Source organism: Carcharhinus amblyrhynchos, chromosome 33 (genome assembly GCF_965287045.1).
Source record: "Carcharhinus amblyrhynchos chromosome 33, sCarAmb.v2.hapA, whole genome shotgun sequence".
Taxonomy (NCBI): domain Eukaryota; kingdom Metazoa; phylum Chordata; class Chondrichthyes; order Carcharhiniformes; family Carcharhinidae; genus Carcharhinus; species Carcharhinus amblyrhynchos.
In genome coordinates, this window is record NC_137356.1 from 7,048,387 (window position 1) to 7,170,282 (window position 121,896).

The following is a 121,896-nucleotide window of genomic DNA, read 5'->3' on the forward strand; positions in this document are numbered from 1 at the left end:
CAGTACCAACATTCCTACAGCATCCCTAGGTCCAGCATTCGATGGCTTTGAGAGAAATCACAGCACCAGGAAGAGTGCCCTTGATGCTGGTGATACTATCTCTCTCAATCCCACTGCACCTTGTCAAATATTTACCCCGTTCCCTTATTTGAGCTGATGTCCTGGCTCCCTAACTGCATGGCCGTGACAAAGTGAAGCATCCCATGGAGTCTCTGTGCCCCCTCAGCCCCCACCCCATTGCTGGGCTGCAGGGAAGGGGTCTGCGGGTTGCAGTGCCCCACCCCCAGGGTATGTGGGAATATTTGGAGGGGGATATTGTAGAGGGTGGGGGGGGGTGATTACGTAGGGCATGTTGGGGAATATGGAGGATGGGGGTATGTGGGGGAGTGGGGTGGTGTTTGGAGGTATTTTTTGGGGGGAATGGTGAGGCTATATTCTGGAGGGGGGTTGGTGGGCGTACACAGGGGGGTAATGTAGAGGGTGGAGGGGGGTGGGGAATGTAGGGAGGTACGTAGAGGGTGGGGGGGTCTCTGGGGGGTGGGGAGGCTGTGTGTGTGGGGGGGGGAAGGTTGGGAATGTGTTACTCACCGTGGGGTAGTGGGAGGGGGTATTTATTGGGGGGTTATTTTGGGGGGGTGGGGAAGCTGTGGTGGTTTGGGGGTGGGGATGGTGGGAAATGTTGGGGTGTTGGGGATTAGTGGGGGTTTGTAGAGAGTGGGCGATATCTGGGGGGTGGGGAGGCTGTGTGTGTGTGGGGGGGGGGGGTTAGGGGTGTGTTACTCACCTGGAGTAGTGAGGAGGGGGTACTTATTGGGGGGTATTTTGGGGACATGTGGGGATTGTGGGGATGGGTGATCTTTGGGGGGGAGTGGGCCTTATGTAGAGGGTGGGAGGTTGTGGGTGGTCTCTGGGGAGGTGTGGGGAGGCTGTATGTGTGGGGGGGGTTTACTCACCTGGGGTATGGGGAGGGGGTATTTATTGGGGGGTATGTGGGGATTGTGGGGGTGGGGATGGGTGATCTTTGGGGGAGTAGGGGGTATATAGAGGGTGGGGGAGTATTTTGGGGCAGTGGTGGGGGGAGGGGGTACCTGTGTGTGTGAGGGTGTGTGTTACTCACCCTGGGGCCGCTGTGTGTCCCTGGTTTTGGGGGTGGGGGTGGGGGTGGTCATGGGGCCGCGCCTTTAAGACGGAGCCAATTTAAAATCGGCCGACAGAAAAGCGGCAGCGCCCCCTGCAGCGCCGCGGGGGCCATTGCACCCAGCGCAGCACTGGCTCCACTGGAGGAGCCGCACTGGATACCCCCAGTGTCACAGCACTGGCTCCACTGGAGCAACAACAATGGCTATCTGCAGGGTCACAGCACTGGCTCCCCCCCAGGTTCACAGCACTGGCTCCCCCCCCAGGTTCACAGCACTGGCTCCCCCAGGGTCACAACACTGGTTCTCCCATTTATGGTCCACTGACTTTCCTTCAGCCAGATGGACCCTATCCCTGGACAGCACCAACACTGGCTACTGCTTTTCCCAGAGCAGCAGCAGCAGCGTATGCCTCTGCTTGCCTTCAACTAAAACAGCACTGGCCACTAGTAGCTCCAATTGCCTTATCTGCTGTCTCTCAGCCACTCCCATTTACTTCACTCCCTGAGTTTTCCAGCTCCACTGCCTTCAATTCCTGCCCTGAGGAGCAAACACACTTCCTGGTTCTTGACAAGCATTGGAGCTCAAATGGAACACAATGCTGGAAGAGGAGGGATAAATGGATGCAAGGGAGGAGCTGTCACATATCACATAAACCCCCTTTCCCAAATCTTGGATGTTCTGACTCAGAATTCTACATAATTAAAACAATGCATTGAATTATTTAGGTACTGTAAACAGTAGAGGTGATGACCTAACGGTATTATCACTGGACTATTAATCCAGAAACTCAGCTAATGTTCTGGGGACCAGGGTTTGAATCCTGCCACGGCAGATGGTGGAATTTGAATTCAATAAAAAATATCTGGAATTAAGAATCTACTGATGACCATGAAACCATAGTCGGGATAAACCCATCTGGTTTACTAATACCCTTTAGGGAAGGAAATCTGCCGTCCTTACCCGGTCTGGCCTACATGTGACTCCAGAGCCACAACGATGTGGTTGACTCTCAACTGCCCTCCAAGGGCAACTAGGGATGGGCAATAAATGTTGGCCAGCCAGTGACGCCCATATCCCAGGAATAAATTAAATCTGGTACAACACTGTATGGCTTAATTCTGGTACAACATTATTCTTCCCTGTACTGATGTTAAAGCTGTATCATGCAGCGTTATCTGGAAATCTGTTCCATCTCTAACTTCTCAAATCGCCCCTTTGTTTGCATATTGGTCCATTTGCAAATGATTTCTATTTTTCATACTTAACTAATTTGCATATAGCCGCTGCTTCCTTCTTTACAAATAACCAATGGCCTCTCGCAACCCCTGGACATCCTGTCTTCCACCTTCTTCTGTCAGGAAAGAGATACAAGAACTCAAGAACAGCTTCTTCCCTGCTGCTGTCAGACTTTTGAATGGACCTACCTCGCACGAAGTTGATCTTTCTCTACACCCTAGCTATGACTACATTCTGCACTCTCGCCTTTCCTTCTCTATGAACGGTGTGCTTTGTCTGTATAGCGTGCAAGAAACAATACTTTTCACTGTAAGCTAATACATGTGACAGTAATAAATCAAATTAAAAGTTAGATCATGTACCAGCTGACTCAAGAACAGCTTCTTCCCTGCTGCTGTCAGACTTTTGAATGGATCTACTATATGTTAAGTTAATCTTTCACTATACCCCTAGCTATGTCTGTAACACTACATTCTGCACTCTCTCCCTTATATGTTCTTTGAGCAGTATGTTTTGTCTGTATAGTGAGCAAGAAACTATTTTTCACTGTATATATACGTCCTATATTTTCCAATACATGTACAATAATAAATCAAAATTTCTCATGCAGAAATTTAATAATGTACTGGATTACATGCCTTTGATGGACAAATAGATCTTTCTCAGATTATTTAAGTTTATTTATCATTGTCACAAGTAGGCTTGCATAAATACTGCAATGAAGTTACTGTGAAAATCCCCTAGTTGCCACACTCCGGCGCCTGTTCAGGTACAGTGAGGGAGAATTTAGCACGGACAATGCACCCTAACCAGCATGTTTTTCAGACTGTGGGAGGAAACCAGAGCACCCAAAGGAAACCCACACAGACATGGGGAGAACGTGCAGACTCTGCACCGACAGTGACCCAAGCTGGGAATTGAACCCGGCTCCCTGGCACTGTGGGGCAGCAGTGCTAACCACCGTACCACCGTGCTGCCCCTGATGTCCACTTGAGAGGTTAGATATTTCTTGATTTAGTTGCTTATCCGAAAAGGCGACATCACCAACAGTGCATCACGTGCTTAGAACCATTCTACAGTGTCAGCCTCGATTATACACTCAAACCTCTGGAACTTGAACCCATCATGATTTTCTAACTCAGAGGCAAGAGTGTCACCAACTTAACCAAAATGAGTGACTGGGCAACAAGGAGGCAGAGTGGTTAGCGTTGTTGCCTCACAGTGGCAGGGTTCAATTCCCAGCATGGACATCTGAACGGAGTCTGTGCATTCTCCCCGTGTCTGTGTGGGTTTCCTCCGGTCTCCTTCCACAGGCTCCTGATTGAGGAGGAAGAACGCCATAAACACGAAACGCCGTAATTGGCCCACTGGCATGGTACATAAAATCTGACTGAAAGGATGCTGCTCTCAGTTTGGTTAATTTCAGACTCTGCAAACTCTGCACATCCTGACATTTCCTACATCTGGAATTTCATTAAACGGAACTGTGCTTCACTTTCCCTTTCAAGTATTTATCCAATTTCCTTTTGCGAATGTATAATTGAATTGAATTGAATTCCACTGCCTTGCTTTCTAAATCTGTTTGCTGTGTTAAAAAAAATCCCAACTCAATTCTGGCTCTTTTACCCTGTATCTCTCCCCTTTCACCTTTAACCTATGCCCTCTAATTTTAGACTTCCCTACGTTTGGGAAGAGATATTGACTATCTAGCTGATCTATGCCCCTCATTATTTTATAGACCTCTATGAGATCACCTCTCAGCCTCTTACACTCTGGGGAAAACAGTCCCAGTCTAACTGACCTCTCCTTATAACTCAAACAATCAAGTCCCGGTAACATCCTAGTAAATCTTTTCTGCACTCTTTCTAGTTTAATAAGATCTTTTCTATAATAAGGTGACCAGAACTGTACACAGTATTCCAAGTGTGGCCGTACCAATGTCTTGTACAACTTCAACAAGATGTCCTAACTGCTATATTCAGGTTGTTGGCTTTCATTGCAAGAGGTTTCGGATACAGGAGCAGGAATGTGTTGTTGCAGTTATACAGGGCCTTGGTGAGGCCACACCTAGAGTATTGTGTACAGATTTAGTCTCCTTTTCTGAGGAACGATGTTCTTGCTCTCGAGGGAGTGCAGCGAAGGTTTACCAGGCTGATTCCAGGGATGGCAGGACTGATGTATGAGGAGAGACTGACTAGGTTAGGATTATTTTCGCTGGAGTTCAGACAAATGAGGGGGGATTTCATAGAGACTTGTACAATTGTGACAGGATTAGACAGGGTAGGTGCAGGGAGGATGTTCCCGATGGTGGGGGAGTCCAGAACCAGGGATCACAGTCTGAGGATTTGGGGTTGACCATTTAGGACGGAGGTGAGGAGACATTTCTTCACCCAAAGAGTGGTGAGCCTGTGGAATTCATTACCACAGGAAGTAGTTGATGCCAAAACATTGAATGTATTCAAGAGGCAGCTGGATAGAGGATTTAGGGTGAATGGGATCAAATGTTATGGGGAGAAAGCAGGATTAGGCTATTGCCACATATTTCAAGAAGAAATTAGGTATAGCTCTTGGGGCTAAAAGGATCAAGGGATATTGGGGGGGGAGGGGAGAATCAGGATATTGAGTTTGATGATTAATCATGATCAAAGTAAATGGTGGAGCAGGGCCGAATGGCCTACTCTTGCTTCTATTTTCTATGTTTCCATGCTGTTTGTGTGCAAATTGCAGTGACTGCACATCAGCATTACTTCATGAGGTGTGAAAAAATTTAGGGGTGGAATTTTCTATCCACTGTCACCCCAAAACCAGAAAATCCCACTCAAGGTCAACAGACTTTTGCGTGGTCCACTCCCCCAGCCTCCCCTGTCCCCCTGCCCGCCCCCTCCCCTCCCCCTCCTCTGCTCCACCCCTACCCCACTTCCTGTCTCTCTCTCTCTCTGCCCCTCCCCTCCCCACAACCCCCCACCATCCCCTGCCCTCCTGCTCCCCTTCCCTGCCCCGCCCCCCCACCTCCCCGGCCCCCTTCCCTCCCTCCCCTCCCTATCCCCCCTCCCCCTCCCATGCCCCAACACCCCCCCCCCCCCCCCCACCTTCCTCCCCACCCCCTGCCCTCCCCCAGCTAATCCCCCTGACACACAGGTCAATCTAGCATGGCCAATCCACCTAACCCACACATCTTTGAACTGTAGGTATGCAGTTAGGCAGTTAGGTTGTACAGGTTAGGTGGATTGACCTTGCTAAGTTGCACCTTAGTGCCTGGAGGCCTAGTAGGGTAAATATGTGTGGTTATGGGGTTAGGGCCTGGGTGGGAGTGTGGTCAGTGCAGACCTGATGGGCTGAATGGCCTTCTACTGCCCAGTGATTCTACGATTCTATGAAACTTGGGTTAGTTCTATGAAACTAAGTTTGGTTAGAGAAGTGAGATTGCTAGCTCTTACTTAATGTGCCATTTGACACATGCTGGTAACACAATAATGCATTGCGACAATACTTAGGTCATTGTTCTGGTGTTTATAAATGGATGAATGGAGATTTCAGCACATACTTCTAATGAAGGCATATGTCCTTAAAGAATGATGTGCCGAGATGCCGGTGTTGGAAGAGGTGGGGCACAGTAAGAAGTCTCACAGCACCAGGTTGAAGTCCAACACGTTTATCTAGAATCACGAGCTTTCGGAATGCTGCTCCTTCATCAGGTGAGTGGAAAGTTGGGTTCACAAACAAGGCATATATAGACAGAGACACAACTGCAAGATAATGGTTGGAATGCGAGTCTTTACAGGTAATCAAGTCTTTACAGGTACAGACAGTGCGAGTGGAGAGAGGGATAATCACAGGTTAAAGAGGTGCAAATTGTCTCAAACCAGGACAGGTAGTGTGATTTTGAAGCCCAGGCAAAATGGTGGGGGTTACATGTAGTGTGACGTGAACCCAAGATCCCGGTTGAGGCCGTCCTCATGCGTGCTGAATTCTGTATACGCCATGTCTGTGAAACCTACCTCTCCACTCACCTGATGAAGGAGCAGTGCTCTGAAAGCTCATGATTCCAATTAAACCTGTTGGACTTTAACCTGGTGCTGTGAGACTTCTTGTTGATCTAAAAGAATGTTGCTTTTAATTAGATGAAGCACCTTGCATGGAGCACCAGTATTGAGCCAACACTGGGAGCTATCTGCAGTTGCCAGTTAGAATTATCTCAATTATTCTGAGTAATTAAATTATTTTCATTCAGGCTATGAAGGGGACAGGGAGAAAATTTCATCTTCCAGCCCTTCTGTAATCTCTCCATTGTGTTTAGATAAGCGCTTTGTGTAAAATCAGATTGTTTTCTGTGATATATCCCTCTACAGAACATTTCAGAGTCTGCATTGTGTGAGTTAATATAGGAAAAATATTACATTAACATAACACAGGTGTTACATTCTTATTAATACAATACTAACATAAAAGGCATTTTGATAGTTTAAACAATAAAGTTATTTATTAGTGCTAAGTTCATTAATATAAGTGTCAAGTTAGATTGGGTTGTAGGTCTGAAAGGACTCTGAAAGCACTATATTAAGTTTTCTTTCAGTATTTTTAAAATGCCCACTTGTCCAATTATTGGCCAACAATTGTTCACTGGCTATGAGAGGTAGGACGGGTGAGAGTGCCAAACATGTGCTGGAGATGTTTCTCTTGTATTTCGACAGGTGACCGGTTACCAAACAACCTAGATGGTGGAATAGAAACACATTACCCTCTGTCCACTTCCAATGAGAGCACAGAGCTGTGGGGGTGCCCTGAGTTTTAGAACGTGCAACGAAAAGAAAGAAATCACAGGAATGCTTCTCCTCCTCATTATGGACGCACGCTATCTTCACTGGCGAGAAGTCATCAAAGTAAGGAATTATTGTCTTGCTTCTACACAATTGCATAATGCATGGTGGCCCAGTGGATAGAACTGCTGCCTCACAGCACCAGGGACCCCCGGTCGATTCCCGGCTCAGTTCACGGTGGCATGGTGGTGAGAACTGCTGCCTCACAGCACCAGGGACCCCCATTTGATTCCCGGCTCGGTTCACGGTGGCACAATGGTGAGAACCTGCTGCCTCACAGTGCCAGGCACCCAGGTTCGATTCCTGGCTTGGGTCACTAGGCATGGTGGCACAGTGGTGAGCACTGCTGTGGCACAGTGCCAGGCACCTGGGTTTGATTCCCAGCTTGGGTCACTAGGCACAGTGGCATAGTGGTTAGCACTGTTGCATCACAGCGCCAGGGACCTGGTCCGATTCCCAGCTTGGGTCACTGTCTGTGCGGAGTCTGCACGTTCTCCCCATGTCTGCTTGGGTTTCCTCTGGGTGCTCCGGTTTCCTCCCACAGCCCAAAAGACATGCAGGTGCACTGGCCGTGCTAAATCCTCCCTCAGTGTACCCGAACAGGGGCTGGAGTGTGGCGACCAGGGGAATTTCACAATAACTGTCATTGCAGTGTTAATGTAAGCCTACTTGTGACACTAATAAATAAACTTTAAAGCAGCCTATCGACTGTTCCAGTCGTAATCATCATAGAATCCCTACAGCGCAGAAGGAGGCCATTCAACCCATTGAGCCTGTGCTGACCACAATCACACTCAGGCCCTAATCCCCTAACCCCACATATTTACTTTGCTAATCCCCTGACACTGAGGTTAATGTAGTCTTCTAGATAGCGTTTTGCCAAAGGGAGGACCCACCCCTCGGGTGATCACCAACTCTTGGTCCCAATTGGTCCCTTCAGCCAGGTGAACCTCGAGTGCTGTGTTGTTCTTAAAGGGACAATCACCACAGTTTATGAGCCAGGCGAGAATAATGATGTTTCTTTTAAGTCCCAGGCTTTAACTTTGCATGCAATCCATGCATTTATGCAATGCAAATTCATAACATTGTTCAAACAAAGGCCTTACTTGATGATTCCTGTGATGACCTCAGTCAGGCTAACAAGATTGGCTTGCTAGAGATGAGCTATCTGATGAGTCCTTCCTGGTGAACCTGCTCCTGGACCTGGCAAGACGCGCCATCAATAGGTCCAGGCAGTGGGCGATCGATGGGGCCATCCATCCTGACTGTCTGCCCCTCTGTATTAACGGTTAGCTGTCCCTGGAGAGGGAGCACGCAGTGTCCACGGGCGCAGTCGACACCTTCTGTGCCCGTTGGGACACCGCAGGGGCTGGGGTATATTATGAACCTCTATGATGTTTGATATGATGTTTTAAGTTTCCTTTGTGATTTGTTTTTTGTTCGGGCTGTTCCTCCTCCTTTTGGAGAGCTGCCCCTTTTACATTGTCCCGAAGTTGAGTTAGTTTATTTGGTTGGTACGAAAAGAGATACCTAATGAGTCCTTGTTGAAAGAGATACCCGGTGAGTGCTAATTGATGGTTAAATCAGGGAACCTCATGCTCCCTATTTAAAGCAGGTGTGCCAGTCCCTCTGCCTGCTGAAGCAGGGAGCAACTGGAGAGCTGGCTGTGTACAGATGTGTGGTGTAAATAAAGTAACTTGGTGACGGGACATCTGCCTCTTGGAGTTATTACAATTCCTGCCACCCTCACAGCCAAGAGATGATGTGTAATATAAGGTGGGGGGAGGGGTGTGGGGGATGGTTAGCTCAGTTGACTGGATGGCTGCTTTATGATGCCATGTGAGACCAACAGCGTGTGTTCAATTCCCATATCGGCTGAAGTTATTTATGAAGGATGTGCCTTCTCACATATCCCCCCTCACCTGAAGTGTAGTGATCCTCATCACCAATCAGTTCTATATTTCCATAGGGATGAAGGGATGGGGGTGGAGGGGGGGGGTGTTGGAGGCAGGGTGTAGGGGAAGGGGGCTCAGGATATTGAATTTGATGATCTACCATGATCAAAATGAATGGTGGAGCAGGCTAGAAGGGCCGAATGGCCTACTCCTGCTTCTAATTTCTATAAAAGAATACAAAAGGAAAGGGCAAAAAATATTTTTTTAAAAACGTGTGCAGCACCAGTTAGCTTACATTCACCCTTGTAGACTGAATCTACTGGTCTACTTTGTTTTTGATTTCAAAGAACAAAGAAAACTACAGCACAGGAGCTGGCTCTTCGGCCGTACAAGCCTGCACCGACCACACTGCCCATCTGAACTAAAACCCCCCACCCTTCCAGGGACCGTATCCCTCTATTCCCATCCTGTTCATGTATTTGTCAAGACAGCCCCCTTAAAAATCACGATCGTATCTGCTTCCACTACCTCCCCTGACAGCGAGTTCCAGGCACCCACCACCTTCTGTGTAAAAAAACTTATCTTGTACACCTCCTTTAAATCTTGCCCCTCACACCTTAAACCTGTGCCCTCTAGTAATTGACTTTTCCACCCTGAGAAAAAGCTTCTGATTATCGACTCTGTCCGTGCCTCTCATAATCTTGTAGACTTCTATCATGTTGCCCCTCAACCTCCGACATTCCAGTGAGAACAAACCAAGTTTCTCCAACCTCTCCTCATAGCTATTGCCCTCCATACCAGGCAACATCTTGGTAAATCCTTTCTGGACGTTCTCCAAAGCCTCTCCAATTATTCTTTTTCCCATAAACGAGAAATTTATTAGCACCATTCCAAATGCCTGCATCAGTATAACTAATTTTCACTTTCAAATGAGAGTGTTTTATTTCAGGGAATAGCTTTTGGTTTGAGTTGAGACATATTTGCATCTGGTTACTTTGCTGAAAGTTAGGGGAAGAAATTTGGAATAACCTGTTGAGGTTGAAAAAAATTATTGAAAACATCTCCAGGAAACTTGGGTCTTCTTGGACTTTTGCCACATCCATTTGCCATTGGGTTCCAGCTGTTGTGGTCTAGCTACAGTTTAGCTCTAACTGTATGTAGTGTTCCTCAGTAATTCTCCTGCATTATCTTCTTTTATTCCTTCATGGGACATGGGTGTCGCTGGCTGGGCCAGCATTTATTGCCCATCCCTAGTTGCCCTTGGAACTGAGTGGCTTTCAGAGGGTAGTTGAGAGAGTCAACAGTAAGGAGTCTCACAACACCAGGTTAAAGTCCAACAGGTTTATTTGGTAGCACGAGCTTTCGGAACGCTTCTCCTTCATCAGATGAGTGGAGAGGTAGGTTTCACAAACAGGGTGTATATAGACACAAACTCAATGACAAGATAATGGTTGGAATACAAGTCTTAACAGACAATTAAATCTTTACAGGTGCAGACAATGTGAGTGGAGGGAGGGATAAGCACGGGTTAAAGAGGTGTGAATTGTCTCCAGCCAGGACTGTGAGATTTTGCAAGCCCAGGCAAGTTGTGGGGGTTGCAGATAAGTGTGACATGAACCCAAGATCCCGGTTGAGGCCGTCCTCATCTGTGCGGAACTTGGCTATCAGTTTCTGCTCAACGATTCTGTGTTGTCGTGAGGATTGCCTTGGAGAACACTTACCCAAAGATCAGAGGCTGAACACCCTTGACTGTGGAGAGATCATGAGAGAGTCAACCACGTTGCTGTGGCTCTGGAGTCACACGTGGCCATGATGTGGATTTTCCAGTGTTGGACTGCGGTAAACACAGTAAGAAGTCTCACAACGCCAGGTTAAAGTCCAACAGGTTTATTTGATACAAGCCACTAGCTTTCAGAGCGCTGCTCCTTCATCAGGTTACTATGAGCTGACTCCTCACCTGATGAAGGAGAAGTGCTTCGAAATCTAGTGGCGTTTGTTAGCTTTAACCTGTTGGACTTTAACCTGGTGTCACATGTAAGCCAGACCTGATAATGATGGCAGATTTTCTTCCCTAAAAAACATTAGTGAACTGGATAGGTTTTTCCAACACTCAGCAATGGTTTATGGTCATCAGTAGATTCTTAATTCCAGATTTTTTTGTATATTGAATTCAAATTCCCTCATCTGCTGTAGTAGGATTCGAACCCGGATCTCTAGAACATTAGTTGAGTTTTTGGATTAGTATTCCAGTAACAATACCACTAGACCATCGCCTCCCTTAGGGGTGGTTAATTAAGCTTTTTTATGATCTTAGGTGCTACCAGAACATAAGAAATAGGAGCAGGAATAGACCATATGACCTTAGAGCCCGCACTGAATAAGATTTGCCATGTGTTCTGTTTTGCTATTAGAAATGGAAGTGGTGATGGGGGTTTAAGTTTTTATTTATTGGTGTCACAAGTAGGTTTATATTAACACTGCAATGAAGTTACAATGAGCTGACTGACATGCTAATTAAGCTTCAATAGACACCTATTGAGGCCCTAATTAGGCTTCAGGTGATTGACAGTTAACTGCCACTCAGTCAGCTGATGCAGCTACCTAGTTTTGGGCCTATTAACCCTTGGAATAATTTCCAATCTGAGGACCTAGCGAACAGTGGTCACACATTGTGGCTCAGTCGGTGATACTCTTGCTTCAGTCAAAAAGTCATGATGGGATCAAGTTCCAGTCCAGAGGTTTGAGTGTATAAGTTTAAGATGTTGAAGTTTATTTGCTTTGCCTGTATAGTGCGCAAGAAACAATACATTTCACTGTATCCGAATACATGTGACATTAATAAATCAAGTAAAAATTGCCCAAATTTAAATCACAGTTTGGCAAGGATGGGGTTTACAACCTCAACAGTTGTGGATTGTGAATCCACCATCATTACAATTTCTTGCCTGTTATAAAGTTTATTTATTAGTGTCACAAATGGGCTTACATTAACACTGCAATGAAGTTACTGTGAAAATCCCCTGGTCGCCACACTCCTGTTCGGGTACACTGAGGGAGAATTTAGCACAGCCAATGCACCCTAACCAGTATGTCTTTCAGACTGTGGGAGGGAACTGGAGCACCTGGAGGAAACCCACGCAGACACAGGGAGAACATGCAGACTCCACACAGACAGTGACTCAAGCCAGGAATTGAACCCAGGTCCCAGGAGCTGTGAGGCAGCAGTGCTAACCACTGTGCTGCCAGTGGTCACTGGAACTGGTTCCCTGATTCCTGCAGGTTGGTGTTACTCATGAGGAAGTTCAGCCTTCACATCCAAGGTACAAAGCAGCTCATTGTCCACTCAGGCAGCCTTTATACACGTGGCACAGTGGTTAGCACTCCCAGTGCCAGGGACACAGTGCACTGGTTTCCTCCCACACTCTGAAAGATGTGTTGGTTAGGGTGCATTGACCCGAACAGGAGCCGGAGTGTGGCAACTTGGGGAATTTTACAGTAACTTCATTGCAATGTTAATGTAAGTCTTACTTGTGACTTATAATTAAACTTTACTTTTACTTTACTTTACTGATGGCCTGTTTCTCTACTTTTGAATAATATTTGAATCGATTTGGTTTATTATTGTCACGTATATTAGTATACAGTAAAAAATATTGTTTCTTGTGCGCTATATAGACAAAGTACATTGTTCATAGAAAAGGAAAGGAGAGGGTGCAGAATGGAGTGTTACATTCATAGCTAGGGTGTAGAGAAAGATCAACTTAATGCGAGGTAGGTCCATTCAAAAGTTTGACAGCAGCAGGGAAGAAGCTGTTCTTGAGTCGGTCGGTATATGACCTCATACTTTTGTATCTTTGTCCCGACTGAAGAGAGAATGTCCGGGGTGCATGGGGACCTTAATTATGCCGGCTGCTTTTCCAAGACTGCGGGAAGTATAGATTGAGTCAATGGATGGGAGGCTGATTTGCGCAATCTCCTAGAAGAAGATCTTTTTATGATAAGCTAATGTGAGACACAAAGGTGCCCCCACTTCCCATGATTCCAGTTCTACACACCACACTGATCGTACTTCCTCATACTTTAGAACGATGGGGCTGATCTTTGATACCAAAAAACTTCAGTGCAGATTCTGTGACAGACGTTTGCCATCTCCTATAGTGTGACTCAACATGTCATCGCCACAAAGGCAAGCACTACTTTCGTGGCAGCAAAGCTCAAAACAGCCTTATCACAGGCTCTCCACGAGTGATAGCAAAGGATCTCGGTCAGTGTGCAGTTCACATGAATAAAGAAAGGCAGATAACCAGTGGCATGTTTGCCTACGCCAATTCAATTGAACTTATTCTCATTGAAATTGAGGCAAGTAGCAAGAGATAGTCAAGGACGTCTATTAGTATCTTGTTCTCAGATGCAGAGACAAAACACTTTGTGTAGCCTTGTATGTATCTTATTATAATGACTTTCACTTAGTTTTCATCAAAGGCTGCAACTAATGAACAAAGTGCTTCAATTGCTTTTGTTTTAAACAAACAGGGCTCAAATTGAGTTGAGCCTGATCTGCAAACTCCATGGTGGCACAGTGGTTAGCTCTGCTGCCTCACAGCGCCAGGGACCCAGGTTCGATTCCCGGCTTGGGTCACTGTCTGTGTGGAGTTTGTGCATTCCCCCAGTGTCTGTGTGGGTTTCCTCCGGGTGCTCCAGTTTCCTCCCACACTCCAAAGATGTGCAGGTTAGGTGAATTGGCTGTGCTAAATTGACCCCTAGTGTCCAATGATGTGTGGGCTAGGTGGTTAGAAGCAAATTACTGCGGATGCTGGAATCTGAAACCAGAAGAGAAAACGCTGGAAAATCTCAGCAGGTCTGGCAACATCTATAAGGAGAGAAAAGGGCTGATGTTTTGAGCCCAGATGATACTTTGTCCCTCAGGCAGCTCTAGTAAAGCTTTGACAAAGGAACATCTGGACTTGAAACATCAGCCCTTTTCTCTCCTTACAGATGCTGCCAGACCTGCTGAGATTTTCCAGCGTTTTCTCTTTTGGTTGCGGATTGGCCATGCTCAATTGTCCCTTCGTGTCAGGGGGACCAGCAAGGGTAAATGCATGGGGTTTAAAGGATAGGGCCTGGGTGGGATTATGGTCAGTGCAGATACGATGGGTTGAATGGCCTCATTCTGCACTGTAGGATTCTATGATCTATTCCATGATCCTAGCAAGGACAATGATACTGTTTTTGACTGTTTTCTGCAGTCTGGATGGAAAGAGCTGAACTAAAATTAAAATTACAACATGGAAATGTTCAGCTCAACTGTTCAAGATTGGGTCCTTCTACTTTGGAATCGAGGCTTGGGTAAACATGATCTGGTATCTGCTTAACCCATGTTTAACACCCTCTCCTTTCTTGCTCCCCTATGAACGGTACTCTCTGAACAGCATGTTCTGTTGGTATAGTGCGCAAGAAACAATACTTTTCATGGTATCCCAATACAAGTGACAACAATAAATCAAATCAAATCATTACTGCCTCTAAAACAGCTAATGTTCTGGGGACCCGAATTCGAATCCCAACCATGGCAGATGGTGGAATTTGAATCCAATTTAAAAAAAATCTGGAATTAAGAATCTACTGATGACCATGAAATCATTATCGGAAAAACCCATCTGGTTCACTAATATTCTTTAGGGAAGGAAATCTGCCTTCCTTACCCGGTCTGGCCTACATGTGAATCCAGAGCCACAGCAATGTGGTTGACCCTCAGCTGCCCTCTGAAGTGGCTGAGCAAGCCACACAGTTCAAGGGCAACGAAGGATGGGCAATAAATGCTGGCCCAGCCAGCAACGCTCATGTCCCACAAAATAATGCAAATTTTAAAAAAAACAGGTTATAAAATCGGTGCTAGGCATAAATCAAATCTCTCTCTCTCTCTCATCTGACACATGACTAACTAGTGTCAGTGGTATATCATCATAGAAGCATAGAATCCCTTCAGTGCAGAAGAAGGCCATTCAGCCCATCGAGCCTGAACCAACAACAATCCCACCCAAACCAGATCCCCATAACCCCATTCATTTTACCCGCTAATCCCTCTAACCTACACATCCCAACATGCTGCGGGAGAATTTAGCTTGGCCAATCAACGTAACCCGCACATCTGTGTCACAAATTGGCATATCCCACCTATTAACCCTTTGTACTGCACCAACCAGTCTACACTGGCATTTGCCAAGCACTTGATTAGCCAAAGTGTTAATCCCACAGTCCAAAGATGTGTGGGTTAGGCGGATTGGCCATGTTAAATTGGTGTCAGGAGTATTAGCAGGGCAAATATATGAGGCCATGGGACTAGGGCCTGGGTGGGACTGTGGACAGTGCAGGTTCAATGGGCTGAATGGCCTCCTTCTGCACTGCAGGGATGCTACATGCCCGCTCTTTTCACCCTATAATTTGCTTCGACCCACCTTAAGAACAAAAATGTCTGAACCAGCACTTCGAAACATAATACAAACTTTGACAAACAGACATGCTACATTAGTGCAGGAGAGAAATGCACTTTTAGTGAGACTGAAATAAATATTTAATAAGCAGAATCATGAATATTTCATTAACTGTTTATTATGTAGCTCGAACAGTGATTACAGGACTTTTAAAACCAGTACATTTCAAACATAAGACCAGGGAGTCAAATCCAGTCCTCTGGTCTTTGTTTATCGATTTCCAGCAGACTGTCTCGTAAATGTGTACTCCTGACAGATCATCTTTCACACTGTATATTTCACGTAGCTCCGAGTGTTAGAGAACCTTTGTATTTCCCGATTAAATATGTGTATTGTGTTGGCTGATTATAAAAAGAAGCTATATATCTCCTTAAAAAGCTTTGAAGGTCTTTGTTTTTATTCATTCATGGGATGTGAATGTTGCTGACAGGGCTAGCATTTATTGTCTAATTATTCTTGAGGAGTAATTGATGAACTGCCTTCTTGAACTACAGTCACCAGGCAGGAGTGTTCCCTTCCAGTCGGGGAACACTTTAGCAGTCATGGGCATTCAGTCTCTGATCTTCGGGTAAGCATTCTCCAAGGCGGCCTTCACTACATACACGACAGCGCAGAGTCGCTGAGCAGAAACCGATAGGCAAGTTCTGCACACATGAGGATGGCCTCAACTGGGATCTTGGGTTCATGTTACACTATCTGTAACCCCCACGACTTGTCTGGGCTTGTAAAATCTCACTAACTGTCCTGTTTGAAGACAATACACGTCTCTTTAACCTGTGCTTAACCCTCTCTCCACTCACATTATCTGTACCTTTAAGACTTGATTACCTGTAAAAACTCGCATTCCAACCATTATCTATAAATTGAATTTGTGTCTTTTTATGCCCTGTTTGTGAACACAAGTCCCACTCACCTGAAAAAGGAGCTTGAGGCTCCAAAAGCTGCCAAATATACCTGTTAGACTTTAACCTGGTATTGTGAGACTTCTTACTGTTCTTGAACTCCTGCAGCCCACGTGCGGCACGGTAGTGTAGCGGTTAGTACCCCTGCCTCACAGCACCAGGGATCCAGGTTCGAATCCCAGCTTGGGTCACTGACTGTGCGGAGTTTGCACATTTTCCCCATGCCTGTGTGGGTTTCCTCTGGGTGTTCCAGTTTCCTCCCACAGTCCAAAGTGTTAGAATGTAATTGGTGACATAAGTTGTATCGGAAGTAATGTGACCAATGGTAAGAGTCAGCTGACCCAGTAAACCATGGAACCGATTACAGAATGATGTGCTGGTCAGCTGACTCACTATAAATAAGAACCTGTTGGGAATTGTGGAGAGATTGGATTGGCCCGGGGCGAGGTCCCAGTTTGGAGTAATGTCATTCCTTTATTAAACCCTTTCTTTGATTTATAAGTTGAAGTAAGTTTTGTTTTTTTTTATTGTCTGTATTTGAAGAGTTCCTTCTGAAGAAACACAAAAGACGTGCTGGTTAGGGAGCATTGGCCGTGCTAAATTCTCCCTGGGTGTACCTTGTCAGGAGTGTGGCAACAAGGGGATTTTCACAGTAACTTCATTGCAGTGTTAATGTAAGCCTACTTGTGAAACTAATAAATAAATAAGTTTTAAACTTTGCTGAAGGTGCTGCCGTAGTAGAGTTAGGGAGGGAGCGCCAGGATCTTGACCTTGTGATGATGAACAAACGGTGATATATTTTTAAGTCAGGATGGCTGATTGGTGAATTCTGCTGGGATGGAGGGGGAAGTTAGCTTGATTGCATTAGTGTTTTTGTGCACATTGATGTGTAAGCTAACTGGATGGTTTGGGAATGACCATGAATGAAGTATAATGGAACATAAGCCAATGAATTTCATGTTGTTATACCCAGGAGGTGAAAATGCCCATTGAAAGTTTATTTATCAGTGCCACAAGTAGGCTTACATTAACATTGCAATGAAGCTACTGTGAAAATCCCCTAGTCACCACATTTCGGCGCCTGTTCTGGTACACTGAGGGAGAATTTAGCATGGCCAATGCACCCTAACCAGCCCGTCTTTTGGATTGTGGGAGGTAACCGGAGGAAACCCTCGAAGACACGGGGAGAATGTGCAGACTCCACACAGACAGCGGCCCAAGACTGGAATTGAACCCGGCTCCCTAGTGCAAGAGGGCATTGGTTTAAGGTGAGAGGGGAGAGATACAAAAGTGTCCAGAGTGGCAATTGTTTCACACAGAGAGTGGTGAGTGTCTGGAACAAGCTGCCAGAGGTAGTAGTAGAGGCGGGTACAATTTTGTCTTTTAGAAAGCATTCAGATAGTTACATGGGTAAGATGGGTATAGAGAAATTGGGACTAACTTACGGGTTTTAAAAAAAAGGAGCAGCATGGACAAGTTGGGCTGAAGGGCCTGTTTCCATTCTGTAAACCTCTATGACACTATGACTTGAATAATTGATCATCCATTTCCAGGAACAAAGGTCTTTAAAATTTGATGAGTTTCTGATGGTGCGTGTAACACTTGATGATGAGGGCTGCATTATACATTAGAAACCCATGTTCTGGCCAGAACATTCATAGGATCCGCTAAGCAAGAAGCATAAATAGTGTGGCACCATGGTACAGCAATGAGAAGACCATCATTTAGAAGGATGAGGGGGGACCTTATTGAAACTTACAGGATACTGTGAGGCCTGGATAGAGTGGACGTGGAGAGGATGTTCCCACCAGCCGGAAAAACTAGAACCAGGGGGTACAACCTCAGGCTAAAGGGATGATCCTTTAAATCAGAGATGAGGAGAAATTGTGTGGTGAATCTGTGGAACTCTGCCACAGATGGCTGTGGAGGCCAGGTCATTGAGTGTCTTTAAGACAAAGATAGTTCTTGATTAATAAGGGGTTAGAAGTTATGAGGAAAAGTTATATCTCAGAATCCCTACATTGCAGAAGTAGGCCATTCGGCCCATTGAGACTGCACCAACTACAACACCACCAAGGCCCTATTCCTGTAAGCCTGCATATTTACCCTGCTAATCCCCCAACACCAGTGTCAATTTATCATGGCTAATCAATCTAACCTGCACATCTTTAGAATGTGGGAGGAAACCGGAGCACCCAGAGGAAACTCACGCAGACATGGGGAGAATGTGCAAACTCCACACAGAAAATGATCCAAGGCCGGATTCAAACCCGGGCCTCTGGTGCTGTGAGGCAATAGGGATAACCACTCACTGTGCCACTGTGCTGCCCCTAAGAGGGGCATAGATCAGCTAGATAACATCTTTTCCTAAAGGTAGAGGAGTCTAAAACTAGAGGACGTAGGTTTAAAGTGAGAGGAGGGAGATACAAAAGGGTCCAGAGGGGGAAATTTTTTCACACAGAGGGTGGTGAGCGTCTGGAACAAGCTGCTGGAGGTAGTAGTAGAGGCGGGTACAATTTTGTCTTTTAAAAAGCAGTTACATGGATAAGATCAGTATAGAGGGATATTGGCCAAATGCGGGCAATTGGGACTGGTTTAGTGGTTAAAAAAAAAGGGTGGTATGGACAAGTTGGGCCAAAGGGCCTGTTTCCTTGCTGTAAATATCTATGGCTCTAATTAGGGATGAGCAACAAATGCTGGCCCAGCCAGTGAAGCTAGGGTCAATTTAGCATGGCCAATCCACCGAACATGCACACCTTCACAAAATTACGAGTTTAGAACCATAGAAACCCTACAGTGCAGAAAGAGGCCATTTGGCCCATCGAGTTTGCACTGATCACAATCCCACCCCGCATATCCCTACATATTTACCTACTAATTCTTCTAACCTATGCATCTCAGGACACTAAGGGGCAATTTTAGCATGGCCAATCAACCTAACCCACACATCTTTGGATTGTAGGAGGAAACCCACACAGACACAAGGAAAATGCACAAACTCCACACAGACAGTGACACAAGCCAGGAATCGAACTCAGGTCCCTGGAGCTGTGAAGCAGTAGTGCTAACCACTGTGCTACCATGTCACTGCCCAGCAAGAATTGAGCTCGCAGCTATTGGTTTACAAGTCCAGTGCTCTAACCACTGAGCCAACCATTTAACTGTAGTTGATTGTATGATCTTTGACTCACTGAAATCACACTGATGTTCAGTGCGACGACCATTTAGTCCTGAAGATTTGGGAAAAGGGTTTTATGTAGTGTTTGTACTTATCTTCGATTGCCAAGGTTGAACTCTGGAACCCGGGCAGAACGCCATCAAATGTTCGGAAATATCTGCTGTTCCCGATTTCACAGTAAAAAGTCTGACAACACCAGGTTTTAGTCCAACCTATTTATTTGATAATATACTCGCAAGCTTTGCGAGTATATTATCAAATAAATAGGTTGGACTAAAACCTGGTGTTGTCAGACTTTTTACTGTGTTTACGCCAGTCCAACGCCGGCGTTCCCGATTTCACCAGACCACTGGGTTTAAATTAACTCTTAATTAAACAGTATGGAGGGGGGTGGCTTTTAAGAGCAAACAGAGGGACAAATTTCCCAATTGTTAAAAATTAATAGATCTGTGCTGGAATCTTATATAAGATGATAAAATTATTTGGAATAGTTTGTCCTGGTGAAGCAGTCTGTCATCATGAGGAGGAGGAGACCCTCTCTGTTACTTGCTGTGTTGGCCATTATCCCCGTACTTTCCCAATGTTCTCCACTGTAAGTATGAGGGAATGTTTTCTATTTAAATACATACACATACTGGGTAGCATGGTGGCACAGTGGCGAGCACTGCTGCCTCACAGTGCCAGGGACCCAGAACCAAAAGAGAAAATGCTGGAAAATCCCAGCGGGTCTGGCAGCATCCGTATGGAGAGACAAGAGCTGATGTTTCGAGTCCAGATGACCCTTTGTCAAAGCCAGGAACCCGGGTTCGATTCCCGGCTTGTCTGCACGTTCTCCTCGTGTCTGCATGGATTTCCGCTGGGTGCTCTGGTTTCCTCTGAAAGGCGTGCTTGTTAGGGTGCATTGGCCATGTTAAATTCTCCCTCAGTGTACCCAAACAGAGCGTGGCGACTGGGGGATTTTCACAGTAACTTCATTGCAGTGTTAATGTAAGCCTTACTTGTGACACTAATAAACTCAAAGCTTACTGTTTTGTCGACTATTAAATGTTTTACATTAGAAAGCTCCTTGATGTGATCTTGAAAATAACATGAGGGCTTTTTCCCTGTTTCTGATGATTCACCTACATTTGAATTAGATTCTAAAGTTAAAGTTTATTTATTTATTAGTATCAAGTAAGCCTTACATTAACGCTGCAATGAAGTTATTGTGAGATCCTTTTGCACTGTAGGGATTCTATGAAGAAGCAGGTCATTCGGTCCAACTAGTTTATCTAATGTTTGAGCTCCGTTTCTTGCTGTCGTGAATCTCAGGTTCTCACCACCCTTTGGATAAAAACATTTCTTCTCAATTCCCGATTGGATTTCTAAGTGACTGTCTTGTACTGATGGTCTCTCGTCACGCTCTTCCTCACAGCATGAAACATTCTTTCTCTATGCAATCTAAAGTAGAGTTTATTTATTAGTGTCACAAATCAGCTCACATTAACACCGCAATGAAGTTACTGTGAAAATCCCCTAGTCGCCACACTCCAGCACCGGGTTCGGGGAACCGAGGGAGAATTTGGCACGGCCAATGCACCCTAACCAGCACATCTTTCGGACCGTGGGAGGAAACCGGAGGAAGCCCACGCAGACATGGGGAGAACGTGCAAATTCTACACAGACAGTGACCCAAGCTGGGAACAGAACTCAGGTCCCTAGTGCTGGGAGGAAGCAGTGCTAAGCACTGTGCCATCGTGCCTCTAAATCCTTTCAATAATTTAGTGATCTCTAATAGTTCGCCCTTCTGCCTTATTTTTCAAAAATGAAGTTACCTGGCCTGTCAATCCTGTCCTGATGTATATACCCATGGGTGTCTTATATCATCTTTATATATATCTTCTCTGCTTCCTCTCCATTGCCTCAATATCCTCCTTTGTAGTTCAGTTCCCAGAACTGTACTCAGTATTCTAAGGGTGGCCTAACCAAAGTTTGATGCAGGTTTAAAGTTACTTATTAGTTACAAATAGGCTTAACACATTAACACTGCAATGACATTGCGGCGGAAACCCTCTAGTCGCCATACTCCGGCGCCTGTTCGGGTACACCAAGGGAGAATTTAGCATGGCCAATGCACCTAACCAGAATGGCTTTCAGACTGTGGGAGGAAATTGGAACAGCCAAAGGTTACCCACTTTGGCAGGAATAATAATAGAAGGGATTACTACTTAAAGGGCAAAAAGCTGCAGCATGCTACAGTGCAGAGGGACCTGGGGGTCCTTGTGCATGAGTCACAAAAACCCAGTCTGCAGGTGCAGCAGGTGATCAAGAAGGCGAATGGGATGCTGGCCTTTATAGCAAGGGGGATAGAATATAAAAGCAGGGAGGTCTTGCTGCAACTGTACAGGGCACTGGTGAGGCCGCAACTGGAGTACTGTGTGCAGATTTGGTCGCCGCACTTGCGCAAGGATATTTTGGCCTTGGAGGGAGCGCAGAGGAGGTTCACTAGGCTGATACCGGAGTTGGACTATGAAGAGAGACCAAATAGACTGGGTCTGTGCTCGTTGGAGTTTAGAAGGATGAGGGGAGATCTTATAGAGACGTATAAGATAATGAAGGGGATGGATAGGGTAGAGGTAGAGAGATTCTTCCCGCTCAGAAAGGACAGCAGGACTAGAGGGCACAGCCTCAAGATAAGGGGGGGAGCAGTTTAGAACGGAGTTGAGGAGGAACTTCTTCACTCAAAGGGTGGTGAATCTCTGGAATTCTCTGCTCGTTGAAGTGGTGGAGGCTACCTCGCTAAATATATTTAAGTCACGGCTAGATAGGTTTTTGGTAGGCAAGGGAATTAAGGGTTATGGGAAGAAAGCGGGAAAGTGGAACTGATCCACTTCAGATCAGCCACGATCTTATTAAATGGCGGGGCAGGCTCGAAGGGCTAGATGGCCTACTCCTGCTCCTACTTCTTATGTTCTTATGACATGGGGAGAACATAAGAACATAAGAAATAGGAGCAGGAGTAGGCCATCTAGCCCTTTGAGAGAACATGTGGACTCTACACAGACAGTCACCCAAGCCAGGAATTGAACTCTGGCCCCTGGCACTGTAAAGCAGCAGTGCCAACCACTGCGCCACTGTGCTGCTCCATAGTATAATTTTCTTACCCCCTGGAAATAAAGGCCAGTGTTTGATTTGCTTTTAACTCTGAGCTGGCTAACCTGTGGCATGACTTTTAGTAACTGAGATATTTGTACCCCAAGATCTCTTTGTTCTTCTTCTCCACTGAGACTTGTTCCTTCCAAGTAATAAGAGGGATCTGTGCAGGTCCACAGTTCCCTAAAAATAGCAACACAAGTGGCCAAGGGAATTAAGAGTGAACATGGGGTACTTGCCTTCATCAGCCGGGGCATTGAGTACAAGAGTTGACAAATCATTTTGCAGCTATATAAAACCTTGGTTAGCCTGCATTTGGAGTATTGCGTGCAGTTCTGGTCGCCACACTACCCAAAGAATGTGGAAGCTTTGGAGAGAGTGCAAAGAAGGTTCACCAGGATGTTGACTGGTCTCAAGGGTATTGGCTATGAGGAGAGATTGAATAAACTAGGATTGTTTTCATAGAATCATAGATCATGGAACCCTACAGTGCAGAAAGATGCCATATGGCCCATCGAGTCTGCACCGATCGCAATCCCACCCAGGCCCTACCCCAATATCCCTACGCATTTTACCTGCTAATCCCTCTAACCTAAGCATCTCAGGACACTAAGGGGCAATTTTAGCAAAGCTAATCAACCTAACCCGCACATCTTTGGACTGCGGGAGGAAACCAGAGCACCCGGCAGAAACCCACGCAGACACGGGGAAAAGGTGCAGACTCCGCACAGACAGTGACCCAAGCCAGGAATTGAATCCGGGAGCCTAGCGCTGTGAGGCAGCACTGCTAAGCACTGTGTTATCTATCAATCAGCACGAAACCACTTTGATTGTCACAGAAACCCATCTGGTTCACTAATGTCCCTTTAGGGAAGGAAATCTACTGTCCTTACCAGGTCTGGCCTACATGTGACTCCAGAGCCACAGCAATGTGGTTGACCCTCAATTAGGGATGGGCAATAAATGCTGGCCAGTTAATGATGCCCATGCCCCATGAATAATAAAAATAAACCATCTGCCAGCACTTTGTCCATAGCCCTGGATGTTACGATGTGCCAAGTGCACCCTGACTCCACCACCCTCCCAGGCATCACGTTCCAGACCCTTACCACACTCTGGGGAGAAAAAGATTTTCCTCACGTCCCCCCTGAACCCCCTGTCCTCACCTTGAACTTATGAGCCCTTGTGACTGACCCTTCAATTAAGGGGAAAACTGCTCCCTGGTCTCAAATCCTCCTACTCACCCATTCCCCATATCCCTTTTTAATCAGAAATATATCCATCTCCTTCTTGAAACCATTCAACGATTCAGACTCCACCGCGCTATGGGGCAGCGAGTTCCACAAGTTCACCACCCTCTGTGAGAAGTAGCTCCTCCTCATTTCAGTTTTAAATCTATAGCCTCTCAATCTGTACCTGTGACCTCTTGTTCCAGATTGCCCCACAAGAGGAAACATTTACTTTATCAATCCTTTTTAAATTCTATATACCTCGATCTGATCCCCTCTCATCCTAAAATCCAGCAAGTATAAGCCCAAACTGTTTAATCTCTCATATGCCAACCCCTTCATCCCCGGAATCAATCTGGTGAACTCCCTCTGAACTGCCTCCAACGCCACTCCATCCTTCTTCAAATAAGGGGACTAAAACTGGACACAATACTCCAGATGTGATCTCACCAACAACCTACACAATTGCAACAACACTTCTCTACTTTTACACTCTAATCCTTTTGCAATAAATGCCAACATCTCATTTGTCTTTTTTATTACGTGCTGCACCTGCATACCAACTTTCTGTGATTCATGAACACAGACACCCAGATCCCTCTGCCCAGATGCATTTTGATTCTGCTTTCCATTTAGGCAATAATTTGCCTTTCCATTTTTCCTGCCAATATGGATAACCTCACACTTAACCACATTAAACTCCATCTGCCAAATTTTGGCCCATTCTCCTAGTCTATCGATGTCTGTCTGTAGAATCTTTATATCCTCTTCACTGCCTGCTTTCCCACCTATTTGAGTATCACCTGTAAAAAGTACCCTCTTAACAGCCAAACTGCCTCTTGTGCTGTTCCAATGGCTGCCCCACAGTGGCAGGCAACTTGTTGCTCGGAAGAATCCTACAGAGTCCTTTTATTTGTACGGAATTAAATTTATGAGTTGCCTGGGTTCCAATGGCGATAGAATGAAAGGTGACATTCATGACCCACTGGGACAGTGCTGACGAGAGGTTGATACTGGTCAGGATGTTCACTGGCATTGCAAATTCTACTGAAAGGAAAACAACTAGACACAGAGCAAATTGTTAATTCTGCACATTAACCCAGATTGACGGTGACACCCCTAGCCCACCCTGGAGTGAAGCACGTGATCAGGATTGCTTCAAGATTCAGTCATGTATTGGCTGAACTAAATGTTCTGAAATTGAGATCCATTGACATTTTTAGGCTCAGGGTATCAAGGATATGGAAAACATTTGGACAAATGGTAGTTTAAATTGATTTATTAGTGTTGCAAGTGGGCTTACATTAACACTGCAATGAAGTTACTGTGAAAATCCCTGGTGGCCACACTCAGTGTACCAGAACAGGCGCCAGAGGGAAAATTCATCCTGGCCAATGCACCCCAACTAGTGTAAGCCTACTTGTATCAAATGTTAATTTAGCAAGCAAAGCATCGATTGCTGTTGCAAGGAATCACATTGTTCCATTTTAACAAATTTGTTTACATCTGGCTAATGGATGGAATGATTTCTTATTCATAATAGTTGGAAGACCAATCAGATTTAGAAATGATAGAAATCATAGAATCCCGACAGTGCAGAAGGAGGCCATTTGGTCCATTGAGTCCACACCATCAACAGACCCACCCTGGCCTTATTCCCGTAACCCCACATATTAAACCCACTAATCCCGCTAACCAATGCATCCCGAGACACTAAGAGGCAATTTAACACAGCCAACCCACCTAACCTGCACATCTTTGGACACTAAGGGGCAATTTAGCATGGTCAATCCACCTAACCTCCACATCTTTGGACACTAAGGGGCAATTTACCATGGCCAATCCACCTAACCTGCACATCTTTGGATTTGAGTTTGGAAAATACAGTTTTAGCTGATCTGTCCATTAAATTTATCCTAAAATCAGTGGTGTATATTGTTACTGAAGCACCTTAATCATTGCTGTTGACCCAACGGTATTTGTTTGCTTTGTTTGACAGATACATGCTGACGGCTCCAAGCGTTTTACAAGTTGAACACATGGAAAATGTGATCGTGGAAGCCCATGATATCCACGCAGACATTAATGTTGATGTTCGCTTACAATTCTTCCCGAAAACTAACATCATAATATTTTCGACTCGTAGCGTTATAACAGCCGCTAATGGATACGTGTCTGTAGCTGTTCAGGTAACTGAATTTGAAAAATGATAAGTATTATTATTTAACAGCTCACCAAAGTAGCAGGCTTCATTTAGAATTACCTGGGGTATCATAGAAACCCTACAGTGCAGAAAGAGGCCATTCGTCCCTTGAGCCTGCACCAACAGCAACCACACCCAGCCCCTATCCACATATCCCTACATATTTACCCACTAATCTATGCATCCCGGGACACTAACAGGCAATTTAGCTTGGCCAATCAACCTAACCCACACAACTTTGGACTGTGGGAGGAAACCCACGCAGACACGGGGAGAACGTGCAATCTCCACACAGACAGGGACCCGAGCCAAGAATGGAACACAGGTCCCAGGAGCTGTGAAGCAGCAGTGCTAACCACCGTCCCGCCTAGAGGTCAGGATGCCATTCTGCAAGCCCCTCCCACCCTGATTCCCGGGCAGGCGAGGCAGTAAAATTCCAGCAGGGGAGAATGTGCAGACTCCGCACAGACGGTGACCCCAATACTGGTCTGGATTTTGTTGCCAATATAAAGTCCTCTGGAAATCCTCAATGGCCTGATGGGTTGAAGTTCCAGCATTCCTTAGCACTCAGGTCAGAGCACTGTGCTTGATTCATGCCCCCAATACCATGGATTGTGGTTGCAGTATAACCTGCCCGCACCACAGCAACTTGGCAAAGAGCGACATTGCCACTCTCACCCATCCCATATCCAACAAAGAACAACAGAAGCTGTAATGGTCAGAGGACCATGACTGAGAAACATATGCCAGAATCGTACTGCCCCGTCCACCACGGGAATCAGAGCCAGGGGGAAGGGGCGGACAGTGGGAAGTTCCATTGACCTCGGGTGGAATTTTACGGTTTTGGGACGAGTGAGGCTGTAAAAATCCTGCCCATTGTCCCATGTGCCGGAGTGAGAGACTGGAAGACTATATGAAATCAGAGGAGGTGATGGCCTGGTGGTATTATCACTAGACTCTTAATCCAGAAACTCAGCTAATGTCCTGGGGATCCGGGTTCGAATCCCGCCACAGCAGATGGTAGAATTTGAATTCAGTAAAAGAAATGGAATTAAGAATCTACTGAAACCATTGTTGGAAAAATGCATCTGGTTCACTAATATCCTTTAGGGAAGGAAATCTCCCATCCTTACCCGGTCTGGCCTACATGTGACTCCAGAGCCACAGCAATGTGGTTGACTCTCAACTGCCCTCCAAGGGCAACTAGAGATGGACAATAAATACTGGTCCAGCCAGTGACGCCCATGTCCCACGAATGAATTAAAAAAGGTTTCATTAGATTCAATACTAACAGCTCACTGCTGAAGACTTGTGTGTCAACTTATAGAACATAGAACGTTACAGCGCAGTACAGGTCCTTCAGCCCTCGATGGTTCGACTGGTCAGCGCAACAATCTAATGACCCTCTAACCTAAACTATATTACGTTCTCTGTTGAACTCGCTCGCCCCAGGCTAGCGGAGAATGCTGATTTGTGAGCCTTCCCTTCCCCGATTCTGGGGGAGCGTGCCGGTAAAATTCCGTCCATGGAATTTTTGAGGCCAGCAGGGGGATGTTAACGAGATTGCTGAGAACACAATGTCCAATTGCATAATAACTATACATATTTTAATACATATTTCTTGATACGTTTCTTTTCAGATACCCAGGGATAGAATTCCAAAAGATACAACAAGATTGCCTGAGTACGTAGTGGTGGAAGCATCATCATCAGCGTTTACCTTGGAGAGAACTATCCTCGTTTCATATCAACTCGGACACATATTTATCCAGACTGATAAACCAATCTACACACCAACTCAAACCGGTAAGTATCGCTGCACGTTTTCTAATGGGGTGACACAGTGGTTAGCATTGCTGCCTCAGAGTGCCAGGGACCCGGGTTCAATCCCAGTCTTGGGTGACTGTCCATGTGGAGTCTGCACGTTCTCCCCATGTCTGCATGGGTTTCCTCCGGGTGCTCCGGTTTCCTCCCACAGCCCAAAGATGTGCGGGTTAGGTGGATTGGCCATGCCGAATTACCTCTTAGTGTCAGCCAAGGTAAATATATGTGGTCATGGGGATAGGGCCTGGGTGGGATTGTGGTTGGTGCAGACTCGATGGGCCGAATGACCTCCGTCTGCACTGTAGGATTCTATGAGAATGTAAGTCTAACACACAAGGAGAGAACATTGCAAAAGAGGAGTTGACGAGGACATAGCTTATCATGGGGATGTTGGGAATGGCCAGTAGAACTCTCCTCAGTTCAGGGCTACAGTGTCTGCATTAAACGCACTGACTCCATGGGCGGGATTTTCCCGTTGGCCCGGCCCCAAAACTGGAAAATCCCACCCGAGGTCAGAGGACCTTTGCATGGTCTGCCTCTCCCCTTCCCGCTATGGTTCCCATGGCAGCGCAGGATGGAAACATTTCGCAACCCCCCCCCCCACATATATTGAAACACTCCTTTGTGCAAAAAAGTGGTGAGAGTTTTTCACAAATAACAATTATTAAAATTACAGTTAAAATCAGTAGAGTTTCACTAACTAAAGCGATAAACACGGGAGCATCAGAAACAGGAGCAGAATTACATGGTACAGTCTGCTCTGCTATCCAATAGAATGATGACGGATCTTGTGCCTAAACTCCAGTTTCCTGCCCTGCCCCTCCCCATTTCCCCTGATTGCCGGGAGGCCGAGGCCAGGATTTTACCATCGCGCCCCGACCATCGATGGGCGGAGTGAGCCGGTAAGTTCGCGCGAGAGCCGAGAAATCAGGTTCGCGCCCGATTTCGTGCCTCTCGCAATCTTACCGTCACTGGATATCCGGCGCGTTCAGCCACCCGCCCGTTTTTGGCAAGAGTCTGAATAATTTATTTTATTTTATTCAAATCATCATGGACATGCGTTTAGCGAGCCCGGTGCTGAATCCGGGCCTCACTTGCCTTTAGGGCCTCACCAGGAGAGGTTCTCTCCGGCACGGAAAACACCTGCTCCCCAAGGATGGTGAACAGTCATGTTGCCCTCACCGGCAGAACGGGGGTCCATTGAGGCCCCCCCCCAGGGAGTTCGAGGGCAAGGGGGAGGGGTGGGGTTGCCCGTTGCGCAGTTCCAGCCTCGCACTGCCAGCCTGGAACCTCGGCACTGCCCACTGTGCATCTTGGCAATGCCCGGGCAGCTCAAGGGGGTGGCACCTGAAGAGGGCAGGGTGTGAAGGGATGGAGCTGGAAGGGGTGAAGCCTGAAGGGACAGGGCCTGAAGGGGCAATGCCATGCTAGGGCAGGGACAAGGAGCCACTGCCACTCTTGAGCTGCGATTGGTTGGGGAGAGGGGGGGGGGCTTGCTACCACTCTGCAGGAGATGTGTAGGGGAGGGGGGAGGGCCGGGAGCGCGATCGATCTGGGTGGTGGGGATGGGGAGGGGCTGATATTTCTGGGTAGTGAGGATTTTGCTATTGTCCGATGGCTCCTGCAAAAGCTTGGGGTGGGGGCGGGAGGGGTGTTTGTTGAGGCTAGCTCTGCCAGAGGAGGTGGTGGAAGCAGGGACATTAACAACATTTAAGAGGCATCTGGATGGATACATGAATAGTGAGGAAATAGAGGAATAGGGGCCAAGCAGGGGCAGAAAGTTTGTTTTAGCTTAGGTAGGGCATTGTGATCAGCACAGGCTTGTTTGTTCTTTGTAAAGTAAATTAATTGTTGCCCTTTCTGTTCCTAGTTCTTTACCGATTGCTGACTGTAAACAATGAAATGAAACCCATCAAAAGAACAATTCTTGTTGATTTTTTGGTAATGTATCCATTTATAATTTCTACATTTTCATTACACTTCAACCAAAATAAGATATTCTTGGATCAGTCATAATCCAGTACATTTGGAGCTCCCAAGTATCTCAATTTAGGGGAGGCGATGGCCTAGTGGTATTATCGCTAGACTTTTAATCCCGAAACTCAGCTAATGTTTTGCGGACCTGGGTTCGAATCCCACCAAGGCAGAATTTGAATTCAATAAAAAAAAATGTCTGGAGTTAAGAGTATTTGATTTATTATTGTGACATGTATTAACGACAGTGAAAAGTATTGTTTCTTGCGCACTATGCAGACAAAAGCATACCATTCATAGAGAAGGAAGGGAGAGAGTGCAGAATGTAGTGTTATAGTCATAGTTAGGGTGTAGAGAAAGATCAGCTTGATGCAAGGTAGGTCCATTCAAAAGTCTGACAGCAGCAGGGAAGAAGATGTTCTTTGGGTCAATTGCTACGTGACTTCAGGCTTTTGTATTTTTTTTCTGACAGAAGAAGGTGGAAGAGAGAATGTCCGGGGTGCATGTGGTCCTTAATTATGCTGGCTGCTTTGCCAAGGCAGCAGGAAGTGTAGATAGGGTCAATGGATGGGAGACTAGTTTGTCCTTTGGATTGGATTACATTCACGACCTTTTGTAGTGCCTTGTGCTCTTGGGCAGAGCAGGAGCCCATACCAAGCTATGATACAACCAGAAAGAATGTTTTCTATGGTGCATCTGCAAAAGTTGGTGGGACATGCTTACTGTCATACACAATCTGCTGGTGACCATGTCAATTGTGGAAAAACCCATCTGGTTCACTAATGTTCTTTAGGGAAGGAAATGTGCTGTCCTTACCTGGTCTGGCCTATGTGTGACTCCAAAGGCACAGCAATGTGGTTGACTCTCAACTGCTGTCCAAGGGGCAACTAGGGATGGGCAATAAATGCTGGCCCAACCAGCGACACCCATATCCCAAAAATGAATAGAAAACAAATTTGTAAATGGAGTTGATCCAGATAGGTGTCTATTTCAATCCCTAATGCCGAGTTACCTAGCACTATGGGGTAGCAGTGCTATCCACTGTGCCACCGTGCCAGTCCTGGTTGATCATAGTTGTAACTTCAATCCCACATTCCTGCCTTTCCCTGATAACCTTTCACCCCCTTGTTAATCAAGATTCTGTGTAGCTCTTCCTGAAAAAGACTCTAAGGGGCTGGCCTTGCCAAAAAAATTCTAAGTGCTGAAAACAGGAGAGAATCGCACTCATTTTTACAGCGAGGAAAAAAAACCCAAATCTTATCACACTTAAGAAGAAAAAGAGGCAAAATGCGATTCTTGCCAATAAGGGGAGTGAACAGAGCCTATTCACAATAGAAAGTTAGCTGCTGATTGCTAGAGAGATATTGAGCGTGCACAACTTTGCCCAATGCACTGTGTGAAGAATGCACATTTATTTGGAACTTGTTCCCACTTGTCCCCAAACAATGTCCCCTCTCCGCCGGACATTGTGTCCCCCAACTCTACCACGATATCCCTTGATTGTGGCATCACAGTGCCAGGGACCCGAGTTCGATTCCCAGCTTGGGTCACTGTCTGCGTGGAGTCTGCACCTTCTCCCCGTGTTTGCGTGGGTATCCTCCGAGTGCTCCAGTTTCCTCCCACAGTCCAAAAGACGCGCTGGTTAGTGTGCATTGGCTGTGCTAAATTCTCCCTCAATGTACCTGAACAGGCGCCAGGGTGTGGCAACTCGGGGATTAACCTAACCAGCATGTCTTGCAGACTGGAGCATCTGGAAGAAACCCACACAGACATGGGGAGAATATGCAGACTCCACACAGGCAGTGACCCAAGTTGGGAATTGTACTCGGGTCCCTGACGATGTGAGGCAGCAGTGCTAACCCCTGCGCTACCGAGTATTAATAGAATATTAATAATACTTGGCTACAGCATCGATTTTAGTAATTAAAGTCTTAAGTTCAGAAGTTCATGAGATATAGGAGCAGAATTCAGCCCATCAAGTCCCCTCCGCCATTCGATCATAGCTGATACACTCCTTATCCCCATTTTCCTGACTTTTACCAAAACTTTTCAACTTATTACTTAAAGATAAGTAATTATAGTCTTAAAGAAACAAGAATGATCCCTGGAAAGAAGAGCTTGTCACATGAGGAACGATTGAAGACTCTGAGTCTGTACTCATTGGAGTTTAGAAGGATGAGGGGGATCTGATTGAAACTCACAGGATACTGTGAGGCCTAATAGAGTGGACGTGGAGAGGATGTTTCCACCAGTAGGAAAAACTAGAACCAGAGGGAACAACCTCAGGCTAAAGGGACGATCCTTTAAAACAGAGATGAGGAGGAATTTCTTCAGCCAGAGAGTGGTGAATCTGTGGAACTCTTTGCCACAGAAAGCCATATCATTGAGTGTCTTTAAGACAGAGATAGATAGGTTCCTGATTAATAAGGGGATCAGGGGTTATGGGGAAAAGCAGGAGAATGGGGAAGAGAAAAACATCAGCCATGATCGAATGGATCTAATTCTGCTCCTATGCCTTATAGTCTTATCTTGATGATTTTGAAACTTAGGGGGTTTTTTTAAAACAAATGTTTTGAAGCAATGTTTTGGAATTCCAGTCGCTGCCGTAATTTTCAATCAATTCATTTTAGTCTGGCGAGAGTTATTTTTACAACAGATCTTTCTTTCAGAATCCACAAGATGTCATCGTGAAGAGAGAAGAAGTCTTCGCACAAGATGACACAGGAATTACTGGCAGCACCTTTAAAATTCCCAAGATTGTGAAGTGAGTGCAAAAAACCTACGCAATGAGATTGGAACATGCTGCCCAAAGTCATCGCAGAGAAACAGTTCTCCCATTCTTCATTGGCTAGGCTGCTATTCAGAGCCTTTGCACAAGAGTGACTCATGCAGAACACATTGAATGATGTAATAGGGGAGGCGGTGGCCTATGGTATAATCATAGAGTCATAGAGGTTTACAGCATGGAAACAGACCCTTCGGCCCAACTTGTCCATGCTGCCCTTTTTTTTAGATCTCTAAGCTCGTCCCAATTGCCTGCATTTGGCCCAGATCCCGCGATACCCATCTTAGCCAATAAACAACACAGTCATAAGAACTAGGAGCAGGAGTAGGCCATCTGGCCCCTCGAGCTTGCTTTGCCATTCAATAAGATCATGGCTGATCTTTTCGTGGACTCAACTCCACTGACCTGCCCGCTCACCATAACCCTTAATTCCTTTACTGTTCAAAAATTTATCCATCCTTGTCCTAAAAACCTTCAACAAGGTAGCCTCAACTGCTTCACTGGGCAGGGAATTCCACAGATTTACAACCCTTTGGGTGAAGAAGTTCCTCCTCTTCTCAGTCCTAAAACTGCTCCATGTCCCCAGTACTAGTTTCACCCATCAGTGGAAACAACTTCCCTGCTTCTGTCTTAACTATTCCCTTCATAATCTTGTATGTTTCTATAAGATCTCCCCTCATTCTTCTGAATTCCAATGGGTGTAGCCCCAATCTACTCAGTCTCTCCTCATAAGCCAACCCTCTTAATTCCAGAATTAACCTAGTGAATCTCCCCTGCATCCCTTCCAGTGCCAGCATATCCTTTCTCAAGTAAGGAGACCAAAACTGTACACAGTACTCCAGGTGTGGCCTCACCAGCACTTTATACAGCTGCAACATAACTTCACTGTTTTTAAACTCCATCCCTCTCAAAAATTCCATTTGCCTTAATATTCTGCTGCACCCCTTTGTGATTCATGCACAAGGACACCCAGGTCCCTCTGCACAGCAGCATGCTGCAGTTCTTTTATCATTTAACATATGTATAAAATGTAGTTAGAAAGGCTTTAAAATGAAATTACCTGCCTGATGTATTTCCCCAGCATTGGAGTCTGGAAGATTGCTGCAAGTTACAAGGATGCCAGTCGCATAAACTACACAACTGAATTTGAAGTGAAGGAATACGGTGAGGAAATTTAATGAATTCTCTGTTGTTTCTCTGTCCTGACTGGTTTTATTAAAATAAACATTGAATACAAAGCATTTCTTACCATGGTTCCAAATAAAGTTTGGAGAACCTTTCTCAACAACCTTTATTCTTATGGTTGCATTTTTGTAAACCTTGGTGGAGAATATTGCAGAGTATGGTTATAATCATCGAATCATAGACTACCTACAATGCAGAAGGAGGCTCATCAAGCCTGCACCGACCACAATCCCACCCAGCCCTATCCCTGTAATCCCATGTATTTAATCTACTAATCCCCCTGTCACCGAGGGTTTATTCAGCATAGTCAATCCATCTAACCCCATTTTGGACACTAAGGGGCAATTTAGCATGGCCAATCCCCCTAACCTGCATGCCTTTTGGCCTGTGGGAGGAAACAGAGCACCCGGAGGAAACCCACGCAGACACGGAGAGAACGTACAAACTCCACACAGACAGTGACCCAAGGCTGGAATTGAACCTGGCGCTGTGAGGCAGCGAGCCACCGTGCCACCCACCGGTTCTTTGGTTGAATGTTAAGATCAATATGTCAGCAGAAAGCATTTGGATCCATTCTTTAATTGATGAGTGGATCCCTTCCTCCCTCCCTCTCCATGGTGCTGCCCACATGTAGCACAGAAATTGATGCCCTTCCCCGTGGTGAGTTTGATGATGGGGAGTGGGGGGTTGGGATGGTGGCCACTAATCAGGCCACAGGGTCGGGGGTCTGCTGCCTCAGCACAATCAGCCCAATTAACTCTGTGGCAGGCCCTTGGCTGATAAATTCCAGCTTCATCACCAGTAGCTGCGGCATGGTGACACAGTGGTTAGCACTGCTGCCTCACAGCGCCAGGGACCCGGGTTCGATTCCCGGCTTGGGTCACTGTCTGTGCGGATTCACGTTCTCCCCGTGTCTGCATGGGTTTCTTCCGGGTGCTCCGGCTTCCTCCCACAATCTGAAAGACGTGCAGCAAATCAAGTCGACTCTTAACAAGGCCCTGACTGCAACTGAAGCCCTCCAGAGCTGGGAATGCTCACCCTCTCCCCCAGTTGGCCTAGGTTGACGCACCAGTTGGGGGGGTTGGGGGAGGGGACAATGGCCTAGTGGTATTACTGTTAGACTATTAATCCAGAGACTCAGCTAATGTTCTGGGGACCCAGGTTCAAATCTCGGCACAGCAGATGGCGGAATTTGAATTCAATTAAAAAAAAAATCTGTTTAGGTGCATTGGCCGTGCTAAATTCTCCCTCTGTGTAACCTGAACAATCGCCGGGAGTGTGGTGACTAGGGGATTTTCGCAGTAACTTCATTGCAGTGTTAATCTACTCGTGACACTAATAAATAAATAAACTTTAAGCTTTATGGTAATAGGGTGGGAGACAAGAAATTATAACAGCGTGAGACTCAGGAACAGAAGTAGGCCATTTGGCCCATCGAGTTTGCTCCAATGTTTAATTGAACCATGATTGACCTGATGTGATGATGTTTTAAATGTAGTGTTAACTTGGTTTGTTTTCATTAGTGCTCCCAAGTTTCGAGGTTACTCTGCAAGCGAGGCAGCAGTTTTTCTATGTTGATGATGTCAAACTGGACGTTGCAATCACAGCAAGGTTGGTTCATCCTTCTAACAGAGAACAGGCTTTCCGGAGAGTTTGCTTCTGTGACGTTTTAACTCTTTTATTTGATTTTTTTTAGATTCACGTACGGAGAACCTGTGGAGGGCCGTGCATTTGTCCTGTTTGGAATAATGAAGGACGGTGAAAAGTTAAGCATCCCGTCATCGCTTCAATCAGTACCTGTAAGTAAAAGCGTACGCCGGAATTCTACTGCCTCACCAGTCATGGGAATCAGAGCGGGCGACGGATGTGGACAATGGAAATGTCTGTTGACCTGAGGCAGGATTTTCCAGTCTTAGGTTGAGCGAGGCCATAAAATCCCGTCCTTGGAAAACAGAAGCAGGAGTAGGCCATTTGGCCCTTCGAGCCTGTTCCGCCATTCCTTTTGATCATGGCCGATTGTCAAATTCAATATCCTGATTCCCCCCAAATCCCTCAATCCCTTTAGCCCCAAGAGCTATATCTCATTTCTTCTTCAAATCACACAACGGTTTGGCTTCAAATATTTTTTGTGGTAGCAAACCCCAAACATTCACCACCCTCTGGGTGAAAGAACTTCTTCTCACCTCTGTTCTAAAATGTTTACCCCATATCTTCGAACTATGACCCCTAGTTCTAGACTTCCCCGCCATTGGGAACATTCTTTCTGAATCTACCCTGTCTAACTCTGTTAGAATTTTATAAGTTTCTATGAGATCCTCTCTCACTCTTCTCAACTCCAGTGAATATAATCCTAACTGACTTAGTCTCTTCTCATTGACGGACCTGCCATCCCAGGAATCAGCCTGGTAAACCTTCACTGCGCTCCCTCTATAGCAAAGACATCCTTCCTCAGATAAGGACACCAAATCTGCACACAGTACTCCAGGTGTGGCCTCACCAACGCCCTATAAAATCGCAGCAAACCATCCCTATCCCTTTACTCAAATCCTCTCACTATGAAGGCCAGCATACCATTTACCTCCTTTACTGCCTGCTGTACCTGCGCGCTTACTTTCAGCGACTGATGCATGAGGGTGCCAAGGTCTCGCTGACCTCTCGCAGACCAACATATTCCTGAAAATTTGGGATACTATCATGGATTGGAAGTTGGAAAAAGTCTTGTTAGTATTGAAGAATTAGCTAAATGAAAAAGTAATTTCTTTCTTTGGTGGTGGGGGGGGAGGAGGAGAACTTCAGTGTCAAAGGATAGTTCTTTCTGTCTTTTAATAGCTGTTCATTTTTGTGTGACAGAATTATTTAATTTTTTGAACCATGTAATATATGGTTTAAAAATCAGAAAGTCAATCTCTTTATCCGTTAAATATTCAGTGTCCTGTATGCATCGGAATTCTCCATGGGTTTCGCAGCAGAACAATGGAAAACATTGAATAATTGATTCAAATTAAGATCCTGTGCTTAACTCCTGCTTTAAACTATTTCATTTCAGATTGCAGATGGGGAAGGAATTGCTTCCCTGACAAGTCAAGCTATGAGAGCCAGTTTTCCAAACGTACAGGAACTTGTGGGATCTTCCATTTATATTACAGCAAGCGTTATAACATATACAGGTGCGTAAATACTGTGCATCTTATTACGGTTAAGGAACAGTCTCATACATGTTCTGAAGGTCCTCTCCTTTCCTTCTCCCCTATGAATGGTTTGCTCTGTCTGTATAGTACGCAGTAAGAAGTCTCACAACACCAGGTTACAGTCCAACAGGTTTATCTGGAATCACGAGCTTCTGGAGCACTGCTCCTTCATCAGGTGAGTGGAGAAGTAGGTTTCACAAAAACGGCATATATAGACAGAGACACAATTGCAGGATAATGGCTGGAATGCGAGTCTTTACAGGTAATCACGTCTTTACAGGTACAGATAGTGCACGTGGAGAGAGGGATAATCACAGGCTAAAGAGGTATGAATTGTCTCAAGCCTGGGCAGTGAGTCAGATTCCAACCGTTACCTTGCAATTGTGTCATTGTCTATATATGCCCTGTTTGTGAACCCAGTTCACCACTCACCTGATGAAGGAGCAGTGCTCCGAAAGCTTGTGATACCAGATAAACCAGTTGGATTTTAACCTGGCGTTGTGAGATTTCTTACTGTGCCCACCCCAGTCCAATGACGGCATCTCCATGTATAGTGCGCAAGAAACAATACTTTTAATTGTATACCAATACACGTGACAATAATAAATCAAATCAAAGAAGGTTTGTAAAAATGTTTATTTGTGTTTCTATGTGGAATCAACCCAGATATGTCTGCCATAGAGGGTTGATTCTGTAGGAACATAATAAATAGGAGCTAGAGTAGGCCATTTGGCCCTTAAAGCAGCTTTTCCATTTAATAGTATCATGAATGGCCATCTACATCAACTCCATCCTGTTCTATTCCTATATCCCTCCATTATCCTAGTATCCACAGAACTACTGACCTCTTTTTGAAGACACTCAGTGACTGGAAACCTACAGGTCTCTGCAGGAGAGAAATCCAAACATTCACCACCTTTTGAGTGAAGACAGTTCTCCTCATTTAAGACCTGTGATTCCTGGTTTTTGATTCCCCAGCCAGGGAAAAATGTCATTGTCTTCTCCACCGAGACCTGAAGGAATTGTATATGGTTCAACGAGAGATCACCTTGGTACGTGACCTCAAACTTTAGTACCTTTCTCCCTGACAGAAGAAGGTGGTGGAGAGAATGTCTGGAGTTTGTGGGGTCCTTAATTATGCTGGCTACCCTTCTGAGGCAGCAGGAAGTGTAGACAGAGTCAATGGATGGAGAGGCTGGTTTGCGTGATGGACTGGGCTTCATTCATGACACTGTAGCTTCTTGCTGTCTTGGACAGAGCAGCAGCCATACCAAGCTGTGATACAACCAGGAAAGATGGTGCATCTGTAAAAGTTGGTGAGAGTTGGAGCAGACATGCCCAATTTCCTTAGCCCCTTTAGAAAGTAGAGGATTTGGTGGTATTTCTTAACTATAGCAGCGGCATGGAGGGACCAAAACAGTTGGTGATCTGGACACCTAGAAACTTGAAGCTCTCGACCATTTCCACTTCATCCCCATTGATGTAGACAAGGGCATTTCCTCCACGATACTTCCTGAAGTCAATGATTATCTCCTCCCTACAGACATGGAGGAAGAGATTATTGTTGTCACACCCGGTCACCAGATTCTGTCTCATTTCTGTACTCCGTCTCATCATTCTATGAAATCTGACCCACTACACTGGTGTCATCAGCAAATGTGAAAATTGAGTTGGCGGGGAATTTGGCCAGAGTTATTTAGTGTATAAGAGGATAGTAAGGTGTTGAGGACACAGCCTTGTGGGGTACTGGTGTTGAGGATAATTACTGTCCCCAGTAAAAATTGAAATGTTTATCAAAACAAAGTAATATTGAATTTACTGATAAAATGATTGGAATCTTTTGAATAATTCAATATAGCATCTTTCAGTAAATTCTGAGAAACAGCTGTGGCTGCAATTAAATTGTATAAGAGCATAAGAACTAGGAGCAGGAGTCGGCCATCTGGCCTCTCGAGCCTGCTCCGCCATTCAGTAAGATCACGGCTGATCTTTTCGTGGACTCAGCTCCACTTATCCGCCCACTCACCATAACCCTTAATTCCTTTACTGTTCAAAAATTTATCTATCCTTGCCTTAAAAACATTCCATGAGGTAGCCTCAAACACTTCACTGAGCAGGGAGTTCGTCAGATTCACAACACTTTGTGTGAAGAAGCTCCTCCTCAACTCTGTTCTAAATCTGCTCCCCCTTATTTTGAGGCCATGCCCCCTAGTTCTATTTTCACCCACCAGTGGTAACAACTTCCCTGCTTCTATGTTATCTATTCCCTTCATAATGTTATATGTTTCCATAAGATCTCCCCTCATTCTCCTGAATTCCAATGAGTCTAGCCCCAGTCTACTCAGTCTCTCCTCATAAGCCAACCCTCTCAACTCTGGAATCAACCTAGTGAATCTCCTCTGCACCCCCTCCAGGGCCAGTATATCCTTTCTCAAGTATTACATTTCAGTTAGCACACAGCAAAAATATCTTATTTCTGGAATTTTGTAAAGTGTCTAATAGAATTTCCTTTCCTTCCAATTTGTTGCTTTATGATACAGGTAGTGACATGGTGGAAGCAGAGAAAGCAGGAATAAAGATAGTCACCTCGCCATACACCATATTATTCACAAAGACCTCCAAGTATTACAAACCTGGAATGCCTTTTGATTTAATGGTACAAATACCTCTTTGCTTTGCCTTTCCATCTTTTCTTTCACTGTGTTAGAGGAAAGGGATAAAGATTGTTTTTTTTCTCTGTTGCCTCTTATTTAAGGTTTTTGTGACGAATCCCGATGGATCACCAGCCAGGGGCATCCCTGTGAGAGCCAATAACGGAATGGTCGATTCGAACACACAGGCCGATGGTCTTGCCAGGCTGTCAATCAATACGGTCGGACAACCACAAAATCTCCCAGTAAAAGTGAGCACGTTTAATATAGATTCATTAATATGACACAGAACGCGGCCTTCTGGCCTGTCGTAGGTGCCCAAAGCTGCTTTGGAAGAACAAAGAAAATTACAGCACAGGAACAGGCCCTTCGGCCCTCCAAGCCTGCACCGACCATGCTGCCCGACTGAACTAAAACCCCCTACCCTTCCATAAGAACATAAGAACATAAGAAATAGGAGCAGGAGTAGGCCACCTAGCCCTTCGAGCCTGCCCCGCCATTCAATAAGATCATGGCTGATCTGAAGTGGATCAGTTCCACTTTCCCGCTTTCTCCCCATAACCCTTAATTCCCTTGCCTACCAAAAACCTATCTACCCGTGTCTTAAATACATTTAGCGAGGTAGCCTCCACCACTTCAATGGGCAGGGAATTCCAGAGATTCACCACCCCTTGAGTGAAGAAGTTCCTCCTCAACTTCCGGGGACTGTATCCCTCTATTCCCATCCTATTCATGTCCAGACAACCCTTAAAACTCATTATTGTATCTGCTTCCACTACCTCCCCCGGCAGCGAGTTCTAGGCACCCACCACACTCTGTGTAAAAAATCTGCCTCGTACATCTCCATTAAACCCTGCCCGTCGCACCTTAAACCTATACCCCTTAATAATTGACTCTTCCATCCTGGGAAAAAAACTTCTGACTACCCAAAGAAAGAATCATTCAATTGGCCCACACATCCTGCTTTTTCCATTGGCTCTTGTCACTGTTTATCTTCACATATATTTTTGGTTTGATTTGATCTGATCTGACTTATTATTGTCACATGTATTATATATAGTGAAAAGTATTGTTTCTTACATGCTATACAGACAAAGCATACCGTTCATTGAGAAGGAAAGGAGAGAGAGTGCAGAATGTAGTGTTACAGTCACAGTTAGGTTGTAGAGAAAGATCAACTTAATGAGAGATAAGTCCATTCAAAAGTCTGACAGCAGCAGGGAAGAAGTTGTTCTTGAGTCTGTTGGTACATGACCTCAGACTTTTGTATCTTTTTCCCGAAGGAAGAAGGTAGAAGAGAGAATGTCCGGGGTGCGTGGGGTCCTTAATTATGCTGGCTGCTTTGCTGAGACAGCAGGAAGTGTAGACAGAGTCAATGGATGGGAGGCTGGTTTGTGTGATGGATTGGGCTACATTCACAATCTTTTGTAGTTCCTTGCAGTCTTGGGCAGAGCAGGAGCCCATACCAAGCTGTGATAGAAAGAATGCTTTCTATGGTGCATCTGTAAAAGTTGGTGAGAGCCGTAGCTGACATGCCAAATTTCCTTAGTCTTTTGAAAACGTAGAGATGTTGATGGGCTTTCTTAACTGCGGTGTCAGCATGGGGGGACCAGGACAGGCTGTTGGTGATCTGGACACCTAAAAACATGAAGCTCTCGACCCTTTCTACTTCATCCCCATTGATGTAGATGGGGCCATGTTCTCCTTTACACTTCCTGAAGCCAATGACAATTTTCTTCATTTAGTTGACATTGAGGGAGAGGTTATTGTCACCGTACCAGTTCACCAGATTCTCTATCTCATTCCTGTACTCTGCATATATCTGAGACTCTTATCACCATTCAATGTCTGATGGGTGGCACAGTGGTTAACCTTTGGCAGGATCAGGTTTTCCACCAGCAGGGAATGCTGAAAAATCCCACCCATAGAATGCTGCTGGAAACACGTTCAATGTAAAGTTAAAGCTTGTTTATTATTGTCGCAAGTAGGCTTACATTAACGCTGCAATGAAGTTGCTATGAAAATCCCCTAGTCACCACACTCCTGCACCTGTTTTACGTACACTGAGGGAGAATTTAGCACAGCCTAACCAGTCTTTTGGACTGTGGGAGGAAATCGGAGCACTCGGAGGAAGCCCACACAGACACGGGGAGCAGACTCGGCACAGACAGTGACCCGAACCAGGATTCGAACCCTGGCACTGTGAGGCAGCAGTGCTAACCACTGTGCCGCCCAAATGCAGGGATAAAGAGGAGGCGAAATTTGGTGGAAGGCGGAAATCTCAGATGGTGTAGCAACCTACTTTCTGCTGATGTTATTCTTGATTAACCTTGCTCTTGTAAATGTTTGCCACATTTTCGGTGTGACTAACTGATATGTGAAGCAGTGTTACTTTAGAAGTCGAGTGTAGAATTTGCATTTACTCAATGGCATCAGTTTTCTTTTCTTTTATTTAATAGGTTGAAACAAATGTTGCCAACCTACCTAAGTCTCGACAAGCCACGGCGAATATGGTGGCAGAACCTTATAAAACCCAGGGTGGCTCGAAAAACTATTTGCACATTGGAATTCAACCAGTAGAACTAATTCCAGGAAATAATTTGGTGGTTACTCTCAATCTCCGAAATGACAATGCAGCAATGCAGAACCAGATAAAGCATTTTACCTACATGGTATGTCCTCTATATGCCAATCATGTCTTATTGTCTATAAAGGGGAAGTTCAAGACTCCTACTGTTGCAATGCAGCGGTTAATCCCCTTTACCTCGCTTCATAATCTGGTAAAAGTGCCTGGGAAGGTGTTATACATTAACGTTTAGAAGTTCATTAATATCAAGACCTGACACTCACTTTCAGTGAATAGTGAACAAGTTATTTTATTTAGCCAACCGGAACTTTAATTAAAACAGTAACATTTTAATTAAAGGACAGTTTGACTGAAATGCTGTTCAAATAAAGACAAGGATCATTCAGTAATAACAGAACCTTCGTCACTCTCAAAAAAATATATACAACCAGGTCTGGTTGTTTGGAAGCTTTGGAGTTTTTTCCTGGTGATTTCTCTGTATGGTCTTTCTGATTCGATATCCTGGAAACATAACATAGAAGATAGGAGTGGGAGGAGGCCATTTGGCCCTTCAAGCCTGCTCCGCCGTTCATTATGATCATGGTTGTTCATCCAATTCAATAGTCTAATCCTGCTTTCTCCCCATAACCTTTGATCCCATTTGCCCCAAGTGCTATATCCAGCTGCCTCTTGAATACATTCCATGTTTTAATAACCTGTTATTAGATAGGTGGAGAATTCTCTTCAGAGATGGTTCTTTTTGTTGGCAGGGTGGAGAACCACTCCAGAGATGGCCTTCTGTGCTGGTTCTCAACTGAACTCACTAACTGAACTGCCGGCAGTTCCTATGTTGAGATTCTATGTTTATATTCCTGATGACCTATGCCTATTCCACATCAGGATTGGCTTGATGCCGGTAAAAACAGTACATTCAAATCTGATAGGTTCCTTTTAGCTGAGTGTCTTCTTTAATCTGATATGCTATCAAAATGCAACTGCCTGCAAAGTCTGTTACCAAGGCAACTCCGATGCTTGGTCCCAGTTATAATTGTTGCAATCTGTGTACCCTGTACTTTAAACATTCAAGCACTGAATACAAAAGCAGCTTTTAAAGGGACCATTCACTGTTGTTCTCCTTACAGTACTTTACATTATTTGCAAAAATTCTTGACATCTTTATAAATTAAACTTCACAACAGTCTGGAAAAAAGAATAATGATTGTGGAGTGAGGTTATTCTGACCACTGAGGCCACTTTGTTCAGCTGGTTATGTGAAACCACCAGTATGTTTTACTAATGCAGTTCCCTGACCAACAATGTTGTCTACACTTGAACCCACCCACCAGTGCAAAATACCCATTAGCGGCCCTGAAAATAGTGAGATTTTTTTATTGCCCATCCTGAGTTTCCTGAGGGCAGTTGAGAGGCATCGCTCAGATTCTAGAGTCATATGTAGGCCAGAGCCAGTGTTAAACATGGAATATTGGATATTATTCAATACTTCTTTACTCCCCCCACCCCCCCAATCTTAACAATTACACATAGATTTTAAGATTACCATTTTTTAAATTAATTTGTGAGACATGGGCGCGAATTTGCTTTATACAGGTCTCAGTATACAAGCTCAGTACCAATCCCCAGGGAGCTCATATTCAATAGCCCAACTGGGAAGTCAATTGGTTCACCCCCGCTCCCCCACCCCCGCCCCCACCATGCAGTTCATGGGAGTTATCACGGGCACACACCCATTAGTGTTGTGAAAAATGAGAGGTGATCTTATTGAAACATATGAGATCCTGAGGGACTTGGCAGTGTGGATCCTAAGAAGATGTTCCCCCTTGTGGGACAGTCTAGAACTGGAAACACAATTTAAAAAATTAGTGGTCTCCCATTTAGGAATGCGGGGAAGGGAATTAGGGTTTGGGTTAAGCCGAGGTTGTTTGTGGAAATCTCTGCCCAGACAGTGACCCAAGCTGGGAATCGAACCGGGTCACTGGAGCCGTGAGGCAGCAGTGCTAACCACCGTGCTGCCCTGCAGTGTTCATCTACTTGTGACACAAATAAAAGAAACTTTAAATTAGAACTTAAAAATGATTTATTCTACTTTGATCCACTTTTGTCTCTGAACTAATTTTCTCTCTATCTTTTTGTCCCCTTCAATCAGTTGATAAGCAAAGGACAAATCGTCTTAGTGGGACGACAGCAGAGGGAGCGGGGTCAAATTATGGTGAACATGGTCATCCCTATCACCCCAGACCTGATACCCTCGTTCAGACTGCTGGTTTATTACTATTTGACAAAGGGATCGATTGAATTGGTTGCTGATTCCATATGGATTGATGTGAAAGACACCTGCATTGGAACAGTGAGTATTTCTGCTGTGTGTTAGTTCCAGTAAGAAGTCTCACAACACCAGGTTAAAGTCCAACAGGTTTATTTGGTAACACGAGCTTTTGGAGCACTGTTCCTTCCTCACCTGATGAGGTACCTGGTGTTGTGAGACTTCTGACTGTGCCCACCCCAGTCCAATACCAGCATCTCCACATCATTGTATTAGTTTGTTTGAGGTGGAATCTCTGGAATATTTTTATTCTTAAACCCCAGTGCTGAAGTTTGGATGAATAAAGAGATACATGTAATAATCCAGGTCAGAAATTCCAAGATGTTTTATGAAGTCAAGCCTGGCCCATAGGTTTTGTACTTTGAATTTGACTGAGGTAAGCATGGAGAGGGGGTGATTCTGCCAAAAAGTGCTGAATTTGTGGGAAAACTGATGTAAATCTTGATTGTTTTTTCAGTGGGAGTTCACACTCGAATCTCCCACACTCTGTGCACTGCAGGGGTCACAATCGTGAATATCAGTAAAAGCTCGGGGGTCTATTCATGTCGGAGGCTGACAGTTCCAGGCCTCTGTGCATGAGTACTGGCCCTGAACTACTGTCAGCCTGCAGTTTGCTGGCCAGCTTGATCACTGCCCCCCCACCTCCCCTGCCGCCTCCCTGCCGACCCCCCCCCCCCCCCCCCATCCAGGAGTGCCCCAATATCCAGCACCACCCCCCCCACCAGCAGTGATGATCCCCCGCCCTGGCAGATCATCACCCTCCCCCCCCCCACCTCCCCTCCCCTGATCGCTCGCTTCCCTCCAGTCCTGATCAACCCCATGCAGAATGGCAATGGGACTCCCCACTCCCACTGATCACCCTTAGATCCCGCCCCCTTGGTACGATCCCTTAAGCCCCGTCCCCTTGGCACAGCCCCATGCCCAATGGGCAGTACCAAGGTGCCCCCTGGACATGGAATCTCTGCCTGTTGGGCAGTGCCCAAGGGAACACACAGGCTGGCATTGCCAGGGTACCCATACCACTGGGCACTGCTCCCACCACCCAACTCCCTGGAGGGGCCCCAATTGCCTCCTTTCACTCCAGTGGGTTTGGGCTGCTCGTTCCCCAAAAGTGGGGAGCCAGTCTGAACTCAGGCAGAGTGAAATTGTACTGGTGGGGTGGGAAATACTAGCGGGCCTGGAGACCTCAGTCCCGGGCCCACTAATCACCTTAAAATAACTGGGGTCATAACACAAGGTACGTCCATTCAGAAGTCACTAGCTAGGGTGTAGCGAAAGACGAACTTAATATGAGGTAGATCCATTGAAAAGCCACTGCGCTCCCATTGCTGCCCACATGATGCTGGTGTACCCACACTATTTGATTACTCTGTTGTAGTTTTGCTACGACGCAGCTGATTATTAATCTGTTTCCAAGGCACTTAAGAGTCAACAACATTGCTGAGGACTCGTAATATATTAGCCAGACTGGCTAAGGATGACAGATTTTCTCCTCTGAAGAAGATTGGTGAATCAGATTTTTTTTTTAAAAGACAATCTGATAATTTCATGATCATTATGAATGAAATTAGCATTTTTATATCAGTTTATTAATTAGTTGAATTGATATCCTTGATGTGTGTGTACATGCGGTTGAGTGTGCAGGTGCAGATGGGCGGCCATAAGTTTGCAGGAGGCACGTGACAAAATCCCACTGCTGTTCACCCCGGCGGGATCTTACGGTCCCTCCGGGCGCGCCCTTGCTGCAGGTTTCCTGGCACTAAAGGGGGGCACGTTCAACAGGAAACTCCGTCGACAACGACAGGACCATAAGATCTCCGCTGCCACTGAGCGACGCGCCACATCCCACTGCTGCGAAACACACAATGGAGGGGGAGGAAAATCTTGTCCGCGTTGTATGATAAAACCCTTGAGGGAAAGACTTCACAGAGACATCACGTAAGAAGAGGAAAAGTGGGACTAACTGATAACTCTTCCAAATGAATGAGGCTGAATGGCCTCCTGTGCTGTTTCATTTGTAATTCTCTAATTATATAATAAATGGAATTTTGCAGGGGCCAGCAATGGTGCATTCTGCTGTTCAAAATGTTACATAAGGGGAAGGTTGATCTTGTCTCGGAGAACTAAAACTCAACCACTCAAAGAGAAATACCTCCCTTCTTAACCTGTTGAGGAGTGTGTGAGAAGAGGGATTATCGACCCTTCAACAACTTTCAGTGTCTGAGTCAAAATAACTACCTAGACTTTCTCTGTAAAATAACAAGTAACACTTTAGTTAACCTGTTCACTGTTAGTTAGTTAACTAAATAAACTATTAACAAACCCAATAAAACATTATTCCAACGGAATGCTGTTTTAGATAATTCCTATTCCAATTTATTAACAAAAAACGAAAAAAATAGAACTTTTACTCACCTTCAAATTTCAATCAGGTTTGCCGACTTCCGGAATCTTCCATCTTCTTTGCTGACTTCTTCTGTGTTGTGTTCTTCTGTCAGTACCTTTACGATTGAGATGAAGCTTTCTTTTAAGACGTAAATGTGATTGTTCCACCTGCAAAGAATAGTTACTGTCTGTGTGTGTGTCTCTCCCTTTCTCTTTGAGAGCTGTGAAGTGTGGCAGTTGCTGGTAGGCGGTTTGGAGCTGGGAGCTGTGGCCTTTATACCCCCGATGATATACCAAAACCCCCACAGTAGGATTGGTCTATAGGTTATCAAAACATCAAATTCAAATCCAACAGGCTGCTACTATTCAAATGTCTATTTCAAATTGACTGGTGAAATTTCAGAAGCATGTTCTAATTCAAATGCATAGAGCCTGTTACCAAAGCAACCCTGTTGTTTTTGCCTCTGATAAATTGTCCCACTTTGGATTTCTCTGTGTACTTGCATTTGTATTTGCATCTCTTTCTTTTGAACTCGAGGCACTGGAAAAGCAAAACCGTCTTTTAAAAGATAATATTATATCTCTTAGCATTTTAACAAATTTAAAAAAAAATTTGCGAACACGAACTTCACCACAAAAAATAATTCAGTATTTGTGAGTATTCCAGACTAATGTACGTTTCTCCACAGCTGAAAGTGTCTGCTGCAAATGTGCACGATGAAAATAAAATTTACAAACCTGGAAAGGGATTCCAACTGAGTCTGACGGGAGATTCCGGGGCGACGGTTGGCTTAGTCGCTGTGGATAAAGCGGTGTTTGTATTGAACAAGAAAAATAAATTGACGCAGAGTAAGGTGAATAATTCCCATTGTTTTTCTCAGCGTTTACATTTGGAAATTAATAGTTAAGTTACGGACAGAAACATAACCCATTTGAGATCATGTTTTCACCCATTTATTGGAACAAAAGTAGTCAGCAATTGGCCAGATAAGCCCACAGGTAATGAGGAGATCCATACAAGAATAAGGCTGCGATTTTCCAGATTGTATCAGGGTGACGCACGGTTATAGAATTGTGGGTGAGGTGTCTAACAGGTGTAATCTGTCATTTTGGGTTAGAAAAGTGGTGCAATTGACGCCAGCATGTCCGGCACACGGACATTTCTTCCATTTAAATATGCCTATTTTGTTTTAAGCCGGATTCTCCCTGTTCCTGGGATTCACCCACAACCCCCCCCCACACACACGCACACACAAAACCCCCCCACCTGGGCTCAACAGGAACCTGGAAAGAATCACAAACATGCCTGATCTCCACTAATGGAGACCAGGTGTGATGGCCACGCTGGGGTGGGGGTGGGGGGGAGGGCTCAGAAACCAGTGAAGGCTGTGGGTAGTTGGGGACATGGCTGAGCAGGGCACATCTGGCAAAGCCAACCTGACACCCTGTCTGCGTCAATCTGACACCCTGGCAGTTCCAACCTAACATCCTGGCAATTCCAACATGATGGGCACTGCCAGGTGGGCACAGTCAGGCGGCTGGGGTAGTGCCAAGGAGTTAGATCCTGAGGCGGGGGGGGGGTGGGGAGTGGGGGGTGGGGAGCAGTATGAACGTGGTCATGAAGAGGGTGGGGCATGATGAGGGCAGCATGAGGGGGTTATCTTGACGAAGGGAGCTTGATGGGGGGCCCATTTGGAGGGCCCCAATGGTGGTGATTTATGTGGGGGAGGGGAAACATGCCTTCAATGAGAGGATGGTCCCGTGGGGTGAAGGAGGCAGGGGGTTGGGGGGGGAGGTGTCTCCAAGTGCACTTTGAGATCGGGATACCCTTTATAAAGGGGCGGCCAATCTTTGTGAAGCGGGGCTTGATGGCGTGTTTTGGCCCTGTCCTCCTTTAACCGGTGCGATAAACCTGCCCCCCCCCCCTCCCAAAAACAGATGACCAAGTGCGAGAGCGTTGTGACTACTCACCCAAAATTACAGTGTCATTTTTGGGGAAAATTCTTGCCCAGGGAGGAGTGAGAGAACTGGTGAGGTTGGATGGGTCAGATTTTTAGGGTTAGATGTGGGGGAAGGAAGGATAGGAGTGGCCACTCTGCTCGTACCAACATTTGGGTGAGAAAGTGTGAGGGAAGAAGACAAGGTGTTTTGCAACGTGTTTTAATTACCTGCTGAATGCTAGTGCTCTGTCGCAGACACAACTTTTAATAAAGTACTTTTCATTTGAGAAGTTCACCAGCAAACAGGAAGTTCCATTTCTTCACCAGCCCCCTTGAGAATGTGCTGCTGTTTAAAAGGTGCAGCTGTTTTAAGGCCTCTTCCCCAAAGCAGAGAAACACTCTTGAACTAAGAATAATTGTGGACTTGCTTCATGCAGAGCGGCACAGTGGCACAGGGGTTAGCACTGCTGCCTCACAGCGTCAGGGACCCGGGTTTGATTCCCGGCTCGAGTCACTGTCTGTGTGGAGTCTGCACATTCTCCCCATGTCTGCGTGGGTTTCCTCCGGGTGCTCCGGTTTCCTCCCACAGTCCTGAGAGACGTGCTGGTTAGGGTGCATTGGCCGTGCTAAATTCTCCCTCAGTGTACCCGAGCAGGTGCCAAAGTGTGGCAACTGGGGAATTTTCATAGTAACTTCATTGCAGTGTTAATGTAAGCCCACTTGTGATATGAATGTTTAAAAATCATAGCACCCCACAGAGCAGAAGGAGGCCATTCAGTCCATCTAGCTTGCACTGACAACATTCCCACACAGGCCCTATCCCCGTAACTCCTGCTAATTGCCCTGACACTAAGGAGCAATTTAGCATGGCAAATGGATGGGCCTTTTTCTGCATGGAGGTCGGTCACCAGTGGAGTGCCCCAGGGATCTGTTCTAGGACCCTTGCTGTTTGTCATTTTCGTAAATGACCTAGATGAGGAAGTGGAGGGATGGGTTAGTAAGTTTGCCGACGATACGAAGTTTGGTGGTGTTGTGGATTGTCTGGAGGATGTCAGAAGTTGCAGCGTGACATAGATAGGATGCAAGACTGGGCGGAGAAGTGGCAGATGGAATTCAACGCGGATAAATGTGTAGTGGCCCATTTTGACAGGACCAACGGGATGCAGGAGTACAATATCAAGGGTAGGAGTCTTAGCAGTGTTGAAGAGCAGAAGGATCTTGGGGTCCGGGTCCATAGGACTCTTAAATCGGCCTCGCAGGTGGAGGATGTGGTCAAGAAGGCGTATGGTGTGCTGGCCTTCATTAATCGAGGGATTGAGTTTAGGAGTCAGGAGGTAATGCTGCAACTTTATAAGACCCTTGTCAGACTCCACTTGGAGTACTGTGCGCAGTTCTGGTTGCCTCACTATAAGAAGGATGTGGAAGCTATTGAGAGGGTGCAGAGGAGATTTACAAGGATGTTGCCTGGATTGGGAGGCATGCCTTATGAAGATAGGTTGAGGGAGCTAGGCCTCTTCTCCCTGGAGAGACAAAGGTTGAGAGGTGACCTGATAGAGGTTTATAAGATGCTGAGAGGAATAGATAGGGTGGATTCTCAGAGGCTGTTTCCCAGGGCTGAAATGGTCGCTATGAGAGGACACAGATTTAAGGTGCAGGGAAGCAAGTACAGAGGAGATGTTAGGGGTAAGTTTTTCACTCAGAGGGTGGTGAGTGAGTGGAATCGGCTGCCGTCGGTGGTGGTAAAGGCGAACTTGCTGGGGTCTTTTAAAAGACTTCTGGATGAGAATATGGGATCTGATGGCATTGGAAGTTACAGATAGTTCTATGGTTGGTAGGTATAGATGTGATTGACGCAACTTGTGGGCTGAAGGGCCTGTTTGTGCTGTAGTGTTCTATGTTCTATGTATCAACCTAACCAGCATAGATTCTATGATTTTTAAAAATTCGTGTCACAAGTAGACTTACATTAACACTGCAATGAAGTTACTGTGAAAATCCGCTAGTCGCCACACTCCAGCACCTGTTCGGGTACACTGAGGGAGAATTTAGCACAGCCAATGCACCCTAACCAGCACGTCTTTCAGACTGCAGGAGGAAACCGGAGCACCTGTAAGAAACCCACGCAGACACAGGGAGAATGTGCAGACAGTGACCCAAGCCGGGAATCAAACCCGGGTCCTTGGCGCTATGAGGCAGCAGTGTGAACCACTGTGCCACCCATATTTCAGCTCCACCTACCAACTTGGGGAAATTTAGCTTGTTGTGGCATCACTTTATCAACTTGGTGAACTCACGCACCTACTTTGCCTGCATCCTCTATAGATCTGGAACGTGGTGGAGAAGAATGACATTGCCTGCACGCCTGGAGGTGGCAAAGATGTGTTTGGCGTTTTCGCAGATGCGGGACTAACATTTGTGACAAGCACCAACATTAAAACTCCAATGAGGACAGGTGCTGTTTCCCGGAAGCAGTCAACATAACGATTTAACCTCTGTACCTTTATGTACAGGGAAGTCCAGCAGTGGTCAGGTTTAGTTGCAGTGATAACTTGTGTGCAGGGTGAATGAGATAATGGTTTGATGCAGTGTCCTGTAATCGTACTGAAATCTAATCCAGTTTGATGATACATATCCACATTGCACTTATTTCACCTAAATTCTAATTTAAACCTCTTCACCCACAACCCCCCCAACTCCCGCCACACCTGATTACCAATACTTCCAATGTTCAATCTTTTGAAAATCGTTGTTTAAGATCTCCACTTGTGAATTGCACACTGCCTGATTGGAGTTTGTACATTCTCCCCATGTCTGTGAGGGTTTCCTCTGAGCGCTCCACTTTCCTCCCACAGTCAGGTTAGGTGGATTGGCCATGCTAAATTGCCCCTCAGTGTCCCAAGATGTGCAGATTAGAGGGATTGGCCATGCTAAATTGCTCCTTAGTGTCCAAAGATGTGTAAATTAGGGGGATTAGCAGAATGAATGCGTGGGGTTACCAGGACAGGGTGGGCCGGAGAAAGGTGTTCTGTTGGAGAGTCGGCGCAGACTCGATGGGCTGAATGGCCTCCTTGTGCACTGTACGGATTCTGTGAGTTTCAGCGTTTACTGCTTTTACCCAGATGTCCAGCATTTGCAGTGTTTTGATAAATTCTCCTGTTAATTTGCTGGAATAATCTGTACATTGAGGACATTAGCTATTGTGTTTGTAAGATCTGTGCTGTGTGTGTGAAGATTGTCTGTAAGAGCATTGACTGTAACTCATTTCAACATGTATTCATTTCAAATCTCAATTACAGAGCTGAAATGCAAACAGCCAATGAAACGGAAACGTCGATCAACGAGTTTAGTGGATGCTAAAGCAGCTAAGTGTATGTGTTTCTGATATAAATCAAGTTTTAAACTTATTTATTAGTCACAAGTAGGGCTTACAGTAACACTGCAATGAAGTTACTAAGAAAAAAATGACGAAGAAATAGTACATTGGAATTAATCCCAGTGGCACAGTGGTTAGCACTGCTGCCCCACAGCGCCAGGGACACAGGTTCAATTCCTGGTTTGAGTCACTGTCTGTGCGGAGTCTGCATGTTCTCCTTGTGTCTGCATGGGTTTCCTCCAGTGCTCCGGTTTTCTCCCACAGTCTGAAAGACATGCTGGTTAGAGTACTTTGGCCATGCTTAATTCTCTCTCAGTGTTCCTGAACAGGCGCCAGAGTGTGGTGACTGGGGGATTTCCAGAGTAACTTCATTATAGTGTTAATGTAAGCCTACTTGCGACAGAGTCAATATATATAAACTTAAATTCTCCCTCAGTGTACCCAAACAGGCGCCGGAGTGTGGCAACTGAGGGATTTTTACAGTAACTTCATTGCAGTGTTAATGTAAACCTACTTGCCACTAATAAATTATCTTTAAATAAACTAATTCATTGCTCGGTTAAAATAAATGAAGTTTTACACAGAGAGCGGTGGGTGCCTGGAACTCGCTGCCGGGGAAGGTAGTGGAAGCAGATACGATCGTGACTTTTAAGGGCCACCTTGATCAATGTGTGAATAGGATGGGAATAGAGGGATACGGTCCCCGGAAGGGACGGGGGTTTTAGTTCAGTCGGGCAGCATGGTCGGTGCAGGCTTGGAGGGCCGAATGGCCTGTTCCTGTGCTGTAATTTCCTTTATTCTTCCTTCTGTAGTTCATACTAAAGCCCTGAACTGTTTAGCAGCTCAGGAAAGTGACTTAAACATTTGGTATGTTCCTTGAAATCATTTATTTCTCAAAGGTCATATTTCACTTCTCTCTCTTTGGTACCTGCATATTTACACTTTCTGTTTGTTTCATTTTAATTTCAGTGATGACTTACAAAGAGGAACTTCCCAGGAAATGTTGCCAAGCAGGATTGAAAAGGAACCCCATGGGATTTTCATGCACTAAGAGGGCAAAACAAATACCATATGGCGAGAAATGTAAAGCCGCATTCCTTGATTGTTGCAACCATATCCAAAAGTTTCGGGAAGAACGTGACAAAATTCAAATGACTTTAGCCAGAAGTAAGTATCAGTAATTTCTCCAGGTCGTAACCCAATGAAAGGACATTTTTTTTTGAAGTAACATACCAAGTGAGTGTCATAGAGTCATAGTGTCATAGAGGTGGTGAATCTCTGGAATTCTCTGCCCGTTGAAGTGGTGGAGGCTGCCTCGCTAAATATTTTTAAGACGCGGGTTGATGGGTTTTTGATAGGAGAGGGGATTAAGGGTTATGGGGAGAGGGCGGGAAAGTGGAACTGAGCAGCGACAGATCAGCCATGATCTTATTGAATGGCGGGGCAGGCTCGAAGGGCTGGATGGCCTACTCCTGCTCCTATTTCTTATGTTCTTAAGTTCTTATGTTTACAGCATGGAAACAGGCCCTTCGGCCCAACTTGTCCATGCCGCCCTTTTTTTTAAAACCCTAAACTAATCCCAATTGCTCACATTTGGTCCATATCTCTCTGTACCCAACGTATCCATGTAACTATCTAAATGCTTTGTCAAAGACAAAATTGTATCCCCCTCTACTACTACCTCTGGCAGCTCATTCCAGACACTCACCACCCTCTGTGTGAAAAAATTACCCTTCTGGACCCTTTTGTATCTCTCCCCTCTCACCTTAAACCTATGCCTTCTAGTTTTAGACTCCACCACCTTTGGGAAAAGATATCGACTACCTAGCTGATCTATGCCCCTCACTATTTTATAGACGTCTATAAGATCACCTCTCAGCTTCCTGCGCTCCAGAGGAAAAAATCCCAGTCTATCCAGCCTCTCCTTATAACTCAATCCATCAAGTCCCAGTAGCATCCTAGTAAATCTTTTCTGCACTGTTTCTAGTTTAATGATATCCTTTCTATAATAGGGTGACCAGAACTGCCTTAACAATGTCTTGTACAACTTCAACAAGACATTCCAATTCCTGTATTCAGTGTTCTGACCGATGAAACCAAGCATGCTGAATGTCTTCTTCACTACTCTTTTTCACCACTTTATTTAGCTTTCAGAATGTTAATCTTTGAACACCTTTTAAGGTGGAGAAAAGAAAGAAATCTTTGATTTGATTTATTATTGTCACATGTATTAACGTACAGTGAAAAGTATTGTTTCTTGCGCGCTGTACAGTCAGAGCACACCTTTCATAGAGAAGGAAACGAGAGACTGCGGAATGTAGTGTTAAAATCATAGCTAGGATGTAGGGAAAGATCAACTTAATGCAAGGTAGGTACATTCAAAAGTCTGATGGCAGCAGGGAAGAAGCTGTTCTTGAGTCGGTTGGTACGTGATCTCAGACTTTTGTGCCTTTTTCCCCCGAAGGAAGAAGGTGGAAGAGAGAATGTCCGGGGTATGTGGGGTCCTTAATTATGCCGTCTGCTTTGCTGAGGCAGTGGGAAGTGTAGACAGAGTCAATGGATGGGAGGCTGGTTTGTGTGATGGATTGGGCTACATTCATGATCATTTGTCGTTCCTTGCAGTCTTGGGCAGAGCAGGAACCATACCAAGCTGTGATACAACCAGAAAGAATGTCTTCTATGGTGCATCTGTAAAAGTTGGTGAGGGTCGTAGCTGACATGCCAAATTTCCTTAGTCTTCTGAGGATGTCTTTCTACATAGATAGATGTTTGGGTAGAGATTTTGTTTGGAAACATAGAAAATCGGTGCTGGTAGAGGCCATTCGGCCCTTTGAACATTCCCACCTTCAATATGATCATGGTTGCGTTTTCAGTACCCCACTTCTGCTTTCTCTCCATTTCCCCTGATCCCTTTAGCCACAAGGGCCACATCCAGCTCTCTCTTGAACAATGAACTGACCCCCAACAGCTTCCTGTGTGAAGAATTCCACAGGTTCACAACTCTCTAAATGAAAAAGTCCTTCCTCATCTTAGTCCTGAATGGTTTACCCCTTATTCTTGGACTGTGACCCCTAGTTCTGGATTTCCCCAATGTTCTTCCTGTATCAGGCCTGTCCAGTCACATCAAGATTTTATATGTTTCTATGAGATAAACACGTGGGTAGTCGGACAAGCAGTAAGCAACAGCGAATGACTATCCGCTCTATTTTCACTCTGTATTCAATTCCTCTGACTGCGCTAGTATATATTTTTTATTTCTGGGACATGGGCATCACTGGCTGGCCAGCATTTATTGCCCATCCTGAGTCACCCTTGAACTGAACGTCTTTCAGAGGGCAGTTGAGAGTCAACCTCATTGCTGTGGCTCTGGAGTCACATGTAGGCCAGACTGGGTAAGGACAGCAGATTTCCTTCCCTAAAGGACATCAGTGTCCAGATGGGTTTTTCTGACAATTGACAATGGTTTCATGGTCGGCGTCAGATTCTCAGTTCCAGATATTTTTTATTGAATTCAAATTCCACCACCTGCTGTGGCGGGATTCGAACCCGGATTCCCAGAACATTAGCTGAGTTTCTGGATTAATAGTTTAGCGATAATACCGCCAGGCCATTGCCTCCTGGTTCAATTAAGTGCTTCATCCAGCATAGTATCGAGTTTTTTGAGTGTTCTAGTTGCTATCTAGAAAGTAGGAAGAATTCCATTACACTCCTGATTTGTAGATGGGGGACAGGCTTTGGGGAGTTCATGTAGTTAGTTATCCATGACAGGATTCTCAAACTCTCTTAACCTCCTCTTGTAAAGTGACTAGTCCAGTTAATTTTTGTGTTTAGTCTTTGGATGCAAAATTCCCTTCACCAAATCCCCTTTATTTCCAATTCCAACAGCAGTACACACAGTGCTCACAGTCAGGAGTCTATCTTCAGGAGTGCCAGAGGAACTGACACTCCCGGTTAAATACAAGGAAAAGACTCCCTGATTGGCCCATCAATTGACTCCTTAATCAGGGAGCTCATATTCCGATGGCCAACCTCAATGGCCTGATTGATATCATTACACTGGGTACCCTTCGATATTCAATGCCCTAATCCGGTTTCCCTCCAACCACGTCTCAGTAATCGCCACCAAATCATAACCAATTGTATTTATTTGTACTGTTAGCTCGTCAATGTTATTCCGAATGCTTTGTGCATTCAGAGCTTTTGGATGGAATTTTACAGCTGTTCAGGCCGGTGGCATTTTCCAGTCCCGCTGCAGTGAACGGAGATTTGGGTTAGCACCGAATTCTCTGTCCTCGCCACAGTGACAGTGGGGCATAAACCATCGGTAAGATCGCACCCTTTAAGTTTGTTCTGTTATCAAATATCCCTGCTCTCTTGAACGATTCCTGGGTATAATATGAATAAGTTTATTTAATTAGTGTCACTTACATTAACACTGCAATGCAGTTACAGTGAAAATCCCCGAGTTGCGACACTCCCTTAGTGTATCCGGAGTGTGGCGAGCAGGGGATTTTCACAGTAACTTCATTTCAGTGTTAATGTAAACTGACTTGTGACTAATTAATAAACATTACAATCATCAGCAATTTATATTCAGTTTTAAGAAGGGAAAAGATTAAGGTTTATTCTCGTAAACTCCCACATTTACCTTGACTCCAAATATCCACTCTTTTCCACTAATGCTCAGAATATCTTACTAATGACCGTTTCCACTCTCCCTTAGGTGATGACGATGATTACTATTCTCCATATGAGGATATTATATCCAGGAGTGACTTTCCAGAAAGTTGGCTGTGGATATTGAAGACACTGCCCACAGATCGCAGAGGAGGGTACAAATTATTATTATTGCCCAGACTATTGGGCATTTGTAAGAATGTGTGGGATTGGCACTGCTTATGGTTTTATACATGAAATTGTCACTCAGTAGGATTCTTTCAATCCAACTGCCTCACAGCGCCAGGGACCCTGTCTGTGTGGAGTCTGCATGTTCTCCTGTGTCTGTGCAAATTTCCTCCGAGTGCTCCGGTTTCCTCCCACAGTCCGAAAGACGTGCTGGTTAGGTGCATTGGCTGTGCTAAACTCTCCATCAGTGTACCTGAACAGGTGCCAGAGTGTAGCGACCAGAAGGTTTTCACAAAAACTTCACTGCAGTGTTATTGTAAGCCTACTTATGACTAATAGGGTAGAGGGGACAACACTGTGGTTAGCACTGCTGTCTCACAGTGCCAGAGTCCCGGGTTCAATTCTGGCCTCGGGTCACTGCCCATGCGGAGTCTGTATGTTCTCCCCGTGTCTGCGTGGGTTTCCTCCTGGTGCTCCGGTTTCCTCCCACACTCCAAGGATGTGCTGGTTAGGTGGATTGGCCGTGCTAAATTGCTCCTTAGTGTCAGGCAGGCTAACAGGTTACGGTGATAGGACTTGGGTGAGATTGTTGTCAGTGTAGGCTCAATGGGCCGAATGGCCTCCTTCTGCACTGTATGGATTCTATGAAGGCTGGAGAGTTTTAATTATCAGGATCCAAAGGGACAAGTAAAGAAATCAGAGGGCAAAAGAAAACAATAAGATAAGGACCTTAAGCTTGCGTTGAGCTTCTCTGAAGCAAGCCAAGGACAGGGAGGTTAGAGTGAGAGCAAAGTGAAGAGTTGAAATGAGGAACCACAGTAAGCTCAGAGTCATGCTTCAGAACTGAATGGAGATATTATTCAAAGCAGCTAGCCAATCCCCCAGTGTTAATAAAGCCACGTTATGAGCAGCAAATACTGTATTCTAAATTGAAAAAAGTGTCAAGTAAACACTAGTTTACTTGGAAGAAGTGTTCGGGGCCTTGGGGGTTCCACATATAGAACGTAGAACAGTATGGCACAGGATTAGGACCATCAGCCCACAATGCTTTGTTGAACATGACACCAAATTAAACTAATCCCGTCTGCCTGCCCTTGATCCCTCTATTACTTACATATTCATATCTAAAAACTCCTTAAACACCCCTATCATATCTGCTTCCAGCACCACCCCTGGCAGCTGGTTCCAGACACCTACCACTCCCTGTGTACTTACCCTTCACATCTCCTTTAAACTTCCCCCTCTCGCCTTAAGTGCGTGCCCGCTAGTATTAAACATTTCAACTCTGAGGAGAAAGATTGTGACTGCCAACCCTATCTGTGCCCCTCATAATTTTACAGACTTCTATCAGGTCTCCCTTCAGCCTCGGTCACTCCAGAGAAAACGACCTGAGTTTATCCAGCCTCAGATAGCTCAAATCCAGGCACCATCCTGGTAAACCTCTTCTGCCCCCTCTCCAAAGCCTCCACATCCTTCCTGTAATGTGGTGTCTCGACTGGAATGTGAGACTCTAAGTGCAGCCTAACCAAAAGTTTTATAAAGCTTCGACATGACATCTTGACCCTTGTACCCAGTGCCTCAAACAATAAAGGCGAGCATGCCCCATGCCTTCGTTACCACCTTGTCTACTATTTGTGTGTCCAGTTTCAGGGAGCTCTGGACTTGAACCCCAAGATCCCTCTGTACATCAGTGCTGCTCAGGAAGGAGTGAAGAAGGACAGGAACTGCATCTCCTGTGCTCACATGGAAAGATGCCTGAAGAAGGGACCAGTCTGTTGGGAGTGACTGAGGATTGGATCAGGTTGTTGTGAAGGGGCAGGATCCTTTGGGAAGCTTGCAAAGGAGAGAAAGAGAAGTTGTTTTGGTTCTGGAAGTGTTGGAATGGCTGGGCATGATACATTGAATATGGATGCTGGTGGATGGAAGGAGAGGGAACCCGATTGTACTGCAGGGAGGGAGAGGAAAGTACACACAGTCAGAGGCCTTGTCAATCATCGTGGGCCAGGTGGAGTTGGAGGGAGAGAAAGGCATATTGCAAACACAAGTATGGAAGATTGCATGGTCAGAGTAGAGGGTGTGGAGAGATGCAGAAACTTGCAGAGTGGAATAGGGTAATTACAGGAAGCAGCATAGGAGGATGCAAAGTCAAAAGGATAATTTGTCTGATAACCTCCTCTCAGAAATGGAGACAAAGAAGATAATGCACCCTAACCAGCACAGCTCCCGGACTGGGGGAGTAAAACAGAGGAAACCCGCACAGACATGGGGAGAATGTGCAGACTCTGCACTGACAGTGACCCGAGCCGGGAATCAAACCCGGGTCCCTGGCACTGTGAGGCAGCAGTGCTAACCACTGTGCCACGGTGCTGCCCCACTGCCTGAAGGAAAAGCATCATGTGGAGGTTCGGGAAAGTTGGACACTGGAAGCAAAGGGCACTGAGGTTTTTCAGTTCAGGAGACAATCCTGATACAGTCCTAGTGTGAAAATGACCCGTTAATTGTCCTTTTTGTGTGACGCTGGTTGAAGGATATTGGCCAGGGCAGTCAGAGAACTCTCCCGCTCTTAGCGTCTGGAGGATATTTACATTTATCTGAGGGGGCAGACAGAGAGCTGCTCAGTGGTTAGACTATTAAACCATGAGGCATAGGAGCAGAATTAGACCACTCAGCCCATCGAGTCTGCTCCACGCTTCAATCACTGCTGATATTTTTTCATTCCCATTCTCCTGCCTTTTCCCCATAACCCCTGATCCCCTTATTGATCGAGAACCTATTTATCTCTATCTTAAAGAGTCCAAAAGTGTCTTAACACTGCTACCTCACAGTGCCAGGGATCCGGGTTCGATTCCCAGCTTGGATCACTGAGTGTGTGGAGCCTGCACGTTCTCTCTGTGTCTGCATGGGTTTCCTATGGGTGCTCCAGTTTCCCTCCACAGTCTGAAAGATGTGCTGGTTAGGGTGCATTGACTGTGCTAAATTCTCCCTCAGTGTTACCCGAACAGGCACCGGAGTGTGGCGACTAGGGGATTTTCACAGTGACTTCATTGCAGTGTTAATGTAAGCCTGCTTGTGACACGAATAAATAAATTGGTTTGCATAATCTTGGAATGTAGCTAGCAGTCAAATAAAGGGTAGCAATAGTCCAGTTGTTGATTTCAATAAGGAGTGATAATGTCAAGGTGTTAATGGGATTAGTTGAGAAGCATTTAATGGAAATATATTTTTATTTCTTTTAATCAGCCCTGTCACAAAGGAAGTATCTGGTTACCTTAAAGACTCGATCACAACCTGGGAAATTCAAGCTGTCAGTGTGTCACCACAGAAAGGTAAGTCGTTTTCAGACTAGTAGTTTTTGAGAAATGCCTTTGTGTGATGGAACTTGCTATAATGTGGAGATGCCGGCGTTGGACTGGGGTGGGCACAGTAATCAGTCTCACAACACCAGGTTAAAGTCCCACAGGTTTATTTGTAAAGCACGAACTTTCGGAGCGCTGCTCCTTCATCAGGTGAGTGGCGAAGTAGGTTCACAAACACGGCATATATAGACAGAGACACAATTACAAGATAATGGTTGGAATGCGAGTTTTTTAGAGTCATACTCCAGCCGGGATCTTGGGCTCATGTCACTCTACATGTAACTTCCACCTGGACTTGCAAAACCCTACTAACTGTCCTGTTTTGTGACAATGCACACCTCCATCAGATGAATCTCACCTGATGAAGGGAGAATGCTCTGAAAACTCGTGCTAACAAATATACCTGTTGGACATTAACCTGGTGTTGTGAGACTACTTACAATGCAATACAATGGGGACATAGGTTCGAATCCTGCCACAGCAGATGGTGGAATTTGAATTCAATAGAGTATCTGGAATTAAGAATCTACTGATGACCATCAAACCATTGTCGGAAAAACCCTTCTGGGTTCACTAATGTCCCTTTAGGGAGGGAAATCTGCCATCCTTACCCAGTCTGGCCTACATGTGACTCTAGAGACACAGCAATGTGGTTGACTCTCAACTACCCTCCAAGGGTGAGTAGGGGTGGGCAATAAATGCTGGCCCAGCCAGCGATGCCCATGTCCCACGAATGAATAAAAAAAATGCAAGAATATGGCAGGTTTTGTAAAATCCCCAAGAGTGTTACTCAGTGATTGCCTAACCGGAACAAGCTGAAACATCGCCACTTTGGAGTCAAGGCTGTAAAAGCCTTTTAACAAAGAACAAAGAACAACCCAGCACAGGAAACAGGCCCTTCGGCCCAACGAGCCCGCGCCGCCGCATCACCCTACACCTATTCTACCCTGCGTATCTACAAATAGAACCCCTGACTTAGCCAGATTCAGGGGAGAATAGTGTCAATTTGGTAAAACCAATCAGCCTAAGAGCACATCTTTGGGGTGTGGGAGGAAACCGGAGCGCCCGGAGGAAACCCACGCATCCACAGGGAGAATGCGCAAACTCCCACAGACACAGGCCCAAATCCATGTATCTGCACAGCTAGCAGTGCTAGTCACCGAGCTGTTGCGGCGCCCGTCTACCGGTCCAGGATCAAGCACACACACCGACACGAAGTTCTAGGCCACTCCCGGAACCTCCAAGAGCAGCCCACGCACGACCCACCGTGTGCATGCCCCTCGTTTGACAACGAGGTGGACCTCCACCTGCGGAATAAAAAGACAAAAACGTTAATCACAAGCCTGCCTTTCCGGTGTCTCCCGAGGCTCTAACCCTTATTTAATAACCCCTACCATAACCCTCCATCCTCGTTTCACTCATGTGTCTATCTAACTGAACCTTAAACGAGTCCAACGTTCCCGCCTCCACCACCCTACTCGGTAGCGCGTTCCATACCCCCACAACTCTCTGCGTAAAGAACCTTCCTCTCATATCCAAATTATACCTCTCCCCCCTCACCCTTAAATCATGTCCTCTTGTATTTGTAACCAATCTAGGGAGCAGTCTCTCACTATTGACTCTGTCTATTCCCTTCAGTATCTTATATACCTCTATCATGTCCCCCCTCAATCTCCGTCTTTCCAAGGAGAACAGTCCCAGTTTCTCCAACCTTTCCTCGTAACCCAGCCCCTCCATGCCAGGCAACATCCTGGTAAACCTCCTCTGCACCCTTTCCAGAGACTCCACGTCCTTCCGGTAGTAAGGTGACCAGAACTGGATGCAGTACTCCAAATGCGGTCTAACCAACGTTCTATACAACTGAAGCATTAGACGGCAGCTTTTAAACTCTATACCCCTTCCTATAAAGGCTAGCATTCCATAAGCCTTCCTGACCACATTCTCCACCTGTGTCACAACCTTCATGGATTTGTGAACCTGCACTCCCAGGTCCCTCTGTGTTTCTATACTCCTAATTTGTCTACCTTTAATCACATAGCTCCTCTCTACATGATTCCTTCCAAAACGCATCACCTCGCATTTGTCAGGATTAAATTCCATCTGCCACCTATCTGCCCAATGCACCAACCTATCTATATCCTGTTGTATCACCTCACAATCCACTTCGGTACCCGCCAACCCTGCCATCTTGGTGTCATCAGCAAACTTGCTGATCACACCACCTACGCTCTCTTCCAAGTCATTTATGTATACTACAAAGAGGAGAGGTCCCAGTACTGAGCCCTGCGGCACACCACTGGTCACTGGCCTCCAGCCGGACAAAGTCCCCTCCACAACTACCCTCTGTCTCCTATTACCCAGCCAGTTCTCAATCCACCTAGCTACCTGACCTCGTATCCCATGCGCCTTAACCTTCTCTACCAGCCTACCATGAGGGACTTTGTCAAACGCCTTACTGAAATCCATATAGATGACATCAACGGCTCTCCCATCGTCAACCGTTTTTGTCACCTCCTCAAAGAATTCCACCAGATTCGTAAGGCAAGACCTCCCTCTAACAAAGCCATGTTGCAAATCCCCAATCAGACCGCAATGCTCCAAATGCTCATACATCCTACCCCTAAGTACTTTTTCCATTAATTTCCCTACCACCGATGTCAAACTCACCGGCCTATAATTTCCAGGGTTATCCCTGCTACCTTTTTTGAACAGTGGTACCACATTTGCTACCCTCCAGTCTTCTGGGACCTCACCTGTGTCCAAAGAAGAGACAAAGATTTGCGCCAGAGGCCCAGCAATTTCATCTTTCACCTCCCTAAGCAGCCTGGGATAAATACCATCAGGCCCCGGAGCTTTATCCATCCTTACGCTACCTAAAAGCCCTAGCACTTCCTCCCTCGTAATAGATATTTCCTGCAGCTGATCCTCAGCTCCCTCTAACAGACCGCACGATTCCGAACCCCTCTCCTTCGTGAATACCAACGCAAAGTATTCATTCAGGAGCTCCCCCATTCCCTCCGACTCAACACATAACTCCCCACTTTTGTCCCTAAGAGGACCAATTTTCCCTCTAACTACTCTCTTGCTCCTAATATAGGAATAAAATGCCTTCGGATTTTCCTTAATCCTACCAGCCAAAGCCATTTCATGCCCTCTCTTCGCCCTTCTAATTCCCCTTTTTAGCTCCCTCCTACTCTCTCTCTATTCCTCCAGCGCACTCTCCGTACCCAGTCGTTTTGACCTAACATACGCCTCCCTCTTCTTCCTGACCAAGTCTTCAATACCCGCTGTAATCCACGGCTCTCTAATCCTACCTTTCCCATCCTTCCGCTTAACCGGAACATACCTCCCCTGCAACCATTTCATTTTGCCCTTAAAAGCCTCCCACTTGCCAACCGTGGACTTGCCAGCTAACAGTCCCTCCCAATCAGTGTCCTGCAGCTCCCTCCTAATCCTGCCATAGCTTTTATTTGTCCATGGGCTGTGGGTATTACTGGCAAGGCAGAATTTATTGATTTGATTTATTATTGTCACGTGTATTGGGATACAGTGAAAAGTATTGTTTCTTGCGCGCTATACAGACAAAACATTCATAGAGAAGGAAACGAGAGAGTACAGAATGCAGTGTTACAATCATAGCTAGGATATAGAGAAAGATCAGCTTAATATAACTTAGGTCCATTTAAAAGCCTGACAGCAGCAGGGAAGAAGCTGTTCTTGAGTCGGTCGGTACATGACCTCAGGCTTTTGTATCTTTTTCCCGATGGAAGAAGGTGGAAGAGAGAACCTCCGGGGTGTGTGGGGTCCTTAATTACGCTGGCTGCTTTGCTGAGGCAGCGGGAAGTGTAGACAGAGTCAATGGATGGGCGGATGGTTTGCGTGATGGACTGGGCTACGTTCACGAGCCTTTGTAGTTTCTTGCTCATCCCTAATTGCCTTTTATACGGTCGTGAAGATGCTCTCAATCAACTAAAACATCCGTGATTCAGTTGAAATGTGGAGCAAACTCGAGCGGGGGGCTAGTTTTCCAGTCCTGCCTGCCATGGGAATCGTAGCGGGCGGTACACGAACCATACGAAGGTCCATTGAACTTGGGGTGGGATTTTCCAGCTTTGGAGGCGAGGGTGGCTGAAAAATTCCATCTGAGGAGCTGAATGGTCCATTCCAGTTACTTATGTGTAAAGTTTTCCATTAAAAACGGTGACGCCTTTTCCTAATGATAATGGTGCCTCCCTCCCCCCAGGAATATGTGTGGCTCAGCCGTACGAGCTAACGGTGAAGAAGAACTTTTTCATCGACCTCCGACTTCCATATTCTGTCAACCGCAACGAGCAAGTGGAAGTGAGAGCAATCCTGTACAATTATGAAGAGGAGGAAATTAGGGTAATTTTGGCCATCTATTTATCTCATCAATGTGTATTACCATTCGTTCCAGGGACGCAGATGGTGTTGCTAAGGTGAGCCACCTTCTTGAATGTGAGCGGGTGACTGCAGAAAGTAGTTATGAATCAACTGTGTTGCTAGAATCTATAGTCAAGTTTTGGCCAGACAGCGTATGGATCTCAGCTTCATAGAATCATCGAATCCCTACAGTGCAGAAGGAGACCACTCGGCCCATCCAGTCTGCACCGACCACAGTCCCACCCAGGCCCTATTCCTGTAACTCCACACATTGACCCCACTAATCCCCCTGACGCTCAATTTAGCATGGCCAATCTACCTAACATGCACATCTTTGGATTGTGGGAAGAAACTGGAGCACCCGGAGGAAACCCACGGGGGAAATGTGCAGACTCCACGCAGACAGTGATCCGAGGCTGGAATCGAATCAGAGTCCCTGGCACTGTGAGGCAGCAGTGCTAGCCACTGTGCCACTGTGACACCCCTATCTTCCTCCCTTCTCAATATTAGTGAACCTGATTGATTTTTATACCAATCTGGTAGTTTCATGGTCAGCATTAGAATCATCAAATTCCTACAGTGCAGAATGGAGGCCATTCAGCCCATCGAGCCTGCACCGATCACAATCCCACCCAGGCCCTATATCCATAATCCCACTTTCTTACACTGACTCTAAGGTGCAATTTAGCACAGCCAATCAACCTAACACGCACATCTTTGGAGTGTGGAAGGAATAACACGCAGACATGGGGAGAACGTGAAGACTCCACACAGACAGTGACCCAAGCCAGGAATTGAACCCGGGTCCCTGGCTCTGTGAGGCAGCAGTGCTAACCACTGTGCCACCGTGCCACTAGCATTACTGATACTAGTTTTTCATTCCAAATTTAATTAATTGAATTCTAACTTGTTCAGCTGCTGTGATTCAAAGTCATTTCTCTGCATCATGTGTCCAGTCTCTAGGATGGCATAGTGGCACAGTGGTTGGCACGGCTGCCTCACAGTGCCAGGGACCCGGTTCAATCCAGCCTTTCCCACTTGTAATTGACACTTCTACCCTGGGGAAAAGCCTCTGACTATCCACCCTGTCTGTGCTTCTCATCATTTTGTAGACCTCTATCAGGTCCCCCCTCAGCCTCCATCTTTCCAGTGAAAACAATCCCAGTTTATCCAACCTCTCCTCATAGCCAACATCCTCGAGACCAGGCAACATCCTGGTGAACATTCTTTGCACTCTCCCCAAAGTCTCATTGTCCTTCTGGTAGTGTGATGACCAAAACTGCATGCAATGCTCCAAATGTGGTCTAACCAAGGTTTTCAGAAAGAATTTTCCCAAAGGTGGGGGAGCCAGAACAAGGAGCAACGTTTGAGGATAAGGAGGTAAACCTTTTAGGACTGAGGTGAGGAGAAATTTCTTCATCCAGAGGGTGGAATTCACTACCACAGAAAGTAGTTGAGGCCAAAACGCTGTGTGATTTCAAGAAGAAATTAGATATAGCTCTTGGGGCTAAAGGGATCAAGGGGTATGGGGTGGAGGGGGGGAATCAGGATACTAAATTCAATGATCAGCCATGATGATAATGAATTGTAGAGCAGGCTTGAAGGGCTGAATGGCCTACTCCTGCTTTTAGTTTCTATGTTTATATGTTACGTGTTAATATGTTTGGGGATGGCATGGTGGCACGGTGGTTAGCACTGCTGCCTCACAGCGATAGGGACCTGGTTGGGTTTGATTCCTGGCTTGGGTCACCGTCTGTGTGGAGTTTGCACGTTCTCTCCATGTCTGTGTGGGTTTCCTCTGGGTTTTCCAGTTTCCTTCCACAGTCCAAAGATGTGCAAGTTAGGCGGATTGGCCGTGATAAATTGCCCCTTAGTGTCAGGTGGACTAGCTGGGGTAAATGCATGGGGTCGTGGAGATCGGGGCCTGGGTGGGATTGTGGTCGGTACCTCACAGCGCCAGCGACCCGGGTTCGATTCCCAGCTTGGGTCACTGTCTGTGTGGAGTTTGCACATTCTCCCCATATCTGCGTGGGCTTCCTTCGGTTTTGTCCCACAGTCTGAAAAATGTGCTGGTTAAGTGCATTGGCCGTGCTAAATTCTCCCTCAGTGTACCCAAACAGGAGTGTGGCGACTAGGGGATTTTCGCAGTAACTTCATTGCAGTATTAATGTAAGCCTTACTTGTGACTAATAAATAAATGTAAGTTCATAACTTAATTGTATTTTACATTCCAGGTGCGTGTGGAGTTTCCATACAATGAAAACCTCTGCAGCAGTGCAAAGCCGACAGAGAGATTCAGAACTGAAGTTCTAGTCCCTCCTAAAGGATCCATTGCTGTGCCGTATGTGATAGTCCCATTGATCATTGGAGAAATAGATATTGAAGTCAAAGCTTCGGTCTTCGACAGGCTTATTTCTGATGGTGTGCGGAAAAGACTTCTAGTGGTAGTAAGTATGACAATTCTGGATGTTCTTAGTATTAAAGACAATACTAATTTACTGATTTGACGTACAATGTTCCCAATTTGGAATGAGATTCCAGTAAAATATCTGGAATTAAGAATCTACTGATGACCATGAAACTATTGTCGGAAAATCTCATCTGGTTCACTAATGTACCTTTAGGGAAGGAAATCTGCCGTCCTTACCCGGTCTGGCCGACATGTGACTCCAGAGCCACAGCAATGTGATTGACTCTCAATTACCCTCCAAGGGCAACTAGGGATGGGCAATAAATGCTGGCCCAGTCAGCGGCACCCATGTCCCACGAATGAATGAGAAAATATGTAACCAACAAACAATTAACAACTGTCTGAAACAGAACTTTCTGCTGTTGTACATCTCAACATTTTTATAACAAAGTACAAAGACCAATACAGCAGGGAACAGGCCCTTTGGCCCACCAAGCTGGTGCTGCTCGACAGACTGGAGGGGCTGATTGTGGACAAGTCCCCAGGACCGGATGGAATGCATCCGAGGGTTCTGAAAGAAATGGCGGAGGTTATAGTGGATGCCTTGGTGGTTATTTTCCAGACATCGCTGGATTCCGGGGAAGTGCCGGAAGATTGGAAAACGGCTAATGTTACGCCGTTGTTTAAGAAGGGTGCCAGGCAAAAGGCAGGGAATTATAGGCCGGTTAGTTTAATGTCTGTGGTAGGTAAAATGTTAGAATCCGTCATTAAGGAGGAAATTGCGAGGCATCTTGAAGGGAATTGCTTGATAGGGCAGACGCAACACGGTTTCATTAAAGGGAAGTCGTGTCTGACAAATTTACTGGAGTTCTATGAGGATGTGTCTAGGGCAGTGGATAGAAGAGAGCCGGTGGATGTGGTCTTTCTGGATTTTCAGAAGGCGTTTGACAAGGTACCTCACAAGAGGTTATTGCAGAAGGTCAGGGGACATGGAGTTGGGGGTAGGGTGTTAGCGTGGATAGAGGATTGGTTGTCAAATAGGAGGCAGAGAGTGGGGGTCAATGGGTGCTATTTGGATTGGCGGTTGGTGACTAGTGGGGTGCCCCAGGGGTCGGTGCTGGGGCCTCAGCTATTTACCATTTATATAGATGATCTGGAGGAGGGAACCGAGTGCAGGGTGTCGAAATTTGCTGATGACACCAAGATTGGGGGAAAGGCAAATTGTGCGGAGGGTGTGGAGAGTCTGCAGAAGGATCTAGATAGGCTGGGCGAATGGGCCAGGAAATGGCAAATGGAATTTAATGTTGGCAAGTGTGAGGTGGTCCACTTTGGTAGGAAGAATGGTAGGAAGGACTATTACTTACGTGGCGAAAAACTGCAGCAGGCGACGGTGCAGAGGGACCTCGGAGTCCTTGTGCATGAGTCGCAAAAACCCAGCTTGCAGGTGCAGCAGGTGGTCAGGAAGGCGAATGGGATGCTGGCCTTCATAGCGAGGGGGATTGAATATAAAAGTAGGGAGGTCTTGCTGCAGCTGTATAGGGCATTGGTGAGGCCGCAGCTGGAGTACTGTGTGCAGTTTTGGGCGCCGCACCTGCGCAAGGATATTTTGGCCCTGGAGGGAGTGCAGAGGAGGTTTACTAGGCTGATACCGGAGTTGAGGGGATTGAGCTATGAGGAGAGGCTGAATAAACTGGGCTTGTACTCGTTAGAGTTTAGAAGAATGAGGGGAGATCTCATTGAGACGTATAAGATGATGAATGGGATGGATAGGATAGAGGTGGAGAGACTCTTCCCGCTCAAAAAAGACAGTAGGACTAGGGGGCACAGCCTCAAGATAAAGGGGAGGCGGTTTAGAACGGAGTTGAGGAGGAACTTCTTCACTCAAAGGGTGGTGAATCTCTGGAATTCTCTGCCCGTTGAAGTGGTGGAGGCTGCCTCGCTAAATATTTTTAAGAAGCGGGTTGATGGGTTCTTGATAAGAGAGGGGATTAAGGGTTATGGGGAGAGGGCAGGAAAGTGGAACTGAGCCACGACAGATCAGCCATGATCTTATTGAATGGCGGGGCAGGCTCGAAGGGCTAGATGGCCTACTCCTGCTCCTATTTCTTATGTTCTTATAATCCTTGTTTGGACTTGCAATTTATTGGCCATACACAGTTTCTATCCCTCTGTTTGCCTCCCGTTCATGTTTCTATCAAGATACACCTTGAACGTTGCTAATGTGCCTGCTTCGAGTGGACGTGGAAAGGATGTTTTTCGAGTAGAAAAAACTAGAACCAGAGGGCACAACCTCAGGCTAAAGGGAGGATCCTTTAAAACAGAGATGAGGAGGAATTTCTTCAGCCAGAGAGTGGGGAATCTGTGGAACTTCTTGCCGCAGAAGGCTGTGGAGGCCGGGTCATTGAGTGTCTTTAAGACAGAGATAGATAGGTTCTTGATTAATAAGAAGATCAGGGGTTATGGGGAAAAGGCACAAGAATGGGGATGAGAAAAATATCAGCCATGATTGAATGGCGGAGCAGACTCGATGGGCCAAGTGGCCTAATTCTCCTCCTACGTTTTATGGTCTTATGGCTTTCCACAACCTCCACTGGCAGTGTGTTCCAGGCACCCACCATCCCCTGTGTGAAAAACTTTCCCTGCACCTCTCCCCTGAACTTACCCCCCTCTCACCTTGAACCTGTGCCCTCTTGTAGTTGATCTTTCCACCCTGGGAAAAGTCTCTGACTATCCACCCTATCTATTTCTCTCATAATTTTGTAGTCCTCAATCAGATCGCCCCTCAGCCTCTGTGTTTCCAATGAAAACAATCCAAGTTTATCCAACCTCTCCTCATAACTAAAACCCACCAGACCAGGCAACATCCTGGTGAACCAGCTTTGCACTCTCTCCAAAGTGTCCACGCCCTCCTGGTAGTGTGGCGACCAGAAGTACACCCAATATTCCAGATGCGGCCTAACTGAAGTTTTGCTGCAATATAATTTGCCAACTTTTGCACTCAGTGCCCTGGGCAGTGAAGGCCTTGTTCTTCTTGGCACAGGTTTAAGGTGAGAGGGGAGAGATACAAAAGTGTCCAGAGGGGCAATTTTTTCACACAGAGGGTGGTGAGTGTCTGGAACAAGCTGCCAGTGGTTGTAGTAGAGGCAGGCGCAATCTTGTCTTTTAAAAAGCCTTTAGACAGTTACATGGGTAAGATAGGTATAGACGGATATGGGCTAAACACCGGCATTTGGGACTAGCTTAGGGCTTAAAAAAAGGACGGCATGGACAAGTTGGGCCGAAGGGCCTGTTTCCATGCTGGAAACCTCTATGACCATCTTTCCACCTGTGTTGCCACTTTCAGGGATCTGTGGACCTGCACGCCCAGATCCCTCTGTATGTCAATGTTCTGAAGGGTTCTGCCATTTACTGTGTAATTCAACCTGAATTTGATCTTCCAAATTGCATCACCTCGCATTTGTCTCTGGATTAAGCTCCATCTGAAGCTTCTCTTCCCCAAACCTTCAATCTATCCACATCCTGCTGGAACCTTTGACAATCCTCGTCACTATCCGCAACTCCGCCAATTTCTGTCTCATCCGCAGATGATCCGCACAAAAGCAGACACTGTGTATGGATATTCAAGCCACTTGCTGGTTCTGTCAGTTACAATTAAGTGTAGGATGTGGAACCATATTCAATATGAACAATAATGGCACTGTTTGGGGGAAATTGTCTTATTAAGAATCTGGTAATCTAGAGTTTCTTGGCAGCTTGAGCAGAAATATTCGACCTGGAAGTCTGACTCGATCATATTCATTTCTTTCTATTTTTCTCTTTTAGCCAGAAGGAAAAAAAGTGGATTCTGTGAAAACTTACGAATTGAATCCGAAAGGTTAGTTCCTTGTTCACTATTAACATTCAAATAAGTTAATTTCATTAGTGTCACAAGTAGGCTTACATTAACATGCAATGAAGTTACTGTGAGAATCCACTAGTCGCCACACGTGGGCGCCTGTTCGGGTAAACTGAGGGAGAATTTAGCACGGCCAATGCACACTAACCAGCAAGGCTTTCAGACTGTGGGAGGAAACCCACACAGACACGAGGGAGACAGTGACCCAAGCCTGGAATCGAACTCGGGTCCTTAGTGCTGTGGGGCAGACGTGCTAACCACTGTGTCACTGTGCAAATGACGTGGACATGGAGAGGATAAACAAGAGAGAGCCAACGCAAACCAACGAGAAAAGCAAAGATTTTGTTCTAAGATTTGATTGATTTTAACCAATACATTGTTTCTTTCATTTAGGTAAAGAACAAAGGGTTAATGTTGATGTTGACATCCCAGGTGACATTGTTCCACATACAGAACCGCTCTCATTCATCAGTGTTCAAGGTACGTTGACTGGGGTGAGAGACCTTGTGCCCAAATAATCCGTGGCACTTTCTTGGGGCAGACACATTGTTCACGTTTACCTGGCTTACGCAAATTTGAATATGACATTTTCTTATTCATTTGTGGGACATGGGCATCGCTGGCTGGACCAGCATTTATTGCCCATCTCTAGTTGCCCCTTGAGAAGGTGACAGTGAGCTGCCATCTTGAATTACTGCAGTCCATGTGCTGTGGGTTGACCCACACTGCCGTTAGAGGGGGAAATCCCAGGATTTTGACCCAGCGATTGCGAAGGGACGGCTCATATATTTCCAAGTCAGGATGAGTAGTGATTCAGAGGGGAACTTACAGGTGGCTGTGTCCCTGGATCATGAGCGTTCCAGTTTTACTCTGGCTTTTCAACGCTTGAATAGAGATCCAGTAAGTAATGGAAAATACTCGTTATGGCGAATGAGGTTGGAAAAGTCTCTCGACACGTGGGTTTGTTCCAGTCGTCAAATGGTTTATTTTTACGAAGGCCGGAACGCAGCCACTGAGCTCAGCGTGTGGCCTCTTCACTGAACAAGGGAAATCTTATCCACTTCAGCCCAGCCTGGTTGGTGACAAACCAATTACAATATTAATTGATTGCATGCATGTCCAATCAGTTAGGCATCATGTGCCTTCATAATCAACTCATGGACTTCTCTGGACCATAAGATATAGAAGCAGAATTAGGCCACTCGGCCCATCGAGTCTGCTCCGCCATTCAATCATGGCTGATAAGCTTCTCAATCCCCCATTCTCCCACCTTTTCCCCACAATCCTTGATCCCCTTACCAATCAAGAACCTATCTTCCTCTGTCCTAAATACACTCAATGGCTTGGCCTCCTCTATGGCAATGAATTCCACAGATTCACCAAATCCTCTGGCTGAAGAAATTCCTCCTCATCTCAGTTCTAAAGGGTTGTCCCTTTACCCTGAGGCTGTGCCCTCGGATCTGAGTCTCTCCCACAAACGGAAACATCTTCCCTGTGTCCAGTCTATCTAGGCCTTTCATTATTCTGTACACTTCAATGAGTTCCCCTCCCCATCCTAAATTCTAAACTCCATCAAATACGGACCCAGAATCCTCAGACACTCCTCATACATCAAGCTTTTCATTCACAGATCATTCTTGTGAACCTCCCCTGGACCCCTCCAAGGCCGGCCCATCTTTCTTTAGATATGGAGCCCAAAATTGCTCACAATATTCCAAATGTGGCTTCACCAGAGACTTATAAAGCCTCAGGAGTACATCCCTGCTTTTGTATTCCAGTCCTCTCGAAAGGAATGCTAACCTTGCATTTGCCTTCCTAACTGACAACTCAACCTGCAAATTAACCCAAAGACAGTCTTGAATTAAGATCCCTCAGTCTTAATTCCAATTTCTGAATCCACCCCCCCCCGCCGATTTAGAAAATAGTTTAGGCTTCTAAAGCGTCATTCCTTTACTCAGAGTCTGTGTCCTCGGGTGCTAGTTTCTCCTATTAATGGGAACATCTTCTCCACGTCCACTCTATCTCACGAGGTGTACCAGGCACCTTACATCAACCATCCTTGGACCTTCACAACTGATCGTTACACTCAGCTTGTTCCTTAGTTGGTTTTCTCAGTGCAGCTGCCTACGTGCTGGTAAAGAAGTTTAATGGTCTGAGACTGTTGTCTCCAGTAAGCACTCATGGGAACAAATGGTTTTTATGTGGTTAAATGAGAGGAGTAGAGAAGTGTTATTGCAATTGTACAGAGTGTTGGTGAGACCACATCTGGAATATTGTGTCCAGTTTAGGTCCTCTTATTTGAGGAAGGATGTGGTAGCATTGAAGGCAGTTCAGAGGAGGTTCACCAGATTGACCCTGAAGAATAGAGAACAGTCCAGGACAGGAACAGCCCCTTCAGTCCACCAAGTCTGTGCCGGCACAGATGCCTCTCTAATCTAATCTTTTCTTTCCTCTATGTGGTCCATATCTCTCTATTCCCTGGGGATGAAAGGGTCAACGTATGAGGAGAAATTAAACAGTTTGCACTTGTACTGGCTGGAGTTTAGAAGGAGGAGAGGGGATCTGATCGAGGTACATAAAATTTTAAAAGGGATTGATAGAGTAAATGTAGACCAAATGTTTCCCCTTGTGAGGCAATCTGGAACAAGAGGTCACAGGTATAGGTCGAGAGGTAGTAGATTTAACACTGAGATGAGGAGGAACTACTTCTCACGGAGGGGGGTGAATTTGTGGAACTCGCTGCCTCATAGTGTGGTGGAGTCTGAACCATGGAATGGTTTCAAGAAGGAGATGGATATATTTCTGATTAAAAAGGGATATGGGGAGCAGGTGGGGAGGGGGATTTGAGACACCCCAAAGATGTGCTATTAGGCTGATTGGCAGTAATAAGTTGTCCCTAAATTAGTTTCCCTCAATATGGATGGCCATAAAACAAAAGATAAGGGTCATGGGTGGAGGGGGGGACTGGTGGTGTTAAAATGGTGGCGCGGGCTTGTTGGGCTGAAGGGCCTGTTTCCCGGGCTGTTTTGTTGTTTGTTCTTTGTTCTTTGAGACCAGGGAAAGATCAGTCATTGTCTGATGGAACGGCGGAGGAGCTTGAAGGGTTGAATTTGCTGACTTCTGCTCCTAATTCCTATGTTCCTATTACTCAAGCCCCAATCTGCAGAGACTCAACTATAACAGAATTCGTGGCTGCTATAGTTACGTTAGCTATGCCTGCCCCCAACATACCAATGGATTCTGTAATAATCCTTTTATATTAACTCCATGTGATATGAATCAGAAAACTTTCTCCCGCTTCACAGTACCTTTCATAAGTTCATAAGATACAGGAGTAGAATTAGGCCATTCGGCCCATCGAGTCTGCTCCGCCATTCAATCATGGTTGATATGCTCTTCATCCCCATTTTTCTGCCTTCTCCCCATAACCCTTCAACCCATTACCAATTAAAAATCTGTCCAACTCCTCCTTAAATTTACTCACTGTCCCAGCACCCACCACATTTTGGGGTAGCAAATTCCACAGATTCACAACCCTTTGGGAGAAGTAGTTTCTCCTCAACTCTGTCTTAAATGTGCTGCCCCTTATCCTAAGACCTAGAATGATCCTATGACCTCTCGTCCTAGAATGTCCCACAAGAGGAAGCATCCGCTCCACGTCTACTTTATCCACACCTTTTATCATCTTGTACACCTCAATTTGATCTCCCCTCATTCTTCTAAATCCCAGAGAGTATCGGCCTAAACTGTTCAATCTCTCTTCATACGACAAACCCCTCATCTCTGGAATCAATCTCGTGAACCTCCTCTGAACTGCCTCCAATGCCGCTACATCCCCCCTCAAATATGGGGACCAAAACTGTGCACAATACTCCAGGTGCGGCCTCACCAATGCCTTGTATAGTTGCAACAACATTTCCTTCCCTTTATATTCTATTCCTTTAGCTATAAATGCCAACATTGCATTCACTTTCTTTATTACCTGCTGTAGCTGCACGCTAGTTCTCTGTGACTCATGAACAAGGACACCCGGATCCCTCTGCATCCCGAAGTCTCTGCTCATTTAGATAATAAGTCCCCTTCCCATTTTTCCGACCAAAATGCATGACCTCGCACTTATCCACGTTAATCTCCATTGATTAAATTTACTTCTCAATGCCAGAAGTTAAATTATTTTGTATCAATCCTCTCCAAGTTATAATCACAGACCTTTATTTCCATTTGGTTCCTTCTCACTCTGCATTTTTATTGCCTAGGTTTGCAAGACGGGATTTTTTTTAGTATTTAAAAACTTGTGAATCTCTTCAGGATGTAACTATGAGACTAAAAAGTATCTTTTTCTCAGTTGTATGTTGTGAACTTATCAGTAATTTATCAACTGTCTAATCTTAGGTATTGCTTTAAAAGAGATTGGGGCAGCACGGTGGCTTAGCACTGCTACCTCACAGCGATTTCGATACTCGGCTTGGGTCACTGTCTGTGTGGAGTTTGCACATTCTTCCTGTGCCTGTGTGGGTTTTCTCTGGGTGCTCTGGTTTCCTCCCACAGTCCAAAGATGTGCGAGTTAGGTGGCTTGGCAATGCTAAATTGCCCCTTAATGTAAAGGGGACTAGTTAAGGTAAATGCATGGGGTTATGGGGATTGGGCCTGGGTGGGATTGTGGTCGATGCAGACTCGATGGGCCGATGGTCTCCTCCTCTCTGTAGAATTCTACGATTTTCCGGCTGTGCTTGCCCCGAAACAGGAAAATCCCGCCCCGGTTCAACTGACCTTACCAGGGTCCACCCCTCGCCTGCTCTGATTCCCATGGCAGGCTGAATGGGGAAATCCGCCCCATTGTGGCGAAACATTTCACCTTGCACTCACTGGGAGATTGGCCAGAATGCCAAATGTGAAGTCAACCACAATTTATACCTGATGCGAAGACAGTGCTGATTTATTGGCAAATGGACGCTAATTGGTGGAGGTGTTGCCATGGAGAATGTACCTGATAACCGATGACTGACAGTTAACTGCCAAGCTTTGTTTAAATTCAAACCAGGTCGGCTCTGATTGGTCAGAGTCCAAATAGCCTGAGTAAGGATTACACTGACAACCGGCCTAAGATCATCGGTCGGGCTGTCAGTGTGGTGCACTTAGGCATTCTAGGAGCTAAATAATTTAATACTAAGAGTCCTGATCTTTACACACAGAAAGAGCATATTCACATACTGTGCTGCTTTAGCTGACCACAAGATGACCTTTATGCTCTGATTCATTCCCCAAGGCAATGACTTGACTGATCAGAGTCAACCTACCCGTTTTGAATTTAAAAGAAACTCAGCAGTTAACTGTCAACAGTTGTATTCTCCATGGGAACACCTCTCCCAATCGAAGCCTATTTGCCAACCAATCTCTTGTCATCAAGTGTAAAATGTTCTTCACTTTACTTTTGGTTTTCTTGCAAATGTCCTAATAAATGTAAGATGAAAAGATTTTTTTTCCCAGTGAATTTAAGTTCCGTACTCCCAAACGACTAAACCTGTATAATCTTTGTCCCTTTTTTTTGATGTGGAGATGCTGGCATTGGACTGGGGTGGACACAGTAAGAAGTCTTGCAACACCGGGTTAAAGCCCAACAGTGTTATTTGGAAGCTTTCTCAGGCACACACTGAAGGAGCAGAGCTCTGAAAGCTTGTGATTCCAAATAAATCTGTTGGACTTTAACCTGGTATTGTGAGACTTCTTACTGTGCCCATTTTCTTTGGTAAAATTCCCCCCATTTATCCATTTCTCTCGGCACAATTTCCGTCTGACCTGCATGATATTTTCAGCATCTTTTAGATTAGATTGCTAGCATCTGCACTATGTTGCTTTGTACTTATGAATGTATTTTGTTCATGAAACAGGAGACATTTTAGCACAAACAGTTGAAAACACTATAGATGGAGCAAAACTGAAGCATCTAATTCGAGTCCCTTCTGGCTGCGGAGAGCAGAATATGGCAAGAATGACCCCAGTTGCGATTGTCACCAACTATCTGGACAAAACCAAGCAATGGGAAAGAGTTGGATTAGATCGTAGAGACACTGCAGTGAAGCTCATTCAACAAGGTACACATCTCATGTACAAGATTGTTAAGATGAGGGGTACCTTGTTTTCTGGAATTTGAATTTCACGAGTTGCTGCCCATTGAGACTTGATGGATATTGAGACTATCACTAATGGTATAATGTAAGTCAAGCTCAGAATAGAGGCTGCAGTTGAAAATGTGACAGATGAAATAGAGGTCGAGGTCTTGGAGGTTTACAGCATGGAAACAGGCCCTTCAGCACAACTTGTCCATGTCACCCCTTTTTTTTAACCCCCATGCTAGTCCCAATTGCCCACATTTGGTCCACATCCCTCTATATCCATCTTACCCATGTAGCTGTCTAAATGCTTTTTAAAAGACAAAATTGTACCCGCCTCTGTGACTGCCTCTGGCAGCTCATTCCAGATACTCACCACCCTCTGTGTGAAAAAATTGCCCATCTGGACCATTTTGTATCTCTCCCCTCTCACCTGAAATCTATGCCATCTAGTTTTAGACTCCCCTACTTTTGGGAAAAGATGTTGACTCGCCACCCTATCAACATCCCTCATTATTTTACAGACCTTGACAAGATCACCCCTAAACCTCCTACGCTCCAGGGAAAAAAAGTCCCAGTCTATCCAGCTTCTCCTTATAACTCAAACCACCAAGTCCCAGTAGCATCCTAGTAAATCTTTTCTGTCCTCTTTCTAGTTTAATAATATCCTTTCTATAAAAAGGTGATCAGAACTGTACACAGTTGATGATTGGTTTCAGTTATTCTGTCGCATGTATTGGGATACAGTGAAAAGCATTGTTTCTTGAACACTATACAGACAAAGCACACCATTCATAGAGTATATAGGGGAGAAGGAAAGGAGAGGATACAGAATGTAGTATTGCAGTTACACGTAGGGTGAAGAGAAAGATCAGTTGAATATATGATCGGACTGTTCAAAAGCCTGTTGACAGCAGTGAAGAAACTGTTGTTGATATAGATTTGATAAAGGTCTTGGTGAGGACCACCAGCTAAGATGCAAAGAGATGTAGAGGGGAATAACAAAGGCAGAGTCGAGACATGTCCTGGTCATAACCTGACAACAGGGAGAAAAAACTATATATGATAACTCCTGGATTCTGCTGTGAAGGAACTGTGCTTTTATTACACAAAATGAAAACAAACAATAACCACTGGCCTGCAGTGAATACAACAGACCTCAACTGAGCCTAAAATGTTAATGGGCCCTCTCAGGGTCTTGCTTTATAGAGGGCTCAGTATACGAGCTCCAGCTGATTGGCTAATTACCAATAGCCAGGGAGTTTGTATTCACTGGACCCAACTTGGAGTCAATTAATCCAAAGATGTGTGGGTTAGGTGGATTGGCCATGCTAAATTGACCCTAATGTCAGGGGGATTAGCAGGGTAAATATAAGGGGTTACGGGAATACAGCCTGGATGGGATTGTGGTTGGTGCAGACTTGATGGGCCAAATGGCTCCCTCTGCACGGTAGGAATTTTAATTAGTGATTTCCCCCATGCAGATCATGGAGGTTATCACACTGTACGTGGTAAAGTTACAATTGGAGGCTTAATAATTGGAAGAATCCACCTCATTAACAGAATGGAGTTAGCTTGGAGTATCAGGTCTGGAGACGGAGTAAAGTGAAATTGGATTGAGGAACCATTTGTTGGCCTTGACTCTGCTCATAATGTCCTCCTTTCCACCACACGGAGCGGTGGGGGGGAGGGGGTTTCCTGTACGGGCTGCTGCTGCTGCTGTACACCTTCCTTCCCCCATTGCCTGGACGAGCCTTGATGTGTCTTGTTGCTGTCCGATAGCAGAGGTCCCCATTGGATGTCCCTCTACAGATGGATGCTCCCCCACAAGTTCGGGGATCTGTGGTGGAGGCCAGTGTGTGCCGCAGTTCCACATAACCGTAGCTGCACTGGTTCACAGGCTCCCAGGAAATCTGCCCTTTTTGTGAAATCCGTGGCCCACGTCTACGCTTTGTGCCATTGGCTGCAGTCCCTTTTTAGTTATCTTAAAAACCTTTTCTTGGTGTCTTGTTTGCACTTCAGTCCCACGCTCCTGATCTACGGGTACCCGGTGCGGAGGGGGACAGGGAACGCAGAGGACCACTTTGTGAATCTGGTCTTGGGCCTGGACTTGCCTTAAACAGGTCCAGGCAGCGGGCGACCAATGGGCTCGTCCGACCTGACTGCCCCTTTACCACGGCTACATTCGCAGCCGAGTGCTCCTGGAGAGGGGCCCTGCAGTGTCACAGCTTCCATTCCCATTTTTTGATTTGATTTGATTTATTATTGTCACATGTATTAACATAGTGAAAAGTTTCTTGCGCGCTATACAGACAAAGCATACCATTCATAGAGAAGGAAACAACAGAGTGCAGAATGTAGCATTACAGTCATAGCTAGGGTGTAGAGACAGATCAATTTAATGTGAAGTAGGTCTATTCAAAAGTCTGACAGCAGCAAGGAAGAAACTGTTCTTTGAAAAAGTGACCAAAGAGGTGGATGGGGGTAAGGCAGTTGACGTGGTATATATGGATTTTAGTAAGGCGTTTGATAAGGTTCACCATGGTAGGCTTCTGCAGAAAATGCAGATGTATGGGATCTAGGAAATTGGTAATCTAGGAAATTGGATCAGGAATTGGCTAGCAGATAGGAGACAGAGGGTGATGGTTGATGGTAAATATTCGTCATGGAGTTCAGTTACGAGTGGTGTGCCTCAGGGACCTGTTTTGGGGCCACTGCTGTTTGTAATTTTTATTAATGATCTGGATGAGGGTATAGTTGGGTGGATTAGTAAATTTGCTGATGACACCAAAGTCGGAGGTGTGGTAGATTGTGAGGAAGGGTGTCATAGTTTGCAGGAAGACTTGGACAGGTTGCAGAGCTGGGCCGAGAGGTGGCGGATGGAGTTTAATGCGGAGAAGTGTGAGGTAATTCACTTTGGTAGGAATAACAGATGTGTTGAGTATAGGGCTAACGGGAGGACTTTGAATAGTGTGGATGAACAGAGGGATCTAGGTGTATGTGTACATAGATCCCTGAAAGTTGGGAATCAAGTAGATAGGGTGGTTAAGAAGGCATATGGTGTCTTGGCGTTTATTGGTAGGGGGATTGAATTTAGGAGTCGCAGCGTCATGTTGCAACTGTACACAACTCTGGTGTGGCCGCACTTGGAGTACTGTGTGCAGTTCTGGTCCCCACATTACAGGAAGGATGTGGAGGCTTTGGAGAGGGTGCAGAGGAGGTTTACCAGGATGTTGCCTGGTATGGAGGGGAGGTCCTATGAGGAGAGACTGAGGGATTTGGGGTTGTTTTCGCTGGAAAGAAGGCGGCTAAGAGGGGATCTTATTGAAACATATAAGATGATTAGAGGTTTAGATAGGGTGGACAGTAATAGCCTTTTTCCTCGGATGGAGAAAGCTAGCACGAGGGGGCATGGCTTTAAATTAAGGGGGGGTAGTTATAGGACGGATGTCAGGGGTAGGTTCTTTACCCAGAGGGTGGTGAGGGATTGGAATGCCCTGCCTGCTGCAGTAAATGTGCCTAGTTTGGGGGCGTTTAAGAGATCCGTGGATAGGTTTATGGACGAAAAGGGATTGGTTTAGGTTAGTGGGTCATTGTTTTTTAACCGGTCGGCGCAACATCGTGGGCCGAAGGGCCTGTTCTGCGCTGTAATCTTCTATGTTCTATGAGTCGGTTGGTACGTGACCTCGGACTTTTGTATCTTTTTCCCTATGGAAGAGAGAATGTCCGGGGTGTGTGGCATCCTTAGTTATGCTGGCTGCTTTGCCGAGGCAGCAGGAAGTGGAGACAGAGTCAATGGATGGGAGGCTGGTTTGCGTAATGGATTGGGCTACATTCACGACCTTTTGTAGTTCCTTGTGGTCTTGGGCAGAGCAGGAGCCCATACCAAGCTGTGATACAACCAGAAAGAGTGCTTTCTATGGTGCATCTGTAAAAGTTGGGCATCGCAGGGGCTGAGGTGTATTATTGAACCACATTTTAGTTTATTGTTTCCAGTTGCCTTCCTGCCTGGTTTTTTTGGCTCAGGCGGTTCCCCCCTGTTTTGTGGGCTGCCCCTTTTAATTTGTCCCTCTGTTAATTTGATTTAGTTTATTGGTTTAGCTAACGAGATCGACTCTGGGTCGTCGTTTCACTGTTTGGGACTGACTTTGATGAGTAAATGTTTTCTGCAGGTTTTCAGATTCCTTTCCCTATTTGCTCTGATTCTGTATTCTGTGGCCTGATCACTCGTTGTCAAAATTCTTTTTGTGATTCTGATTTCAGATTTCCAGTGTTGGTAGATTTGTCTTTTTTTAAATTTTGTCTTGTTCCCCTCTCAGGTTATACTCAACAACTAGCATATCGCAAACCTGATGGCACTTATGCAATATGGTTACATAAACCTTCTAGCACGTGGTATGTTATTGAATTATGTGTTTCTTTTCTCCCATCTCTTTCTGACAATATTGTTTCAATCTTCTCAAATCTTGCTTCTGTAAAATGTCTTGAGGTGTTTAGGAGGCAGTTCAGAGGAGATTAGTTGTTATTGTCACATATATTAACGTACAGTGAAAAGTGTTTCTTGCACACTATCCATACCATTCATAGAGAAGGAAAGGAGAGAGTGCAGAATGTAGTGTTACAGTCATAGCTAGGGTGTAGAGAAAGATCAGCTTAATGCGAGGTAGGTCCGTTCAAAAGTCTGACGGCAGCAGAGAAGAAGCTGTTCTTGAGTTGGTTGGTATGTGATCTCAGATTTTTGTGTCTTTTTCCCGATGGAAGAAAGTGGAAGAGAGAATGTCCGAGGTGTGTGGGGTCCTCAATTATGCCGGCTGCTTTGCCGAGGCAGCGGGAAGTGTAGATGGAGTCAATGGATGGGAGGCTGGTTTGTGTGATGGATTGGGCTACATTCACGACCTTTTGTAGTTCCTTGTGGTCTTGGGCAGAGCAGGAGCCTTACCAAGCTGTGATACAACCAGAAAGAATGCTTTGTATGGTGCATCTGTAAAAGTTGGTGAGAGTCGTAGCTGACATGCCAAATTTCCTTCATCTTCTGAGAAAGTAGAGGCGTTGGTGGGCTTTCTTAACTATAGTGTCGGCATGGGGGGACCAGGACAGGCTGTTGGTGATCTGGACACCTAAAAACTTGAAGCTCTCGATCCTTTCTACTTTATCTCCATTGATGTAGTCAGGGACATGTTCTCCTTTACGCTTTCTGAAGTCAATGACAATCTCCTTTGTTTTATTGACATTGAAGATGACATTCTGTGGATGATGTATGAGGACAGATTGAACAGTTTGGGCTCATATTCGCTGGAGTTTAGAAAGATGAGAGGGGATCTGATCTGATAAAATTTTTAAAAGGAACTGATAAAGTGAAGCTGGGTCAGTATCCTGGAATTCTCTCCCTAATGGCATTGTGGCTCAACCCATAGAACATGGATTGCAGCGATTCAAGAAGGCAGCTCACCACCACCTTCTCAAGGGGCAAATAGGGGTGGGCAATAAATGCTGCCCTAACCAGAGACATCCATGTCCCATGAATGAATAAAAAAATGTAGACCAAATGTTTCTCCTTATGGGGCAATCTCGAACAAGAGGTCACAGGTATAGGTTGAGAGGCTGGAGATTTAAAACTGAGATGAGGGGGAACTACTTCTTGCAGAGGGAGGTGAATTTGTGGGACTCGCTGCCCCAGAGTGCAGTGGAGTCTGAATCATTGAATGGGTTCAAGAAGAAGGTGGATATATTTCTAATAAAAAAAAGGGATAAGAGGATATGGGGAACAGGTGGGGAGATGGATTGTTTTATCATGTTTCAGGTGTATACAACTGCAAGTTGCTATTTCTGCCTTTGAGCTAATGAGATTGGTATCAAAAATTTAAATATCTGCTACTAGGAGTATAGGACTATAAGATATAGGAGCAGAATTAGGCCATTCAGCCCATCGAGTCTGCTCCGTCATTCGATCATGGCTGATAGATTTCTCAATCCCATTCTCCTTCCTTTTCCCCGTAACATTTGACCCCCGGATCAATCAAGAACATATACATCTCTGTCTTCAGTACACTCACTGGCCCGGCCTTCTCTGTGATAACTAATTCCACAGATTCACCTCCCTCTGGCTGAAGAGATTCCTCCTCATCTCGGGTCTGAAGGATCATCCCTTTACTCTGAGGCTGTGCCCTCAGATCCCGGTCTCTCCGACTACTGGAAACATCTTCCCCACGTCCACTCTATCCAGGCCTTTCAGTATTCTGTAGGTTTCAATGGGATCCCCCCCTCTCCACCCAGCCATCCTTCTAAACTCCATCGAGTACAGACCCAGAGTCCTCAAACGTTCCTTGTATGTCAAACCTTTCATTCCTGGGATCATTCTCGTGAACCCCCCTTAGGACCCTCTCCAAGGCCGGCACATTCTTCCTTAGATACAGGGCCCAAAATTGTTCACGATATACCAAATGTGGTCTCACTGAGCTTTGCAAAGCCTCAGCAGTACATCCCTGCTTTTGCATTCTAGTCCTCTCAAAAGGAATACTGACATTAGTTTAGGTTTTCTAATTACCTACAAATTAACCTTAAGAGGGTCCTGAACTAGGACTCCCAAGTCCCTTTGCACTTCTGATTTCTGAAGCCTTTCCCCATTTAGAAAATAGTCTATGCCTCTATTCTTCCTACCAAAGTGTGTAACCTCACATTTCCCACGTTGTATTCCATCTACCACTCCCTTGCCTACTCTCTTATCTTGTCCTTGTCCTACTACAGCCTCCCTGCCTCCTCAATTCTACCTGCCCCTCCACCTATCTCTGTATCACCTGTACGTTGGATGCATAATATCCATTAAAATCTCCTGCACAGTATGAACCAACAACATCAACTTGCATTGATGTAGCACCTTTTCATATAATGAAATCCCCCAAGGAAATATTCATAGAATCCCTACAGTGCAGAAATAAGCCATTCGACCCATCGAGCCTGCACCGACAACAATCCCACCCAGCCCCTATCCCTATAACCCATGTATTTACCCCATTAATTCCCCCTGATAATAAGGGGTAAGTTAGCACAGCCAATCCATCTAACTCGCACATCTTTGGAGTGTGGGAGGAAACCGGAGGACCCGGAGGAAGCCCATGCAGAGACGGGGAGAATGTGCAAACTCCACACAGACAGTGACCCAAGCCTGGGAATCAAACCCAGGTCCCTAGCACTGTGAGGCAGCAGTGATAACCACTGTGCCACTGTGCCCACTAGGAGTGGACAGCTTAATGTTCCATTAAGACAGGTGACCAAAAGCTTGGTCAAAAAAGTAGGATTTAAGAAACGGCTTAATGGAGAATGAGGTGGAGAGATTTATGGGCAGAGCTCCATAATTATTCAATTTGTGACAAAATAAATACCCAGTCAAATATCGATTTAGATCAAGTAATGTTAATTTAGATTTCAACATGTGTGCGTATTTAATAATTAATTACAGTGATGTTGAAAAGGTTTCATTGTGAAAAGAGTCTCCAGATTAATTTTCTGTATAAAATCTGTTTTAAAGTGTATTTATTAGGTAGGCTTACATTGATACTGCAGTGAAGTTACTGTGAAAATCCTGGCGCTGTGAGGCAGCAACGCTAACCATTGTGCCTCCCCGTTTTATTGTTCATTTTTAAATGGGTTAACATTGCATTTCTTTCCTTGTAGGTTGACTGCGTACGTGCTGAAAGTGTTTGCAATGTCATACAGATTGATTGACATCCAACCGAAAATTCTCTGTGATGCTGCAAACTGGCTGATTTTACACAAACAGAATCCTGATGGTCACTTCCGAGAAGACGCTCCTGTATATCAGCAACAGATGATTGTACGCAAATTGTTTCTTAGTACTCAGCTTTGACAAAGGGTCATCTGGACTCAAAACGTCAGCTCTTTTCTCTCCTGCCAGATCTGCTGAGATTTTCCAGCATTTTCTCTTTTGGTTTCAGATTCCAGCATCCGCAGTAATTGGCTTTTCTCGAATCATAGAATGTTACAGGACAGAATGTGACCATTCGGTCCATCCTGGCTGTGCTAGCTCTTTGAAAAAAAATCCAGTTAGTCTCAGTCATAGAATCCCTACAGTGCAGGAACAGGCCATTCAGCCCATCCAGCCTAAAAGCAGCATGGTAGCACAGTGGTTAACACTGCTGCCTCATAGCACCAGGGAGCCGGGTTCAATTTCTGGCCTTGAATCACTGTTCTGGGAAGAGTTTACACATTCTCCCCCCATGGGTTTCCTCCGGGTGCTCTGGTTTTCTCCCACAGTCCAAAAATGTGAGACTTAGGTTGATTGGCCATGCTAAATTTTACCCGAGTGTCAGGGGGTTAGTAGGGTAAGTATGTAGGGTTGTGGGAATGAGGCCTGGGTGGGATTGTGGTCAGTGAAGACTCAATGGGCCGAATGGCCTCCTGCACTGTAGGGATTCTATGAATAACATCAATCCCATCCAGATCTAATCCCGATATTTACTCTGCTAATCCCCGACACTAAGGGGCAATTTAGCCAATCCACCTCACCTGCACATCTTGGATTGTTCAACCCATAGAATCTTAACTGTGCAGAAAGAGGCCATTCGGCCCATTGAGTAGGCACTGAATCTACAAAAGAACATCCCACCCATACCTTCCGAACCACCCTATTCATGTAATCCAGCGCATTAAACATCGCTAATCCACGTAACTATCATTTCTTTGGGCACCAAGGGACAATTTAGCATGGCTAATCCACCTAACCTGCACGTCTTTGGGCACCAGGGGGCAATTTAGCATGGCCAATCCACCTGATCTGCACATCTTTGGGCACCAGGGGGCAATTTAGCATGGCCAATCCACCTAACCTGCACATCTTTGGAGTGTGAGAGGAAAGCAGAGCACCCAGAGGAAACCCATGCTGACATGGGGAGAGTATGCTGACTCCACACAGAGTAACCCAAGGCCGGAATCAAACCCAGGTCCCTGGGGCTGTGAGGCGGCAGTGCTAACCACCGTGAAATACTGCAGAGGTTCGATGATACAGCTGAGCAGGAAACCCTCCTGCCCTTACCACAGTGCCACTGGGTGTATTCGAAAGGTGTACGGACTGACAATCAACCCTTTTGTCCACATTCAGAGCGCACCTTCCATATCCTGAAGTGGGACAAGCTCCCCTGCAGCTGTTTAATTATCCTTACTTGTTTTCAGTGTGAGTGTGCCTGAATGAAATGTGTTTTTTTGCCGATTTCCCTCAGGGAGGAGTCCGAGGATCCGAGAGTGAAATGTCAATGACAGCGTTTGTACTCATCGCCATGCTGGAGGCTAAATTCGTTTGTTCGATTTACGTCCAGGTAAAGGAATCTCCTTTCTGTTCAGAGGGAGGTAAGAAGACCAGGCTACACTGCAGTATTTTGCTTTGGATGATTTGTTCGAAGTTGGCTGGAATTCTTCCCGCTACAGCCACATCCCCATTCCCTGCAGAGAGGCCGGAGAATCCCAGCTGAGGTTGGAGAATTCTGGCTGTCGTCTTCTCCCAATTCACCTGAAGGGCCCGTCTCTTTCTCCCCAGCGCTGTCCATCAGAATAGGATAGCGAGTCTATTTAACAATTATTCCGCATGTAACCTTCGAAATTATTGCTAGCTTGCTACCTGACTTAAAGAGCCATGGCCAAACCTGTTGCCACTTTTATTCAGTTTAAAGTCTATTTACGAGTGTCACAATAAGCTTACATTAACACTGCAGTGAAGTTACTGTGAAAATCCCCTAGTCACCAAATCCAGTGCCTTTTTAGGTACACTGAGGGAAAATTTAGCACAACCAAATGCACCCTAACCAGCACGCCTTTTGGGCTGTGGGAGGAAATCGGAGCACCCGGAGGAAATCCACGCAGACACGGGGAGAATGTGCAGACAGTGGATTTTCTCCCCGTGTCTGTGTGGGTTTCCTCCGGGTGCTCTGGTTTCCTCCCACAGTCCAAAGGTGTACAGATAGACAGTGACCCTGGTGCTGTGAGGCAGCAGTGCTAATTACTGTGCTGCCGTGTGTTCCCCAGACTCGTGTGCCCTGCTACTGCTTCCAGCGAAATAGAGAATCCGGGAATCCCAGTCACGGCTGAGGTCGGAGAATTCTGGTTCCTCATTTTATTGAGCACAGGAAAATGGCAAAATTGGAAGAACTGATTTTGCATATTCAAAAAATCGTAGCGCTGTGAATGTTAACCCCAGGCACCGGCTGGTGACAGTTGATAGCTTGTCATTCTAAAATCTCTTCATCTAATTGCGATTTATTGATTTCAGGGTTATGAAAACAGTATCAGAAAAGCAGGAGACTACCTGGAAAATCGGATTGGTAATCTGAACAGAGCGTATTCCGTGGCAATAACAACCTACGCCCTGTCACTACTCAATAAAGACAAAACAGAAATGCTGATGAGATTTGCTTCACCGGGTAAGTACACATTTTCTCTGTCTTTTGAATCTTCCCACTGACATTCTGTCTGCCTCTACACACAGTGAAAAGTCTCACAACACCAGGTTAAAGTCCAACAGGTTTATTTGATAGCACAAGCCACAAGCTTTCAGAACCCTGTTCTTTCATCAGGTGATGAAGCATCAGGAGCAGCGCTCCGAAAGCTAGTGGCTTATGCTACCGAATAAACCTGTTGGACTTCAACCTGGTGTGGTGAGACTTCTTACTGTGCTTACCCCAGTTCAACGCCGGCATCTCCACATCATGGCAACCTCTACACAGCCAGGGAATGTCACCAGAATTGTAATAGAATCAGAGAATAGAATAGAATCGCTGCAGTGCAGAAGGAGGCCAGTTGGCCCACCGCACCTTCACCCACAACAATCCCATCCTATCCTTGTGACTCTATGCATTTAATCTGATAATCCCACTGAAACTCAGGGGCAATTTAACACGGCCAATCCACCTAACCTGGGGTGGCACAGTGGTTAGCACTGCTGCCTCATAGTGCCAGGGGCCCGGGTTTGATTCCCGGCTTTGGTCACTGTTTGTGTGGAGTTTGCACATTCTCCCTGTGTCTGCGTGGGTTTCCTCCGGGTGCTCCAGTTTCCTCTCTCAGTCCGAAAGACGTGCTGCTTAGGTGGATTGGCCGTGCTAAATTCTCCCTCAGTGTCCCCGGACAGGCACCAGAGTGTAGCAACTTGGGGATGTTTCACAGTAACTTAATTGCAGTGTTAATGTAAGTCTACTCGTGACACTGATAAATAAACTTTAAACTGTTCACGCCGGTGGGATTTACCCATCCCACCGCAGTGAACGCAGGTCTGTCTAGCCGCCAAATTCTCTGACTTTGCCACAGTGGGAGCGTGGCGTGAATGGCACAGTAAGATGGCGCTGGAGGATTTACTTTTGGTGGGAACTCAAGCACACAGGACCCTACACCAATACATCTGAAATGGGTAGCACAGTGAAACTAGAGGGAATAGATATACGGTGAGAGGGGAGAGATACAAAAGGGTCCAGAGGGGCAATTTTTTTACACAGTGTGTCTGGAACGTGCTGCCAGTTAGCAGAAGTGGGTACAATTTCGTCTTTTATAAAACATTACATGGGTAAGATGGGTACAGAGGGATATTGGCCGAATGCAGGCAATTGGGATTAGTTTAGTGGTTTAAAAAAAAGGGCAGCATGGACAAGTTGGGCCGAAGGGCCTGTTCCCAAGCTGTAAACCTCTACGACTTGATTTGAATGATCTTTCTTTTGACTTCTTTTTCTCCTTGCACCTTCTTTAGATAAATCATACTGGGCAGACGATGGAAATGCCAACTCCCTGTACACAATCGAGGCCACGGGATACGCTCTTCTGGCCCTTTCACAGCTCAAGAAATTTGACCAGGCCGGTAAACCTGTAAGGTGGCTGTCGATGAGGAGCGAGTATGGAGGTGGCTACGTCTCCACACAGGTTTCACATCTCTACTTTACACCTGTACTGAATTCCGTTTTAGAGAAATAAACCAGCGGTTTAGCCAAAATCTTTAAGGTTGAGGGAGGTTTAAGTCTTCCCGTTTTATTGGGGATGGTCGGGACTGATGTATGAGGAGAGATTGATTAGGTTAGGATTGTCTTCGCTGGAGTTCAGACGAATGAGGCAGGGGGAATCTCATAACTTAAAAAACTTCATCAGGACTAGACAGGGTAGATGCAGGGAGGATATTCCTGATGGTGGGGGAGTCCAGAACGGAGATGAAAAGACACTTCTTCACCAAGGGAGTGGTGAACCTGTGGAATTCATTCCCCCAAGAAGTAGTTGATGCCAAAACACTGAATGTATTGAAGAAGAGGCTTGATATAGCACTTGGGGGATGAACGGGATCAAAGGTTATGGGGAGAAAGCAGGATTAGGCTTTGAATTGGACTGAATAGGGAGAGAATTTGGGGTGCTCCGGTGCAGAGGGATCTGGGTGTCCTCGTTCGTGAGTCTCAGAATCTAGCATGCAGTTACAGCAGATAATAAGAAAGCAAATGAAATGTTGGCATTCACAGCTAAAGCAGCACAGTATGTGACTATGCTCTTTCTGGTGTGTAAAGATCAGGGCTCTCGGTATTAAATTATTTAGCTTCTAGAATGCACCACACTGAGAGCCCGACTGATGATCTTAGGCTGGTTGTCAGTGTAATCCTTACTCAGGCCATTTGGATGCCGACCAATCAGAGCTGACCTGGTTTGAATTTAAACAAAGCTTGGCAGTTAACTGTCAGTCATCGGTTAACACGTGCATTCTCCATGGCAACACCTCTACCAATCAGAGCCCATTTGCCAATAAATCAGCACTCTCTTCCCATCAGGTATAAATTGTAGTTGACTTCACATTTCAGCATCCTGGCCAACCACCCAATGAGTGCAAGATGAAATGTTTCGACATAATGAGGCGAATTTCCCCATTCTGCCCGCCATGGGAATCAGAGCGAGCGAGGGGCAGACCATAGAAAGGTCGTTGAACCAGGGCGGGATTTTCCAGTTTCAGGGCAAGCGCAGCCGGAAAATCATAGAGTCCTACAGTGCAGAAGGAGGTCGTTCGGCCCATCAAGTTTGCACCGACCACAATCTCACCCAGGCCCTATCCCCATAACCCCATTACCGTAACCAGTCCCCCTGACACTAAGGGGCAATTTAGCATGGCCAATCCACCTAATCCACACATCTTGGAATTTGGGAGGAAACCAGAGCACCTGGAGGAAACCCGTGCAGACATGGGGAGAAGGTGCAAACTCCATACAGACAGTGACCCAAGCTGGGAATTGAACCCAGGTCCCTGGCACTGTGAGGCAGCAGTACTAAACACTGTGTCACCCCAACCTCTTTTAAAGCAATACCTAAGATTAGACAGGTTATAAATTATTGATAAGTTCACAACATACAATTGTTTTAGCGCAGTTCCTTCCTGAAAAAGATGCTTTTTAGTCTCAATAGTTACATCCTGAAGAGATTCACGAGTTTTTAAACACTAAAAAGAATCCTGTCTTGCAATGAAAATGCACAGTGAGAAGGAACCAAATGGATATAAAGGTCTATGATTATGACTTCATAGAAATCATAGAAACCCTACAGTGCAGAAGGAGGCCATTCGGCCCGTCGAGTCTGCACTGACCACAATCCCACCCAGGCCCTACCCCCATAGCCCTACATATTTACCCACCAATCCCTCTAACTTACATCTCATGACTCTAAGGGGCAATTTTTAGAATGACCAATCAACCTAACCCGCACATCTTTGGACTTGAAGTGGATTGACACAGAATAATTTACCTTCTGGCATTGAGAAGTAAACTTAATCAATGGTGATTAACGTGGATAAGTGTGAGGTCATGCATTTTGGTTGGAAAATGGGAAGGGGATTATTATCTAAATGGGGAGTGTCTTCGGGATGCAGAGGGATCTGGGTGACCTTATTCATGAGTCACAGAGAACTAGCGTGCAGCTACAGCAGGTAATAAAGGAAGTGAATAGAATGTTGGCATTTATAGCAAAAGGAATAGAATATAAAGGGAAGGACATCTTGTTGCAACTGTACAATGCATTGGTGAGGCCACAACGGGAGTATTGTACACATTTTTGGTCCCCTTATTTGAGGAAAGATGTAGTGACGTTGGAGGCAGTTCAGAGGAGGTTCATTAGATTGATTCCAGAGATGAGGGGTTTGTCGCGTGAAGAGAGATTGAACAGTTTAGGCCGATACTCTCTGGAATGTAGAAGAATGAGGGGAGATCAAATTGAGGTGTACAAGATGATAAAAGGTGTGGATAAAGTAGACGTGGAGTGGATGCTTCCTCTTGTGGGACATTCTAGGACGAGAGGTCACAGTCTTAGGATAAGGGGCAGCAAATTTAAAACAGAGCTGAGGAGAAACTACTCCCAAAGAGTTGTGAATCTGTGGAATTCACTGCCCCAAAGTGCGGTGGGCGCTGGGACAGTGAGTAAATTTAAGGAGGAGTTAGACAGATTTTTAATTGGTAATGGGTTGAAGGGTTATGGGGAGAAGGCAGGAAAATGGAGATGAGGAGCACATCAGCCATGATCAAATGGCGGAGCGGACTCGATGGCCCGAATGGCCTAATTCTGCTCCTATGAACTTCTGATCAGCCATGATCTTGATGAATGGCGGAGCAGGCTCGAAGGACCAGATGGCCTCCTCCTGCTCCTATCTTCTATGTTTCTCTTGCTTTCTAACAGGAGTTCACCCTTTCCCAAAGGAGAAAGGCTTGTGCTTAGATGGAGAGGAATAGTGTTTGTAAATAAAAGAAATGTGGTAAAGGGACTCTGAGAAGTTATTCATGTACCTGAGAAATTATTTTGTGAGTAATGGAACCAGAGGGGAAAAAAAACCCCAAAGTTCCTCCTGCATTTGCAATTTTTAAACATTAGGAATAAATAACTAATTGGATAATAAGTGTTAAATATTAACTTTAAAATCATTTTTATTGATTTATATTCTGCTCTCCTCTGGCCAATAAATATACTTAAGGCACGAAAGTATTTCAGATCTCCTTCACTCAGATATTCCACCATCGCATTCAAGAGGCAGAATCTTCCCAAAACTGCTCAGAGTGTTGGCTCAGGCGAGGAAACCAGTGTGAGTCTCGCAGGCCTCCGGCTCCACTCACTGTGTTAAGAGGAAAGGTCAAAGAAAAGTGCACAGGATCAGGCCCTTCGGCCCTCCAAGCCCGTGTTGACCATGATGCCCTAACTGAACGACTTACTCAGTCTGTATCCCTCTACTTCCTCCCAGAAGTCGAGCTGGCCTCTCGGACCTTGTTGTGAAATTCATTGACAAATGTTTTTGAGTCAAGTGTCAGACCCGTCTCAGCAAACAAAGGTGGGGATTCTCTGGACCGTTCGCCTCCGCCCAACTGGGAATCCAGGTGTCCCACTGAATAGATTACCCATTCTTATTTCTTAAGCAAGCAAGTAAATCTCAACCATTTTCTTTCTTCTCGACTATGTCTAACAATAACTCTTTCTCTTCCACTCCAGGCGACAATGGTGGCTTTACAAGGTCTGGCCAAGTACCGGGCTGATATCCCTCAAGTCAAAGACATTGATTTAAATGTCGTCATGTCCATTCCCGGCAGAAACAAGCCTCTCAAGTGGCACTTTGATGTACAAAATCAATTTGCACCAAAATCAGCAACGGTAAGTTTGGACTAAAAGCCTATTGCCCATCCTTCACTATTGCTGTGACTATTAGGTTATATCGAAATGGCAGCATGTACTGTAAATGGCTAATTAACTCTATCCATCCTTCAGGTGAACGCCCTTGATAAAGTGGTGATAAGTGCGACTGGGCAAGGTAAAGGAACAGTGAAGGTAAGGGCCGACTCCAATTACTGTCAGTGGAAATTAATCCATTCCTTCATCGCTCCCTTGCATTGTGGCAGATGATGAATTAAATTGTGTCAATGTAACACGGTTAGTCACCCCAATAATAAGCTTTAAAATTTATGTATTAGTGTCACGAGTGGGCTTACATTAACACCGCAATGAAGTTACTGTGCAAATCCCCTGGAATGCTCGAGGTGTGCTTTGGTGGAAGATTAAGATAGAGGTGGCACGGTGGCACAGTGGTCAGCACTGCTGCCTCTCAGCGCCAGAGACCCAGGTTCAATTCCTGGCTAGAATCACTGTCTGTGTGGAGTCTGCACATTCTCCCCATGTCTGCATGGGTTTGCTCTGGCTTCCTCCCACAGTCTGAAAGTTGTGCTGGTTGGGTGCATTGACCCGCACGGGCGCCAGAGTGTGGCAACTAAGGATTTTTGCAGTAACTTCATTGCAGTGTTAATGTCACTTGTGAATGATAAATAAGCTTCCACTCTATTGTAAAAGGGTTTGATAGGGTATCTGTGGAGGAGATATTTCCATGTGGAAGGGAGCAGACTTCAGGAGCGTAAATCTAACACAAACACTAATAAACCGAATAAGGATTTGGGAAGAAATTTATTTACTCAGAGACTGCAGAATTCACTGCCCACATTAAATGGTAATTTTTACTAAAGTTTATTTATGAGTGTCCCAATTAGGCTTACATTAACACTGCAATGAAGTTACTGTGAAAATCCCCCAGTCACCACATTCTGGTGCAAGTTCAGGTTTACTGAGGGAGAATTTTTAGCATGGCCCTAACCGGCTTGTCTTTCAGACTGTGGGAGGAAACTGGAGCACCTGGAGGAAACCCACACAGACACAGGGAGAACATGCAGATTGCACTGACAGTGACCCAATCTGAGAATCAAACCTGGGTCCCTGGTGCTGTGGGGTACCAAACGCTAATCGCTGTGTCACTGCGCCATCCATAAAATGGTAAAGTGTTCCAGCAGAACTAGATATGATACAGAATAGATGAAAATCAATTGTCCCAGTGGTCCGTGCCAGTATTTACACTCCACACAACATCTAGTGTCTCCACTCAGGACATCGTTCTAACACTGACTTTAATCAGGACATGCTACTAATCCTTTCTCCCTCTCGTAGTCATCCAGCTTCCCCTTAACACAATGGTTAACTTACTGTCCCACCTGACCTGTCAATCAATCTTCCCTTAACACTTCAAAAAGGGTCAAAAATTCTCAGAGTGTATTAGGCCCAGATTAAAAATAAACAAAACTCCAATTAAAGCATCTAATCAGACAGGTTAGCAACAAGCACAATGACAACAAAGCTGCTTATAACTGCAGAGAACATGATTAAAAAAATTCATTTCTTAAAGTCACTATATCCCAATACATGTGACAATAATAAATCAAATCAAAGAGGACTTTTCCCCCTATTTGTTGCACTAGCTGCTACGTTCAGGTATATTATAGATCTTAATGAATGAGTTTTTTGTATTCATTCATGGGATATGGGTGTCGTTGGCTGGCCAGCATTTATTGCCCATCCCTAGTTGCCCTTGGATGGCAGTGAGGGTTAACCACATTGCTGTGGCTCTGAAGTCACATATAGGCCAGGCCAAGTAAGGATGGCAGATTTCCTCCCTTAAAAACATTAGTGAACCAGATGGGTTTTTCCAATAATCGCCAATGGTTTCACGGTCATCAGTAGATTCTTAATTCCAGATTTTTTTTTTAATTGAATTCAAATTCCACCACCTGCCGTGGTGGGATTTGAACCCGGGTTCCTGGAACATTAGCTCAGTTTTTGGATTAATCGTCCAGCCATAATACCACTGGGCCATTGACTCCACGCTGTGGGTTAATGAGTGGATGAGTAATTATGGGCAGGTGAGTGATTGTTGTGGGCAATGTTTAGTTGCTTTGTGGTTAGTCAGCTCACAGTAAGATGGTTGGGTCATGTGGGTGTCGTGTTGGGTGGGTATTTGGTTCAGGGATTGGTGGTGGGAGGGAAAGTGTCAAGTCAGGTTGGAAAGCATAGCTCAGTTGTGTTGCTCCTTTCAGTTAAGCTCACTAGTCAGGGAGTTATACTGAGTATGAACATTTCCTGGGTAATTATCTCTGTGTGGATCTGACCCTGAAGTCAGTTTCGAGACATTTGCAGGGGGTCCTTAGCCTGTTGTAAATTTAAACACTATTTTTGGGGTGGCACGGTGGCACAATGCTTAGCTCCAGGGACCCAGGTTCGATTCCCGCTCGGGTCACTATCTGTGTAGCGTTTGCATGTTTTCCCCATGTCTGTGTGGGTGTCCTCCGGGTGCTCCAGTTTCCCCCCACAGTCCAAAGATGTGCGGGTTGGGTGAACTGGCCATGCTAAACTCCCCCTTAGTGTCAGGGTGACTAGCTAGGGTAAATGCATGGGGTGGGATTGTGGTCAGTACTGACTCAATGGGCCGAATGGCCTCTTTCTGCACATTACAGAACATGCCAGGACCTCCACGGAGTAGCATAAGGGGAGCAATGGCTATTATGATCAGACTATTGACCCAGAAAGTCAGCTAATGTCCTGGGGACCCGGTTTCGAGTCCTGCCACAGCAGATAGTGCAAATTAAATCCAATAAAAAAAATCTGGAATTAAGAATGTACCGTGAAACCATTGTTGATTATGGGAAAAACCTATCTGGTTCTTTTAGGGAAGGAAATCTGCCGTCCTTACCCGGTCTGGCCTACGTGTGACTCCAGAGCCACAGCAATGTGGTTAACTCTCAACTGCCCTCCAAGGGCAACTAGAGATAGGCGATAAATACTGGCCCAGCCAGTGATGTCTGTGTCCCAGAAATGAATGAAAAGGACTAAAATTCACCATGCATATTCCACCACTCTGACTGGTTTGGCCAATTTAAAATGTACAACTTTTGATAAATAAGCACTACTTCTTTTATTCCATTTAGGTTCTAACTACATGTCATGTTATGTTGTCTAAAAAAGCCAAAGAATGCAAGAAATTTGATTTCCAAATAACTGTGGAAAACGTACCCCGAGGTAAGCCACGCACAAACCATCCAGAGATCCTTATTTCCCTTTGCTGTTCAAGGATCAACCCATTCTGAAATGCAACAAGCGACAAGAATTATCCCCGCATTTCTTTGACTCCCATCAAGGGAATGCGATGGGATATTTCTGCTTGCTCAGCAGTTTAAATCGCGTTGTGATCCTTGCTAGATGATGGGACCCAGTCCATAGACTGGTAATATAGTTGCTTATGCATAATGCATGCACATTTTAGGGCAGAACCTTCCAAGAAAACAGCAAAGTGTCAAATTCTGATTGGAAACCGGCGATTTTCATAGAATCCTACAGGCCGTTCAGCCCATCGAGTCTGCACCGACCACAATCCCACCCAGGCCCTATCCCCATAACCCCATGCATTTACCCTACCTAGTCCCCGTGACACTAAGGGGCAATTCTGCATTGCCAATCCATCTAACCCGCACATCTTTGGACTGTAGGAGGTAACTGGAGCACCCGGACAAAACGCATGCAGACACGGGAGAATGTGTAAGCTTCACAGAGACAGTGACCCCAAGCCAGGAATTGAACCCGGGTCCCTGGTGCTGTGAGGCTATGTCCCCTCATTTTAGTTTCACCTGCCAGTGGAAACAACCTCCATGCTTCTATCTTACCTATTCCCTTCATAATCTTATATGTTTCTACGAGATCTCCCCTCATTCTTCCGAATTCCAATGAGTGTAGCCCCACCCTACTCAGTCTCTTCTCATAAGCCAACCCTCTCAACTTTGGAATCAACCTGGTGAATCTCCTCTGCACCCCCTCCAGTGCCAGTACGTACTTTCTCAAGTAAGGAGACCAAAACTGTACACCATACTCCAGGTGTGGCCTCACCAGCACCTTATACATGGGCAGCATGGCCAAGTTGGGCTGAAGGGCCTTTTTCCCTGCTGTAAACCTCTATGACTCTACAGCTCAATATAACCTCGCTGTTTTTTAACTCCATCCTTCTAGCAATGAAGGACAAAATTCCATTTGCCTTCTTAATTACCTATGTATTTCCACGAAACAATTCAAAGAACAGCAAGGGAGTTCCCCTGGTTACCTGGTAAACATTTAAAGTTTATTTATTAGCTTCACAAGTAGGCTTACATTAACGCTGTAATGAAGTTACTATGAAAATCCCCTACTCGCCACACTCACGGCACCTGTTTGGGTATACTGAGGGAGAATTTAGCATGACCAATGCACCCTAACCAGCACAGTGTTTTGGAGTGTGGGTGGAAACCGGAGTACTCAGAGGAAACCCACACAGACATGGGGAAAACGTGCAGACTCCGCACAGACAATGGCCCTTAACCGGGAATTGAACCCAGGACCCTGTCATTGTGAGGCAGCAGTCCTAATCACATTGCCACTGTGTCACCTCCATTATTCGTAAGCCAACACCTAAGATTTGCTGGATTCATAGAATCCCTACAGTGCAGAAGGAGGCCATTCAGCCCATCGAGACTGCACTGACCACAATCCCAGCCTCTATTCCTGTAACCCCACGTATTTACCCTGCTATTCCCCTGACACTAAGGGGCAATTTAGCATGGCCAATTCATCTAACCCGCACATTTTTGGACTGTGAAAGGAAACTGGAGCATCCAGAGGAAACCCATGCAGACATGGGGAGAATGTGCAAACTTCACACAGACAGTGACGCAAGGTTGGAATCGAACCCAAATCCCTGGCACTGAGGCAGCAGCGGTAACCACTGTGCCACCCCACATTTTGCACATTCACCTCACTGCTGTTTGAGAGTCCTTATTGGACCAAGCTGGCTGTTAAAAATTCCAACATTTTTAAAAAAAGTTTATTTATTGGTCACAAGTAAAGCTTACATTAACACTGCAATGAAGTTACTGTGAAAATCCCCTCATCACCACACTCCGGCACCTGTTCGGGTAACACTGAGGGAGAATTTAGCACGGCCAATGCACCCTAACCAACACGTCTTTCAGACTGCAGGAGGAAACCGGAGCAAACCCACTCAGACATGGGGAGAACATGCAGACTCCACACAGACAGCGATCCAAGCCAGGAATCGAACCCGGGTCCCTGGCGCTGTGAGGCAGCAGTGCTAATCACTCTGTCCACTGTGTCACAACAGATACTGCACTTCAACAGTTCATTGATGGAAAGGGTGGTCCTTGGATCATGAAAGAAGCAATATTATTGCAATTCGGTTTCCATTTATCCAGATGTGAAAATGTAAATGTGAATTAAGAAGTTCAGGGTGGTAATAACTAGTCTTCTTTTGCATTGCTATAGCTTTTCAACCGCCAAATGCTGTGAATTCTCTGATGTTGAATATCTGCGCACGGTAAGGAGTTCATATTTCAATCGATTGGAGAGTTAACGTTTGTTATTGGATATTATTGAGGAAATTGATTTGACAGTTCCGGAGAGATAAAGGGTGGAATTCTCCGGCTGCGCTGGTCTAAAAGCTGGAAATCCCCGCCTGACCGTCACATTCTCCTCAACCCTCCCACTAAAATTCCAGATTGATTTTGATTTGATTTGATTCATTTTTGTCACATGTATTAACATACAATGAAAAGTACTGTCTCTTGCACTATACAGATAAAACATACCGTTCATAGAGATGGAAAGGAGAGGGTGCAGAATGTAATGTTACAGTCATAGCTAGGGTGTAGAGAAAGATCAACTTAACGTGAGGTAGGTCCAGTCAAAAGTCTGACAGCAGCCGGGAAGAAGCTGTTCTTGAGTTGATTGGTACGTGACCTTAGAATTTTGTATCCTTTTCCTGAAAGAAGAAGGTAGAAGAGAGAATGTCCGGGGTGTGTGGGGTCCTTGGTTATGCTGGTTGTTTTGCCGAGGCAGTGGGAAGTGTAGACAGAGTCAGTGGACGGGAGGTGGGACGGAAGAATTCCGGCCAATGTTACATCTATTTGAAACTTGGAGTTAATATTGGTCCAGTCCTTTCGTAATGTCAACTGAATTATTCCTGATAAAATCAGCAGTTAGTAATCAAACATAAAGAATATTCTCTCCCCTACACCATCACTTCTGATTCATGGACTTCTTTGCCACTAAGATTGAGGTCCTCTGTTAAGCTAACTCTCCTACTCCCTTTTCCTTGCTCATCAACACATTGTCCTGACTCTGAACTTTTGCTAGTTTCTCTTATCATGCATATCCAAGTTCAATATACCTGTTGGATATGCCTTTTAAAGTTTATTTATTAGTCTCACAAGTATCCTTACCGCTCTGAAGTTCTCTGACTTTCTCCTTTCTTAAATAACTGTTAATGTAAGCCTACTTGTGACACTAATCAATAAACTAAGCTTGAAATATCCTTTATGCCCCAATTCCCTGGACTGTATCTGGCTCGTTGGCCAGCCTGCCTCTTTGCAGCTACCTGGTCTTTCTCCTGGCAGAGTTGAGAGGCATTCACTACCCAGTGCTGTCTTCAACTGCCCTGTTTCCAGTTAAATTAAGAACAAAAAGCCTTGCTACGTTAAAACGGCCCTTAGTTGCTAAGCAGATGTCACATGCTCTCTTCACTTCGTAACCCTCTCTAAGCACAATCGAAACATATTTTGAATTGAACCGACCCCCCCACACATACAAATACCTTTGCCCAGCATGAGTCTAACTATAGGCTGCTTCCTAACTTACACAGAAATATTAAATTAAACCTTATTTCTAATGATTATCAGTACAATTAGAAATTCCTTAAAACTACTCATGCCGCCCTTTTACCCTCTCTCTCTATAGAATTCTACAGTGCAGAAGAAGACCATTTGGCCCATCGAGTCCACACCAACCACAATTCCACCCAGGCCCCATCTCATAACCCCATGCATTTACCCTAGCAAGTTCCCCTGACGCTAAGGGGCAATTTAGCATGGCCGATCCACCCAACCTGCACATCTTTGGACTGTGGGGGGAAACTGGAGCACCCGGAGAAGACCCACGCAGACATGGGGAGAATGTGCAAACACCAGACAGGCAGTGACCAAGGCCAGAATTGAACCTGGGTCTCTGGTGCTGTGAGGCAGCAGTGCTAACCACTGTGCTACCATGTCGCTCCATCTTTATCCCCAAATGGAAGTTACATTTTTTTTCAGCAATATATTTAATGAAAATGAAAAATATGATGACATTATAGATACTTAAAGAATTGATATTAAGGGAATACTGTTGCCAAAAGGACTCTTTTTTTAAGGTTCAGAGCGAATAAGGTTCTAGAATCTTGGGAAGATCTCACAAAGTCTAACGATTTCCCTAATTTTCTAAGTCAGCTTGTAATAACCTGTTCTTTCCAAATAAAGCTTTTCTTTAAAGTTTTAAAATTTATTTATTAATTTCAGAAGGTGGCTTACATTAACACTGCAATGAACTTAGAATCCTTACGGTGCAGGAGTCCATTCAGTCCATCGGGTTTACATTGACCACAATCCCACTCAGGCCCCATTCCCATAACGGCACATATTTTCCCTGCTAATCCCCCTGACACTAAGGGTCAATTTACTATAGCCAAACAACCTAACCCACACATCTTTGAAACATTGGAGGAAACCCACGCAGACATGGGGAGAATGTGCAGACTCTGCACAGACAGTGACCCAAGCCAGGAATTGAATCAGATCCTTGACACTGTGAGGCAGTAGTGCTAACCACTGTGCCACCGTGCTACCCAGGTGACTGTGAAAATCCCCTCGCCTCCAAACTCCGGTGTCTATTCGGGTACACCGAGGGAGAATTTAGCACGGCCAATGTACCCAACCAGCATGTCTTTTGGACTGTGGGAGGAAATTGGAGCACCTGCAGGAAACCCATGCAGACTGCACACAGACAGTGACCCAAGCCAGGCATCGAACCCCGGTTCCTGGCGCTGTGAGGAACCAATATTTTGAACAACTCTCAATTATTTCCCCATTTGGTGAAACCAGAAATATCGATCGAACTACAGTTCCTGTAACCTCTCATATTCATCCTGACACTAGGGTTAATTTAGCATGGCTGATTAACATAGCCTGCACATCTTTTGACTATGGGAGGAATCTGGAGCACCCGGAAGAAACCCATGCCGGCACGGTGAGAACATGCAGACTCGACACAGATGGTGAGCCGAGCCGGGGACACAGAGGATGGGATTTTATGGCCTCGCTCATCCCGAAACCGTAAAATCCCGCCCGTGGTCAACAGACCTTTCCATGTTCTGCCCCTTTCCCACTCCGATTCCCGTAGTGAACGGGATGGTAAAATTTCATCCAAAGCCTCACAAAACTCACAAAGCCTGACGGTTGTGGGTTGTTTTCCTAATTTTCTAAATAAACTTGTAAAACCTAATTTTTCCAGATATTTTGGCAATACAGATTCCTCAATGGTCATTGCAGATATTTCCATGCTGACCGGATTTTCTCCAGACTTACAAGATCTCCAGCTGGTAAGATATCTTTATTATTTAATGCAAGCTTACACTTATTTATATATAAATGTTAAAATTAAGCTCGCATTGAACGTTAAAAAGAAAGTTGCTGTTAATAGCACAAATAAAGATAAAAGACTTTGACCGAGCAGCTATTAAGAACATAAGAAATAGGAGCAGGAGTAGGCCATCCAGCCCTTCGAGCCTGCCCCGCCATTCAATAAGATCATGGCTGATCTGTCGCTGCTCAGTTCCACTTTCCCGCCCTCTCCCCATAACCTTTAATCCCCTCTCCTATCAAAAACCCATCAACCTTTTTTCAGAAAAAAGTTTATTCAGCCTCTCCTCATAGCTCAACCCCCTCAACTCCGGTATCAGCCTAGTAAACCTCCTCTGCACTCCCTCCAAGGCCAAAATATCTTTGCGCAGGTGCGGCGCCCAAAAATGCACACAGTACTCCAGTTGCGGCCTCACCAATGCCCTATACAGCTGCAGCAAGACCTCCCTATTTTTATATTCAATCCCCTTCGCTATGAAGGCCAGCATCCCATTCGCCTTCCTGACCACCTGCTGCACCTGCAAGCTGGGTTTTTGCGACTCATGCACAAGGACCCCGAGGTCCCTCTGCACCGTCGCCTGCTGCAGTTTTTCGCCTCGTAAGTAATAGTCCTTCCTACCATTTTTCCTACCAAAGTGGACCACCTCACACTTGCCAACATTAAATTCCATTTGCCATTTCCTGGCCCATTCGCCCAGCCTATCTAGATCCTTCTGCAGACTCTCCACACCCTCCGCACAATTTGCCGTTCCCCCAATCTTGGTGTCATCAGCAAATTTCGACACTCTACACTCGGTTCCCTCCTCCAGATCATCTATATAAATGGTAAAAAGCTGAGGCCCCAGCACCAACCCCTGGGGCACTCCACTAGTCACCATCCGCCAATCCGAATAGCACCCGTTGACCCCCACTCTCTGCCTCCTATTTGACAACCAATCTTCTATCCACGCTAATACCTTACCCCCAACTCCATGTCCCTCGACCTTCTGCAATAACCTCTTGTGAGGCACTTTGTCAAACGCTTTCTGAAAATCTAGAAAGACCACATCCACCGGCTCTCCTCTATCCACCGCCCTAGACACATCCTCATAGAACTCCAGTAAATTTGTCAGACACGACTTCCCTTTAATGAAACCGTGCTGCGTCTGCTCTATCAAGCAATTCCCTTCAAGATGCCTCGCAATTTCCTCCTTAATGACAGATTCTAACATTTTACCTACCACAGATGTTAAACTAACCGGCCTATAATTCCCCGCCTTTTGCCTGGCACCCTTCTTAAACAACGGCGTAACATTAGCCGTTTTCCAATCATCCGGCACTTCCCCGGAATCCAGCGACGTTTGGAAAATAACCACCAAGGCATCCACTATCACCTCCGCCATTTCTTTCAGAACCCTCGGATGCATTCCATCCGGTCCTGGGGACTTGTCCACAATCAGCCCCTCCAGTCTGTCGAGCACCGCCTTTCTAGTAACAGTAATGTCATTAAGACCCTCCAGTCCTACCACCTTTCTATCGCTAACACCCGGCAAATTATTCACGTCCTCCTCCGTGAAGACAGAAACAAAAAAGTTATTCAATACCTTAGCCATATCCCCATCCCCTACCACTAGGTCCCCTTTCTCATCCTCTAAAGGACCAACATTCACCCTAGCCAGCCTCTTCCTTTTTATATATTTATAAAAACTCTTGCTATCCTTTTTTATATTAAGCGCTAGCCCAGCTTCATAGTTTCTCCTACCCTTCCTTATCAACTTCTTTGTCAATCTTTGTTGACATTTAAACCTCTCCCAATCCTCTTCTCGCCCACTACTCTTAGCTACTCTAAATTCCTCCGCTTTTAGTTTAACACTTTCCTTCACCTCCTTTGTTATCCACGGCTTATTACCTCTCCTCCTACTATCCTTTTTGACCATCGGAATAAATTTCCGTTGAGCACCAAGAAAGATCTCCTTAAAGATCCTCCACTGCTCCTTAACAGACCCTCCCTCCAACGCGCTCTCCCAGTCCACATTCGCCAATTCTTCTCTCATCCTACCGTATTTCCCTCTATTCAAACAAAGGACGCGTGTCCGGGAACCCACTTTCTCCTCCTCCATCTGCACCAGAAACTCCACCATACAATGATCACTCTCCCCAAGAGGATCCTTCACCACAAGGTCCCTAATTCTACCCGCTTCATTACATAGCACCAGATCCAAGATAGCTCGCTCCCTCGTCGGCTCCAACACACACTGTTCGAGGAAACTATCCCGGCAGCATTCCAAGAACTCTTCCTCGAGCCCCCCACGTCCAACATGGGTCGACCAATCAATATGCAGATTGAAATCCCCCATAACTACGAATTACTATTACTTTATATTATATTATATTACTAGTGAACAAGGTTGGCAACTAGATTTTCCAGGGTGCTCGAGTTTTATGGGGTGGCACAGTGGTTAGGACTGCTGCCTCACAGCACCAGGGACCCGGGTTCAATTCCGGCCTCAGTTAACTGTGAAAACTTTTTATTTTGTCCCCGTGTCTGTGTGGGTTTCCTCCGGTTTCTCCCATAGTCCAAAGATGTGTGAGTTAAAGCTTAAAGTTAATTTATTAGTGCCACAAGTAGGCTTACATTAACACTGCAGTGAAAACTGTTGCCACGTTCTGGAGCCTGTTTGGGTACACTGAGGGAGAATTTAGCCTGGCCAATACACTTAACCAGCACGTCTTTTGGACTGTGGGAGGAAACCTGAGCACCCGGAGGAAACCCACACAGACACATGGGAGAAGGTGCAAACTCCACACAGACAGTGACCCGAGACCAGAATGGAACCTGGGTCCCTGGCGCTGTGAGACAGCAGTGCTAACCATTGTGCCACCTGTACCCTGTGTATCTCTTAAAACAAAATCTACAAATTACAAACTTTTTGCCTGATTTACTTTCAGCTGATGAATGAAGTGGATGGATATATATCAAAATTTGAAATGGACAAGGCTCTATCAACCAAAGGATCACTCATCATTTACTTGGATTCGGTAAGGAACAAACTACATTTTGATATTATAAGATGGATGAAAGTCCATCTGAGAGTCGTAGTGGGGGGGGGGGGGGTTTGGAGGGGCAGGGGGCTGGGGTGGTGGAGGGGAGTGAACCATGCACACATCTGTCAACCTTGGGTGGGGTTTTCCGGCTTTGGGGTGAGGGTCCCCGGAAAATCCCTCCCAGTGGCCCAGATTTTCACTGTTGAATCTGGGGCAGGAGGATGGGACAATTTCTGGCTTTGTAAACCAGGCCTTATAAAATGCCAGGCTCTCTGCGGAGGGAGGTGTTTGCAGTCCAGGAGACGGACTAGGACAGGAGTTGGATGGGCAACCTGGCTAGAACTGGGGAAGTTGCTGGGTATGGAGGGAGCTCTGGGTGGACGACCTATACTGACTGGGGCTCCGGCATTGTGTCCAAAATTTAAAAATATCAAACATACTAAACTGCTCCGACCACAGCCGCAAAAAACTACAAAGGATTGTGAATGTAGCCCAATCCGTCACTCAAACCAACCTCCCAGCCATTGACTCTGTCTACACTTCCCGCTGCCTCAGCAAAGCAGCCGGCGTAATTAAGGACCCCACGCTTCCCGGACATTCTCTCTTCTGCCTTCTTCCATTGGAAAAAGGCCTGAGACCACGCACTAACCAACTCAAGAACAGCTTTTTCCCTGCTGCTGTCAGACTTTTAAGTTGATCCTTCTCTACACCCGAAGTATTACTGTAACACTGTACCCTGCACATTCTTCTTTCCTTCTCCCCTGTGTACTCTATGAACAGTATGTTTTGTCTGTATAGCCCGCAAGAATCATGGAATAGGATCTACAGTGCAGAATGAGGCCATTCGTCCTATCGCGTCTGCACCATTCACAATCCCACCCAGGCCTTATTCCCGTAATCCCTCATATTTACCCTGCTAATCCTCCTGACACAAGGGTTAATTTATCATGGCCAATCAACGTAACCCGCACATGGATTGCGGAAGGAAACCGGAGCACCAGGAGGAAACCCAAGCAGACATGGGGAGAACATGCAGATTCCACAGAGACAGTGACCCAAGGTTGGAATTGTACCCAGGTCCCTGGCGCTGTGAGGCAGCAGTGCCAACCACTGTGGTATCTGAACAAATAGGTTTAGGCTGGCCAGTATCTGACTTACTCTGCACATGTTGGGATCCACATTCCACAGCTGGATTCACCACATAAACACAGTGGCTACAAGCGCAGGTCAGAGGCTAGGAATACTGCAGTGAGTAACTCACCTCCTGTCTCCCCAAAGCCTGCCCACTATCGACAAGGCACAAGGCAGGAGTGTGATGGAACACTCCCCACTTGCCTGGATGGGTGCAGCTCCAACAACACTCAAGAAGCTCAACACCATCCAGGACAAAGCAGCCCCACTCGATTGGCACCACATCCACAAACATCCACTCCTTCCACCACCGACACTCAGTAGCAGCAGTGTGTACTATCTACAAGATGCACTGCAGCAACTCACCAAAGATCCTTAGACAGCACCTTCCAAACCCACAACCACTTCCATCTAGAAGGACAAGGGCAGCAGATACAGGGGAACACCACCCCCTGCAAGTTCCCCTCCAAACCACTCACCATCCCGACTTGGAAATATATCAGCCGTTCCTTCACTGTCGCTGGGTCAAAATCCTGGGATTCCCCCCCTGACGGCATTGTGGGTCAACCCACAGCACGTGGACTGCAGCGATTCAAGATGGCAGCTCACCACCACCTTCTCAAGGGGCAACTAGGGATGGGCAATAACTGCTGCCCTGCCAGCGGCACCCAGGTCCCAGAAATGAATAGTAAGACAAAGGTCCTCGCCTTCTGAAGTCTCACTTTAATGGAGGCAGTGATGATTTAAATGGTCTGTTGTCTCTGTAAAGCGTGTACGCGTAAACACTGGCCCCACTCATTCCATGAAAATAGAAAATGCCGTGATTTAGGCAGGACTTTGATTTTTAATCATTTTTGCGATTTTTTTGCCGGAATAGATTAACACGTCACGTCAAAACTCTGGACCCGTGTCCCCAAACAACTGAGTAACGTTGAAGTGTCGTAGACTGTTTGAGTGTTGGCAGGGTTTTGGGTTTCAAGGCACCTGGTCAGTGACGGTTGCCCACCCACCTGGTCTCCTGGTTCAGGTTCGGGAGTTTAAAAACTGGCCCCAATCTTAACTACACTCCCCACTTTGTTAGTCCAAATTGTTACATCATCCATTGGACCATTTATTGTTCATTGAGATCAAAAAAAGACCAAAGTACGGACCTCCACCGCCCTCCACCGCCCCCCACCCCCCCCACCCCACCACCCCCACAGGGAACACCTTGCTCCGCCCTGATAGACACCAGCCCTGCCCCCACACAGAGTGAGTGGGAACACCCTTCCCCACCCCCTTGACATGGGAACACCCTTCCCCACCTCCTTGACACGGGAACACCCATCCACCCGTTCCTCAGACTGAAGAGCAACCCTCCCTGTATCCTTGGACACAGGAACAAGCCCGCCCATCGGACACAGGAAACACCCATCTTTGAGAGGGAGTCAAAAATGGCATGGAGGCCATTTTTGACTCCCTCTCTGTCCTCCTCTGCTCCCCCCACCAATCCAGAACGGGAAATGCCATGATTAGGGCAGGACTTTGGATTTTTACCCCAGAACAAGGGTGGAAAATGCCCCCCAGTTTATCCACATTTATGCGTATTCATATTGAAGTTTAACAATCCCAAAGGACAGAGTACCTCTCACAAAGAGCACCTCATCAGGCTGTCCAGGGCCTATCTGAAAGGGCCCCCCATCACACCAAAGAACTCTACAAACCGGCATGGGGTGGCACCGTGGCACAGTGATTGTCACTGCTGCCTCACAGTGTCAGGGACCTGGGTTCGATTGCCAGGTCCCTGTCTGTGTGGAGTCTGCACATTCTCCCCATGTGTGGGTTTCCTTCACTTTCCTCCCACAGATGTGTGGGTTAGATGGATTGGCCATGCTAAATTGATCTTAGTTTAGGGCATTATCAGGGTGAATATGTGGGGTTATGGGAATAGGCCAAGGTGGGATTGTAAGCAGTGTAGACTCGATGGGCTGAATGGCTTCCTTCTGTACAGTAGGGATTCTATGAAACTTTTAACCTTTTCCTGATAGCTCTAAAATGGGATGCTTTGGGCATCCCACCAGACAGAATTACCATAAAATCCCTCCAGTGCAGAAGGAGGCCATTCAGCCCATCGAGTCTGCACTGACAACAATCCTACCCAGGCCCTATTCTCGTAACCCCCACACAGTTAACCTACCAATCCCCCTGACACTAAGGGGCAGTTTAGCGTGGCCAATCAACCTAACCCGCACATTTTTGGACTGTGTGGGAGGAAACCGGAGCACCTGGAGGAAACCCACACAGACACGGGGAGAACGCGCAAACTCCACACAGAAAATGACCCGAGCCAGGAATCGAACCCGGGTCCCTGGTGCTGTGAGGCAGCAGTGCCAACCCACTGTGCCACCGTAAATCTGCATGTTACTGTACGCTGTCGCCTTGGTGAACCGCAGATTTGCAAAGTACCAGCCTCCGCACACACCCCCCCAACCCCCCACACACACAAAACCCCCTGAATAAAACCATGGGTGGCACGGTGGCCCCAGTGGTTAGCACTAACGATCTTGTCCCTGTCTGAGGGGCTCGGACTGTATATAATAGCTGCCTACAGTGACTGCCATTCAGAACGTGGCACCTTCTCCACCATGCTGAGAATTCTGACACAGGTTCCTCAACTCAGAGAGCACTTTGTCAGGATTGGAATCCACTTTGGACTGAGTTAATCAGCATTTTGAAATAGTTTTAGTTGCACTTTTGGACCATGCCTGCACAGTGTGGAGTTTTATCTGTCTTTCCCACCTTTGTGGTAACCCCATTGATGAGTATCTCCAGGTGAATTATATCTCTGATGTTGCTGCGTCATTGTCTTCTTCACACAAGCAGATGAATCCTTCCGGCTGATCTTTAATTTATTAACTGTGTTCTGATTCTCCCCCTTTTCAATTACAAACAGGTTTCACATACAGAAGATACTTGCTTTGGATTTAAAGTACATCAGTTTTTCAAAGTGGGACTGATTCAGCCAGCTTCTATCAAGATTTACGAATATTATGATACAGGTGAGTATTCGTAAGGTTATCGCGCTGACCTGCTGGAATTTTACCACCTCGTCCGCCCCGAGGCTCGGGAGATCCCACCCGAGGCCAGTGCGGAATGCCGTTCCGCGAGCCTCGCCTGCCCTGATTCCCGGCGGACGTGCCATAAAATTCAGGCAACTTAGTCTGACATTTTCTGAATGGAGATTGAAGTGAGAAGGAAAGAGTTAAGATAATTGAAGAGAAAATGGAATCAGGCACATGAGCAACTTTTAAGAGACATTTGGATGTGTACACGAATAGAAAAATAGGAGATTAACACAGGACCAGAGAGCCATCGATCCATAGAATCCCTACAGTACAAGAGAAGGCCATTTGGCTAACCTGTCAGAACTGGTGCGATCTAGAACAGTTTTCCCACCAATTCAGCACTTTTGGGAGAATTGCCCCCGTGATTTCCCAACTCTTGTACTCAATTCCCCGGCTGATGAAGGCAAGCGTGCTGTGTGCCTTCATAATCATCTTAGCCACTTGTGATGCCACGTATAGGGTACCATGGGCCTGCACGCCCAGATCCCTCTGCATATTAATGCTCCTAAAGATTCTACCATTTACAGTTTAATTCACACCTAAATTTGAACCTCCACAATGCATCACCTCACATTTATCCAGATTAGACTTCATAGAGGAGTGGCATGGTGGCACAGTGGATAGCATTGCTGCCCCTCAGCACCAGGGACCTGGGTTCAATTCCGGCCTTGGATCACAGTGCAGAGTTTGCATGTCTTCCCCGTGTCTGCGTGGGTTTCCTCACACACTCCAAAGACATGCGGGTTAAGTTGATTAGCCATGATAAATTTCCCCTCGGTATCAGGGGATTAATAGGGTAAATATGTGGGGTTTCAGGAATAGGGGCTGGGTGGGATTGTGATTGGTGCAGACTCAATGGGCTGAATGGCCTCCTTCTGCACTGTAGGGACTCTATGATTGGAGGGATATGGGCCAAACACAGGAAATTGGGACTTGCTGGGAGGGCACCATGGACGGCATGGACTGGTTGGGCTGAAAGGCCTGTTTCCGTGCTGTTCTATGACTCTAAGATTCTAAATGGAGTTTACAAAATGCTCAATTTCTAATTGTCTTGAATTAAACAATTGAGGCACTTTTGAGGCAGCCAACTCTCTGTGTTTTAATACATTAGCTGGAATTTAACTGTCCCGCCTGCCACGGGAATCAAAACGGACAAGGGACAGAGAACAGAAAGGTTTGTTGACCTGGGGCTGAGAGTTTATGGTTTTGGGACGAGCTCAGCCATTGAAACCCCGCTCATTGTGTGAAAATTGTTTATAATGCTTGTCTTCATTTATCTGCTTATAATCCAAGTAATTTTTTTTTGTCTACTTGCAGAGAACAGTTGCACTAAATTCTACAACGTCAAAGACGACAGTGATACACTTAATAAAATCTGTCAAGGTGATGTTTGCAAATGTGCAGAAGGTACGATTCCATTATACGGCATTTTTTAATTTTGATGCACTGTACTATTAATTTGCTATTTGTGCCTGCGATATAACCTAACTGAAAGTTAGCAAGGAGTGTTGCAATTTCCAATAATGCAATGGCTTTGGGATGAATTTACACATGAACTGATTAAAATATACCAATGTTATCAGTGTGAACTTGACCTAAACCAGCTCAATACCAATTTAATAATTTTGTATAACAAAGCATTTAACAATGGTAGCTAATGTGCAGAGGGGATTCTATAATCACCTGCAAAATTAGTTACCATTCCTTCACTTTGCTCATTGGTTGTAAATTGTAAGAAGTTGAGATTCCAGCACGAACCCCTGAGGAACTTGACCTGACATACCCTGCCAATCGGGCAAAGACCCTTCAAGTTTCTCACTGTCCAGTTAAGAAAGTCCACCAACACCTCTACTTTCTCAGGAGGCTGAGGAAATTTGGCATGTCCGCTACGACTTTCACCAGCTTTTACAGATGCACCATAGAAAGTATTCTTATCGACTTGGTACGGCTCCTGCTCTGCCCAAGTTTGCAAGAAACTACAAAGGGTTGTGAATGAAGCCCAGTCTATCACGCTAACCAGCCTCCCATCCATTGACTCTGTCTACATTTCCCGCTGCCTTGGAAAAGCAGCCAGCATAATTAAGAACCCCATGCAAATCTCCTCCACCTTCTTCTGTTGGGAAAAAGATACAAAAGTCTGAGGTCACGTACCAACCAACTCAAGAACAGCTTCTTCCCTGCTGCCACCAAACTTTTGAATGGGCAAATCGTATACTAAGCTGATCTTCCTCTACACCCTAGCTATGACTGTAACACTACATTCTGCACTCTCTCCTTTCCTTCTCTCTTATGTACTTTATGAATGGTATGCTTTGTCTCTATAGTTGCAAAAAACAATATTTTTCACTTTATCCCAATACATGTGACAATAATAAATCAAATCAAATTATACAGATTCTGTTTTCTGACAGGCAGCCAACCCTCTATCCATGCTAACATGTTACACATGCACCATGAGTTTATAGTTTCGCAATAGCCTTTGATGTAGCATTTTGTCAGATGTCTTCTGAAAATCCAGAATCTCTCGAGGCTCCTCTTTATCCACATGTTATTCCTTCAAAAACTCCAAATCCTCTCTTACTCTAATCTCTTTCTCCTCATTAAGTATTTAGTCGTTCTCAGTGTACCCGAACAGGCACCGGGGTGTGGTGACTCATGGATTTTCACAGTAACTTCATTGCAGAGTTGATATAAGCCTACTTGTGACACTAATAAATGATATTAAATGAAAAACTGAGATAGTATGGTAAGGTGATTTGAGGTTTGATTTGCCATGATCATAATGAGTGATGGGGTCAACTTGGAGTACCAAATGGCCGACTCCTCCTCCTACTGCTGTTTCTTATGTTCAAATGTATTGACAACAACTTTATTTAGAATGCATTAAGGTTTGGAAACCTCTCATGAGAGGGAAGGAAAAGGTGAGACAAAAAAAACTTGAATTAATTAACACAACACATCCTCCATGGAAAGAAAGATGATTGTTCCTCAGGTGATTTGGATGGGGAAGAACAAATTCGACATTGTAATTAAAGCAATAACCAGATAAACCCAAGATGTGTAGTTGCCGGTGTTGGGCTGGGGTAGGCACAGTACGTAGTCTCACAACAGCAAGAATATTCCCTTCCAGTCAGGGAACACTTCAGCAGTCACGGGCATTTAGCCTCTGATCTTCGGTAAGCGTTCTCCAAAGCGGCCTTCACGACACATGACAACGCAGAATCGCTGAGCAGAGACTGATAGCCAAGTTCCGCACACATGAGGACGGCCTCAACCGAGATCTTGGGTTCATGTCACATTATCTGTAACCCCCATGACTTGCCTGGGTTTGCAAAATCTCACTAACTGTCCTGGTTGGAGACAATACACATCTCTTTAACCTGTGCTTAACCCTCTCTCCACTCACATTATCTGTACCTTTAAGACTTGATTAGCTGTAAAGACTCGCATTCCAACCATTATCTTATAATTGAGTTTGTGTCTATATATGCACTGTTTGTGAACCAAAATCTTCACTCACCTGATGAAGGGGCAATCCTCCAAAAGCTCGGTGCTACCAAATAAACCTGTTTGACTTTAACCTGGTGTTGTAAGTCTACTTACTGTAGATAAACCCAAGTGTAATATTTGTCTAACAGTTAGCATTAATGGCAGCTCATCAAATGAAGAGGAAAGAAAGGTTTGATTTAATTTATTATTGTCACATGTATTAGTAAACACTGAAAAGTATTGTTTCTTGCGTGCTATACAGACAAAGCATACCATTCAGAGAGAAGGAAAGGAGAGGGTGCAGAATGTAGTGATACAGTAATAGCTAAGGGTGTAGAGAAAGATCAACTTAGTGCAAGATAGGTCCATTCAAAAGTCTGACAGCAGCAGAGAAGAGGCTGTTCTTGTGTCGGTTGGTACGTAATCTCAGAGTTTTGATCTGATTTATTATTGTCACATGTATTAGTATCAGTTAGAAGTATTGTTTCTTGCGCACTATATAGACAAAGCATACCGTTCACAAAGAAGGAAAGGAGAGAGTGCAGAATGTAGTGTTACAGTCATAACTACGGGACAGAGAAAGATCAACTGAGTAGAAGGCAGATCCATTCAAAAGTCTGATGGAAGCAGGGAAGAAGCTGTTCTTGAGTCGGTCAGTACATGACCTCAGACTTTTGTGTCTTGTTCCCAATGGAAGAAGGTGGAAGAGAGAATGTCTGGGGATGCGTGGGGTCGTTGATTATGTTGGCTGCTTTGCCGAGGCAGTGGGAACTGTGGACGGAGTCAATGGACAGGAAACTGGCTTGCTTTGGAATTTTCCGCTTTCATTTTAATGAACTATCTGAAACATTTGAACTGGAACAAAGATATTTCTTTTTGCATTTGTAGGAAGTTGTATATCGGTTACACTGCCTGACAAACATACCCCTGGTGACCAACGGGAGGACAAAGCATGTGAACCTGGGACAGATTACGGTAAGTCCATCATTCAGCCGTTCTGCAAATCTGCTCGGTTTATTCGATTGCTCCCTGAAAGGGGCAGGACACATCATTTTATCATTGTATTTGTAATGGTCACCGTTCGTGTTGCTGATTGATACATAGACATGGTGGCATAGCTACCTGGTTAGTGGCTAAGACAACACTTCCCAAAGTTGTGACCCCATTTAAATGCCCGCAGACTTCCTGTGATGTACCCAGATTGAAAATTTAGGGGCATGAAATTTAAATGGGATTGGGAGGGGAATGGAAGGATTAATCCCAGCCCGCCCCCCCCACCAAATACTTTCCGTGATGAGGCAGTGCTATTGGTATGTTTAATGTTTCTGTAGAAAGTTCCAAATTCAGTTTCATTCTGCAGGTAATCAAGAAAACATTCAGCTCCGACGCTGGGAAAGCTGGATAACTCTTAGCCATGTAGCCTTTACTCAGATAGAGCAAATGGACTTTTGTTTACATAAAAGAGATCCCCAGGGATTTCCTGATTAAAGGAAAGGAATTTGAACTTTTGTTCAGGTTTATTGACAGGGTCACGTGTCGAAGTCTCGACTCCCGAGTTTGACTCTTAACAGGAATACACTTTAATATAAGATACTTGACCATCAGATTATGTTTTTATTTATTTGCTTGCAAGGGGAGAGTGCCTTATCAAAATGGTCAGAACACAACTTCACAGAACAAAGAAAATCATCAATTCTTATACTTTTCTTTAGCTCACAATCAGCTGGACACAACCTAATCGAAAGGACATAGATCCAATAGAACGAATAACAAAACATCTTAGGTCTATGTGATCACGGTGCCTACTTGGGGCACTAATAAATGGGGTGGCACAGTGGCACTGCTGCCTCACAGCGCCAGGGACCCAGGTTTGATTCTGGGGTCACTGTCTGTGTGGAGTTTGCACATTCTTCCCGTGTCTGCGTGGGCTTCCTCCAGGTGCTCCGGTTTCTTCTTCCCGCATTCTGACAGACGTGCTGGTTAGGGTGGATTGGCCGTGCTAAATTCTCCCTCAGTGTACCCAAACAGGCGCCGGAGTGTGGCGACTAGGGGATTTTCACAGTAATTTCATTGCAGTGTTAATGTAAGCCGATTTATGCCTAATAAATAAACTTTTAATCACTTCAGCATGCGACGGTGCAGAGGGACCTCAGGGTCCTTGTGCATGAGTCGCAAAAATCCAGCCTGCAGGTGCAGCAGGTGGTCAGGAAGGCGAATGGGATGCTGGCCTTCATAGCGAGGGGGATTGAATATAAAAGTAGGGAGGTCTTGCTGCAGCTGTATAGGGCACTGGTGAGGCCACAGCTGGAGTACTGTGTGCAGATTTGGTCGCCGCACTTACGCAAGGATGTTTTGGCCTTGGAGGGAGTGCAGAGGAGGTTTACTAGGCTGATTCCGGAGTTGAGGGGGTTGAACTATGAGGAGAGGCTGAATAAACTAGGCTTGTACTCGTTACAGTTTAGAAGAATGAGGGGAGATCTCATTGAGACGTATAAGATGTTGAATGGGATGGATAGGATAGAGGTGGAGAGGCTCTTCCTGCTCAGAAAGGACAGTAGGACTAGGGGGCACAGCCTCAAGATAAAGGGGGGGCGGTTTAGAACGGAGTTGAGGAGGAACTTCTTCACTCAAGGGTGGTGAATCTCTGGAATTCTCTGCCCGTTGAAGTGGTGGAGGCTGCCTCACTCAATATTTTTAAGACGCGGGTTGATGGGTTTTTGATAAGAGAGGGGATTAAGGGTTATGGGGTGAGGGCGGGAATGTGGAACTGAGCCACGACAGATCAGCCATGATCTTATTGAATGGCGGGGCAGGCTCGAGGGGCTAGATGGCCTACTCCTGCTCCTATTTCTTATGTTCTTATGTTCACCATCAAGTCTTATCAATTGTCCCTGAACCTACATCTTAATCTTCCCTTAGCCAGACATCTTTATATCTGTCTCCATTTTGCTAGCAGCCTAACAAAGCAGCTTCATTAACACAGCCTCACACATGCCTTGACTGATAAGGGTGGGGGGACCTGTCAAAGCCATGAGTTACTTTATGGCCTTATTTGTGAAGTAACTGGAAAGGAATGTGTCAATCAAATTGCCTTCAGGATATTCCTTGATTATATTCCATTTTAATAAGTTTGCTCATAACTGAAACATGTGTATATATGTGGACTAACTAATTACTGTTTTACAAATACCTTTGTTATGACAAGGCATAAAAACACCTAATTACAACAACTGACAGCTTGCTCGCTGTTAAACTAAAGTGAGCTTTACTTCTAAGTTGATTAAGCATAATGTCCTACCAAGCCTAGCAATCTCTCCGTAGCCTTTTCTTTTCTATACTTCTACGCATGTGATAATATGGTTAGTGGGGGGAGCTAGGTTTGCAGCAGAGGAATGGGCTTCAGTATTTGGCTGGCGCTGTTTTAAGACAGAGAACTGCAAGCCACCCTGAAAATCAAACCTGTTTGGAAGCTACAAGACTTTATATCTTGTATGCTTGTGTTTGCTAACTGTATTTAAAGTGATATTTAAGTCTAAGAGAAATGTTGCTTAATTGGAACTGAAATAGTGATAAGTTAGAAAAAAGAGTTGTTTCCTTTCATTTTTTAACTGTTGTTCAACTGTTAAGCTGCTTCAATTTATGAGAGTTGTATTTAAACTGGGTTATTAATAATGTATGTTTTGATTTAAAAAATCCCTAATTTGTCAGTGGAGTTATTCCAGGAGCGAAGAATCCGATCCTCACATTTGATCAAAATAGAAACATTGTCATGGTCTAGTCTGTATTCATAATGGATTGAACAACACCTACTCACAGACTTAGTTTTAGTTGTAATTAGACCTCAGAGCAATTATCTCAATTATCTTTGGCCCTGTATCTGAGGAAGGATGTGCTGGCCTTGGAAAGGGTCCAGAGGAAGTTCACAAGAATGATCCCTGGAATGAAGAGCTTGTCATATGAGGAACAGTTGAGGACTCTGGGTCTGTACTCGTTGGAGTTTAGAAGGGTGAGGGGGGATCTCATTGAAACTTACAGCATATTGCGAGGCCTGGATAGAGTGAACGTGGAGAGGATGTTTCCACTAGTAGGAAAAACTAGAACCAGAGGGCACAACCTCAGGCTAAAGGGATGATCCTTTAAAACGGAGATGAGGAGGAATTTCTTCAGCCAGAGAGTGGTGAATCTGTAGAACTCTTTGCCGCAGAAGGCTGTGGAGGCCGGGTCATTGAGTGTCTTTAAGACAGAGATAGATAGGTTCTTGATTAATAAGGGGATCAGGGGTTATAGGGAAAATGCAGGAGAACGGGGATGAGAAAAGTATCAGCCATAATGAAATAGTGGAGTGGACTTATGGTTTTATCTTATGTTTTATGGTCTTATTTTGGCTATGCCCTGCACAAAAAACAAAGCACATTTTACGGGTCTGTGCAGCTGTCTGAAATCAGCTCCATGCTCATGATCCCAAAAGTCATGGCCAAGACGAGCTAAGTGTTGTCACCCTGTTGTACATTTATGAACAGAGTTTAGCATGGGTTCGATTCCAACCTTGGGTCACTGTCTGTGTAGAGTTTGCACTTTCTCCCCGTGCCTGTGTGGGTTTCCTCCGGGTGCTCCAGTTTCCTCCCACAGTCCAAAGATGTACATGTTAGGTGGATTGGCCATACTAAATTGCTCCTTAGTAACCAAAGATATGCAGATTAGGAGGATTGGCCATGCTAAATTGCCCCTTAGGGCAATTGTCAGGGAGATTAGCATTGTAAATACATGGTGTTGCTAGGATGGGGCATGGATGAGATTGTTGTTGGCGCAGGCTTGATGGGCCAAATGGCCTCCAAATGCACTGTAAGGATTCTATGATGATGCAGTACCCATTGCAACAATATTTAACTCATCTCTTTTGAAATCCATCTTATCCCTTATAGTTTACCAAGTAAGTTTTCTGAACAAGGTAAAGAAAGACGGTTACATTTACTACAACATGGAAATCCTTAGTATCATAAAACCAGGTGAGCTCTCTTCATCTTCCTGAATAGACCACAATGAACGCACAACACCAGAGAAAAAGAATGTTAATGTACATTAATATTACATATAACAAAAAATCTCGGATAGTATTATCGACATTTGGTCCAATCACTTCGTCCATAGTTTGTATCTACACCAGAACTGGTGAGATGTCTTATTGAGTGTTACTGTTGACATACAGCAACTTCTGGGTGGCACAGTGGTCAGCACTGCTGTCTCACAGTGCCAGGGACCCGGATTCGATTCCTACCTTGGGTCACTGTCTATGTGAAGTCTGCACATTCTCCCCGTGTCTGCGTGGATTTCCTCAGGGTGCTCCGGTTTCCTCCCACAGTCCGAAAGATGTGCTGGTTAGGGTGCATCTCCCTCTGTGTACCCGAACAGGCGCCGGAGTGCAGCAACTAGGGGATTTTCACAATAACTTAATTGCAGTGTTAATGGAAGCCGACTTGTGACACTGATAAATTAAACTTAAAACAAATTAACTTGTCGTAAGTGTATCGGTTTCTGTTTAGTAGTATCATGACCTTGTAATCTCAGGAAACTAGCTTTCTATGTGTTTTTTTTACATGAGACGTGGATTGTAGAGTGGTGGGGCCAGAGGGGCAGGGTCTATGGGAGGGCGTGGGGAGGGTCCCACTGCCACTTGCATTAAGATCAGTGACAGAGGGAGAAAGGTCAGAGATTGGGGCTGGTTATCGGGTTTGGGGGGGTGGAGGTGATTGGCCTTCTAGGAAGATGGGAGGGAGTCAGGGCTGCCAGGGGCAGGAGTTTGGGGCTGTGGGGTGTCACATCGCCATTGAGGGGGGGGAGGTGTTGTTTTGCTCACCAGTGATCGGGAGGCCGGCAGTGTGGGGCTATGGCGCATGTGCCGATCTCGGTGCTGACAGATCGGTGCATGCGCAGTGGCCCACTCAGCGCTATGCTGCCGGTCTCTCCAGCGGGAATACACCCCATCCCACTGATTTTTCAATGTAAATCTTTCTGGTGCACTCTGCAGTGCTCAGAGTGTGGGAAATTCATTTTGAAAACACGGCTAAAAAAGATCCAACGGGATTTACTCCAGATTTTAGGCGAATTCGACACTTAGAATTTTTTTTGGGAGAATCCTACCCATTTATTATCCATCCTTAATTGCCTGGGAGTGGCAGAGGCCCAGTGGTATTATCGCTAGATTATTAATTCAAAAACTCAGCTAATGTTCTGAGGACCCGGGTTCAAATCCCACCACGACAGATGGAATTTGAATTCAATAAAACAAAATCTAAAATTAAGAATCAACGATGAGACCATTGTCGATTGTGGAAAAACCCATCTGGTTCACTAATGTCCTTTAGGGAGGGAAATCTGCTGTCCTTACCTGGCCTGGCCTACACAGCAATGTGGTTGACTCTCAACTGCCCTTGGGCAATTAAGAATGGGCAATAAATGCTGGCCTTGCCAGTGACGTCCATGTCCCACAAATGAATAAAAAAGGGACATGGTTACTGAAGATCTGCTGAAGGTTCTCTCACTGTAATTTCCCTATCACCTGTGTAACTGCCTGGTGAATCTTCTTTGCACTCTCTCCAAAGCTTCCACATCGCTCTGGTAGCGTGGTGACTAGAACTGCACGCAATACTCCAAGTGCGGCCTAACCAAGGTTTTATAAAGCTGCAACATGACTTCCCAACTCCTGTACTCAGTAAGAGTTCCATAACAGTTAGAACCTTGAATGCACAGTCTGAGAGTCTGCAGGATGATTTAATCATAGCTTTCCAAAGAGAATTGGTCAATCACCTGAAGAGAAAAGAGTTTACAGTGACAGGAAAATGGCAAGGCCATTGGACTAGCGGAATTGCTCTTGAGGAGAGCTGACATCGACACAACGGGCCGGATAGCCTCCTTCTGCATATTCTTTGATTCTTTAACTCTTGCTCAATGACGAGTAGTTTTTATTCAGTGATTAGAAATTTCATTAGCCGTAACTGGATTGCCATTGAACCAGGTGATGTTAATAGATCAGAAACATTAAATGGACGTCAATAATTTTCCATCCAACAATGTGCTTTCTGTATTTAGGGAGTGATGACGTTGTGGCTAAACAAGTTAGACAGCTCGTAACTCATGGCAACTGCGAAGGAACATTTGAAGTGGAGTTGGGGAAACATTATCTAATAATGGGTCAGGGATCAGATCTGTGGAATGACGGTGAAAGGTAAGCTGTAATTTCAGAACTAATTTCTCTCTGTGTCATTGTCTGCATTTTGCCACAATTGGCATTGGGTGGCACAGTGGTTAGCACTGCTGCCTCACAGCGCTAGGGACCCTGGCCTCGGGTCACCCTGTATTGTCACCCTGCTGTACATTTATGAGTAGGGTTTCAGCTTCGTACGGGTTCGATTCCTGGCCTCAGGTCACTGTCTGCATGGAGTCTGCACATTCTCCCCGTGTCTGCGTGGATTTCCTCCCGGTTCTCCGGTCTCCTCCCACAATCCGAAAGACGTGCTGCTTAGGTGCATTGGCCGTGCTAAATTCTCCCTCTGAACAGGCGCCGGAGTGTGATGACGAGGGATTTTCACAATAACTTCATTGCAGTGTTAAGTCTACTTATGACACTAATGAATAAACTTAAACAATTGGAGCCAACTTCTCTCCATTCACCCCGTACAACTTTTCCATAACCTTAAAGATCTGCACAGTTTGCTTTTCCTCACCCAACTCTTCTCCAGAGAAACATGTTCCAAACTCTGTAACTTTTCCTGATACTTTTAATCTCTGATATTATCCGTGTAAATCTTTTCCTTGCACTTTCTCCAGTGCCTTGATGTCCTTTGGATAGTCAGCCACTTGTCACATAACAATCGACACTCGCCATCACAAGTTCTTTTCAATTTAGAAGTTATTCATTATCAGAATGCCTGTTAGTTCCCTTCCTTGTTTTCATTGGTGGTACAATGGTTAGCACTGCTGCCTCACAGCGCCAGGCAGCCAGGTTCGATTCCTGGCCTTGGGTGACTGTCTGTGTAGAGTTTGCGTATTCTCCCCGTGTCTGCGTGGGTTTACTCCGGGTGCGCCCATTTCTGCCCACAGTCCAAAAAGACATGCTGGTTAGGGTGCATCGACCTTGCTAAATTCTCCCTTAGTGTACCCGAACAGGCATCGGTGTGTGGCGATTAGGGGATTTTCACAGTAACTTCACTGCAGTGTTAATGTAAGCCTAATTGCAACTAATAAATAAATAAACTTTAAAACTCATTCCAGGATGAGCTATCTGCTCGGAGCTGGAACCTGGGTTGAGCTGTGGCCGCAAGAAGTTGAGTGTCAAGACCCTCGCTACTGGCAACTCTGTGGGGACTTGGAGGCTTTTGCTGAAGCTTTGATGGTTAATGGCTGTGGCAATTAGCTTCTTGTTCCTTCAATGTCAATGGCAACAAATATTATGTGAATCGTGTAATCCAAGTTAAATAAAGCTTTCCGATCAAATAGCAAATGATTGATTTATTTGAACTGAGCGAAATCTTTCAGGGAGAGTACACAGCGACGTTGCCTGGAGTGAAACTGGTTTAAAAGTTATCTGATGGCCGTAAAGGACCCGGGCAGGGAATTTCAACGATGGTCACCAGAGAAGTGTTTTTGACCAAGCTGTGCAGTATTTCCTTCACCCTGTCTTTCAGATTACTGTCAATAAATAGTCATCAAAAGCCATTTTAACTCATCATATGAAATCTACAGTTACTCTTCATACTGGATCGGGAATACCCTTTAGGGAAGGAAATCTGCCGTCCTTACCCGGTCTGGCCTACATGTGACTCCAGAGCCACAGCAATGTGGTTGACCCTCAACTAACTCGGGATGGGCAATAAATGCTGGCGAGCCAGCAATGCCCATGTCCCTCGAATGAATAAAAAAATGATGGTGTCCTATTTTTCTGACACTTCTTTTGATTACTAAAGCACAAACATTCCATTTTTTTTTAGCTCTACCGAATGTATTTCACGTACCTCTCTGGTTATTTTTCCCCCTTTAATGCAAATGATTAATATGTTCTGTGGAGCAATGTGAGTGTATTATCACCTACATTCTCTGGGAAAATGGACTTAATGTGGAGATGCCGGCATTGGACTGGGGTAAGCACAGTAAGAAGTTTCACAACACCAGGTTAAACTCCCACTCACCTGATGAAGGAGCAGTGCTCTGAAAGCTTGTGGCTTGTGCTACCAAATAAACCTGTTGGACTCTAACCTGGCGTTGTGAGACTTCTTAAAATGGACTTAATCATAGAATCCCTACAGCGCAGAAGGAGGCCATTTGGACCATTATGTCTGCACTGACAACAATCTTAC

The 121,896-nt window shown here is 45.6% G+C and overlaps 1 protein-coding gene across 1 annotated transcript; it reads left to right on the plus strand.

Annotated features, from left to right (window-relative positions):
• The first annotated feature begins 20,176 nt into the window (after nt 1-20,176).
• Nucleotides 20,177-120,980, plus strand: LOC145360889 (complement C3-like). The gene is made up of 41 exons (XM_080216391.1): nt 20,177-20,250; nt 26,019-26,208; nt 27,863-28,028; nt 29,917-29,987; nt 32,690-32,784; nt 33,887-33,969; nt 35,514-35,601; nt 35,687-35,789; nt 37,037-37,157; nt 39,719-39,834; nt 39,934-40,080; nt 42,289-42,501; nt 44,560-44,760; nt 47,811-47,975; nt 51,384-51,513; nt 52,358-52,429; nt 53,404-53,601; nt 57,158-57,266; nt 60,520-60,605; nt 64,879-65,018; nt 67,271-67,483; nt 71,269-71,320; nt 71,735-71,821; nt 77,230-77,433; nt 81,771-81,846; nt 85,123-85,282; nt 86,685-86,780; nt 87,728-87,878; nt 89,192-89,361; nt 92,932-93,090; nt 93,205-93,264; nt 96,237-96,327; nt 98,614-98,665; nt 101,671-101,758; nt 104,727-104,816; nt 108,886-108,991; nt 110,375-110,464; nt 113,435-113,521; nt 117,469-117,552; nt 119,633-119,768; nt 120,815-120,980. Exons 1-41 carry the CDS (start codon nt 20,177-20,179, stop codon nt 120,954-120,956), a joined length of 4,962 nt encoding a protein of 1,653 aa, XP_080072517.1. The 3' UTR covers nt 120,957-120,980.
• The last annotated feature ends 916 nt before the right edge of the window (nt 120,981-121,896 follow it).

Excerpts from the sequence above, each read along its gene's own strand:
- LOC145360889 (XM_080216391.1), top strand. The coding sequence starts at position 20,177 with ATGAGGAGGAGGAGACCCTCTCTGTTACTTGCTGTGTTGGCCATTATC. Across the intron at positions 44,761-47,810 it reads AAGACACCTGCATTGGAACA|CTGAAAGTGTCTGCTGCAAA; the intron begins GTGAGTATTTCT and ends GTTTCTCCACAG. Across the intron at positions 98,666-101,670 it reads ATGTTGAATATCTGCGCACG|ATATTTTGGCAATACAGATT; the intron begins GTAAGGAGTTCA and ends TAATTTTTCCAG.